The 123,731-nt window shown below is 39.5% G+C and overlaps 4 protein-coding genes and 3 pseudogenes across 4 annotated transcripts; all 7 read left to right on the forward strand.

Annotated features, from left to right (window-relative positions):
- Window positions 1–3,743: 3,743 nt before the first annotated feature.
- LOC137723154 (cyclic nucleotide-gated ion channel 1-like) lies at window positions 3,744–10,900 on the forward strand (annotated as a pseudogene).
- Window positions 10,901–12,009: 1,109 nt separating this feature from the next.
- Window positions 12,010–14,189, forward strand: LOC137722034 (cyclic nucleotide-gated ion channel 1-like; annotated as a pseudogene).
- Window positions 14,190–25,747: 11,558 nt separating this feature from the next.
- Window positions 25,748–29,225, forward strand: LOC137723774 (pectin acetylesterase 5-like). The gene is made up of 12 exons (XM_068462966.1): window positions 25,748–26,086; window positions 26,197–26,279; window positions 26,584–26,713; window positions 26,837–26,916; window positions 27,004–27,093; window positions 27,169–27,293; window positions 27,673–27,733; window positions 27,981–28,034; window positions 28,156–28,233; window positions 28,326–28,431; window positions 28,690–28,835; window positions 29,096–29,225. Exons 1-12 carry the CDS (start codon window positions 25,822–25,824, stop codon window positions 29,207–29,209), a joined length of 1,332 nt encoding a protein of 443 aa, XP_068319067.1. The 5' UTR covers window positions 25,748–25,821; the 3' UTR covers window positions 29,210–29,225.
- A 758-nt stretch (window positions 29,226–29,983) lies between these two features.
- LOC137723122 (pectin acetylesterase 5-like) lies at window positions 29,984–35,315 on the forward strand. The gene is made up of 12 exons (XM_068462290.1): window positions 29,984–30,261; window positions 30,343–30,425; window positions 30,570–30,699; window positions 30,826–30,905; window positions 31,003–31,092; window positions 31,397–31,521; window positions 31,939–31,999; window positions 32,861–32,914; window positions 33,035–33,112; window positions 33,201–33,306; window positions 33,866–34,011; window positions 34,843–35,315. Exons 1-12 carry the CDS (start codon window positions 30,021–30,023, stop codon window positions 34,963–34,965), a joined length of 1,317 nt encoding a protein of 438 aa, XP_068318391.1. The 5' UTR covers window positions 29,984–30,020; the 3' UTR covers window positions 34,966–35,315.
- Window positions 35,316–41,613: 6,298 nt separating this feature from the next.
- Window positions 41,614–63,047, forward strand: LOC137723661 (cyclic nucleotide-gated ion channel 1-like; annotated as a pseudogene).
- A 4,745-nt stretch (window positions 63,048–67,792) lies between these two features.
- Window positions 67,793–69,763, forward strand: LOC137723156 (cyclic nucleotide-gated ion channel 1-like). Its single transcript, XM_068462329.1, has 5 exons — window positions 67,793–68,497; window positions 68,636–68,866; window positions 68,959–69,179; window positions 69,221–69,383; window positions 69,500–69,763. Exons 1-5 carry the CDS (start codon window positions 68,117–68,119, stop codon window positions 69,761–69,763), a joined length of 1,260 nt encoding a protein of 419 aa, XP_068318430.1. The 5' UTR covers window positions 67,793–68,116.
- Window positions 69,764–72,184: 2,421 nt separating this feature from the next.
- LOC137723662 (cyclic nucleotide-gated ion channel 1-like) lies at window positions 72,185–74,813 on the forward strand. Its single transcript, XM_068462861.1, has 6 exons — window positions 72,185–72,543; window positions 72,682–72,912; window positions 73,005–73,288; window positions 73,458–73,569; window positions 73,686–73,925; window positions 74,208–74,813. Exons 1-6 carry the CDS (start codon window positions 72,199–72,201, stop codon window positions 74,622–74,624), a joined length of 1,629 nt encoding a protein of 542 aa, XP_068318962.1. The 5' UTR covers window positions 72,185–72,198; the 3' UTR covers window positions 74,625–74,813.
- The last annotated feature ends 48,918 nt before the right edge of the window (window positions 74,814–123,731 follow it).

The following is a 123,731-nucleotide window of genomic DNA, read 5'->3' on the forward strand; positions in this document are numbered from 1 at the left end:
CAAGAACCTCTCATTATGAACTAATTGTTCATAAAACTAAATTGAACCTATAGTTTCAAATTTAGCGCCTTTGAAACCCGAAGTTTTCTTAAAACAATACACACATGAAAACCCAACGTTTTTCATGAAAACCATGTCTTAGAACTCGAATGTTCTAACTTTGATGCTTATGGATGATTCCTTCCCATAGCACCAATCACAATCTTGTTCCCTTCAATTAAGTGGATTGTCGAACCTTCACAAGTTCGATTTCCCTTATTTGGACGTTTTTAATAGAAACCACTTTATGTGGGGTACAAGACATGAATCTCTACTTGACTATTAAGAAGCTAAGAAACCATCGACGCCACAAATGGCATGGAAGAGCTGAATAAGCCTCCGCCATGATCTTCATTCGAAGACTTATGCTCGAAGCATTACAAATGGAAATACCTCCTGAACGAGGATTCCATGGCTCTTTGGCTCGATTATACGGATTGTCTAATCATGAAAAATATTGCATGAAGCACACCATGATCATGACCATGAATGAGTACAATTCTAAAGTTTATAAATCCGATTGAATTTTGACTAGAGAATATTTTTCTCATCCTTCCATGTTTCTAACTCGCCCCTGAAGCAGTAGTGTAGAAAGCAGAATTTTACCACATTCTCGGATCTGATTACTACCACAAACGTATGGTAGAATCAGGGCTTGCCAAGGTGTGGCATCATGCTCGAAGCGTGATCCTTGGCACCTAAGACCTAAAATTTCAAGAATAAGGGAAAATATTCCTAAACCTCAACCCTGCAGAATCTACTTCCGTCTTGATGGAATAGATCATTGGTTATGCACCTGTTCGTGTCCCTACCAATGTTGTTGAGGAGTACCATTCTCATAGTCAATATATGAGATTGATTTTGCTCCACCGAACATCGTTGAAAAAGCAGAATTTTGACATGGATGGCCTTGTTGGCCGAATCCCCTTAGTAAACCATTTACTTTGTGAACATTTTTCCATGTTCTTGGATTCAAGTTTGGTGTTTGTTTTACTTATGGATAATCTTATTGATATTGTCCTCGAATATGAGTTAATTGAATCATGTTTCTTAATACATGTAACCGATTCAATTAAACACGTGATTAGGTTGGAATGTTGGAAAGTTAGTTGTCTGGACGAATGCATACTACGCACACTAACTTTACACCTAAATCACATCTCTAACAATGACTTCAGGTCTAACCAACCTGATTAAGAGCATTGGCATGCTCCTCGTTGTATGAATGGTACTGCATCACCATTTAAGGGACCTTAAATTCTCCCTGACGTTGAGTTTTTAAGGATATTTGAGATGACAATGATCATAAATGAACCACTAAAGAAAATAGAGTGAAATATCTTTGCACCACCTCCAAAAATGAGCCTGAAGCTTTGATTTGGGGCCAATGGGTTGTCTCCCAACTGGGAATACACCACATGTGGGCGGCCTGGAGCCTGGTGATTGAGCAGTTTACTTGTTTTGGCATGACCTTTTGGGACACTTAGGTCGAACAATAATGCTACAATGCATCTCCTTATTTGAAGTAAAGATATTGCGCCTACAAGCACACTTTGCCAAACATGCTCATTAGGGAAATTGATTTTCTATATCATTCCTCGCAAAGATACAACACGACTCTCTTTTCACAGTGGATTTAAAGGAATATATGTGGACTAATCCAACCAAAATGCGGACCATATAAATACTTATGGTTTTGGTTGATGAATCGACAAACTGGTCACATGTTTGTCCACACACATTGCTGCTAAACCTCTTGGCCGATTATGGGTTCACCACCCTACTTATCCCTTAAGGTCGGGGAGAATGGATAATGCCGGAGAGTTTATATTGAAGGTTTTCGATAAAGTATTGCATGTCGTTTTGGGTTTCTAATTGAACATCGAATTCCCATGTTCACCCCAAATAGCCTCGCTTAGTGATCATAAAGCTCGATTTCAATGATCGCCCAAATTTTGGTGAATATACCAAGTTTTTAGTTTTTGCCTAGGGTTATACAATCCTTGTACGCAGTTATGTTGGTCTACCTTGAGGCCCATTGCCACCCAACCTATATGACATTACAGTTGGTTACTCGGTACGAACCTGACGATTTTTGTATTTACATATTTGGGTGTGCATTCTATGTGCCAAGTTGCGCCGCCGCAACGTACCACCATGGGTCCTCAAAGAATGATGTGTATCTTTTGTCGATCATGATTCTCCTTCACACTAGCTCTTTTTGAGCCCTTGCATGGGATCTCTTTACCGCTTATTTGCGGGTTGTCACTTTAATAAGACAGTCTTCCCGCCATTATGGGGAGATAAGAACATCAACATTCGTGTAGAACGGCGCGAATTTGCGTGGACGTTACCCACTATGTCTCATCTCGATCCCCGTACCGCACATGTATGAAAAGTAAGTGCGATGAATTCTAGATTCCAGAATGTTGCTCCAGATGCATTCCTCTGATCTAGCTAAAGTGACGAGATCATATACCAGCTGCAAACATGCTTGTAAGGATAGACGTACTTAATGGACGTCGAGTCAACATTCCTGAAAGGTATGCCGCCCCTGTTAGACGGTTTAGACGCCGCTGTTGGACAGTCCGGTACACCGGCGGATAGCCAATCAATCTGTCTTGGCCTGGAGCACGACATATCACTTGGTTCGTAGGATTCACATCCCTAGAAAAGGAAGACACGACACAAAAATGAATCTAAACTCGATCGCTGTCTCAAATCATTTTCATCTCATAAGATTAATCCAAATTTCTCCCGAGACTTAAAGTTCTTAGTCCAATATATTAGTTTGGATGAGCTAAATGGAATTGAAATGAGATTATCATCGATGATGTTTTCACTTATATGGTAGCTACAGACATAAATGAAAAACGACGATATCGAACTGTGTTATGTTGATTAAGTGACAACGTAGAACTGATTGGACAACTAAAAGTAGGAAAGGAAGCGTTATGAGATGAATGAAACAATGCGATATGATGCACGCCTTACGGTGCAAGGTTTCTCTCAAATGTTATGTGTTAATAGTAGCCATATGAAAAGTGGTTAGTGTTTTCTTCATGGGGATATAGATATGGAGATTTACATGTAAGTTCCCGAAGAATTACAAGGACTGGTTCAAATAGTTCCAAAACCACAGAACACCTTCGTAATTCGTTTTGAGGCGTTCACTTATGGATTGAAAAATCCGACAGATGTGGTATATCTGTCTACGTGATTATTTGATCAGTCAGGGATGAATTATGCCCTTGCGTGTTAAACTATGAAGTCTTATTCCAAATTGCTAGAGTTACAGTTTATGTCGTTAACACGAACTCACTAAGACTCCGGAAGAGCTTGAGAAAACTGCCTCGCACCTGAAGATGGAATTTGAGATGAAGGATCTTGGGAAAACTCATTTATGCCTCAACCTGAAGTTGAAGCATTGTTTTGATGGTATTTTGGTCTACCAGTCAAACTACACCCCGAATGTGTTACCTTTGAGTATACCTTTGATCGTCCATACGTTATATGCAAATGAGACCTTGAAGAGGTTATGGAATCTGAAATTCCATATATTAGTTCAACTTTGCGCTTCGCTGTACTTAGCTCATTGTATTTAGACAGGACATCTCATTCGTTGTTGATCTTGGTAAAGATACAGCACCGCGCCTACACGCAACCACTGAATTAGTATTAAAGACGTACCTTGAAGGTACTACATGGGCAAATCCCAACGCATCTCAGCAGATCCAAACCCCTTGATCCTTGGAATGATGCTTGCCTTGTTTGTTGTGCTGATGCTGGTTACTGATCAAACCCGCACAAGGTAAAATCCCCAAATGTTTATGTCTTTACCGTTAGGGATATCGCAATATCTTGGAGGTCTATGATATGACCTTAGTTGTGAAATCTTCAAATCATTCCAAGACTCACCTCACTTCACTACGCCACAAGTGAGACATGGTTAGAAGTTCTTATTGAGAATTTTGAAGTACTTGTTGTGTTTTCATCCATCGTTTAGTCACGACAACAATCCATGAAGATTATGCCGCATGTATCAATCCGACCAAGCCATGATACATCAACGAAGTCAACGCCAAGACATATTGCGCCTACATCTACATCAGCAAAGCATCAGGATATTGAAGTCATGCAAGCCGATCCCAGACAACCTTGCCGACCTCTACATGACGTCACTACCGAAGTTAACCTTCCAGAAGCTTGTCCGAGGAATTGGTATGACTAACTATCATATGCAATGCTTGTACTTCTCATTTGGAAGTTATGTCAAACTCAAGGGGAGTATCCAGAAGTATACTCACTTGATCTTAATGTACTATTTTTCCCTACGATTAGGAGCATTTTTCTCACTGGGTTTTTGCTACCTAACTAGGGTTTAACGAGGCACCCATCCTAGGCTGGTCATACCCTTGTGAGCTATTCTACTTGTGTCCAAAAGACGTATAGTTTTGACTTAATGCAACTTCTCACTTTTCTCCTTAGACTATGGGTTTTTCCCCAACTTGGGTTTTACCATAGTGAGGTTTTGTGAGTTTTACTTTTTATGCCTTCTTTCGTTGATTTGAGACTTGCATTCGCCCATTGTGCCGATGACTTCATCAATTGTACTTGCTTCATCACTGAAGACCTGATGCGCCATTTACTTGAGTATTTACACACTCAAGGGGGAGTGTTGCAGTCCTATTGGAATAGGAATGTGATTGTGTAAATCCTAGTAGATATGGGAATGTAGAACATCACACTTTTGACTGACCAAATCAACTCTGATTTGGTCCTAAGAGGTCTATTTTTAAAGCTGAAGACGTCCCCTACAAATTTTCAGAAGGAATATTCCTCACAATACACCATCTTGACCTCCAAAATGCCCAAAACGTCCAGAAACATCAATTTGGGAAAGCTGCGCGCTGAGCCTTAATTTCATTGCCACGGTCAAACGGCTTGATAAAAAAATCTGGAATTTTAACACAATCATCTTGAGAGGCACATGAACATCCTCCAATTGGAATCACTCCAAAGTTCATCCGTTTGTTCACTTTTTACTTCAAAGGAAGTCGAATGTCCTACGTTGAAAATATAATTCAAAGTATCAAAATTCTATAAAAAATAACCAATAAATTAATACTAAGATTAGGGTAAAATATATAGTATAATATGGACTCATCAAGAACCATATATGAATTTAAGTCATGGTACAATGGGTGGCCTTCACTACTGCAGTAATCCAATGCTTCAGCAATGTTCAAAGCAACTCTTAGTCGCATAGCCCACTCAAAGGTTTGATTCTCCCCTATCAAGAATGTTTGAGATGAATTTATACATGAAGCACTTTGAATAGCTATAGGCAATAAATTTTAGTGGTCACTTGTCAAGAATATGAGAATGGGAAAAGCAAAATACGAGTCACAAATTGAAATGAAAATGGCACATTTGTAGATAATAAATCAGCTTTGTGAAAGTAGTTTGAGATGACAATATTATGCTCAAGTAGAACAAATGCATTCTTTAAAGTGCTGAACACCCAATATCTTATGTAAAAGAAGAGAAAATTATATCTTTGTAGGACTGTCATCAAATCGAGATTGAAATTTTTTAAGTTTCAATTGCATGGCTTTTCACATTACAAATAGACAGTGTATGAAACCATTTTATTTTCGTATTTGTTGAAATGCAGTGCAACTTTCAAATAAAGACTATTCCTTCTCATATTTCAAGCAATGTGTCAAACATGTTCTCATATCTTGTGCAGAAAAGAAAAGCCAAAAATTGTCTAAAAAACAATTCATATGTATGGCATAAGTTAATCTAACTTAAGTTAAGCTTCCTCAATCCAACATAGCTGCCAGGTGGGTCATAGTTGCAATTGACAAACAAGTTACAACCCAATAGTGTTAGGATCCGGAGACATATTTTGACACATACTTTTGTGGCTTCCATTCCGTAATTCTTTTTCAAGGATCGGAACCGCTTATATTTCAATTCATTATTCATAAATCATTCTTACAAAAAATTAGATAAATCTGAAATCATTAAAACATTCATTTGTAGTGAAAAAAAAAATGAACAAATACAATTCTACAAACATATACTAAATTTAATCCAACGTCCATATGGTTTCAAATTTGAGTGATTTTTTGTAGCAATGATATTTGAGAGAAGACATAAAAGTTAGATGATTTGATCGTTGAAATACCAGTACAGAATGGACTTTACAAAAACGTGTGTCAAAATGTATGTCGTCTCCATATCATAACCCATATACGTGCCCCTTCCCAACCTCTCTCGGCAAAAACCATCTTTGTTTGGGGGCGTTTGTTTGCCCTGGTTAAAGTTCACTGGACTGGACAAAATTAAGGGTTAGTCCAGTCCCATGTTTGTTCCCAACAAGGATTAGCTTTGGTGAGACTAGCTCTTACTTGCCTCAACTAAAGGCAGGACTATTCGGTCTTAGCGAGTACCCCCGAGAACCAGGGGACTAGCTAAGACCATCATCTCTCTCATTTGTGACCTCCGACCACACACTGCCGTTAACTTTCCGATTCGACTATCTTTTTCAAATATATTTCACAACCAATTTTAACATAAAAAAATATACCAAACTGAAGCTGGGAGTGAGGGGATTCTATTTCTACCTGAATCAAGGCTAAAAGGTGGTCGGAAATTGGCCCGGAAGTCTCGGCATGTTTGGGTTTCTTCGAATCCATGACAGATTCGAGCATGCAAAGCTTTGATCTGTGTCCAGGGATGGAAAGTAGTGTTGGTGGTGCTAACCTCATCCAATTCGATGAGGTTTGGCGGGAAAACACGATGGAAAACTTGCATAAAAAGAGCAGTTTGTTGTTGGCTAGTCGGAGACTTTTTACTGGTTTCTGTTAATTACTAGAAATGGACCACATTGTACCAACCTTTTATTAAAGGGGTGATCTACTGTATTAGTGATTTTACCTCTATTAGACAGATGGTACAATGTTCTCTCTTAAGATGTGATCTTACTGATTTTTGTTTGTTACCCCAGAAATGGATACATAAGACCATCTTTTAACCATTTTTTAGTAAAGAAGTGACATATGTATCAATGTGTCCTACCTGGTACAATGTAGCCTCTTAAGATGTGATCTCTCTAACATTACTTGGTAGGTACTCCAGGATGATTTAACTCGTCATTTGGAATCCGAAAATTTATAGTTCTACTGAAGCAACCATTCCATTCGCATTTCATCCACTGTACGGGACAGTTGTCTTGTGGCCCTATATATTTCTCTGGTTGGTAAGCACAATTACACACGAGAAAAAGTACGCACTTGGGAAAAGACCAAGACCTCATTGACCATTATAAATCTAACGACTTGCCTAAATGCCATATATGCTTGATCTTAAATTTCAGTTGGATTTGCTGCATGATATCTTCATTTACAGATTTCCAAAACCATAGCTAGCTAGCGTCTTAATTTGTCCATTCAACTCATAGCCTCCTTATTCTCCATCCTGTAGGGGTTGTAGTTAACATATGTACTTTGTCATGACTTCAAGAAGCTTCTCATTCGGGTCCTTGATAGCTCAGAGGATCTTGTACGCATCCAAGCTTTGTAGTCTTGAGTTATGATGAACTCTATGTTGGAAAATTTATTAATAATATTATTATATTAAATTTATTAATTGAATGGAAATTAGAAGTAGAGCCTTTTGGTAGAAAGATGTGTTTACTAAAATGAAGAGTTGCAACTTTTAACTCTTCATGAATAGTCACATGTTTTCCAAAGAGATATCTCACATTCTATAAATAGGGAAGCCCCTATAATCACAAAATAATGTTTCATTGTTTTACATAATCATACATAGAGTGTACTAAATATTAGAGAGTTTCATTGAGTCCATACGAGAAGGTTTTCAACACAATCATGGTTCGTGGAGCCTTGTGATTTGGAGTGCTACTATTACAAGGATGTGGTCGTTGTATCTTGGAAGACATGCGCTGATCAACCATGAGCACCGTAGTGGGGCATAAACTTGTCTTAAGGACAAAGTGTTCAACACTTGCCTTGATCGTATTTTATAGGTTTTTCTAATCCATTATATCATGTTCATTTGCCACTGGTTACTCATGTGCATGCATTATTGTGATAAATAATTGCATGAATTATTTCTTGATTTTCTATGTGATTTATTATAGCAATTAGACCCAATTTTTCCAACACTCTAATGAACTAGTTACAAAAAAGGAGAGCTCCAATGACGATTTAATCGGCCTTACAAGGTTTCATATTTTTTTAATATCTCTAACATATTTTTTTTCTTTTAAAGTTAAAACAAAGGATTTTTTCATCAGATGAATATGGTTGTTCGAAATAGGAATAAACAAATCGAATAAATGAATTTCATGTTTAATTCTTGTGTATTAATTGTTCAGCTTGTCAGGTGAGGAAATTTTAGAGCTTGCAAAAAGGAAGTCGGGCATGAGAGATGGAGGAGATGGATCAAAGTGGTCAATATGTACTGTAGCCTTAATTCAAAAATGGATTGTGGTCCTACTTGCAATTTTGGGCGTTGTGGCTTTTTATATTGGTCCGATGCTTGTGGACCCTTTGTTCGTATACGTCTCCATCATCAATGAAAATATCAAGTGTCCCGCGTTGGACGAAAAATTAAAGAATATAGCTATTATTTTGCGATCATTTATATATCTCCCTTATCTACTTAAAATCATCTATCATGTGCTGCCTACGTGGTGCAAATTAACCTTTCTGGAAGATCTCCTAGATGATGATTATCCCCAATACATAGCATTCTAGCTGTTCTTCCTATTCCACAAGTAAGCCAATTACTTTTGTGGAGTTAATTATTTTTTGTACTCTCTTCAGTCATATATTAGGAATTAGGAGAATTTGATTTTGCTGATTTTATCACACAATATTTAAGTTTAATTACCGGTTACATTTGTGTACATATCGTAATTTTAATTTTCCTTCCGACAACAGGGAACTCAAGATCTTTGAATAGAATGAAGTTTTTGAACTCACTTATTATATTGCAATATGCTGCACGAGCTTGTCCAAAGTACAGACTATGCAAGATGTTTAACAAGGGAACATGTGAATTTAGCAGCAACATTCCCTACCGCAAAGAAAATATGGATTCCAGGTATATTAAATTTCATCTCGTACATCCTTCTTGGCCGTGTAAGTTATTATCTTATCTTAGTTTATTTTAACTGCTCCATAAGTTGCTTGTAATTATTATTGAGTTAAAAAATGTAGTTCTTGGTTTGTTAGGTACTAGGGGCATTTTGGTACTTTTCTTTTCTGTTTAATTAGGATAGATTGTTGGATCTTTACTTGTCGAAGTAAAAATGGATGCGACTTAAGTACTTTACAATGTGATAATACTATGTTTAGAAACGTCACACTTCTAAATGATTTATGTCCCACAAATCCACCAAATCCAATGGCATTCTATTTTGGCATATTCATTGGCGCTCTCCAGTCTGGCAGTGGGCACAACAAATTTTTCTCAAAAATTCTTGATGTGTTTCTCATGGGGCTTACGAAATCTGAGGTTTGTTCTTGGATGTTGCATCACGCATATACATTTTTTTACAGTACACCGGTGTTTGAAGGGTTATTGAAATTGATTATCAAAATTCAATCATGCAAATTCAGCGGTCCATTGAGTTGTCCTTTTTAACTGTTGTTTTAATATAGGGAATTGTTATTGGTATTCCAAATTTCTCATTCTAAACTTCAAAATTTCTATATTTAGAAAAAAAAATACACTTGTGAAGAGTGTAGACTGAGATTTTTGGAATGCCAATAACACTTCTCTTAATATATTGCACCAATGATTTCTGCAGTTCTTTTGCTTCAAATCTCAACACTAGTTCCTATGCATTGGAAACCAGCTTTGTAATTTTTATTTCGATTAGTGGCCTTCATGTATCTGCTTGGACATTTGTAGGTCGGTGATGAGTTAAATTTTGTATATCTGTTTTCTTTTGAGTAGTTTCTACATATATGCATGTAAATTTCAGGATTTAATAAACTCAAGTCCAAATCTCCATATTGTGGAGTAGACATTTATGCAGGCAACTAGCAGAACATCTTCTCGTTACTTCCTTTGGAACTTAAGAAACATATGAAGCGGCATCTCTTCTTGGCTACACTACGGAAAGTAATGTCCTATCTCTATCAATTATTCGTAGCTTTATATAGTGTTCTATAAACTTGTGACAGTAGATGGTTTTTCGAATAATCTAGTTAACGAATTCAAGATATTATATAGATAGGAGCATGAACTCTTTGAGTTCTTTTGGCGTGCTTTCGTGAGTCTACTTTTGAACAGTTGATTATCATCCGTCTTAGTAAAATGATGTTACTTATTGGATCTTATCGACGTATTTATAAGATTCTAATTAAATGTATGAATTAACCCCAGATGCCAGGGCTTGAAAACATAGACAGACAAGTGTTGAATAAAATCATGAAACATCTTGAGCCAGTTAACTATGCTGATGGTAGCTATATTATTCGAGAGGGGGAGCCACTAGATAGGATGCTTTATCACGCAGGGCAGCGTACTTACCTACAAGACTAGTAGTATCGGCGGAGAATGTGGCTCGTCAAGCATTATACGTCTTGCAAAAAGGTAATTTTATGGAGAAGAACTTATAGGTTGGGCGACGGCATCTACCTTCTTTTCCGACTTACCCATCTCAGCCAAAACTGTCGAGTCTCGCACTGAAGTTGAAGTCTTTGCTGTCATGGCCGACCATTTACAGCCTGTTGTCTCCGAATTTCCCCGCGTATTCAACACGGAGCGCCCCCAACCAGCGGATAGTACTCCTGTGGAAATAAGCATCTCTTAGGTTGCATGAATTATTGTGCAAACTGGAAAATTTTGAGTACCACTTTGTCTATTAGTTATCTGTAACTAACCAGATTTTAATTCAAATAAGTATATATTTGTAAGGAAAATATGTTTAGACGTCATATCCTTTCCTCAACGTTAGCAAAACACAAGAATACCTGTCAGGTTCAATTGTACCACAATTGTAATAGAGAAAGCTCTTTAGGTGAGTTTCAATGGCTGTTACAGTCGTAATGAAGGTTTAAGCAGCAATTCAAAGACTCCCCTCAACAATTCCAGTGAGAAATTGACTAATACTATCGACTCTCGACCAATACAAAACTACGTTGCAATTCTTCTGAGTGCAGATCCAGAGGAACTTCCTAACCAGTCTCATTTTATATCAACTACAAACAGAGCATTCTGGAGTTCCTTTCAAGAGATTGGTCCTATAATAATTCATCATCAGGCAGACTATTATCGTTTCTTGTGATCAAAGAAAAGAGAACGATTCAATGCGACCGAAACTATGTTTCTTTTGCTAAATAGGATCCAAATCAAATCAGTCCCAGTAATACCAATCATGGAATCGAACGAGAAGGAGTCCGTTTCCTTTCCTACTTGCATTGAACAGATACAAACAGGAATCCAACAATATGTCTACATACAATACAGATCAGATGAGAAACATAAAGCAATTGCTAAACAAGCTCATAAGTGCAGCTAACAACACATCAACACGAAAAGTTATCCACAACATCGACCGAAGCCCCTAATTATGGCCCATTAAAACCAGAATTCTAATCTAAATTTCTACACATAAAGAAAAAGAAAACGCTGTGGTACTGTAATTTGTTGCTGTGCAGCGTGAGCTAGCTGATTCGAAAACAGCTCTGCAGGTTAGATTAGTTTAACTTTAAAAGTAGAAAAGGATACACAAAATCTGATCATTGGAAGTATTCACCAAGTGCAACCAAATTCAAACATGCTGTTCAATTTTCCCGGAGTTTCTCGGAACCCAAACGGAGGATAAGAAAAGGGGAGTTAGGGCAGAGAATAAACTCGCGAGCTGTCTGGCGCGGAGAGCCTGGAGAAATTTCCGAGCTAAGAACGAAGCCACGGCCGATGATGGCTGGGTCGATGGGTCTTCTTCGACGCGGCTGGTTTCGATTTGGGGACGTTGGGAAGGAGCAGGCCAGTGCCAATTCTTTTTTTATTTCCCTTCTGTCGATATGGGGCTCTGTGCAAGCGACCCCTCCCTCCTACCGCGAGATCAAATCTCCTCCACCCAAAATGAGTTTGGTCTCTGTGTCAATTATATAAATTTAATATGTATCAAATAATAATTGAGATCGTTTGCTAAAAAAATAAAAAATAATAATAATAATTAAGATCACAGAATGATCATATATATTTTTAGTGTAGCAGATTTTATCTCCCCCTCATTTTCCTCTTGGCTATCCATTTTTCCTTCTTCCTCCAGTTTTTCCCGTTCCTTGTAGAGCATCCTAGCTCTCTTTTCTTTTACCTTTTTCCATTTTTTTTTTCAAAGTAGACAGATACTTTCTTAGCTCAAAAAATAAACAATGTTGACAGAATTTTTGTTCTTCCCTTAGTAAAGTGAATAAGTGGAAAAGAAAAGAAGGTGAATGAAGACAAAATGAGATGCAGACGACTACTAAAATCAATAGAAAAATATCAAATCCTCAATCCATATTTTCTTCATTTATCTCTCAATTGAAAATAATGATACGAACTTCTATGGTATCACACTTCTATTTCACTCTTCGACGATTCGACCCCTTAACTTGTCCATTGAACCCCTAGCTTCCTTATTCTCCATCTTGTAGTGCATGGTTGTAGTTAACATATGCACTTTCTTTAATTTCAAGAAGCACCTCGTTCGAGTCTGTCAAAGGATCTTGTACACATTATAGCTTAGTAAGTTTGAGTTATGATGAACTCTTGATGAACCAGTTCAAAGAAAGGAGAGCTCCTCATCGACCTAACAAGGTTTCATATTTCTTTTAATATCTCTTTAACATTTTCTTTTTTAAATAAAAGAAAAGATTTTTGCATCAAATCAACATGGCCGTTCGAAATAGGAATAAACAAATCGAACAAATGAATTTCATGTTTAATTCTTGTGTTTTAACTGTTCAGGTTATCAAGTGTTGAAATTTTTGAGCTTGCAAAGAAATCAAAGTCCTCAATACGATCGAGATTCAACAATATCATTACTAATTTATGGAAAGTTTGAGCGTAAGAGGAAGTCTGGCAAGAGAGATGGAGGAGATAGATCAAAGTACTCAATAGACTCAATACTACCAATAATGTTTCAGATATCGCATCTGATCATTGTGATGGTTTTTATTTGTCCTATGCTTCTGGACCCTTTGTTCTTATACGTTCCTATAATCAATGAAAATATCAAGTGCCTCGCGTTGGACGAAAAATTAAAGAAGATAGCTATTATTTTGCGATCATTTACAGATTTCCCTTATCTAGTTAAAATCATCTATCATGTGATGTCTGTGTTGCGCACATTGAGATCTACGGGTGCGAACAGTTGCTGGTGGAGAGAAGCATGTCGGATTTTTCACCCAAAATTCCTAATTCATAACATTTTTCCTTTTCTTCCTATTCCACAAGTAAGCCAATTACTTTTCTAGAGTAAATTATTTTTCGTAATCTCTTAATTAAGTCATATATTAGGAATTAGAATAATTTAATTTTGCTGATTCTGTCACACAACACTTCAAATTAATTACTAATTACATTTGTGCACAGATCGTAATTTTAATTTTCCTTCCGACAACGAGGAACTCAAGATCTTTGAATATAATGAAGTTTTTGAACTCACTTATTCTATTGCAATATGTTGCACGAGCTCGTCCATTGTACACATTATTTAAGGACTTCAACAAGGAAACACTTGAAAATAGCGACAACATTATTATGAGAAAGATCATGTGGATTCCACGTCTATTCTATTTGATCTTCTACCTCCTTGCTAGCCATGTAAGTTATATATTGTCTTATCTTAGTTTATTTTAACTGCTCCATAATTAAGTTGCTTGTAAATATTGTTCAGTTACAAATGTAGCTCTTGGTTGTTAGGTACTCGGGGCATTTTGGTACTTTTCTTTTCTGTTTAACAAGAGGTAGATTATTGGATCTCTATTTGTCGAAGTGAAAATGAATGTGATTTAAGTACCTTACAATGTGATAGTACTACGTTCAGAAATATTACACTTCTAAATGATTTATGTCCAACAAATTCCACCAAATCCAATGGCCTTCTATAAACGTGTGGTAGTTGATGGTCTTTTAGTAAAATGATGTTGCTTATTAGATTTTATCGATGTATTTATAAGTTTCTAACTACATGTATGAATTAACGCTAGGTGCCAGGGCTTGAAAACAAAGACAGAGAAGCGTTGAAAGAAATCATGAAACATCTTGAGCCAGTTAACTATGCTGATGGTAGCTATATTATTCGAGAGGGGGAGCCACTGGATAAGATGCGCGCTTTTCATCACGCAGGGCAGTGTACTTACCTACAAGATTAGTAGTATCGGCGGAGGAAGTGGCTGGTCAAGCATTAAACGTCTTGCAAAAAGTGAATTTTATGGTGAAGAACTTATAGGTTGGGCTGCGGCATGTATCTCCATTTCCGACTTACCTATCTCAGCCAAAACTGTCAAGTACCACACTAAAGTTGAAGTCTTTGGTCTCATGGCCGACCATTTACAGCTTGTTGTCTCTAAATTTAAGAGGCATTTCAACACAAAGCTCTCCCACCCAGCGGATAGTACTCATTTGGAGATAAACTGACAATGGAATTTCTTAGGTTGCATGAATTATTGCGCAAACTAGATTTTTAATTCAAAATAACTATATATTTATAAGGAAACTATATCTGTAACTTAGGTTGATGAAAAATTGAAGATATTTTTAAATTTAAAGAATTTAAACATCATCTCCTTTCCTCAACATTAGCAGAGCACAAGAACCTCGGTTCAACTTTGAATTCCTCTGCCACGATATCTTATATGAAGTATAAGAAAAAATCTCATCTTCGGTGCATCTGAAAACATTTTTCAATTGCAACCTCATGCAATATTTTTAAAATATTTCAATGCTAAATATTATTTATTATTTTATTTTAATTTCATATATCCGTTAGAAAATTTGTTAAGTTAAATGTGATGACTTGACAAATACATAACCCATATTTTGGGGCAGTCAATTATGCCATGTAAACAAAATATAAAATATAAAATAAATAAAAATTGGCCCACCACTTCATCTTCTTCGTTCTCTCATGATCCCATCTCTCCTTTCTCTACCGTTTCTGTCTTCGTTCTCCACCTCGGATCGCGTAGCCGGTCGAGTCGATGATGATGGCGTCCAGTTTCGGACGCCGGTGGTCCATTAAAATTCTACTTGTTAGTTGCTATTTTTTGCCCTTTTATTTTTACACTGGCTGAGATGATGGCGAGGTTATGGTGTAGCCACATGCCCTCTCGAGAAAGTCACCTTTGGTGAGCACAATTTTTTAAGAATAAGACTTGGTGGGAAAAGACAAGACCCATCGTCAATACTGCCTCTTCATTTTAACTTTTGTATACCTCGGTTGTGTCTCAGATTTAGCTCCACGCTGCACCTTTGTATGGAGATCTCCAAAATTCTGGTCAGCTTTGTTACGTTGATATTTTACGTATATTTTGTACCTTTTTTACTTATTGTTTGGTCATAGTTTGTATTAAATTGTTGAATTTAATGTCTTTTGTGTGAATTTTGTAGAAATCTCAAATCTTAGCTCGGAGATGAAAGTGGATTTTCATGAAGAATTAGAAGGAAAGTACGAAGGAAGAGCCAAGTGAGTTGCTTGCTATGTGAGGAGAAATTTTTGGGAGTGACGGGAATTTTTGGAGGTGACAGGAACACACACCTCAGCAAGGCAAGTGGTGTTCCCATCCTATTAAATTTCTGAAAATATGAGTTTAACCTCTCAAATTCAATTTTTTCCATATAAAACCCGACATAATTTTTTTACTCAAAACAAACCAGTGACTAGGATCCACTTAAGTGAATTCATTAATTACATATTACTTTACACATTTTACATTTTTTTAGATGCCTAAAATACCCCTATTGCATATTTGATGTGCACAATTAATTCTATGCAAATTGTAAGGAGAGAGTTAATGATTTTGCAAAAAGAAAAATAAGACATTAATGTTAAAAAATTCATTGCATATTAATATCAAATATGAGAATTGTTGGCTTAATTCTATGTATCTAGCATTATGAGTTTACATATATATGTTTATTAAAAATAAATAAATAAATAAAAACCTAATATATGTAAAAAAAAAAAAAAAAAAAAAAAAAAAGTAATTTACCTACCATGTACAAAAATGTTATTTGACTCAAAATGTGTATAAATATATATATATATATATGTGTGTGTGTGTGTGTGTGTGTGTGTGTATTTATATAATTACACCATATTAATTTATGTCACATCCCCGCTCGGGGCGGATCACTTCCCGGGCCCGCTCCACCACCGTAGCACGATATTGTCCGCTTTGAGCTTACCATTCCCTCACGATTTTGTTTTTGGGAACTCACGAGCAACTTCCCAGTGGGTCACCCATCATGGGATTGCTCTAGCCCCCTTCTCGCTTAACTTCAGAGTTCCTACGGAACCCGAAGCCAGTGAGCTCCCAAAAGACCTCGTGCTAGGTAAGGATGGGAATATACATTTAAGGATCACTCCCCTGGGCGATGTGGGATGTCACAATCCAACCCCCTTAGGGGCCCGACGTCCTCGTCGGCACACTCGCGACCAGGGTTAGGCTCTGATACCAAATTGTCACATCCCGTGTGAAATCCCATCCCCGGAATTTCACCATGCATTATGTACCCCGTATTTTAAATTCGTATTTCATGATTACGTGATCTTTATTAGTTAATTTTAATACCATTAATTTTAAGTTTGGAAATTGATTTGGTATTGAGTTGGAAGTTTCATAATCAATCTTTATCTCTCATTGACATTTGAAATTTACAACTAGTTTTTTTTAATAGATCTCGAACCCATGAATACATAGGCGAAAGCCGTTTGCGAGTCCGAATTATAACGGTATAGTTACGGACGTTTGAATTGTGAACTTTAGATTGTGGGAATTATTAAATTCCCATAAGTGGGTAAAGGTTAAGCTAGTTTTTTTTTGAAGGGAACAATCAGTTTTTTTTTGGGGATTATAAAAAGACGTTGAGGGAGGTGAGAAGGGGACATTTCCCCCCCCCCTTAGTTTGTCACCCGTATGCTTCACCAACATAATTTAAAACCTGCTAATTTCAAGCCAATTCCTCCGGTTCTCAGCTGACCTTCTTATCTACTTCACTTGTAACTTGCTTGACTATCTCCTTCCTTCCATCTCCACCAAAAATCAAGTTTGTTTGAGGCTTACTTCAAGTAGAACTCCACCGGAGAACCCAGTGATTCTCAACGGCGATTCGTCATTCCGGTGAGTGTCACCATTCACCATCACCCTTATTCAACTTCCCTTGGACCCATGAACAAGACCCAACTGGTGATTGGGGCGTTGGAACACCAAAGAAGCCGAATTGAAGAACACCCACCTTAGGGTTTCGTTGGGTGCGAGCCAATTTGAGGGCCTTCCCGGTCAAATTGGACTCGACCCCAGGTATAAAGTTTATTCTACTTGTTGAGATAATTGCTCTTGTAAAATTTGAGATTTTTTTTGGGAAAAAAAAAGAAAAAGAAAAGGGTCGAATTTCTTTGTTGTGTGACATTGGTGTTATGGAAATGTTGACGATGGAATAAGACATTGGAATGTGAATTTTCATGCATTTTGTAATTCTAAGTCTGCATTTGGATGCTTTATGTTAATGTGTTCAATTACATTAGAAACTAGCCTTACATTACTGCCTTGATTTATAATGGGCGTTTGACTGTATTTTCATGCCTGCTTCTTGGGTATTTGAGGGAAGGTATGAAGAAAATGATTGTAGGAAGGGAGAGATTAAGGAAGCCGGTGGGGAGGAGACTCTGTGATACCTGGCACCTACGTTTCAAGTAGTTAATTCATTTGTTTAATTTAGTAGTATTGCCGCTGAAATCCCTACTTTTCGACTACGTAATTACTGGAACTTTTACATCTAATTGTGGTTTATGTTCAAGTTTATATATATTTAAAGGATTTGGTATCACTCTGTTTCTTATAATGGGTCATAACGATGCCTGGAGTAGTGAAAATCTAGTGATTGGGTCTTATGGAGTAAATGATGTAAGATCATGGACCCTGCCTTAGAACAATGGTTTGATCCCTTATTAAATGTGTTATGGGAGGCATATAAGAGTTTTTGAATATGTGAATTATCGAAGGAAATCTAAATGTGGACTTGTGCTTTGTTCAGGAGGTGATAGAACGTGATGCCTTGACTCTCGTGCTAAGGTGCATTAGCGTGGGTTCGAGGTGAGTGACTTCAATATATGTGATATTAGTGATTACCTTGCTTTTTTAATTACTACTCTGTGAGGGTGTGACTTAGTTTTTAAATATATTTCTATTGAATTATTATGTTAATACCTAGTTTTGATTTAAGATTATGGAATGAGATTTGATTATTACATTTGAAATATGTTTGATTGGCATGATGTGATGAAATGTGAGGGCTAGTGGTGGGTCATTAACCCATTGGGGATTTGCTGTTTTGATATTGTTTCATTTATGATTCGTTGATCCATTCTAAAAGTTAGTATTTATGCTTTACTTCTCTTAGTTGAGCTTTTGTAAATGAAGTAACTTGTGCTGGTCTCAGTTCTTTGAACCATTGTACATTATGGGTGTTGGCTTTCCACGATTCCGTTGAGTGATGGTCCGGAATCGTACCCATTCGGATTCCGTTGAGAGATGGTCTGGAATCCCTCCTACTCCGCGATTCCGTTGAGTGATGGTCCGGAATCGTAACCATTCGGATTCCGTTGAGAGATGGTCCGGAATCCCTCTTACCCCGCGATCCCGTTGAGTAATGGTCCGAGATTGTATCCACCTGGGTTCCTTGTGTTTGAGTTGAGATAGTTGCAAAGGTGTAGGCTTTGGATAAACTGTGTCACCCTAATTTTACTTTCATTGTGTGTATGTGAAAATGGGTGTGAGATGTGATAGTTGTTTCAAATGAACTTTTGGATGTCCGGGTGACTCCTTTGGAGTTTCAAAGGGTTGGTATTGTTTGTTATCAAGGAATTACATTCATTGTTTATAAATTATGTTTGAGGGATGATTTTTAATAATTGTCTCTCATACTTGGTATTATTGTCACTCACACAAACCACGCAGCTTATATTGTGTGGATGGTTGCCGATGTACCATTTCGATGGTGTAGGCACTGAACTTACAGGTGACAGGTTGAGTAAACTTCGAGACGGTCGTAAGTGGGGGTAGCAGTGCGGTATCAGAGACTTGGAGCGTTAGGTTACCCTTGATTCACTCTTGTACTTTTTATTTTGAGACTTTCTTTTGAGCATCTTGAACTTGTTTTTGGTCTGGCGAAGGTTGTACTTCTTTTTGGAATGTACATATTTGTAAATATCAAGTGGTGAACTTAGTTATCTTCATATTAATTTGGGTTATCATTTAAAGTAATTCCTTTAGTCGCTCATACCGTATTCAACAAACGTTATTTTCCTTGTCACGTGTCGATTCTCGACGTTTGTTGGGATCGGGGCGTGACATCCCGACCCGGGGCGAATCACTTCCCGGGCCCGCTCCACCACCGTAGCACGATATTGTCCGCTTTGGGCTTACCATTCCCTCACGATTTTGTTTTTGGGAACTCACGAGCAACTTCCCAGTGGGTCACCCATTATGGGATTGCTCTAGCCCCCTTCTCGCTTAACTTCGGAGTTCCTACAGAACCCGAAGCCAGTGAGCTCCCAAAAGGCATCGTGCTAGGTAAGGATGAGAATATACATTTAAGGATCACTCCCCTGGGCGATGTGGGATGTCACAATTTACCTACCTACTACTTGAAATGTTAATTTCCAATTATGCAAAATATTGTATACCAACAACAAAATATTGCATAAACTTAGAAATTGGATCATGCTTTTGATTTTATCTTTTACCTACAAACAATCATATACAAATTACTTTTATATATTTTTACCAAAAAACGTCCCTAATAATATATGTAATAATACTTGAAAAATAATTTACCTACCATGTATTCAAAAATGTTATTTGATTCAAAATATATAATCTAGGTTTTCTCAACAAACAAAATATATATATATATATATATATATATATAAAATCTAGGTGCAGCTCTATATATTTTTTTATATAATTGGAACAAATTAATTTAACTACCTGCAAATTAATTTCCAATAATTTACCTACAAAAAATTATAATCTAGGTGCAGTTATATATTTTTTTTATATAATTGGAACAAATTAATTTAACTACCTACAAATTAATTTCCAATAATTTACCTACAAAAAATTATACCTTGTGTGTAATATAATATCTTTTTTTTTCACCGTCATACCTATATTTATACAACAATAAAACGTGCTTGATATATGTAACAATAAATGGAAAATAATTTACCTACAAGTTAGAGAAGTGTTATTTGATTCAAAATATATAATATGATTTAGTATAATTTTTTTCAATAATTGGAACAAATTAATTTACTTCCCAATTAATGCAGAATATATATATCACAAAAAAGGTAAATTTTTGGTATGATATGGATACAATTAATGCAATACAAAAATTTATATATTTGTTTGGGCCCAAAATAATATTGTTGGGCCGAGCAGCAGGTTGTGCTCGGCCCAAGGCTGTGTCAAATGCTATGGGCCGAGTGATAAATCCCGGGCCAGTTGGCAGGATCGGTCGAGTCCTATCCTAAGAAGTAGTCCAGATAAACAGAAAGGGTCGAGGAAGTCCTAGTGCGACCAGGATTCCCGGCCGGCAAAGAATAAAGCCTCGGAAAAGGAGAAAGTTCAAAGTCCTAGTGGGAGTAGGTTTGTTCGAGGTAGAGTTGAAACGGGACAAGGACTCCTAATCCAGATAAGGATGCAACTCGGTTTCAAGGAATGGGGTGCTATAAATACAAGAAATCATGCAACAAAAAAGGACCTTCAATTCAGCATACAATTGCCCTGCGCAAAACCTCTCAAATACCTTGAGATTTTTTTCATTTTCTTTTTCTGCCGACACACCTTCAGTTTGGATAAACAGCACTGTGGAGGCACCCGGCGAGCACCTTCAGTTTGGATAAACAGCACTGCTGCTGTAGAATCAGCCGACCGAGAAGCACCTTCAGTTTGGATAAACAGCACTGCGTCGAGGCCGACCGGTTACCTATCTAAGTCTCGGCCGAGAAGGGTTTTCGAACCCTTATTGGTAGAGGTCACCTTGCTAGCCTTCTCGGCGTAGCCAGGTGTTATGAATCGTGTTACTCAGCGTACTGGGCGCCGAGTGATTTTATGATTGGACACTCACAAGTAAGTTTCAGAGTTCGGCATTCCGACAGCCGAACTACGTTTACCATCAAGACATACATCACATTTGAGTACCTGTGTCCATATAGTTTGGTCTCGATTCGACGTGCTTATACTCTTACGAATATAATCATAGTGACCGAATCGAGCTCCGACGGTTTATGAACTCCACAGAATTAGTAGCCTTGTCTTCAGGCTATAGAACCCAGAGACCGAGAGTGTTCCTTCCTCGGTCGCAATCGCAAGATAAAGAAGTCAACAACGCGCTCAACGCGACATCAACAAATTTTACTCCTCGGCCGAGCTCGGCCGACGAGTTGGCACGCCCCGCATTCAACCGAAGGACGTAGTTAGCTTATTAGTTACTCGGCCTGCGCGCCACGTAGGTTTTGTAATTTTTAGAGTCAACATTTTGGCACGCCCAGTGGGACCATTGTGCTAAACCTTCGGAGTTCATGACCATTGAGACACGGTCTGTAAAGAAGAAAACAATCATGGGAAAGTCAACAGCTGACTTACCAGTGCAAGGCCTTGGGCAGGATTTGCACCCTGCAAAAAATCCGATCATTGTTGCGCCGCCCGAGGCCACAAGCGCGACACGCCGAGAGAATGAAATCTATCTCGGCGGACAACCTCGCAACTCAGAGGTCCCTAACCCAACAGCAGGCATGATCGTGGAAGGAATAGTGGAAGATTGCGACGACGATGGTGGGGAGGGTTCTGATCCACCAACTAGGTCGTTTCTTCGGAGACGACTTGATGAACAGTATCGATAGGTTGAGCAGTCGATTGGTCAAAAGATGAATGATTTACTGGAAGCAATACGAAGTAACAACAACACACAGACCAGGATGCTTGAACTGTTGGTTAGTAAAGCCTTCGAAGATGGCCAGGTCGGCCAGCCTCGGCAGCTTTCTACGAATGTTCCAATACAAGCCGAGAAAGGATCCGCCCGGCCACAACCAATCACCTTAGATAAAAGAGGTGGACCGAGCAATAGATCCGAGGGACCAAGCCAGGGAGAAGAAGCCGCTTCCGTAAACCTGACCGAAGTCCAGAGAATGATTGACTCGGCCCTAAAGAAGGGGCCGAAGTTTCCAAAATTCATCCATCCATACCCGGCTTATGTAGAAAGATTTGAATACCCGCGAGGTTTTAAGATCCCTGATTTCAGTCTCTTCGTAGAAAGATTTGAATACCCGCGAGGTTTTAAGATCCCTGATTTCAGTCTCTTCGCCGGGGAATCATCTTTATCCTCATTAGAACATGTGGCTCGGTTCACGGCGCAGTGTGGAGACGTCAATAGCGACTTCTATAAATTACGGCTATTTAATTTTTCACTAACAGGTTCAGCTTTCGCCTGGTACATTAATCTCCCACCCAACTCCGTGCAGAGTTGGGAAGAGTTAGTCGAGAAGTTCCATGAACAATTTTATCGACCAGGGATGGAAATGTCCGTATCATCGTTGGCCAGGATGGCTCAAGCGTCCGACGAATCTCTAATGGAATACCTAACAAGGTTTAAGTCGGCCAGGAATTGGTGCCGAGTACCTCTCCCCGAAGTGGAATTCGTCAGGATCGCCCTCAACGGATTGGACATGGAATACAAAAAGAAGTTTCTGGGGGCAAACATTCGAGATATGTACGAACTTGCTCAACACGTTGAACAGTATGATTATCTGCTCCGAGAAGAAAAGATATCAAAATCACCATCCCGGGGGACGTTGTATAAGAATCCCACGATTAGCTATGCATTGGCCGAAAGCGAGGACCCTCAGTATGCTAGTGTGGATGCGGCCGAGATAGTAATAGATAAACCTTACGTCTGCAAGGCTTTAGCTCAAGTGATTTCCAAAGACACCAAAACCCGTTCGGCCGCCGAGGAGATGAGTAAATCATCGAAAGTATACACTTTTGATATCACCAAAGCCGATGCAATTTTCGATCAATTATTGGCAGCAAAAATCATCAAGCTTTGGCCGGGACATACTATCCCTAAGGCCGATGAATTGAAGGGCAAAATATACTGCAAGTATCATAATTCTAATAAGCATGCAACCAATAATTGTGTTGTATTCCGAGACACAATTCAAAGTTGGATCAAGAAAGGAAAGTTGAAATTTCCGGAAAAGCAGATGGCGGTCGACGTCAATCTCTTCCCTTCAACAACAATTGGTATGGTGGATGTTCATCTTCCTAAAAACAAAGGGAAGGCCGAATACATCCCGGTGCAGCATATCCGTAAACGGAATGGTCAAACGAGATTAAAGATTGATTTATTTTCAAATGCACCACCTACGGAACGCTCGGGGCCACCCATCGATGAGCCTATGATGGGGTCGAGTTTCGACGAAACTCATGAATCAAGGGTTTTATGCGACCATTGTAAAACACCAGTTGAACCTGGGAAGAAGACATATGCGACACCATCCACGACCCCTACAACATCGCCAAGGGGACTTGGTAACGATCCACGACGCCAAGTGTTTGATAGACTCGGCCCACAAGTACGGCCAAAGGACCAGGCCCCGGTCAGGCGGCGTCTTGACTTCGACGCACCTTTCTATAATAAGGATTATTACTCGCGCAATACCAGCAGTTCGGGCTCACCAGCCGATCGAAAAACTTTCAAACCACCCAGGACATCGGATCAACGCTGGTACAGTTACAATTCTCCGACTAGCCTATATACGGCGTTGTCTAAATCTCAAAAACGTCGTCGCCAACGGATAGATTGCATGGCTCGACGACGAGAAGCGCAGACCAGCCCTGCCAACCGGTGGCAACCAAAAAAGGCCGTGGAAAGCATTAGTGAATGGCCAACCCCGACTATCATGACCGAGTTAGTCGAAGGGAGAAGAGTAGCGGCTCCCGACTTTGAAACCACTATTGGTCCCATGAGCCAAGGACCCAACGGTTTATATGGTAGGTGCTGGCTAGATTCACCCATAGATTCCAAAAAACCTGTTCAGGTCCATAGAAATTCAAAACCTTCATACTAATCAGATTCCGACACGGCGATGCCGATGTAGCGTACTTGTGATCCATGCTTTACTTTTCCTTCTTGTTTTTGAAACTCTATTGAGTATCCATTGCAGCATTGTATAAACTGAATTCATTTATAGGAATGAATGAAAAGCTTTGTTTTTCCTTACCCATATGAATTTGAATCATATTTTCATTGTTTCCATCCCATGTTAATGCGGAAATCCAGGCTGTTTGCTCAATAGTTTTTAACATTCGAAACAATAACGCGAATGTAGACACGTAAAATTGATCACACGATCGATAATATCTAGTAGCAATGGGCTCTACCACTTCATGTGGGACCGACTTGCACTAAGCAATGTGTCTAAATATCCTTACTTAAGCGAAAATGAGAAAATGAATGAATAAGAGGGTTTAAAAATGCGAGAAGGAAAGGGAATCAGAACAATTCTCTCTAGTCGATTTGATTCCTGATTTTTAGGTATTTGATAACGATGGAAAAAGTTGTATTTTTCCGATTCTTTATGTGCAAGTAAACCTAACAAAAAGTTAACGAGTAAAATGATTCTCATATCCATATTTTAGTAAACAAGGGAACTCAAGAATTAAAATAATTCAAAGTCCCATTCCTTCTAAATTTTTTGGTCAAACCTCATTCCTTCTAAATAAGGGTGCATTTTTGCTCAACTACATTAACTTTCGTGTATGTTTATTATACACCTTATTGGTTGCCATGTGTTACATTTTCTAACCCCTAGTAAACTTGTTAAGTATAAGGACGCGTGTCAGGTTCTTAGGTGGAGATGAGTATCACCATAGTTAGTGGTGGTGAACAAAAATACTCCAAATGCCGTAATAGAAAACCCAAGAAGAGAAGAGACACTGCTCAAGGGTAGATCAACCGATCTATAACAGATCGAGCCACTACCCAAACCAAGCAAATTAATTCACGTTGGCTAACATTGTTCGTTTGGAAGTATTTCTAAAATGATTGAAGACGTTTTTAGTGAAAATGTTTTGAAATCCATTCGTAGTAAAAATCCAAATGGATCTTGAAAAAAAATACTAGAATTGATTTATACAATAAGCACAAATCTGGTGCTTTTTCTAAAAAACATTTAAAGTATTTTTGAAAATCAAAATCAATTTTATTAAAGGCGTTTTCAAAATCATTTTAAAAACACTTTGTAACGAGATAATTGATTTTAGCTTGAAAAATATGAAGGGTATTATGCGTTTGGTTGACCGTGGTCAACACTCAACAGTGATCTTCCGTTGTTCACGCGCCACGAGCTAGCAAGGTCACAAGTTGAAAGCCACGGAAATCGGAGGTAGCTTGAAATGCAAGCCATGGAAGTTACGTCTCTCTGCAACCTCGAACCTCAAACACTGACGAGCCATGGTGGTGGAGAGAGTCGGGTCAAATTCTATGGCGAATATTTCTGGGCTTCGCGGCCCGCTGTGGTGGATGCAGTGGGCCAAGCGTGGCTGGGCAATCGCCGCCGTCGGATTCGCCGTCTTCGTCTTCCTCTTCGCACTCTCTGTCGCCTCCTACTATCGGAGTTCCGAGCCGGAGTCCAACATCGCGAACTCATTTCATCGCATCACCACCTCCGATTTGATCGACCTGACATTGTTGCACAGCGCCAAAGATAGAGGCGCCCGTACTGCACCGTAACCCTTCGCTAATCAAATTTTAATTACCATGTGTTTCAGCTCCTAATTAATTTCTCCTTGATTTGATTACCCTCTTGTTTAATTTATGGTTTTGCAGTTTGTTTAGATGGAAGTTTGCCTGGCTACCATTTTCAAAAGGGATTTGGATCCGGCGCCAAAAATTGGCTACTTTTCATTGAGGTCTTAACATTTCAAAATTCTTATGTTGTTGGAAAGGCGCAGAGATAACTGGTTATGAACTTTTAATCGAAACTGGAATTGGACGGATACTAAACAGACAATAAAATGCCCTAAACCTTAGTGTTACATGCGTTATGTTTCCCAATTAATTATTTCTTTAAAATTTTGTAACCAATTCTGTTTGTGCATATTTCTTGCAATTGTTTTGTTCAATTCATTGCATTTACATGTTCTAGTTGGTTTGTTTATTAAGATGAAAAACCTATGTGTAATGGATTTATTAGGTTGAAATGTTGAAATGTAGGGTGGAGGTTGGTGCAACACAATAGAATCATGTATTTTGCGTAAACATATGCATTTAGGATCTTCCAAACATATGGGACGTCGAGTTCACTTTACTGGGATTTTAAGCCCTCACCCTGACCATAATCCTGGTCACCATAATGCTTAATTATTTGTACGATCACCATAATGCTTAATTATTTGTAGTTTTAACTCAATGTCAAGTTAAACTGTTAACTGATGTGATTCAATTCCAATTTTGGAGCATTCTCTAGGATTCTTTAACTGGAACCGAGTCAGAATACAGTATTGTGATGGCGCATTTATAGCCGGTCACCCTGATAATGAGTTGAAGGTAAGTTATGTTTGGAGATTTTCTGCCCTGTTTGAGAATCAGTAGTAATTTTATTAATGGAGTTTTTATTGCTCTTCAATGGTATAGAATGGAACGGAACTTTTCTTTAGGGGCCGGCTCATCTGGGAAGCAATTATGGATGAACTGTTGTCATTGGGCTTATCAAAAGCGGAACAGGTATCAATCTTACAGGCCAGTCTTTTGGGCCCTTCTTTTGGGAAGCAATAATGTGTGTGAACAACAATCTTACAGGCCCTTCTTTCGGGATGCTCTTCCGGTGGGTTGGCAGCTCTTATACATTGTGATGAATTTCGACATCTTTTGCCTAAGGATGCCACTGTCAAATGTCTAGGCGATGCGGGTTTTTTTCTTGATGAGTATGTTTTATGCATACCAGTTCCTTCTGCACCAACATCTTTTAGCTAATCTGCTTAGCATGAAGTTTTTCTAGGATCATAGATTTTCACATGTGAACTTTTCGAGGGCCATAATTTCGTTCTTATCTTTGCTGTTTCCTTATTCTACTGTTCCTAGTTCATACATTAGGAAATAAGACCTATCACAATCGAACACCTTTGAACCATTCTCTTTTCTATCAAATTTGCAATTCTCCCTCTCAAGCTACACTAGGAATGTTGAAATTCTTGCAAGGTCTTACTAACTACTTGTTCTACGTGTATAAAGCCCTTTTTCTTAAAGCATCATCTGTGCTCTTACAAGTGATCACATAGCTACATTCTGTTTCGTACATTTCAGGAAAGATGTTCTCCACAATCCTACCGTGAGATCTCTCTTTCGTGATGTTGTCAACCTTCAGGTTATGCTCTAACATTGACGATACTAGCTTATACAATCCCTTTCTTGGTGATACTTATCCTAGTTTTTGGGTATAACTTTAGTTACTACCTAGGTGATAGTGTAGGGTTGTTGGGTTTGACGGATGGAATGAATGAGGTGTAACATCATGTGTCAATATAATTTTCAATCTTTAATATGGTACATCTGTTAATTCTTATTTTAGACTCTGGCATGTCATACTGATTTTCTTATTCACGCTGTGTCAGGGGTTAGCGAAAAGTTTGAACAAGGATTGTGTTGCAAGAATGGAACCAGATAGGGTAGATTTTATTTTCTTCTTTTTTATATGGTACCAATGGTTAAATTTGGGATGTTCTTATTTTTCCTCTAGGTTATGGTTTTTAACACAGCCCCAATCATTTGTTGTGAACTTTTATGTAGTGTATCTTTCCTGAAGAAATTGTTAAAAACATCAAAACCCCCGTGTTCCTCGTTCAATCAGCTTATGATTTTTGGCAAGTAAGCTTCCTCAGAAGTCAAAGCTTCATTTGCTTACCATCTGAATTTGACTTACATCCCTTTTCTCTTTTTTCGTATGTGATGATCATTAGATACAAAATACCTTGATACCTAAAGCATCTGATCCACATAGCTACTGGGAAAAGTGCAGACTGAACATTTATAATTGCAATTCTACTCAGGTTGAAATACTTCTAGGTATGTATATACCACTTTCGTTAGTCAAAAGGTAGATTTTTGTTCAGGGTCTTCATGTTATGTTACATTGAAACTAGGATTCTTACTGTCTTTCTACCAATTGCAAATGCAATCAGCGGGCATTACCTGCAGCATCACTAGCTCGAGGCCTCCTTTATGGAAAATATGATTCATTCATTGGACACTAATTGGTTGTATAACGAAGAATAGCTGTAAACAAAATACCGTGGCAAAATTAACTCGATTCATTTTGTACAGGTTTCAGGGGATCTCTGCTGAAGGCGTTGAATGATTTCGAGAAAAATAAGGAAGGAGGAATGTTTATAAGTTCTTGCTTTATTCATTGCCAGACATTGATGACTGAGATATGGAATTCGCCGAAATCTTTAAGGATAAACAACAAGGTGAGGACAGTTTTATCATTTGTATTCGAATGCCGTTATCATATGGAGATTTCTTGTTAACTCAAGCATGGTGACGGAAGTTCTATCATCCCAGCCGTATATTTCTCTGTGAGACAGATGAAAGCATAAATACCATAAGCTTAAGCTGCTTAGTGTTATCAAATCAAAATCTGTTTTTCTTTCATTTGTTTCTTGGTTTTCTGTCACTTTCTTAACTAAACTCGGCATCTGACTGTTTTGAGCTTTGCTATTCCGAATAGACAATTGCAGAGTCTGTGGGGGACTGGTACTTCAATCGAAGTGCAGCGAAGCTAATAGACTGCCCGTTTCCATGCAATCCGACCTGCTACAATGTGAATTTCACTCGAGATTGATTGAACTCAAGAAACGCTTTCAACTTTTCAACTGTTGTTCCGAACTGTAGATCTTTGGAGCCTCAGTTCACCCTAGTGAAAATTCTATATCCTCCTTGTCCAGACTCCAAGCAGGATCCTATCGCTGTAGATATTGAGAACGAGGGTGTGTAGAGAAAATTTAAACCAGTTTATAGCTGCTGTCACTTCTTTTTACATGGAGGAGGAAACATTGTTTTTTACATTCAAAGGCTAGGGACCATTTTGCTACAGCTTAGTGATGTAGCTGTGTATAAAAAGACGATAATGTACGTGTAATGATTTAATCTTGTATTAATTTTACTCGTTAAATTTGAAGCGTTGAATCATAAATACTAAATTGAAAATTTTAAAACTAGTTTCTTGAGCTACAAGCTCTATATCTAGTCCATAAGCTAAAGCAAAAGGGCTCTAGTTTTTATATTACGTGCTCATTGAGAATCATCTCATGCGAATTAACGGTTGATTGTGTGTTCAGAATCTGACATTTTCTTTTAATATGCAAAATTTTTTTCTATGCTTCAAAATAATGCTACCTTTCTTTTTGGTCTGAAAATAATGGCCTACCTTTTCCTTTTTTTTTGGTTGATAATAATACGCTACCTCATTCTATGGATTTATTCTATTAAACATTGTTTCTTGCAAGAAAAGCAAAACAAATAAACAAAAAAATTAAAGTAAAATTAAAAAACCAAAAACCAAAAACAAAATAAAACAAAATGAAAATTGGCAGTTAATTTTTCAGTGTCCGTTTGACTGCGTGAGCAGAGCACCGGAGGCAGTCAGTCAATTGATGGTGGGGCCAATGGCGAATCCCAGGCTTCGCAGCCTTCTATGGTGGCGAAGGTGGGCCAACAAGGACTGGGCAATCGCTGCCATCGGATGTACCGTTATCGCCTTCGCTCTCACTCTCCTCTCCAACTCTTGGCGTGACGAACCAGACTCCGAAATCTCCCGCCCGTTTCTTCCCAACGCCGCCGCCTTCGATTTCGTCGACTTGACCTTGCTGCGCAACGCCAAAGATAGAGGCGCCTGTACTCAATCCCATCCCCTCTACTTTCCAATCTCTTTCTATCATCTCTCTCCCCCTAATTATTTGAATTTTGGTTTTGCAGTTTGTTTGGACGGGACTGCCCCTGGTTACCATTTCAGGAAGGGATTCGGATCCGGCGCCAACAATTGGCTGCTTCACATTGAGGTCAAAATTCTATCCCTGTGCCTTTTTTACAGGTCTAACACAAATTGTTCCATTCAATTTCAGTGAATATGCATATGCTAGTAGATTTTTATGTTTAGAAAGGAAAATTGTGTGATGGGTTTGGTTCAAAAATCGAAAATGTAGGGTGGAGGTTGGTGCAATTCGATTGAATTGTGTTCTTGGCGCAAAGGTACTCTACTAGGGTCTTCTAATTACATGGATCGTCGAGTTCCCTTTTCTGGGATTTTGAGCTCTCATCCATCACAAAATCCTGGTAAGCTTGATTTTATTCGGCTGCTACTTTTATTCCCGTAACGCTTCGTTTTGTAATTCTAGCTCAATCTAAGTTGTTGGCCATCTAATTGATGTGATTCAATTCATTGTTTGGAGCATTCTCTAGAATTCTTTAACTGGAACAAAGTCAAAATCCGATACTGTGATGGCGGATCCTTCGCTGGCCACCCGGAAAATGAGTCTAAGGTGCATTGTGTTTGGAGATTTTGCTGCCTTGTTTTAATTTTATAAATGGAAGAATGTAAGCTGTTATTTTAGCATTGGCTGTTCTTCTATTTCATAGATTGGATCAGGACCTTTTTTTAGGGGCCAGCTCATCTGGGAAGCAGTTATGGATGAACTCTTGTCAATTGGCTTGTCAAAAGTGAAAGAGGTATCTCGTGCTTACTTCGGTTAAGCTCTATTTGAATAATATGAACTGCAGTTCACAGCTTTTAAACATCAGAAATTTTCTATGCATGTATCGATGATTATGACTATACAAAATGTCTTTTCCACTCTCGTTCTAAGAGCTTGTTTCATTGGTATTATAATGATATGATTGGTCCAGTAATTGTAATAACATTTTCCGCAAGAAAAGTATTGTTTTCCACCATGAGCTAATTTAAAGCTACTCATCGAGATTATTACAGTGAATGGTCTTTTTCTGCTAATATGTATGAGTGGCACTCTTACAGGCACTTCTTTCAGGATGCTCTGCCGGTGGGTTAGCGACTCTTATACATTGTGATGACTTTCGACGTCTTCTGCCAAAGGATGCAACTGTCAAATGTCTTGCTGATGCAGGTTTTTTCCTTGATGAGTATGTTTTTTGTGTACTAGTGCCTTCGGCACCTACATCTTTTAGTGAACCTGTTCAAGATGAAATTTTTCTAGGATTATACAAGGATCATATTTCTTTGTGTACGCTTAATATCTCCTAAATCATAAATTTCATAAAATGATGGTGTTGCCAGATTCTACTCTCTCATTTTCATACGTCAGAATATGAGACCTATCAAAATGGAACACCTTTGTACCACATTTTTCTAAAATGATTAAAATTCTTCCTATCAAGTTAAAGTAGGATTTTTTAAATTGTTTGCAGGTATGATGCTTTTCCCTTTTTTCCTATCTAGTGCATCCTCTATGCTCAGGATAGTGAATTCATAAAGAAATAGGAGCTGTAGAGAGAGAAAGAGGGAAAGTTTTGAGCCATTTTCTGTTTGCTACATTTCAGGGAAGATGTTCTCCAGCATCGGACGATGAGGTCTTTCTATAATGACGTTGCCATCCTTCAGGTTAGCTTTGATCTTTACTATTACTCAAGGTTCTAAAAGACGCTAGGCGCTAGTCGGGCGGCGAGCTGGCCCTAGCGCCTAGGCGGCGAGCTGGCCCTAGTGCCTAGGCGGCTAGGCGGGGTTGCGGGCGCCTAGGCGGACTAGGCGGATTTAACTAAATCCATTATAGTTCGTGTAAATAAGTGTATGTGTATACTTAAAATATATATAATTTCATCATAAACTACAAAATAGAATGACACATATATTATGAAGCATTGGAACATAATGAAAGCATGGGGAACAAGCATATTATGTGTGCTCATTTAAGTATTCAACGTCTCTTACAATTTATTGAAAAAAAATAAAATGCAAAATGAAAGTTATTTATTTTCTGCCTAAGTGAGTCGCAACCTAGGTGGGTGCCTAGGTGGTCTAGGCGGGCGCCTCAGCAGGTCTAGGCGCCCTTTCTTAATTTTCAAACGCCTAGGCATTAATCGGGGCGGTGGCCAGCCGCCTAGCGCCTAGGCAGGGATTTTTAGAACAGTGCTATTACTAGCTTATATAATCTTTATATTTTTTTTATCACTCTATGTTTTTTTATAGAAATTTAATTACTATCAAATGCTGACACTGTCAGATCTGCAGGATCCACCATTTGATTATTAGATGTAAAATCTAGTCGATATGTTTTTAATTTATTTGGGTCCATCTGCTTGTTCTTTTTTGTGAGTCTGACACATCATATATGAGAAAGGGTTTCATTTATCTTGGTCTATATCACTTAATGAAAATTAAATCTTTAGCGGGAGGCTTTAGGACGTAAGCCATTAAACAGTACCTTCATTGCTTTCTCTTGCTTATTTTCTGTCGCGCTGTCAGGGTTTATCAAAAAGTTTGCACAAGGATTGTCTTTCGAGGATGGAACCAGCAAAGGTAGTTGTTCTTTTCCTCTATATAGTGCCAAATAGTCAAATTTTATAGCTTCTTATTTTTCTGCTCGGTTATGATTTATAACACAAAGCCCCCATTTTTTGTTGTGAACTTCTACACCAGTGTCTATTTCCTGAAGAAGTTATTAAACACATTAATACCCCAGTGTTTCTTGTCAACCCAGCTTATGATTTTTGGCAGGTAATTTTCTTCAGAACCGAAGCTTCATTTACTTGTTATCAGAAATTGATTTGCATTCTTTTCTCATTTCCTAATATTATGACATTAGGTACAACATATATTGATACCTGAAGCAGCAGATCCACATGGCCATTGGAAAAATTGTAAACTGAACATTCACAATTGCAATCCCAGCCAGCTTGAAATACTACATGGTAATTAAATTTGAGAAGACCAAATTATATATGCCTGACTGTCCAGGAAAATCACATACATGTAATGCTGGTCCAACTCTTTGTAGCTAAGCATGCTTGTGACCCGCTCTTCACGCGCTACTATCCCAGTGATCTGATAATTGTTAATTCTAGCGGTTGATCGTAACCATCTATAGATTTTTGTGGACTATAAACCAGCATATTTGCACACTGCATGCTGTGATGAGCAGAAAGTTTTGGGTCTTCTCATCACATTGCATTTAAAATATCCTATGAAAAATGTTACCCTAAGAATCCTAGAGTTTGTGGACCATAAACCAGCATCTTTTACAGTTGCAAGTTTCAAGAGTGGGCATTACTAACGTCAACTTCACAGATGTACATTGTCAAACTAGGGGATTATAGTATTGGTTCATCTTACATGTATATTTCACTAGCTTCATGCTTCTTGTCAATCGAAAAATAGGGTCCATAGATAGGTCCTTGCAATTCGTTCTGTAATGAAGTGTAATTATACAGAATATTGTGGCAGATTAATGTATCAACTTATTTCATACAGGTTTCCGTGATTCTATGCTGAAAGCACTGACTGAATTCCAAAAAAATATGGAAGGAGGAATGTTTATAAATTCATGTTATATTCATTGCCAGACGTGGATAACCGAGACATGGCATTCACCCACTTCTCCACGATTAAACAATAAGGTGTGGAAATTTTAATCATCTCATTCCTTTATTGGAATACAAATGGTTTTCTGTCATTTTTAAACTACTTTTCTGACTGATTTGAACTTTCATAGAAAATTACGGAGTCTGTGGGTGATTGGTACTTTAGTTGGAATGTGGTAAAGCAGATTGACTGCCCATTTCCATGCAATCCCACCTTCTATCGTATAAATCTCACTGGTCTCTCACGTTTTTATTGAACTCAAGAAAACTTCCAACTTTATAGTGGATTATTCCCAACTTTATATCTTTACTTCCTGGCGGAAATCTTCCCTTATTGTCCATGCTTCTATCCCTGTACACATTTAGAAGGAAGGTGTTTATCAAACCGGAAAAAAATAGAGACAAGGTGTGAAGAAAATGGAATAACAGTTTATACTTGCCATCATGTTACAAGGCTTTTTCATAGAGGAGGGGAGACTTTTTAATGTAATGTTCTTTGTGCTTTCAATGTAGTAATTGTTCTTTGTTATGTAAACATGCATGCCATGGATATCTTTTGTACTTTGCTTTCCAGAAAAAGATTTAGCAACGAAAATACAGAGACTGGAGATATGATGAAATCATGAAAGTTTAATGATCTTCGCCCCCTTTGCTTGTTTGCTCACTTTCCTTGAGGTTTTCGAAATATACATATATGTATGTATGTTGTATTCTTATAAATGTTTCTGTTCATGCAACTGAATGCCTAAATACCACGAGTCTGGCATTACGGCATTAAAATCTGCTTAACTTTATTGTTTGAAAACAAATGGTTTTCTGTCATCTTTCATGCTGAACTTGTTATCTGACCGGTTTGGACTTTGATAGACAATTGCAGAATCTGTGGGCGACTGGTACTTCGGTCGAAATGCAGTAAAGCAAATTGACTGTCCATTCCCATGCAATCCCACCTGCTATCATATGAATTTCACTGCTTTCTCACGAGGTTGATTGAACTCAAGAACGCTTCCAAATTTCTGGTAGGTCCATCTGTAGAAATTGACAATGAAGGTGTGTAGCAGAAAAAGGGAAAACGAAGAGAAAAAACGGTTTATACATTGATATCACATCTTCACTTGTTTACATAGAGAAGCAACACATCCTCTAATTTCCATATCAACCAGTTGAAATGTTTTCCTTTCAATGTAGTAATGATACTTCTTAAACAACTTTATGATGTTACTATGTTTGTACCTTGCTTTCCGGATTCTCATGCTTGCGTTTGTAGTAACTATTTTTTTCGTTGCAATTTGAGGATTACATCCTTTAATTATGTTTCCCCAAAGTTTATTTTTCTGTTTCTCTCAGGGTGTGGAACCAAAGGTTTTAACCTGCATTACCTGTGACGAAGATGCCTGGCTTTACAGAGTATCACTTCATTTAATTGGTTGCCAACTACAAGGGAAATAGATGAATCGTTGGACTTTTATCGATGTCCGAAGGAAACTAAGTAAGAAATATTTGGGGTATTTGTTGATTATAAGTTTTGAGACTTTGAAGAACTTCATACGCATTCTGTAGTTTGTAGTTTGGATCCTTTTAACGTCTTGCTTTGCCTGCTACTGTTAAGTCTGTAAAAAAATATGTTAAATTTTCTGGTGTCTTGTGTGAGAAATTTGGGTCCGACAACGAACCACATGTCTGTGCGGACCTAAACACATAAGACACCTCCTACCCATCTCTAATTTGTCATGCTAACCCTGACCAATCTTTGTTTCCAACCCCCTCTCCCATGTACCAGTTCTGGGTGCCAAATAGACGACCTTTCTCCTCATGGCCACACTTCAGCAAAAAAGTGAACCTCAATGCGCCACATCGTCAAATTTAATGAATTTGTTACGGGTATGAAGGTGAAAGGTAAGGTGAGACACAAGAATTGATTGTTAAGAGATAGGTCGTCCCAAAATGACTTTTAAGGAGAAATTTGGCACTTGGAACATCTCTAGGCAAACATAGCGGTACAACTTTTTGTCTCTCGCATGGTGAACATCATGTGCTACATCTTCAAATTTAACAGATTTTAGTCGGATTTGGTGGTGGAGGGAAAAATGCAACACAAACAGTTAATTTCATAGGCAAATTAGGTCAAAATAAAAGTAAATTGTAGCAATGGTCCCTTAATTTTAATCAAATTGTAGCAATGATTCCTTAACTAAAAATCCATTAGCATTGGTCCCTCAACACATCAAAATGTGTAGCTATGGTCATTTTCATCAACTTCATTAGAATTTTGTCAACATAAGTTATGTTGGAAGGACCATTACTACAATTGGGGTCCCTCAACTCATCAAAACATGTAGCTATGGTCATTTTCGTCAATTTAGTCAGGCTTTGTGAAAATGAGTTATGTTGGAAGGACCATTGCTACAATTGGGTTAAAGTTGAGGGATCATTGGTTCAATTGGGTTAAAATTGAGGGACCATTTCTCCAATTGGATTAAAGTTGAGAGACCAATGGTAATGGATTTTTAGTTGGATTAAAGTTGAGGGACCAATGGTAATGGATTTTTAGTTGAGGGACCATAGCTGCGCGTTTTGATGAGTTGAGAACCAATGGTAATAGATTTTTAGTTGAGGGACCATTGTTCCAATTGAGTTAAAATTAATGAACCATTGCTACAATTTACTCTCAAAATAACTATTAAGTAGCAAATAGGGATTTCAAAAATATATTGGAAAACATTGCAGTAGTTAGTTAATTTTATGGTCCGGTCCAATATGACTAAGTGCTGGTTTGGTACTGAAGTGCTTTTATAAAAAGTGGGTATACTATACAAAAAAGCTGAGTTCAAAAATGTGTTTGGTAAACACTTAAAAACAGCTTATTTTCACTGTTTTGGGTGAAAAAAAGCTGAAAATGTGAAGCAGCATAAGTGTTGGATTATATGTTGAATGTTGGATTATGATTTCTTGTTAAACGTTGGATTATATGTTTAAGATAAAGTTTATAAATATTTTTCTTTTAAAAATAAAGTATATTTAATAATTTTATTTGTTAAGAAAATTAAATTAATGACAAATTTAGTATTATACTTTTTTTTGTCATTTTACACAATCACAACTGTTTTGTGAAAAATTTTATCAAACACTATAATACTTTTTTTTTTTTTTTTTCCCCAAAAGCACTTTTAAAAAAAATTTACCAAACACCTTACTACTTTATTTCACAGCTTATTCTCACAGCACAACAGAAATTTTTTTTTTTTTTTTTTCAAAACACAGCTATACGACCAACCAGCCCTAAGTAAGACAATTTCTAAAAGAGTTACGAAGAATTTGGGCATCCATGATTAACGACCTCATGCAAACTAGCTAGTTTGGTCTTGTCCAAAATGTCTTTCCCATGTGACAAAATTGTGCTGCAATGCATCAACATCTTCCTCACCTAAAATGTAGTCAAGAGACCTCGTCGCTAATGAAAATCCTCAATATCGTCAATCATGTACGATTATAAGGGTTTTCATTGTTATGATTATAATCACGTACGATTATAGATGTAGCATATATCGAGCAAGGAGATATATGAGAAAATAAAAATATGAGATTTCATTTGGTTTCCAATTATAAAACATAACAATAGTGTTTGACAATATCTCACTCATAATTTATTTCTATTTCAAATTGGATTATCTACATAATGTGCGACTGCACTCAATGTCCCAAATCCAATTAGATAATTTACACCATTTTACTTTGTCAACTTCCATATTAGGTCCTCCCTAGCTACCATATTTGCCTAAACCATTTCAACAACCTCATGATGGATCCCAATCTGAAAGAGTCTGAATTTGCTCACCACTTATCACATTTTTAAGATACATTTCTTTTCAAACTTGCTCTCAATCAAATCTCGAGATTATTTTCTCAAGATTTGATAATAAAAAATTGGAAATAATTGTAAATATAGAGTACATGAAGCTTAAAATTTACCATCGTGGATTTACCGAACATGATCACCTTTAAAATACATATGGTCCCCTAATGTGGATTAACCAAGCATAATCATACATTCATAAGCATGGATCTAATGGTGTGGTCCCACATCGGATTAATCAAGCATGACCGTTTCCTATAATACTAGATAGTGATCACCTATCACGGATATATCAAGCATGATTACTCCTAGAATGCGTATGGTCCCTCAAAGCGGATTAACCAAGCAGGACCATTTCATGTAATACTAAACAGTGATCAGTCATCGCGAATACATGAAGCATATGATCACCCCTAGAATACGTATGGTCCCCCAATACGAATTAATCAAGCTGGACCATAGGTATGCATCTAATAATGTGTTCCTCCAATGCGAATTAACCAAGAGGACCATTTCCTATAGTACTAGGTAGAGATCACTCATTACTGATATACCAAGCATGATCCTCCTTCGAATGCATATGGTCCCCCAATGTGGATTAACTAAGCAGAACCATAGACATGCATCGAATAGTATGATCCCTTGATGCGGTTTAACCAAGCAGGATCACCCATGTACACACTACTACATGGTGCAAGCAGGATCACCCATGTACACACTACTACATGGTGCTCTCTCTCTCTCTCTCTCTCTCTCTCTCTCTCTCTCTCTCTCTCTCTCTCTCTCTCTCTCCTTTTCCTTTTCAAAAAAGGTAGACAGATCAAGTTTCTTAACTAAAAATTAAAAAATAAATAATGTTGACAAAATTTTTCATTCTTTTCTTGGTAAAGTAAATAAGTGGAGAAGAAAAGAACGAGAATAAAGAGAAAGCGAGATGCATGAGACTACGAAAATCAATACAAAAATATCTTTGAAAAAATTAAACCACTTGGTAAAAAATCCTCAATTCATTTTTCTTCATTTATCTCTTGATGAAAAACAGTAATGCGAACTCAGGTGTAACATAGTCGAGCAAATAGTTCAAAAGAAGTTTCTTAGGTAAAAAAAAACGTTGACAAGAATTTTCGTTCTTTTCTTAGTAAAGTGAATAAGTGGAAAAGAAAAGAACAGGAAAAAAGAGAAAGTGAGATGCACGAGTACAAAATCAATAGAATAAACCACTAGGAGAGAGAAAAAAAAAACTCAATTCATAGTTTCTTTATTTATCTCTTGACAAAAACCAATGATGCAAACACAGGTGTCACATAGTCGAGTAAAAAAATTAACATGAAGTTTCTTAGCTAAAAAAAAAAACAATAATGACAAGAATTTTCATTCTTTTCTTGGCAAAGTGAATCAGTGGAAAAGAAAGGAACAAGAATAAAGAGAAAATGAGATGCACACAAATGTGTCACATTTGAGTCAAATAATTAAAATGAAGTTTCTTAGCTAAAAAAAATTTCCAAGAATTTTTGTTCTTTTCTTAGTAAAGTGAAGAAGTGGAGAAGTGGAAAAGAAAGAATAGGAATAAAGAGAAAACGAGATGCACGTGACTACTAAAATCAATAGAAAAATATCTTTGACAAAATTCAACCACTGAAGGAAAAAAAAAAAAAAAAACCTCAATTCATAGTTTCTTCATTTAACTCTCGATGAAAAACAATGATGCGTATCGGGTGTCACATAGTTGAGTCAAATAATTAAAACGACGTTTCTTAGCTAATAATAATAATAATAATAATAATAATAATGTTGGCAAGAATTTTCGTTATTTTCTTGGCAAAGTGAATAAGTAGAAATGAAAAGAATAAGAATAAAGAAAAATGAGATACACACAACTACTAAAATCAATAAAAAAAAATATGTTTCAAAAAATTAAACCACTGGGGGAAATTTAAAAAAAATATATATATATCAATTTATATTCTCTTCATTTATCTCTAGACCAAAAACAACGGTGTGAACCTAGATGTCACAGAGTCGAGTCAAATAATTAAAATGAAGTTTCTTAGCTCCAGAAAAAAAAAAAAAAAAATTAATGCTGACAAGAATTTTCGTTCTTGTCTTGGTAAAGTGAATAAGTGGAAAAGAAAAGAACATGAAGAAAGACAAAATGAGAAGTGGGAAAGAAAAAAACAGGAATAAAGGGAAATGAGATGCACACGACTGCTAAAATCAATAGAAAATATGTTTGAAAAAAATTAAACCATTGATGGAAGAAAAAAGAAAAAAACAAAAACCTCACTTCATAGTTTCTTCATTTATCTCTTGACGAGAAAAACAATGATATGAACCCGCGTGTGCTATAGTCGAGTCAAATAATTAAAACGAAGTTTGTTAGCTAAAAGAAAATAAATAATGTTGACAAGAATTTTCGTTCTTTTCTTGGTGAAAGTGAATAAGTGGAAATGAAAAGAACAAGAATAAAGAGAAGACGAGTTGAACGCAACTACTAAAATCAATAGGAAAATATCTTTCAAAAAATTAAACCATTGGGGGAAATAAAAAAAATCCTCAATCCATATTTTCTTCATTTATCTCTCGACCATAAACAACGATGCGAACCTAGATGTGACGACCTATCCTTATTTTCTATATAATTTTCTCCCTGAGTGTGTAAAGTGACGATTATGCCTGGTTAACTAAGTGACATGGATGTACATCCTACAGTGCATCCATACTTGTTGGCATATGCACACATATTTCATTTGAAATCTCTTTACCACCAGACTTTCATGAGGCAATCCGACTACTTCTCGTAACTCCAGAAAACAGATTTTATAGATGTCAAGTTCAATGGCCTGATTGGTTGCTGTTTCATTGATATAGTTCCCAAAACGAGATCTTACTTGCTGCTGCTTGTACGCATGAGTCGATTGGTTGTTGAGACCGTAAACGGTTTAATATCATACCGAGTTTTATAATAGGATGTATATCATATCCATTAGGAGTTCTGTAATGGGAACGCAGGAAAAATTTGAGGAAGGGTAGGATTGTTAATTTTGGTTAACGGAAAGTTGGCGGAAATATTAATTTTGGCTTGAATCCTAACAGACTTCACCACGAGAGTTTAAATCCGAATTTTTTCATCACCGGGGTTATCTTACGATTACCCTAACATCACGAAAACCATTAATCCAATTTAGCCAAAAATTTAAAATGACATTATTATTCAACGTATTGGGTGGATCAAAAAATTGTACAAAATGTTAAATTGCCACATAAGCCATTAAATATCAATTTAATGTTTTAAATTTGACATCTCTTTTGGAGATGTCATAATATTACTTAGTAGGTACTCCAATATGATTTAACTCATCACTTGGAATCCGAAAATTTATAGCTCACTCAAAGCAAAACCATTCCAGGCGAAATAAATAAGAATTTAAATGACGAGACTCCATCGTCACTTAGTACTACGGTCAAATGGTATTCTTCTTCACTTATAAATGAGAGATCTTATATTCAAATTTCGTCAAAAATAAATTTGAATCAAATTATTGTTAGTCTATTATGAGTTATAAATTACGGGACCCCATTTGCCTTTCATCCGCTGTCCGAAACGGTTGGTAAGTGGCCTATTTATTGCTCTGGTTGGTGAGCACAATTATATATGAGAAAATGTACGTACTTGGGAAAAGTCCAAGACCCCGTGGACCATTCTAAATCTAACGACTTGTGTTGGGTTTGCTGCATGATATCTTCATTTTCAGATTTCCAAAACACTAGCTAGCTAGCTTCTTAATTTGTCCATTAAACCCCCAGCCTCCTAATTCTCCATCTTGTAGTGGTTGTAGTTAACATATGTACTTTGTCGTAATTTCAAGAAGCTCCTCATTCGGGTTTTGATGGCTCAAAAAATGGATAGCTCTGATGACAAGTAAGTCGGCCAAACAAGGTTTCATTTTTCTTTTAAGGGTTAATATCAGTTTAATATCTTAAAGTTTTTGGATTTTCAATATTTGGTATATAAAATTTTTTTCATTCGAGAATGGTACCTGAAGTCATAATTTTAGAACAGCCTTATACATCTGTTAATATTGCTATTAAGTCAACCGTTAACTGATGACGTCGCACCCACGTGGGCAATGATTAGAGTCCGCATATCAATATAAACCCACGTGGATATTAAAATATCAAAAAACTTAAAAATTACAAAATAAAAAGAAAAAATTAATAAAAGTTAAAAAGGAATTAAAAATTAAAAAACTAAAAAAATTAAAAATCAAAACAAATTTTCTTTCTTTCCTCCTTTGATCTCCACCATCAGGAGCTCAACAAGGATTTTGGACAGGGACGAACATTGCGATCGCTAGGTTGCAAGGGCCTTATTCGGTGCGGCGCTGTTGGCGGGGAATGGCTGGGTCGGGAGGGGAAGAGTTGGATGGGAAAAATGGGGAATTGGGAGGGGGAGAATTGGAACTGGAAAATGGGTACTTTGAGGGAGTTGGGTTCGAAGGAGGGGAAGGCGGGGATGGAGATGTGGCTGAGTTGTCGGCGGCGAAGAAGGTTCCTGCGGCAGAAATGGCTGATCTGGGCGAAGAAGAAGATGACGACGTGGGTTGATCCGAATTGGGAAATTGGGTTTTGGTCTGAAGTGTTGAAAACAGGGGTGAAGTGGGTAATGAGGGAGGAGATGTCGAGCAACTTAAGCCACTGACGCATCTGCTCGATTCCGTCGCGGATGGCGTTGCAGACGTCTAGGGCTTTGACGCTGCGTTCGAAGTATTCGGAGATGTAGCGGTCAACGGTGGATTTGGAGATGTGGGTTTTAGTGGAGGAGAGGATGAGAGTTTTGAACTCCTGGTGTAAGCGGAGGAAGGAGTCGAGGAGGTCTCGAAGGCCATGGGAAGGAGAGGAGGTCGTGGGAGGAGGAGGAGAGGTGGAGGAAGCAATCGACCATGGGTTTGGAAAGAAGAAAATTTGTTTTAATTTTTAATTTTTTTTTAGTTTTTTAATTTTTATTATTTTTCACTTGGCTATATTGATAAGTAACGCTCAGTCATTGTTCACGTAGGCGCCACATCACTAGTTAACAGTTGAATTAACAGCAATCTTAACGGATATATGAGATTGTCCTAAAATTATAATTTTGGGGTACAACTTTGGGATTAAAAAAACTTCATATACCAAATGTTGAAAATCAATAAATTTTATAATAATAAACTGAAATTAAACCTTCTTTTGATATCTTTAACATTTTTTTTTTCCTTTTCAAATTAAAACAAAGAATTTTTGCATCAGATCAATATGCATGGTTGTTCGAAATAGGAATCAACAAATCAAACAAATGAATTTCATGCGTTAATTCTAGTGTATTAATTGTTCAGCTCGTCGCCACGTGATGAAATTTTAAAGCTTGCAAAGAGATCAAAGGGATCAATGCTAGACTCAACAGTATCAATATTTGTTGCAACGTTTGGGTATCGAAGGAGGAAGTCTTATAAAAGAGATGGAGGAGATGGATCAAAGTGGTCAATAGACTCAATAGTTGCAATAACGTTACAGATATTGTATCCGATCATCGTGATGGTTTATATTGGCCCTATGCTTGTGGACCCTTTGTTCTTGTATGTTCCTATCATCAATGAAAATATCAAGTGTTTCGCGTTGGACGAAAAATTAAAAAAGACAGTTATTGTTTTGTGATCATTTACAGATCTCCCTTACGTATGTGAAACCATCTATCAAGTGCTGCCTGTGTTGCACGCATTGATATGTACGGACGGGAACAGTTGCTGGTGGAGAGAAGCAGGTCGGCTTTTTCGCCCAGAATTCCTACTTCAAAGCATTTTACCTGTTCTTCCTATTCCACAAGTAAGCCAATTACTTTTCTGGAGTTAATTATTTTTCGTAATCTCTTAAGTCATATATTAGGAATTAGGATAATTTGATTTTGCTGATTCTGTCACACAACATCCAAAATTTAATTACTAGTTACATTTGTGTACAGATCGTAATTTTAATTTTCCTTCCGAAAATGACGGGCTCAAGATCGTTGAATGGAATGAAGTTTTTGAACTCACTTATTCTATTGCAATATGTTGCACGAGCTTATCCAATATTCAAATTCTGTAAGAATTATAACAAGTCAACACGTGAACTTAGCAACAACATTGCTATGAGAAAGAAAATATGGATTCCAGGTCTATTAAATTTCATTATGTACATCCTTGCTAGCCATGTAAGTTATCGTCTTATCTTTGTTTGTTTTAACTGCTCCATATATAAGTTGCTTTAAATATTGTTGAGTTACAAATGTAATTCTTGGTTTGTTAGGTACTCGGAGCATTTTGGTACTTTTTTTCTATTCAACGAGAGATAGATTGTTGGATTTCTACTTGTCGAAGTGAAAATGGATGTGACTTAAGTACTTTACAATGTGATAATTCTAGGTTCAGAAATATCACACTTCTACATGATTTATGTCCAACAAATCCACCAAATCCAGTGGTATTCGATTTTGGCATATTCCTTAACACTCTCCAGTCTGGCATAGTGGGAACAACATATTTTTCTCAAAAATTCTTGATGTGTTTCTCATGGGGCTTACGAAATCTAAGGTTTGTCCTACATAAGTGTTTTTATTCTAAGATATTGCGTCATGCATATGGTTTTTTTTTTCCTACAACACACCGATGCATGGGATGCGCCACATTGAAATTGACTATCAAAATTCAGTTATACAAATCCAGTCGTCTAAGTCCTTTTTCACATAGGGATTTGTTATTCTTCTCCAAACTTTCTAAATATATAGAAAGAAAAATACTTTTATGAGGGGTGCATAATTAAATTTTTAGAGTGTTAATAATAGTTCCGTTCAAATATTATTTTAATATATTGCTCCAATGATTTCTGCAGTTCTTTTGCTTCAAATCTCAACACTAGTATTGTTCTCCAAACTTTCTATATGTGTGTGTATATAATATATATATATATATATATATATATATATATATGTGTATATATATATATATAGAGAAAGAAAAATACTCTTACGAAGAGTTCATAATTAAATTTTTGAAGTACCAATAATAGTTCTCTTAAAATACTATTTTAATATATTATCTATTTTTTTTATTTATTTATTTTTAGAAATACTATTTTAATATATTGCTCCAATGATTTTTGCAGTTCTTTTGCTTCAAATTATGCATGGGAAAACGTCTTCGTAATTTTTATTTCGATGAGTGGTCTAGTACTATTCATATATCTGCTTGGACATTTGCAGGTCGGTGATGAGTTATATACTGTATATCTGTTCTCTTTTGAGTAGTTTCTACATATATATGCATGTAAACTTCAGGATTTAATAAACTCAAGTCCAAAACCTCCCCGTTGTGGAGTAGACATTTATGCAGGCAACTACCAGAACATATAGGATACGGCTGAGGAAGGAAGTCATATCTCAACAAATACGTTTCATGTTACCTGAATATGGCATCCCTGATAAACTTCCGAACGCTAAGTCCCCTGAATCTGTAGCTAAGGCGATTTGGGAATTAGTAAGAGAAGCACTTGAAAAGGACGAAGATCTTCCGGTGAAGAATATCTTCTCTTTACTTCCTGGGGAACTTAAGGAACTTATTAAGAGACATCTCTTCTTGGATACACTAAAGAAAGTAAGTTCCTAATGTCCTATCTCTCTCAATTTCTCCATATGCCACTACTACAAAATAGAGCTTTCATGACACTTACTAAATTTTTTAATGACATTTTTTTATTAAAAACGTTATTAAAATAAATTGATGACGCAACTAAAAAAAACCAACGGGAAGGATTTATAAAAAAGAAGAGCGTCGCGTGAATTCCTCAAAATTTCCTAAGCCCTCACGACTCATTCACTCCACTACCCAACCCACTCCCAGCCAACTCCCAGATAGAGAATGAAATATCAACGCTCTCTTTCTCCTCAAGACGGAAGACTCACTGTCTTTCTATCTCTCCCTCTATTTCTCTCTCTCTGGGACGCCCACAGTCTTCATCAACCAGATTGATTGTTTTCCCCAAATTTCACTCAAAACCTAATTGTGTATGGTAAGTTTGTTGGAATGGTTATGGGTTTTCTAGAAAATAATTTCTATATTAATCTCTTTTGTGAAGTTGTATTGATTAGTCCGAGCTATGTGGCTGGACAGATTTTAGTTTAGCCTTGACATTTGCTAAAGTAGTTGTTGTACAAATTGTAGTTTAGCCTTGTCATTTGCTATGTTGGTGTTTGGGCCCAAAATATTTTGGTTAGGCCGAGCAGTCAGATGTGCTCGGCCCAAGGTAATAACAGATGCTATGGGCCGAATAATAAAACCCGGGCCAGCTGGCAGGGTCAGCCGAATCCTATCTCAAGAGGTCCAGATAAGTAGGAAGGATTGAGGAAATCCTGGTGCGACCAGGATTCTCGACCAGCAAGAAATAAAGCCTCAAAAGGAGGAAGATTCAGAATCCCAGTGGGAGTAGGTTTGTTCGAACCAGAATCGAAATGGGACAAGGACTCCCAATCCAAATCAGAGGAGGTTTCAAGGAATGGGGTACTATAAATACACGAGATCATGCAACATTCAAAAAGGCCCCTTCAAATCATCATACAATTGCCCTGCGCAAAACCTCTCAAACACCTTGAGATTTTTCCTTTTCTTTTTCTGCCAACACACCTTCAGTTTGGATAAACAGCACTGTGGAAGCGCCCGGCGAGCACCTTCAGTTTGGATAAACAGCACTGCTGCCGCAGAACCAGCCGACCGAGAAGCACCTTCAGTTTGGATAAACAGCACTGCGTCGAGGTCGACCGGTTATCTATCTAAGTCTCGGGCGAGAAGGGTTTTCGAACCTTTATTGGCAGAGGTCACCTTGCTAGCCCTCTCGGCAAAGTCAGGTGTTACGAATCACATTGCTCGGCGTACAGGGCGCCGAGTGGCTTTATGATTGGATACTCGCAAGTGGGTTTCAGGGTTCGGCATTCTGACGGCCGAACGACGTTTACCATCAAGACCTACATCACGTTTGAGTATCTGTGCCCATACAGTTTGGTCTCGATTCGACGTGCTTTTACTCTCACGAATAAAATCATAGTGACCGAATCGGGCTCTGACGATTTGTGAACTCCGCAGAATTAGCAGCCTTGTCTTCAGGCTATAGAACCCAGAGACCGAGAGTGTTCCTTCCTCGGTCGCAATCGCAAGATAGAGAAGTCAGCAACGTGCTCAGAGCGACATCAGCAAATTTTACTCCTCGGCCGAGCTCGGCCGACGAGTTGGCACGCCCCGCATTCAACCGAAGGACATAGTTAGCTTATTAGTTACTCGGCCTGCGCGCCACGTAGGTTTTGTAATTTTTAGAGTCAACATTTTGGCACGCCCAGTGGGACCTTTGTGCTAAACCTTCGGAGTTCATGACCATTGAGACACGGTCCACGAAGCAGAAAACAACCATGGGAAAGTCAACGACTGACTTGCCAGTGCAAGGCCTTGGGCAGGATTTGCACTCTACAAAAAATCCGATCACAGTTGCGCCGCCCGAGGCCACAAGTGTAATACGCCGAGAGAATGAAATTTGTCTCGGCGGGCAACCTCATAACCCAGCAGTCCCGAATCAAACGGCTGGAATGTTCATGGAAGGGATTGTGGAAGATTGTGACGACGATGGTGGAGAAGGTTCCGATCCACCAACTAGGACATTCCTTCGGCGACGACTGGAGGAACAATATCGTCAGGTCGAGCAGTCGATCGGTCAGAAGATGAATGATTTGCTAGAAGCAATACGTAGTAACAGCGATACACAGACCAGAATGCTCGAACTATTGGTTAGTAAAGCTTTCGAAGATGGCCAGGTCGGCCCACCTCGGCAGCTTTCGACGAATGTGCCAATACCAGCCGAGAGAGGGCCCGCCCGACCGCAACCAATCACCTTAGAAAGAAGAGGTGGACCAGGAAATAGATCCGAGGGACCAAGCCAGGGAGAAGAAGCCGCTTCCGTAAACATGACCGAAGTCCAGAGAATGATTGATTCGGCCCTGAAGAAAGGGCCGAAGTTTCCAAAATTCATTCATCCATACCCGGCTTATGTAGAAAGGTTTGAATACCCACGAGGATTTAAGATCCCTGATTTCAGCCTCTTTGCCGGGGAGTCGTCTTTATCCTCATTAGAACATGTGGCTCGGTTCACAGCGCAGTGTGGAGACGTCAATAGCGACTTCTACAAACTACGTTTGTTTAATTTTTCACTGACAGGTTCAGCTTTCGCCTGGTACATTAATCTTCCACCCAATTCTGTGCAGAGTTGGGAAGAGTTGGTCGAAAAATTCCATGAACAATTCTATCGGCCAGGGATGGAGATATCCGTATCATCCTTGGCCAGGATGGCTCAAGCATCCGACGAGTCTCCAATGGAGTACTTAACAAGGTTTAAGTCGGCCAGGAATTGGTGCCGAGTACCACTCCCCGAAGTGGAGTTCGTCAGGATCGCCCTTAACGGATTAGACGTGGAGTACAAAAAGAAGTTTCTGGGGGCAAATATTCGGGATATGTACGAACTTGCTCAACATGTCGAACAATATGATTATCTGCTCCGAGAAGAAAAGATATCGAAGTCACCATCCCGGGGGACGTTGTATAAGAACCCCACGGTGAGCTATGCATCGGCCGAAAGTGAAGACCCTCAGTATGTTAGTGTGGACGCGGCTGAGATAATAATAGACAAACCTTATGTTTGCAAGGCTTTGGCGCAAGTAAATACCAAAGACGCCAAAACCCGTTTGACCGCCGAGGAAACGGGCAAGTCATCAAAAGTATACACTTTTGATATCACCAAAGCTGATGCAATTTTCGATCAGTTATTGGCAGCAAAGATCATCAAGCTTCGGCCAGGACATACTATCCCTAAGGCCGATGAATTAAAAGGAAAGATATACTGCAAGTATCATAATTCTAATAAGCATGCAACCAATAATTGTGTTGTGTTCCGGGACACAATTCAAAGCTGGATCGAAAAAGGAAAGTTGAAATTTCCGGAAAAGATGGCGGTCGATGTTAATCCTTTCCCTTCGACGACGATTGGTATGGTGGATGCTCACCTTCCTAAAAACAAAGGGAAGGCCGAATACGTACCGGTGCAACATGTCCATAAACGGAATGGTCGCACAAGACTACAGCTCGATATCTTTTCGAATGCACCACCAGCGGAACAATCGAGGCCACCCGCCGATGAGCCTATGACAAGGTCAAGTTCCGACGAGGCTCATGGATCAAAGGTGTTATGTGACCATTGTAAAACACCAGTTGAGCCTGGGAGGAAGACATCTTCAACACCACCCGCGGCCCCTACAACATCGTCGACAGGGTTAAGTCCACGACATCAAGTGTTTGATCGACTCGGCCCACAAGTACGGCCGAAAGACCAGACCTCGGTCAGGCGGCGTCTGGATTTCGACGCACCTTTCTACAATGAGGATTATTACTCGCGCAATGCTAATAGTTCGGCCTCACCAGCCGATCGCAAAACTTTCAAACCACCAAGGACATCGGATCAACGCTGGTACAGTTACAATTCTCCGACTGGCTTATATACGGCGTTATCTAAATCTCAAAAACGTCGCCGCCAACGGATAGATTGCATGGCTCGGCGACGAGTAGCGCAGGCCAGCCCGGCCAACCAGTGGCAACCAAAAAAGGCCGTGGAAGATATTAGCGAACGGCCAACCCCGACTATCATGACCGAGTTAGCCGAAGGGAAGAAAGTGGCGGATGTTGGTTTCGAAACCACCATTGAGGAGGCTGAGAAACGTATTAAGATCCTTCTCCGGCCTGGGGAAACTAGAGCTCGGCTAGAACACTTCACACAAGAGGCCGAAAGAAAACTTTCCCCGTTACCACCGCGCGAGCCGTTTATTAAAATTCGGCGCAACTTACACCCCCCATTCCTCGGTGAATCCTTGGAATACATGCGAGAGTTTCATAAGAAATACTCCGCCAATGACTTGTACGGACTACCCAAGGCGTGTCAGGAAGCCCTCAGCCTAGCTCTCACTTGCCCCGACGCCGAGCAAATCATTCAAAAAACCTCTGACCCAGCGATTAAGGCAAGGTTCCAACATATACGGGAGGCTCGGGTACTTGGTTTTGAAGTCGATCCCTATACAGATATCGACACCTCTGAATTACCTTTTTCGCTTGATGACCTTCAGCATTTGCGCTATCATTTCGAAGTTTTTTCGGCTGTATCCCTCTTCGGCCTCACGGCCGACGAGGAAAAACGGATAGCACGGTTGGATGCATATCTAGACACGAGGAACGCCCGTATTGCCTATGAAGAACGAGCCCGAATAACGAAGGACCACCATAAGTCTTCAGCAGTCAACATGGTCGAGGAAAATAGCCAAACCACACTCGACGTGGTTAACACGTCTCAAATACCGGCTCTTACCGAGGAACTCAAAAGTCTGATCGAGGATGTTCCGGCGACCGATACTATGGTTAGTTCTGCAGAAGACGACGACCACGATCCAATGGGTCCCTCGGTCCTCGAACAAATGGAGATCAGTATGGTCCACGTCCTACCAGCCGAATTCCAACCAAGTGCCCCCCAGTCGAATTTCTTGGATGGGGACGTGGTCACCGAGGAGGCAACACAAGTAGATTTCGTCGCAAACGACGACGACCGAGAAACCCGAAGCACGGACAACCTTAAGGCGGCTTTGGCCGAGCTATTTCCTCGCTCCCCTTCGGTTAATCTCCAACACCTGAAGCCGTTGTACGTCACGGCTCACATCGAAGGATTCCCTATTTCCAAAGTGTTTGTCGACTGTGGAGCCACAGTCAACATTATGCCAATATCTGTCATGAAGGCTTTACGCCGTTCTGATAATGAACTCATTCCGTCAGGGATCACTATGAGCAGCTTCGTTGGTGACAAGTCTCAAACCAAAGGAGTGCTACCTTTGGAAGTTAGCATTGTCGGTCGTCAACACATGACGGCATTCTTCATAATTGATTCCAAGACCGACTATAACGCATTACTTGGCCGAGACTGGATCCACCAAACCAGTTGCATTCCTTCATCACTATACCAAGTTCTCATCTTTTGGGACGGCAAATCGGTCACCGTCCATCCGGCTGATAATCAACCATTTGAGACCAACATGATTCAGGCTCGCTATTATGACGATCACGTCGGCTACATCACCCTCCAGGGCCTCAACGAGGATGGGTGGCCGACGAGAATTTCGGTACAAAAAGTGATTGACGTCGGCGCCGAGACTGTCCAACAGGATTCGGCGAGACTTGGTTTGGCGAACTTGGACATCAATGCCGATGATTGAGCACACCACGCAAGAACGGCGTCAGGCCGCGGTTTCATCTACAATGGAACGTCTGCTGGCCCATTGGTACGCCATTACCAAGCAACCACATTCTGGCATCAATTTGGTCGAATTTCTGGCCGAAGCAGATGACGGCCCCGTTCTAACTTTCGATAAAGTTCAGGCTGCGCCGGCCGAACTCGAAGACCATCGGCCTCAAGTCAAGGACCCGTTAGAAGAAGTTAACGTAGGCACAGCCGATGACCCTCGAACATTGTTTATTAGTGCGTTACTTCCCCCAGCCATGAAGGTCGAACTCCGTGAGCTACTCCATGAATTTAAAGATTGCTTCGCGTGGAGCTATCATGAAATGCCAGGCCTCGACCGAAACCTTGTGGAGCATGAGCTACGCATCAAGGAAGGGTGTAAGCCTTTTCGACAGCCTCCTCGCCGATTTTCGAACGAAGTACAACTCGGCATTAAGGAAGAATTAGTTCGGCTTCTAAAAGCCGGGTTTATTCGGACCGCTCGGTATGTCGAATGGTTGGCCAATATCGTCCCCGTGTTAAAGAAAAACGGTGCCCTTCGCATTTACATCGATTTCCGTAATATAAATCTGGCTACTCCCAAGGACGAATATACAATGCCGATCTCAGATTTATTAATTGATGCCGCAGCTAATCATGAACTATTATCTTTCATGGACGGTCATGCGGGTTACAACCAGATTTTCATCGCCGACGCTGACGTCCACAAGACGGCTTTCCGTTGCCCGGGGGCACTTGGTACTTACGAATGGGTAGTCATGCCTTTCGGCCTTAAGAACGCCGGCGCCACATATCAACGAGCCATGAATATGATCTTCCACGACTTAATCGGTACAATCGTCGAAGTTTATATCGATGATGTGGTCGTAAAGTCCAAACGTCGTCAAACACACATGGACGACCTGAGGCAAGCGTTCCTTCGCATGCGCAAGAACAACCTCAAGATGAACCCGGCCAAGTGTGCTTTCGGTGTTTCGGCCGGTAATTTCCTAGGATTTTTGGTGCACCATCGCGGCATCGAGGTCGACGAGAATAAAGCCCGCGCCATCATCAGCGCCCCACCTCCAACGACAAAGAAACAGCTCCAGTCGTTACTCGGGCAGATAAATTTCCTCCGTCGTTTCATCGCCAATTCGGCCGGTAAAATGAAAGCATTCTCTACGCTCCTTAAGCTGAAGGAAACCGACCGATTCGAATGGCGCGAAGAGCATCAAACTGCGTTTACGCAAATCAAGGTGGCCCTTTCTACTCCACCCGTGCTCGTTCCACCTTGTCGCAACAAACCCCTTAAATTATACATTTCGGCAGCCGCCGAATCCATTGGTTGTCTCCTCGCGCAAGATAATAATGTCGGGCGCGAACAAGCTATCTTTTACCTTAGCCGAAACTTGAATTCCCCAGAGCTCAATTATTCACCCGTCGAAAAACTTTGCTTAGCTTTGTTTTTCGCCGCATCCAAGCTTCGGCATTACATGCTCCCCACAGTTACGCAGGTCATCGCCCAAACCGACGTAATTCGTTACATGCTGACTCGGCTTATTGTCAAAGGCCGAATCGGGAAATGGACACTCGCCTTATCCGAGTTTAGCCTTCAGTATGTACCCCAAAAGGCCGTCAAGGGGCAAGCCCTCGCCGATTTCCTGGCACAACACCCATCCCCTTATGGTTTTGAGGGGGGCGACGTCGACATCAGTTTCGTCACCACACGTGATAACCATTGGACTATGCATTTCGATGGCTCCAGCACTTCGACTTCGGCGGGTGTCGGCATTGCAATTCAGTCGCCCGACCACTGCCGATGGTATTTTTCTCTCAAGTTGGATGTCAGCTGCACAAATAATCAGGCCGAATATGAAGCCCTCATTATCGGCCTACACGTTTTACACGATCTGCGGGCCTCTCGTGTTCTTGTCCTCGGTGATTCCGAACTTGTGATTAACCAATTGAACGGCATTTTTCGTTGCATGAGTTGTACTTTAGCGCCATATCACATGGTCGCCACCTACCTGGCCGAGTCATTCGAACGGATCACGTTTGAACATATTTCACGAACCCACAATACCGATGCCGATGAACTCGCCCAGATCGCCTCCGGAGCACAACTCATGGGGGGCAAGCTCGGCCGAATCGCAGCCACAGGCCTGCAATCGTACCCGGCCTTGATCGATCGGCAAAACTTCCAGCGCACACACGTAATACGTACTAGAGTAATGTCACTCCCATCCCTACTAGAACGAGGTGACCCCGTGGAAGTTTGTGCTGTCGAGGTAGAACCAGATGATTGGAGAAAGACGATGTTACGATACCTCGATAATCCCAACAGGAAACACGACCGGAGAACGAAGGTCCTTGCCACAAACTACGTGTCGTACCAAAATGAGTTGTACCGCAAAGGCGAGGACGGGTTACTACTATTGTGCCTCGGCCCACATGAGGCCGACCAAGCAATGGCCGAGGTACATGAAGGTATTTGCGGGGCACACCAGTCTGGACGAAAAATGCGCTGGCTGCTTCGACGACACGGTTATTTTTGGCCCAGTATATTAAAAGATTGTATCGAATAGGCACGAAGATGCGTACCATGCCAAATTCATGGACATGTGCAGAGAGCCCCGGCCGAATTACTGCACTCGGTTACTAAACCATGGCCATTCAGAGGTTGGGCAATGGACGTAATTGGCAAAATCACGCCATCATCGGGGGCAGCAAAACACGCGTGGATAATGGTAGCAACTGACTATTTCACTAAGTGGGTCGAGGCAAGATCATACGCCGAATTAACGGCCAAGGAAGTATGCGATTTCGTAGAAGAAAATATTGTGACCAGATTCGGCGTGCCAGAAACGATCATAACTGATAATGGCACTATATTCACGGCCGATAGGTTTAGGGAGTACGCGGCAAGTTTGAACATCCGACTCGAACAATCTACGCCGTACTACCCACAGGCAAACGGGCAGGCTGAGGCAAGCAATAAAGTGTTGATTGGCATCCTTGAAAAAATGGTAAAAGAGAAACCTGGTTTGTGGCATTTGAGGTTGAATGAAGCATTATGGGCATACCGAACCTCACCTCGGTCGGCTACCGGAACCACCCCTTACGCGTTAACTTATGGACACGACGCTATGTTACCGGTCGAGTTAAGTATAAGCTCGTTACGAGTAATCGAGCAGAGCGATTTGTTCAGTATTGAGTATTGTCAAGCGATGCGGCAGGAATTAGAAGATTTAGAAGAAAGTCGAATCGACGCGGGTAACTTATTGGTAGCGCAAAAGAAAATTGCCGAGCGAGCGTATAACCAGCGTGTAAGACAAAAAACGTTCGGCGAAGGTGAATTGGTTTGGCAAACTGTGTTGCCTATCGGGATTAAAGACCCCAGATTTGGGAAGTGGTCGCCGAATTGGGAAGGGCCATTCATCTTTCACAAAGTCCTCGGCAAGGGGGCATATCATCTAAGAGATCGGACGGGTTCAGTTCATAAATTACCGATTAATGGAAAGTTTTTAAAGAAGTACTATCCAATTACATGGGAAATGCAGGAGTGAAAAACATTGTATTAATAGCAAAACGACCATTGTATTAATATCAAAAGTCATTACAAGAAGAACAAATACTAATACAATGATAGGGTCCTAAGGGGTCGATGGGAGGAAGGTCTCGAGGGCAGCTTTTAGCTCTAGCCACTTGGCTTCGCTCAAAATTATCTCAGCCTGCCGGGTCTTCTTGTTACATTGCAGTTGCTGGATACGCCGTGCACCGGCAGCGAAGGCCGTTAGCCGAGTCTTGTTGGCCTCAAAGTCCTTCTCAAGCTCAGAATCAGCGGCCGACCTTTGCCGTTGAAGGTCAGAAATCTGACGGTGGAGGTCAGAGATCTGACGATCGAACTCGGACAGCTTGGCTTTCTTCGCCTTGATTGCCTCCATCTCCACTCGGCCGGCCTCATGCGCGACCTTGGCCACCATCAAGTCGTCATCGGCCTGCAAGGCTCGCTCGAAGACAAGAAAGTGTTGCCGAGTTCGCTCCAAGAGGTCGGTAAGGAAGGAGATACCCTCCGGGCTCAGATGACCACCGCTGGCGAGGTCATTGAGACACTCTCCAACAGAGTCAAGGCCTTTGCACCGGAGAGCTTGAGAAGCAGTCAGAGACAAGACTTCGTGCAGCTTCACGAAGACTTCGGCGGGCGTGGCTCCCACCGATTCGGCCGGAGCAGCAGAGGAGCCGGCCTCACCGGTCGTGCTCTGGAGTAGAGCGTCAAGCTCCATTTCCCACGACGGCTGCACATAAGAGGAAAATTTTGTGAAGAACAGTAAAGACGTGATGTAGTGCATAAAGGAAAAAGGAGAATGTTTTAGACCTGCCGAGAGGAGACTTCGGCCATGCCCTCTAGGTCATTGCTCGAACCCAGGGAACTTAATGGCCGAGCCCAGTGCCTCAGACCGCTACGCAATTCACGCGGCCGATGGAGGTCATCTATATTTGATGGCCACGATGGCGGCCAGGAAATATAAACAACGCCCCTCGGCGCATAAAATTGTCGGTGAAATGAATGTTCGGGCACCTGACATTTAATGGTCTTAAAAACATGTATCAAAAGAGAAAATCAACACAAAAGAAGAAAGACTTACAAAGGCCGAAGAGACTTCCTGCGGAGGAATGGGGAGATCTGCGTCATGCGGATGAATCGGCGACTCGGCCGTGGCCTCAGGGTTGGCCATGGGTCTCTTGCCGCGATCCGCCACAGGAGGAGTCGGTCGAGCGGCCGCCTCGACAACCGGAGGAGGACAGACGGGAGGAGAGCTGACTGGTCGGCGACGGCGTTCCAGGGGGACCTCTTCGCTCTCGCTCTCGACATCCTAGACAAAAAGAGATTATTTTATGACCAAAAAACCTGAAGGAACAAGAGTAGAAGCAGAATTATACCTCCAAAACGACCGTTGGAGTCGGGGGTGTTTCGGCAGGAGCAGCCGATTTCCCCATTTCGGGCGCCACGACCGGCTCTGAAGTTGGAGCGGATGCGGGTGCGACGATTGGATCGGCTTGGGAGACGGCTGGAGGATTCGAGGTTGGAGGTGCCTGGGCAGCCGGCACAGATGGAGAGCCGGCAGGAGCGGGCGTCCCAGTAGTGTTACTGGGGACGACATGAATTTCCCGGTCGCCCTTCTTCGCCAATTTCTTGACGCGTTTAGAAGGACGAGGGGCCTCTTCCGCCGGCTCGGCCCCTTGGTGGGGGCGTTTGGCAGGGATCGACCGCTCGGTGACAAGGGTCCTCTTCATAGGCGCCTTCTTCGCCTTTGCCACCGCGGCGACCACTTCCACTGTCCTCGGCACGCGAACCCCTGAAAAGCAAAGTAATTAGCAACGAGGATCAAGTGGTAAAACAAAGGAGGAAAGAAGAACGGAAAGACTACCTTGGGTCGACTCCTTAGGCTGTGTCGAGGATGTTGACCTAGGGCGGTCGCCGAAGATCTTCTTCGCCAGATCTTCGGCCGAGGCGCCGAAGAAGTTGCAGGTATACTCCTCCCACCAGTCCCCGAAGGTATCAGTTCCCAGAGATTCAGGGACCGCCGGCCGAATCCGGAATTTCCTGCACTTCTCTTGGAACTCCTGGTCGGACGTCTTGCACTCCCTCTCAGAGGAACCGGTAAGACGCCCCCGACTTAGGAGTGACCGAGAAGCGAGCAGGGGGACGGGGCTGCCTTGAATATAGCCGAGCTGCCGGGCGACAAAATGGGGGTGGTAGACCTCCCAGCCAGCTCGGCGGGCATCGCAACCCAGTGGAAGGTCGCGAGCCAAAACAAACGACCCCCAGCGCTGACGAATGTCCCCATCCTCGGACGCGGCCCACGCGGCCGTAGGAAGCTTGAGCGAGGAAGGGTACTCTTGGCGCCGGCACACCAGGAACTCGTCATCCGTAAGGACATCTAGGCCGAGGAAGTGTTTGAAAACCTCGTCGGCTCGGTGAGGTGGTGCCGGTCGAGATGCCAGTTGAAGACCGAGGGCAGCCGTTCGCTGGAAGGCAGGGACCTCCGGTCGAAGAGTAGAGAAGTAAACCTGCAACCAGAGTTGGAACACCCAGAGGGGTCCGTTCTGATGCGGGTCGATCTTGCCAATGGTCGCCTCGGCCAGGCAACGGTAGAGATTGGCGAGTATGGCTGGACTGAGCGCCAGCAAGCGACCATTAGCCAGTGCCTGGGCCACCGGCATGTTCTCCACCAGGCATTTGTTCGACCAAGTACAACAAATGAATTTGTTGTACCAGTAGAAGAGGAAGGCCTCGTGCTCTCCCTTCCTAAGGCTTTCCTCGCCTCGGCCGGCGAAATGAAGAATGAGAGTGTTGTAGTTGAAGAAGTTCTTGTGGAGCTTCTGAACTTCTTCCCTTGAGGGCTCCCGATCACCCCGGCTTAGCGTCTCGACGGCCCTTTCGTCGAATAGTGCCTTCAGGTCGAGAGGAGAAGGGTATCCGGAAAGGGCGGCGTCAATAGGAAGGCCGGTCGAGGAAGTCCCAAGGATGGCCGAGACGTCGAGGATGGTGGGGCCGAGAGGGCCGAAAGGCAGGACCATGGTGTTGGTGGCCGAACACCATAAACTCAGGGCCGCCATGAGCAGCTTCTTATCCATGGCAATCTCCATGGTTGACAGAATAATGGCATCGTAGATGCCGAGAGCCTTCCACTCCTTGGAGAAGAAGGAGCTCATTCGGTCGACCCAGGCGGCCCAGGCCGTGGTGGTCGAGGGCCAAGCTCCTTGAGGACAAGCCAAGCACCATTTCGACCAGTCAAACCCTTGAAGCAGGGGGGTTAGACATTGCTCCTTGAGCAAGTTGGTGACAGACGACGGCACTGCGTCTTTGAAGAGGGGACCCAGAATCTGGTGGGTGGTGGCCATATCCTCTTGAAATCGCAGCGTCTTGACGGCGCTTCGATCGATGAATGACTTGCACTTATTGATCTCATCGGAAAGCTTCGAAATAAAGGAGGCCATTTGCAGAAGGAAGAACTGGAAAAAATTGCAGAAGGGCTGGAAGGTTTGATTTGAGCAAACAAAGATGAGAAATTAGAGATTATGGAGTTTCTGAGGGCGTAAGAGGCGAATGGCAGAAATGTGGGTATTTATAGGCTTTTCAGAATGAATATCAAACGTCTGGAAGTCAAAAGCGCTGGTTCAGATTGGGGGGAAATGTAACCGGGAAAGTCTGCAATCATTTCGGATATTTTGGGAACCTGCGAAAATGGGATCGAGGAGTCGAAAATCCAGGATGCACGATGGCGTGTGGCGACAGGTTCAATGCATTTAATAAGGATGAGACGGTTCAATTAGTGCACGGTTTCGAGGCCCATGAGTGAAGCTTTTGAGAACGGCGGAGAATCGACACGTGGCCACGCGTTGGGGGCAACGAGGAAAGTGCAATCATGTCTCATAAATATGCAGGAATAATGATCATTAAGGGAGTAAAGTTCAAAAAAGCAATAAATGTTTTCGCTTCTTCAAGGTCGAGGCCCGACCAAGAGGTGACAGTCGGCGACCTCAGAAGCGAGGGGGCAATGTTTGGGCCCAAAATATTTTGGTTAGGCCGAGCAGTCAGATGTGCTCGGCCCAAGGTAATAACAGATGCTATGGGCCGAATAATAAAACCCGGGCCAGCTGGCAGGGTCATCCGAATCCTATCTCAAGAGGTCCAGATAAGTAGGAAGGATTGAGGAAATCCTGGTGCGACCAGGATTCTCGACCAGCAAGAAATAAAGCCTCAAAAGGAGGAAGATTCAGAATCCCAGTGGGAGTAGGTTTGTTCGAACCAGAATCGAAATGGGACAAGGACTCCCAATCCAAATCAGAGGAGGTTTCAAGGAATGGGGTACTATAAATACACGAGATCATGCAACATTCAAAAAGGCCCCTTCAAATCATCATACAATTGCCCTGCGCAAAACCTCTCAAACACCTTGAGATTTTTCCTTTTCTTTTTCTGCCGACACACCTTCAGTTTGGATAAACAGCACTGTGGAAGCGCCCGGCGAGCACCTTCAGTTTGGATAAACAGCACTGCTGCCGCAGAACCAGCCGACCGAGAAGCACCTTCAGTTTGGATAAACAGCACTGCGTCGAGGTCGACCGGTTATCTATCTAAGTCTCGGGCGAGAAGGGTTTTCGAACCTTTATTGGCAGAGGTCACCTTGCTAGCCCTCTCGGCAAAGTCAGGTGTTACGAATCACATTGCTCGGCGTACAGGGCGCCGAGTGGCTTTATGATTGGATACTCGCAAGTGGGTTTCAGGGTTCGGCATTCTGACGGCCGAACGACGTTTACCATCAAGACCTACATCACGTTTGAGTATCTGTGCCCATACAGTTTGGTCTCGATTCGACGTGCTTTTACTCTCACGAATAAAATCATAGTGACCGAATCGGGCTCTGACGATTTGTGAACTCCGCAGAATTAGCAGCCTTGTCTTCAGGCTATAGAACCCAGAGACCGAGAGTGTTCCTTCCTCGGTCGCAATCGCAAGATAGAGAAGTCAGCAACGCGCTCAGAGCGACATCAGCAAATTTTACTCCTCGGCCGACGAGTTGGCACGCCCCGCATTCAACCGAAGGACATAGTTAGCTTATTAGTTACTCGGCCTGCGCGCCACGTAGGTTTTGTAATTTTTAGAGTCAACAGTTGGATAACGAGATTGATCATTGTTTTTTTTTTTTTTTTTTTTTTTTTTTTTTTTATAACTTTGTGTTCCCCTTAATACCAATTCTGAATTATATTAACTATTACTTTTATCCTTTTTAAAAAAAAAAAAAAAAAATCTTTAGATTGTGTGTTCTTGTGGGAGTTGGTGTTTATAGCACACCACATGTTTGATAAAACTCCTCATAAGCTCTGCTTCTGTTTTTTATCTTTAGCCTGCAACAGTTTATATATTGTGCCCTCATGCAATCTCGTTAGTTTTAGAATGGATAAATCTTGGATGTCTATGGATAGAAGAACAATCTTGATGGATTGTTTGGATTTGTAGATCCTGTCAGAATCCCTCAAAAGGCCGGCAGAAAGGAACAAAGATCAAATGCACTGGCTCTTAGATTACAGAACTGCAAAAAAGGACAATTAATTTTTGCTCCGTATAACAAAGGGTTATTAGTACTATGTGTTTTGAATTTTTTTGTTCCTAACAAATCAGTAGTTGACCATTGTGTAATAAAGAATGCAATTATTTATGTTTTGTAGGTTTCATTGGTTGTTGGATATTATTGACCCCTACGAGGAATTAGTGTATTATATGGACTCACTTAATTGGATACAGATAGATCCTGGAATGAAGGACATTGTTGAACTGTAAGTATTTGGATATACGTTTGTCCTTATTTCATGCATTTCAAGATTTGAATATATTCATGTGTTCTTATCCTCTATGTGCAGATCACTGAAGATGTTTAAAGCTCAAAAGGGAATAAAGGGTTGAAAAAAATATCAATTGGAAAGTAGTAAAGGTGAGGAACATTGTGTTTTGACTTTAAATTAATCTGACTAACTTACATTTTATACTTTGTTATTTGTATATGCAGTGCCCTTTGCAAGAAGGAATTGTAGAATGTGGATATTATGTGATGAAATACATGAAGGAAATCATTGATGATCCGAACTGCTCAATTATTACCAAGGTTAGTACTACTATTACAAAGAGCACTTAAGCGGGTGTATTCGCTACTATCTTATTAGTATTAGTTCTTTGTATGTAATTTATAGTTCAGGCAAATTAATTTACAACTAACGATGGTTTTTACTCAAATCATTGGTAACTCATGAAGGAAATCGGCATAACTATACTAAATTACTTGAATGTTCACATTATTGATGATGAGATGGATTGTTGTTAGCGTGATTTGTAGTGTTTAATTAAAGTTAATTACAATAGAAATTGGAACTTTTGAATCTTCCAAAAGATGCCCAATTGGATTTTAGCTCATCAAAACCATCATGGGTATTCGTGTATTGAGTTGATTCAAGTAATCAATGGGTTTGTTTTTGTTTTCCTTGTCTGGATTCAGATTCTAATTCTTGATTTATTTTTTGTCTTCAATAAAATTGTAATGCTAATCTATCTTTAGTTTACGTTTGAATGTGATATATAAATAGGTTCAGATATGATTTTGTTAAGCCATGTTGTGTTTGAGCTTGGTGTTATTTACCATCAAGATGAGGCCTTTAAAGTACGAAAAATACGAGTAGAGAACCCTTGTTCTTTCTGGGCTAGTTGATGCTAATTGACCACATCCTTATTAGTTAAATGATTGAAAATAGTTTTTGTCCTGACATGTTCTCTTTTGGTTGTGATTTGTTGCAGTTCAAAGAAAAAGCTACATACACTCAACAGGAAATTGATGTATTAAGAATAGAGTGGGCTGAGTATGTTGATGACTTCATCCCAATAGATGAAACACTAGATTAGCTAGTTTGTGAAATTTAAATTAAGCGAACTAGTTTTAGTTTAGTAGGAAACTCTACACATTATATTGTCTCTTGTAATACTTTGGTAGTGCATGAATTACAAATTTATGAAGCAATATTGTTTAATTTGAGGTAAATATCTTGCTTCTTGGATGAATTATGTAAGTCTTCTTATATATGCCATCATACATATTTTAGGACATGTATTGAATCATTTATGACACGCTTTGTGTGTCATGGGTAATATTCAATGACGCTGCAGTGCTATAGTACATGACGCTATACATATGTCATGTTTACTATACCATGACGCTCATTCCTCTATTTATGACATATATTCTGCATCTCAAATTGAAATAGATGACACGCTTTTTTAATTCAATAACGCTTGTTATGTGTCTCTAAAAGCTATGCATGACACTGTGTGTGTGTCATGATTAGTATACCATGACACTCATTCCTATGTTTATAACACTTGTTTCATGTCTTAAATGGTAATAGATGACACAAGTTCTTAATTCAATGACGCTTGTTAGGCGTCCTTAAAAGTAATATATGACATTCTTTCAATGTCATAAAAAATATCTTTAATGACACCCACAAAGATGACGCTAAACCCTTGCGTCATTAAACTTTTAACATGACCCATAAAATGTGTCATGTATGTAAAAATTTGTAGTAGTGTGCATAGCTCTATTTAGTTTTCTATAAACTTGTGGTAGTAGATGGCTTTTCAAATAATCTAGTTAACGAATTCAAGCTATTATATAGATAGGAGCATGAACTCCTCTTTGAGTTCTTTTGGCGTTCTTTCTTGACTGTACTTTTGAACAGTTGATTATCTTCCGTCTTAGTAAAATGATGTTGCTTATTGGATCTTATCGATGTAGTCTTAAGTTTCTAATTACATGTATGAATTAACCCCAGTTGCCAGGGCTTGAAAACAAGGACAGACAAGTGTTGGATGCAATCACGAAGGATCTTGAGCCAGTTAGCTATGCTGATGGTACCTATATTATTGGAGAGGGGGAGCCACTAGATAGGATGCTCTTCATCACGCAGGGCATTGCACTTGCTTACAAGACTGGAACTACTGGTGGCGAAAGTGGCTCGTCAAGCACTACACCTATTCCGAAAGGTGAGGTTTATGGAGAAGAACTTATGGCTTGGGCGGCAACATCTACCCAATTTTCCGGCTTACCCATCTCAGACCAAACCGTCAAGTCCCTATTTTCCGGCTTACCCATCTCAGGCCAAACTGTCAAGTCCTACGGAGAAGTTGAAGTCTTTGCAATCAGGGCTGCCAGATTAAAAAGTATTGTCTCCGACTTCCCGACGCATTTCAACAGAGAGGATATTACTATGGTGTAAATAACTAGTAACTAGATTTTTAATTTAAATTTTTTATATATTCAGCTATTTTTCAAATTTAAAGAATTTAAACGTCATCTACTTTCCTCAACATTAGCAAAACACAAGAATACCTGTCAGGTTCAATTGTACCACAATTGTAATAGAGAAAGCTCTTTATGTGAGTTTCAATGTCTGTTACAGTCGTAATGAAGGTTTAAGCAGCAATCCAAAGACTCCCCTCAACAGTTCCATTGAGAAATTGACTAATACTGTCGACTCTAGACCAATACAAAACTAAGTTGCAATTCTTCTGAGGGCAGGTCTAGAGGAACTTCCTAACCAAAGATTGGTCCTATAATAATTCATCACTATGTTTTTTTTTTGCTAAATAGGATCCAAATTCAATCACTCCAAGTAATACCAATCATGGAATCGAACGAGAAAGAGTCCGTTTCCTTTCCTACTTGCATTGAACAGATTCAAACAGGAATCCAAAAATATAGCTACATACAATGCAAATGCCAAAGTCAGAAACATCTGATCAGATGAGAAACAAAAAGCAATTACTAAACAAGCTCATATAAAATGTGTGATACTTTATGCCATATACGAATATTCGTGCTAGAGAGTTGTAGCGCGAACTCCAGATGTGTGGGTCTTTTGCTTTTTGTAGTATATATACGAATGAATGATAGTTTCCACAAATGTTTTTGAATTGATTCATGCACTTCATGCCATATCTAAAATGTGTGATACTTTAAATGTTGCATTAGTATGAATTATATTTATATTGAATGACGTTGCGGACGCCCAGGTAAGCTTCAGGTGAGTACATGTTGATGATAGGGATTTCAATGTGTATGGTTATGTTTAGATGCATTTAGTGCTTATTATCTTGCACCCCGGTGTTAGTGCTTGATACAACCAATATTGCATACATTTTAATGCCCTTTTAGTTTAGATTTTTGTTATGTTTTTGAGTGAATTTAGTTTGTTTCATTTAGTTTTATGATTTTCTTAGATTTGAAGAGTGAAGATGAAGAAAGAAGAAAAAGGAGCACTTTTGCAATTGAAACGAGTTATGTGTCCTCGAGGTAAGGCAGTTATGACCCTTCCACATATCAATTAGTAGGTTTTTGGTTTTCCGTATATACCTATATACTTGTGGTTTTTCCCAGAAAAATGAAATGGAATGTTTATATGTTTTAAATGCCATGCATAGTGTTTGCCTATTTATTTATGCATTAGTAGTTGCATATATATATATATATATATATATATATATATATATATGATTGGTGCTGCGGACGCACAGGTAAGGGCCAGGTAAGTTTATGGTTTATCATTGTAAATTAGTGGTTATGTGAGATGCATAGAGAGCTCATAACCTGCACCCCCGGTGTTAGTGCTCCCGCCCAGAGTAAGGCACAGTCCTTCACGTGATGTTCACCTCCCGCACCAGATGTTTATCTTAGATCCAAGGTAGGTGCACAGTCCTGTCGTACAGACCACTATAGGTGGTTCCGACTCGTAGGTGACCATCGATTATTCGCCCAGTCTTCACGTGATCGTAGCACTTGAGCGTATTTATTTACACCCAGTCATGTTGTACAGACCACTTTAGGTGGTTCCGACTCGTGTGCAGGTATAGTTAGTGAGTTGGGGATTTGAGCTCTAGATTCAGCCGTATAGGTCACGTTAGGTGACTCTGGCTAACATGTTATTTATATTGACTGACTTTACCTGGATTACTCACACTTTATGTTGAAGCATTTGACATGGCATATTTCTGAACATGTTTTCGATATATGTGTATATTCTATTTTCTAGGAAACTATACAGGTTTTACAGCGAGGGGTTAGAACTTTTGATAATGAAATGATTTTGAAAAGCTTTGTTTTTGCCCACTCACACTTTCTGTTTTGCGCCCCTCCAGGTTCTAGTTAGAAGCAGCTTTGGTGGTTCACGAGGACTTGTCGGTGGTTCTGACAGAACATCACAAATATAGGATCACCTTTGGGTGTTGTGTATTTAGTATTCGTTCTTCTGGACTGCACTTAGGTTTTCTGTGCTCTGACTATGTTTATCACACTTAGTCTCGCACTAGTGTGTTACTTTAACTAGTTTATTTAGTAGTTTGATTTTTATTTATTCGTACTTTTATTATTATCTTTTGCTTCCGCACTGTGCACATGGTTATGTCACCCTCACGTGACGGCCAACACGTTTTGATTTCGGTTGGGGTGTGTCACACATATGGTCAAGAAGCAACACTGCAGGGTGAATGTGTGTGGGAGGTTCGTACCGGCAGTTGTGGCGATAAAAGGCTATGGTTACTACCTTAGACCAAATGACGGAGTTAAAATTCTGGAAATCCTAGAGTTGGATGGCAGCGTTGAACAAATAGAGTAAAGAGCTATGATTACTACCTGTAAACCACACCAATTATATTGCTACTAGTAGTTTGCGACAATTCAAATGTCCTTTTTTAAGTACTTGAATTCAACATTCAATTTCAAAATGCATGCAACCAAAATAACATAAGTTAAGTAACAAAAGAAAAGAAAAAAAAAAAAAAAAAAAAAAAGTTACAAACTATAGTTCCAAAATAAAATAAGTTCCAAACCAAAAGAAAAAAAGAAAAGCTTAAATATAATATATATATATATATATATGTAATATTTATTTTGGATTCAGTATGGTATTATCGAACATAGAGAAGGCAATACGAATTCCCGTACCGAAATTTTGAGATCGGTTCGGTATGTCATCCTAAAAATTTTGGAAAATTTGATTTGGGACATTTTTAGTTTAAGATCGGGATTTTTTTGGTTTGGTTTGAAATTTTTGGAAAATTTTCCAACCCCTACCTGGTATAATGTGGCCTCTTAAGATGTGATCTCTCTAACATTACTTAGTAGGTACTCTAGTATGATTTAACTCGTCGGCCAAATCGGATTAATAGTCCCTGTGGTGATAGGATATTCGGAGGATTGCCCATGTGGTAAAAAAATTAGGATTTAAACCCTTATGATGAAGGTTATTAGCAAATTTAACCCAAATATGAGATTTCTGTTAAACCTCAGTTAAATGTAGGGATAAAAATGTCCAACTACTCTTTATTTCTGCTAGCCTTCTCTTCCTCTCTCTGTGTCTGTGTAACCTCCACGCGAGCTGATCGTCGAGGTCTTCCGGCGGCTTGACTCCAAGCCCAACCGTGATGCCTGCTCCCTCGTCTGCAAGCGCTAGCTCGCCCTCGAGAGCCTCAGCAACACCGCCCTCTGCATCGGCACCATCGGCAGCCCGGACCTCATCGTCGGCCTCCTCGCCGCCAATTCCACAACGTCTGCACCGTTCACATTGACGAGCGCCTTAACCTTTCGTCGGTGAGGCTGCATTCTACCAATGGCTCCGACGACAACGTGCTTGATTTGAACAGTTTATCGGACTCTCTCTCTCTTTTCGAACTCTCTGCCTTCCCTCTAAACCACCATAGCCAAAGAGACCTCCAAGCACTATCACCGCAAATTCCAATTAAATTGAGACCCCAAACCACCAAATACAAGACCTGCGCAACCTGGGGATCCCTATGGTACCATTGCATGTTAAATTATGTAATGGGAAGTAGGAGAATCCAAGCAGCGGTTCTCGGTGAGAGTTGCTCTAATGGAATCGAGCTACAACCTTTGAAAATTGAGGTAAGATTAGCTCAGTTTATTGGTAATCTGTTGCTAGTAATGTCTTCACCCCAGCATGGGCAATTGGATATGAATTTAAACTTGCTCAAATTTGGGATTGAAGAAAATAATTTTTTTTGTGTTGTTTGTTCTAGACTCAGGGGGTTGAATGCTGTCGGTGATGGTGATGGTGATGGTGATAATGCTCAAGGCACCTCAAAAGTTAGGAATGGGCGAGAGCAATTGGGCACCAAATTTGCTACTTTTCTTCGAGTCAAGGAGTCTACAAGGCAACGGAAGCGGAGGGAAATTATTGCTCAAGGCGGCACCTCTGAAACGCAGGTCGAGAGGGAAATTACTACCTTCGTAGAGGTCCAAGAGTGTAGGCACCGGGTCAAAGGGTGTAGGCAGCATCTTGGATTAAATCTGGGTTCAAAATCTGGGTCTCTGACCTCTATGATTATCTATTCTTCACCCCAGCATTCGAATAATGTTATTCCTACGTTTTGAAGATTACAGAGACAGAAAGAACATGGCTAACAGAGACAGAAAGAGGGAAGAGAGAAGAAGGCTAAAAAGAAAGAGTGGTTGGACACTTTTATCCCTACATTTAACTGAGGTTTAATAGAAATCTCATATTTGGGTTAAATGTGCTAATAACCTTCACCATAAAAATTTAAATCTTAATTTTTTTACCACAGGAATAATTTTCCGAATACCTTATCATCACGGATACCGTAAATCCAATTTAACCTTAACTCGTCCCTTGGAATCCAAAAATTTATAGTTCGGCTGAAGCAACCATTCGATGCGAAATAAATAAGAAATTAAATGACAAGACCCCATTCGCATTTCATCCGCTGTCCGGGACAGTTGGCAAGGGGCCCCATGTATTTCTCTGGTTGTTGAGCACAATTACACATGGGAAAAGTTACGTAATTGGGAAACGACCAAGACCCCTCGCCTACTTATAAATCTAACGACTTGCATGAAAGCCATATATGCTTGATCTTAAATTTCAGTGCTGCATGATATCTTCATTTGCATATTTCCAAAACCATAGCAAACTAGCTTCTTTATTTGTCCATTCAACCCCTCGCCTACTTATACTCCATCTTGTAGCGGTTGTAGTTAACATATGTAATCTGTCGTAATTTCAATAAGCTCCTCATTCAAGATTATTCAGAGTTCAGAGAATCTTGTACGCATCATAACTTAGTAAGCTTAAGTTATGACGGATTCTGATGAACCCATTCAAAAAATAGAGCCCTCAGATGACGAGTCAATCAACCTTACAAGGTATCATATTTTTTTTAATATCTCTAACAGGTTTTTCTATTTTTTTTTTCCTTTTAAAATTAAAACAAAGGATTTCTGCATCAGATCAATATGGTTGTTCCAAATAGGATTTTATTTTGCATGTTTAATTCTTGTGTATTAATTGTTCAGGATGTCAGGTTCTGAAATTATAAAGCTTGCAAAAGGGAAGTATGGCAAGAGAGATGGAGGAGATAGATCAAACTGGTCCAAACAATTGGATGAATTTGCTAAATTTATTGCGATTGCAATTTTGATCGGCCCTATCCTTCTGGACCCTTTGTTCTTGTACGTTCCCATCATCAATGAAAATATCAAGTGTCTCGCGTTAGACGATAAATTAAAGATTATAGCTCTTGTTTTGCGATCATTTACTGATCTCCCTTTTCTACTTAACCTCCTCCGTTGTGTGCTGCCTACCTGGTACACATCGTACATTTTGGAAGATCTCCTAGATGACGTCATACCCGAATCCCGAATGCTTAACATTTTAGCTGTTCTTCCTATTCCACAAGTAAGCCAATTACTTTTATGGGGTAAATTATTTTTCGTAATCTATTAAGTCATATATGAGGAATTAGGATAATTTGATTTTGCTGATTCAGTCACACAACTCTTTTAAGTTTAGCTATTGGTTTGCATTTGTGTACAGGTTGTAATTCTAATTTTCCTTCCAAAAACGAGGAACTCAAGATCTTTGAATAGAATGAAGTTTTTGAACTCACTTATTCTATTGCAATATGTTCCACGAGCTTATCCAATGTACAAAATATGTAAGCACTCTAACAAGGAAACACGTGAACGTAGCAAGGAACTTGCTGGGAGAAAGCAAATATGGATTTCGGGTGTATTAAATTTCATCATGTACATCCTTGCTAGTCATGTAAGTTATTGTCTTATCTTAGTTTATTTTAACTGCTTCCTAAGTTGCTTGTAAATATCGTTGAGCTACAAATGTTGTTCTTGGTTTGTTAGGTACTCGGGACATTTTGGTACTTTTTTTCTGTTCAGCGAGAGATAGATTGTTGGATCTCTACTTGTCGAAGTGAAAATGGATGCAACTTAAGTACTTTACAATGTGATAATACTCCGTTCAAAAACGTCACACTTCTAAATGATTTATGTCCAACAAATCCACCAAATCCAATGGCATACGATTTTGGCATATTCGTTGACAGTGCATGGGATGTGCCGACGTTTAACCATCAAGATTCAGTCACGCAAGCCGTCCAATGAGTTGTCCCTTTTCAAATATTGTTTTAATATATTGCTCCAATGAATTCTGCAGTTCTTTTGCTTCAAACCTCAACTCTAGTACCAATGCATGGGAAAGCGTCTTTGTAATTTCTATTTCGATCAGTGGCCTGCTACTATTCATGTATCTGCTTGGACATGTGCAAGTCGGTGATGAATTATATTTTTTATATCTGGTTTTCTTTTGAGTAGTTTCTACATAAATGCATGTAAATTTCAGGATTTAATAAACTCAATTTCAAACCTCCATGTTGTGGTGTAGACATTTATGCAGGCAATTACCAGAACATCTCAGATTTGGCAGCGGCTGCCAGTCATAGGTCCACGAATACAGTTCATGGTATCTGAATATGGTCTTAAAGAGGAGGTAAAATATGCAATTTGGAAATTGGTAAGAGAAGCACTTGAAGAGGACGAAGGTCTTGCTGCAGAGAATATCTTCTCGTTACTTCCTTCGGAACTTCAGAGACGTTTGAAGTGCCATCTCTTCTTGGCTACACCTACACTAACGAAAGTAAATTCCTAATGTCCCATCTCTGTCAATTTCTCCATATGCATAGCTCTATTTAGTGCTCTATAAACTTGTGGCAGTAGATGGTTTTTCGAATAATCTAGTTATCGAATTCAAGCTATTGTATAGATAGGAGCATGAACTCCTCTTTGAGTTCTTTAGGCGTGCTTTCGTGAGTATACTTTTAAACAGTTGATTATCATCCGTCTTAGTAAAATGATGTTGCTTATTGGATCTTATCGATGTAGTCTTAAGTTTCTAATTACATGTATGAATTAACCCCAGTTGCCAGGGCTTGAAAACAAGGACAGACAAGTGTTGTATGCAATCATGGAGGACCTGAAACGCAGGTCGAGAGGGAAATTACTACCTTCGTAGAGGTCCAAGAGTGTAGGCACCGGGTCAAAGGGTGTAGGCAGCATCTTGGATTAAATCTGGGTTCAAAATCTGGGTCTCTGACCTCTATGATTATCTATTCTTCACCCCAGCATTCGAATAATGTTATTCCTACGTTTTTAAGATTACAGAGACAGAAAGAGGGAAGAGAGAAGAAGGCTAAAAAGAAAGAGTGGTTGGACACTTTTATCCCTACATTTAACTGAGGTTTAACAGAAATCTCATATTTAGGTTAAACTAGAAACTGAAGGAGATTTGGAGAGATGCAATTGAAGAGAACTTATCCACGATGATCGACGCGTGGCAAAACAGTGGAGAACGCATGGGAAGGCTGTGCAAAGGAAGAAAAGCAACGGGCAAGCTGGCATCAAACAGCGCAAACATGTTCCAGATTTGTTTTTTTAATTATATTTTGGTGGCAAGCCATGCATCATTGCTGCGAGATGTGATGGGGTAAGGTTTTTTAATTATTTTCTGGTGGCAAGCTATGCATCATTGATGCGAGATGTGATGGGGTAAGGTTTTTTAATTATTTTTTTGTGGCAAGCCATGCATCATTGCTGCAAGATGCGATGGGGTAAGGTTTTTTAATTATTTTTTTGTGGCAAGCCATGCATCATTGCTGCGAGATGTGATGGGGTAAGGTTTTTTAATTATTTTCTGGTGGCAAGCCATGCATCATTGATGCGAGATGTGATGGGGTAAGGTTTTTTAATTATTTTCCATGCATCATTGATGCGAGATGTGATGGGGTAAGGTTTTTTAATTATTTTCTGGTGGCAAGCCATGCATCATTGATGCGAGATGTGATGGGGTAAGGTTTTTTAATTATTTTTTTGTGGCAAGCCATGCATCATTTCTGCGAGATGTGATGGGGTAAGGTTTTTTAATTATTTTTTGGTGGAAAGGCATGTACCATTGCTGTCAGTGTGGATTAGGTAAGAATAAAATGCTGGAATCGAAGAGAGAGCCGGATGGTTACACAAAAAGTAAAATAGAAGAGGGAGTCAGAATGGAAAAATAAGATACTCAGGATGATCAACACGTGGCCAAAGAGTGAAAGAATCCCGAAGAAAAGAAGGATAACAATAAGGGTCTCTCCAACGCACGAAGCAAGGGAGAGAAACGGAAGAAAGCAAAAAAGCCAGGGGCAGATCCGTCCGGACACTATTGCTGAACAGTGCCAGAAACCAACTGGGTTTTAGTAAATATAATTTGCTAATAACCTTCACCACAAAAATTTAAATCTTAATTTTTTTACCACAGGGATAATTTTCCGAATACCTTATCATCACGGAGACCATAAATCCAATTTGACCTTAACTCGTCACTTGGAATCCAAAAATTTATAGTTCGGCTGAAGCAACCATTCCATGCGAAAATGACAAGACCCCATTCGCATTTCATCCACTGTCCGGGACAGTTGGCAAGGGGCCCCATGTATTTCTCTGGTTGTTGAGCACAATTACACATGGGAAAAGGTACGTAATTGGGAAACGACCAAGACCCCATTGACCATTATAAATCTAACAACTTGCCTCAAAGCCATATATGCTTGATCTTAAATTTCCACCATATATGCTTGATCTTAAATTTCAGTTGGATTTGCTGCATGATATCTTCATTTGCATATTTCCAAAACCATAGCAAACTAGCTTCTTAATTTGTCCATTCAACCCCTAGCCTACTTATACTCCATCTTATAGCGGTTGTAGTTAACATATGTACTCTGTCGTAATTTCAATAAGCTCCTCATTCAAGATCATTCAGAGTTCAGAGAATCTTGTACTCATCATAACTTAGTAAGCTTAAGTTATGATGGATTCTAACGAACCCATTAAAAAAATAGAGCCCTCAGATGACGAGTCAATCAACCTTACAAGGTATCGTATTTTTTTTAATATCTCTAACAGGTTTTTCCATTTTTTTTTCCTTTTAAAATTAAAACAAAGGATTTTTGCATCCGATCAATATGGTTGTTCCAAATAGGATTTTATTTTGCATGTTTAATTCTTGTTTATTAATTGTTCAGGATGCCAGGTTATGAAATTATAATGCTTGCAAAAGGGATTGGAGGAGATGGATCAAACTGGTCCAAACAATTGGATGAATTTGCTAAATTTATTGCGATTGCAATTTTGATCGGCCCTATCCTTCTGGACACTTTGTTCTTGTACGTTCCCATCATCAATGAAAATATCAAGTGTTTCGCGTTAGACGATAAATTAAAGATTATAGCTATTGTTTTGCGATCATTTACTGATCTCCCTTTTCTACTTAACCTCCTCCGTTATGTGCTGCCTACCTGGTACACATCGTACATTTTGGAAGGTCTCCTAGATGACGTCATACCCGAATCCCGAATGCTTAACATTTTAGCTGTTCTTCCTATTCCACAAGTAAGCCAATTACTTTTATGGGGTAAATTATTTTTCGTAATCTATTAAGTCATATATGAGGAATTAGGATAATTTGATTTTGCTGATTCAGTCACACAACTCTTTTAAGTTTAGCTATTGGTTTGCATTTGTGTACAGGTTGTAATTCTAATTTTCCTTCCAAAAACGAGGAACTCAAGATCTTTGAATAGAATGAAGTTTTTGAACTCACTTATTCTATTGCAATATGTTCCACGAGCTTATCCAATGTACAAAATATGTAAGCACTCTAACAAGGATACCCGTGAATGTAGCACAAAACTTGCTAGGAGAAAGCAAATATGGATTTCGGGTGTATTAAATTTCATCATGTACATCCTTGCTAGTCATGTAAGTTATTGTCTTATCTTAGTTTATTTTAACTGCTCCCTAAGTTGCTTGTAAATATCGTTGAGCTACAAATGTTGTTCTTGGTTTGTTAGGTACTCGGGGCATTTTGGTACTTTTTTTCTGTTCAGCGAGAGATAGATTGTTGGATCTCTACTTGTCGAAGTGAAAATGGATGCAACTTAAGTACTTTACAATGTGATAATACTCTGTTCAGAAACGTCACACTTCTAAATGATTTATGTCCAACAAATCCACCAAATCCAATGGCATACGATTTTGGCATATTCGTTGACAGTCTTCAGTCTGGCATAGTGGGAACAACAGATTTTCCTCAAAAACTCTTGATGTGTTTGTCGTGGGGCTTACGAAATTTGAGGTTTGTCCTACATAAGTATTTTTATTCTTAGATATTGCATCATTCACACGAAACACCAGTGCATGGGATGTGCGGACGTTTAACCATCAAGATTCAGTCACGCAAGCCGTCCAATGAGTTGTCCCTTTTCAAATATTGTTTTAATACATTGCTCCAATGAATTCTGCAGTTCTTTTGGTTCAAACCTCAACTCTAGTACCAATGCATGGGAAAGCGTCTTTGTAATTTCTATTTCGATCAGTGGCCTGCTACTATTCATGTATCTGCTTGGACATGTGCAAGTCGGTGATGAATTATATTTTTTATATCTGGTTTTCTTTTGAGTAGTTTCTACATATATGCATGTAAATTTCAGGATTTAATAAACTCAATTTCAAACCTCCATGTTGTGGTGTAGACATTTATGCTGGTAATTAGCAGAATATGGCAGCGGATGCGAGTCATATATCCACGAATAGAGTTCATGGTATCCGAATATGGTCTTACAGGGGAGTGGGTAGAATATGCAATTGGGGACTTGGTAAGAGAAGCACTTGAAGAGGACGAAGGTCTTGCTGCAGAGAATATCTTCTCGTTACTTCCTCGGAAACTTCAGAGACGTTTGAAGTGCCATCTCTTCTTGGCTACACTAACGAAAGTAAATTCCTAATGTCCCATCTCTGTCAATTTCTCCATATGCATAGCTCTATTTAGTGCTCTATAAACCTGTGGCAGTAGATGGTTTTTCGAATAATCTAGTTATCGAATTCAAGCTATTGTATAGATAGGAGCATGAACTCATCTTTGAGTTCTTTAGGCGTGCTTTCGTGAGTCTACTTTTAAACAGTTGATTATCATCCGTCTTAGTAAAATGATGTTGCTTATTGGATCTTATCGATGTAGTCTTAAGTTTCTAATTACATGTATGAATTAACCCCAGTTGCCAGGGCTTGAAAACAAGGACAGACAAGTGTTGGATGCAATCATGGAGGATCTTGAGCCAGTTAGCTATGCTGATGGTACCTATATTATTCGAGAGGGGGAGCCACTAGATAGGATGCTCTTCATCACGCAGGGCAGCGTACTTACCTACAAGACTACTACTACTGGTGGCGAAAGTGGCTCGTCAAGCACTGCATATCTTGAGAAAGGTGATGTTTATGGAAAAGAACTTATAGGTTGGGCGGCGACATCTACCCCATTTTCCGGCTTACCCATCTCAGGCCAAACTGTCAAGTCCCACGAAAAAGTTGAAGTCTTTGCAATCAGGGCTGCCAGATTAAAACGTATTGTCTCTAGGTTCTCGACGCATTTCAACACACAGGATATTACTACGGTGGAAATAACTAGTTACTAGATTTTTAATTCAAAATTTTTATATATTCAGCTATTTTTCAAATTTAAAGAATTTAAACGTCATCTACTTTCCTCAACATTAGCAAAACACAAGAATACCTGTCAGGTTCAATTGTACCACAATTGTAATAGAGAAAGCTCTTTAGGTGAGTTTCATTGGCTGTTACAGTCGTAATGAAGGTTTAAGCAGCAATCCAAATAAGATTGTGAAGCTTAGGGCTGAGAATGGGAATTGGGTGGATCGTCCGTCTCAGGTGCGCCAATTGGTGGATAATCACTTCATTTCAGTCTTTAGCTCGGCCGGGAGTCGTACATGGGGTTCGCTGCTAGATTGCATTATTCCCTTGGTCTCTGTTGAAATGAATGAGGAGCTAACTGCGCCGGTCACGGAAGATGAAATAAAGGACGCTGCTGTGCAAATGGGAGGTCTCAAGGCTCCTGGCCCTGATGGTTTCTAGGTCATCTTCTATCAGAGTTACTGGGAGATTGTGAGGGCAGATGTTTCGGATCTGGTCAGAGAGTTGTTTCTGGATTCTGCCGGTACAGGTTTGATAAATCAGACTCACATTGTGCTAATTCCCAAAGTCCCTAATCCGGAATTTGTGTCGCAATTCAGGCCCATCAGCTTATGCAACTACTCGTACAAAATTCTGTCAAAGATTCTTGCTAACCGGTTGAAGGTATTTTTACCAAACATCATCTCTCCTACCCAAAATGCATTTGTGGCGGGTAGACAAATTCAGGATTGCATTGGCATAGCCCATGAGATGTTTCATTATCTGAAGGGAAGGAAAGCAAGGAATCGATTCGAAATGGGTATTAAACTTGATATGCAGAAGGCGTATGATCGGGTTGAATGGGACTTTCTGGATGCTGTTATGGAGAAAATGGGGTTCAGTAGCAGATGGAGATCGATAATTAATGGATGTATTTCGTCTGTGAAGTTCGATGTTCTCCTAAATGGGCAGGCAGGGAAGACGTTTGCGCCCACGCGGGGTCTTCGTCAGGGGGATCCTCTTTCTCCTTATTTATTTATTTTGGTGGGGGAGGTTCTCTCCAAACTTATTCAGAGTGAGGTGGACAATGGTAGATTGGAGGGTGTCAAGATGGGCGGTTTTGGACCCATGATTTCTCACCTCTTCTTTGCTGATGATACCCTTTTGTTTTTGCGGGCTGATATGAATAACTGTCGGAATCTGAGGAATGTGCTGGACAAATTTTGTGAGGCATCTGGGCAGAAGGTTAATTTGGTGAAATCCAGTGTTTTCTTTGGGGCAAATGTTCCGAAGGTGAATGCTGATCAGATGGGGAGTGCTCTTGGTATGGCGGTGGTTATCAATCCGGGGACATACTTGGGGGTTCCTGCTATATGGGGTCGATCGAAACAGCGTGGTCTTGCTTATGTGAAAGGGAGAATTATGGAAAAGCTTCAAGGATGGAAGCAAAGTACTCTATCCCGTGCCGGTAAGGAGGTTTTAATTAAGGCTGTTATTCAAGCTATTCCGGCGTACCCCATGAGCATTTTCAAATTCCCAGCCGCTGTTTGTCAGGAATTGGATGCGTTGGTGGCTGGATTTTGGTGGGGTTGCAAGGAGGGAGCCCACAAGATTCATTGGGTTTCAAAGGAGGTTTTGGGTTTACCCAAAGACTTGGGAGGTTTAGGCTTCAGAAATTTTCAGGAATTTAATGATGCTCTGCTTGCTAAGCAGTGTTGGCGGTTAATAACTGAACCGGACTCGTTGTGGGCTCAAGTGATTAAGGCTCGTTATTTTCCCCACTGCTCGATCTGGGATGCGAAGAAGGGGGGTCGTGCCTCTTGGGCGTGGGGAAGCCTCTTAAGTGGCAGGGACTTAATCAGGGAGGGTTCTCATTGGCAGATTTTGGGTGGTCAGGAGGTGCGGGTGTGGCAGGATAGATGGCTTCCTTCCTTACCCCTTGGTCACCCGGTGCCGGTTGGTCAGGTTGCGGTTACTCCAAGTTTACGGGTCAGCGCGCTTATCTGTCCGGAATCGGGGCGGTGGAATCTTAGCTTTCTTCAGCCGTTCATTTCGGGGGAGGCTTTGCAGGCTATTGAGGAGATACCTCTTGGGGATTTAAGTCGTAATGATAGGCTTATCTGGGATCTGAGTAAGAATGGGTGCTATTCGGTCAAGTCGGGCTACAGATGGTTGCAAAGCAGATCGATGACAGTGAGGGATAAGCGGCGGCCTTCTGTTCGTGAGGTTCCCAAGGCGTTATGGAAAGGGATTTGGAAGCTGGAGGTGCCCCCCAAGTTGCGACATTTCTTGTGGCTTACTGTGCATAATTGTCTTCCTACTCGGGATGCCCTTTTCCGACGGAGGTCCTCTCAGGTCTCTACTTGTCCTATTTGCTGCTGCCATGATGAAACTATTGAGCACATTTTTCTTTCTTGCTCTTGGGTAGCACCAATTTGGTTTGGTGGGGCATTGGGTTATAGAATGGATCGTCTGTCTCTCCCTAATTGGTTGGATTGGATTCTGGCGGTCTTCTCTCCGAATTTTTGCATCTCTGGTGATTCCAATTGGAGGCGATCTTATATTGTCTTTACTTGTTGGTGTATTTGGAAGGCTCGCTGTGAATTTGTGTTCAACGGGGTGTCCATTAATCCTTCTAAAGTCTTGGCTGCTATCTCTGCGGCTGTGAGCTCGTTTTTTGGTGCGAGGGCTATGGATGGGGCTAGAAGAGAGGGCGTCGGCAGGAGGGTTTCCCCGGTTGCGCGGTGGTGTGCTCCGGCCTTTCCTTTTGTGAAGATAAATGTGGATGCTAGCTGGTCCAAGGCCTCTAAGAAGGGTTTTGTCGGGATGGTTGTGCGGGACATGGAGAGCAAGTTTGTGGCTGCAGCGCGGTATGCTATCAAAGCTCCTTCTGCGGCTGCTGCGGAGGCTTATGCGCTGTTGCATGGGTGCCAATTCGGAGCTGATTTGGGTGTAAGGTATGTCATTCTGGAATCGGACTCCCTTGAAGCGATAAATTGTCTCTCTAGCTCGCTGTCCATGGGTAGTTGGGAGGCTTTCCCCGTGCTGGCTCGGGTTAAACAGTTGGGGGGAAAGTTTCTTGAATGCCGATGGTCTTGGGCGCCTAGAATTGCTAATGGCGTGGCTCACGAGATTGCGTCGTTTGGTTTCACAGAGATGTGTGATGTTGTGTGGGTCGATAGGCCCCCATCTTCGTTTGGTCTTTGTGTTAAATAATGATGGACTTCCTTGTCCTCATTAAGTTGGGTGTGGTGGTGCTGGGGGTGACGCCTCTTCTAGGTGGAGGGGTCCTTGTGTTTTATCCCTTGTCACTGCTTGTTATTGTTTTAGTGTTTGCCTCTCTGTAGGCCTTTTATGAATTGGGTTCTGGGCGTTCAAAAAAAAAAAAAAAGACTCCCCTCAACAGTTCCATTGAGAAATTGACTAATACTGTCGACTCTCGACCAATACAAAACTAAGTTGCAATTCTTCTGAGGGCAGGTCTAGAGGAACTTCCTAACCAAAGATTGGTCCTATAATAATTGATCACTATGTTTTTTTTTTGCTAAATAGGATCCAAATTCAATCACTCCAAGTCATACCAATCATGGAATCGAACGAGAAAGAGTCCGTTTCCTTTCCTACTTGCATTGAACAGATTCAAACAGGAATCCAAAAATATAGCTACATACAATGCAAATGCCAAAGTCAGAAACATCTGATCAGATGAGAAACATAAAGCAATTACTAAACAAGCTCATAAGTGCCAACTAACAACACATCAACACGAAAATTTATCCACAATATCGATCAAATTCCCTAATTATAGTCCATTAAAACCAGCTTTCTAATCTAAATTTCTACACATAAAGAAAAAGAAAGCGCTGTGGTCCTGTAATTTGTTGCTATGCAGCGTGGGCTAGCTGATTCGAAATATTCACCGGTAACAACCAAATTCAAACATGGAATTCAATTTTTCCGGATTTTATCGGAATCCAAACGAAGGATAAGAAAAGGCGGGTTAGGGCAGAGGATAAACTCACGAGCTGTCTGACGCGGAGAGCCTGGAGAAATTTCCGAGCTAAGATCGCAGCCATGGCCGGTGGTGGCTGAGTCGATGGGTCTTCGTCGACGCCAGTGGATTCGATTTGGGGACGTGAGCAGGTCAGTGCCAATCCTGCATTTTCTCCCTTTCTGTCGATATGGGGCCTGTGCAAGCCAACAGGATGCTCTCCGGATCCTTTTGGTGAGGATCCTTTTAGCTGAGATAAAATTTGTGAATTTAATTGTTTTTGTTGGGTTTGATTGGTTTTTTTGTTGATTGGTAGTGAATTTTTATGGGTTTTGATGGATTTTGGCTCCGTTGCCTATTGGATTCATCGTTGGTGCACTAACATCAACCCAGCCAGGAGTCTTGGTCTGCCATCTTCTCCTGTACCCGTTGTCGTCGACATCGGAGAAGTTCCCAAATCGTCGTCGGATTGGTCCGGATCTGGTTGGTTCGACGCGGCGGCGCTTTGGTCGGTGGCGTCCTCGAGGAAGCTGAGATCCTCGTCGTCGTTGTAGATCGAAAGTGAGTCACCGTTGGGGGTGGGAATCGGTCGCTGGGGATATTTAAGCCTTCATCAAGTTTTTTGCTATTATTTTTACGAAACTAATTAAAATTCTCAAGAGTTTTAGTTTTAATTAAAATGATAAAAAATGTAATAAATAAATAGTATTAGGAATAACTTTTTAATATAAAAATGTCTTTAACGTAAAAAATGAACAGTACCAAAAATATTTCATTAAGATTTACCTTATTTTTCTGTTTTAATTTTATTTAACTGATTTTTATTAAACAAAATTAACTAAGGGCTGGGTTTTCTTTCTGCTAAGGGCTGGGATTTCTTTCTGCTGCAGTAATTTTAGAAACTTAATTTTTTTTATGTTGGGCTCTATAATCTAGTCCGTGTAGAATTTGGAGTTCTTATCGTTATGATTAATTTTGAAATGCTTTTATTAAATAAAATTATAGGATGATTTTTTATTAAAATAGTCTTGGTCTAATCCGTTTTTATTAAAGCTTCCTTAAAATTTTTACCTATGAAAAGTTTATGAAAGTCTATTAAAAAAAAAATGATATACACTAGCCCTGCTGCCCTGTTGTGTTTTGGATTTAGGATTGTGGGCGCCAATTGGAAATCGAATGAAGAAGAGGAACAATTTGTGGTTAGGTTTATTGGTTAGAAGATATTGAAAGGCCTGCATTTTCCATCTTAAGGATACTGTTTGGTTTTAATATCATCCGTAAACTATTATTTCAATTTCCAAAATAGAATGAGGATTTTTAGATTGAAGTACCGAAATGCATTTTAAATGTTTCTATAACAAATTTTTTATTTTCTTTCAAAAAAAGGATAAACGGATAAAAGAAAAAGGTAAACGGGGTGAAAAATGAGTAAACGCATAAATAGATATGCGGTTATGGTTAAATAGATATGCCATTACGGTTAAATGGGTAAGCGGTTACGGTTAAATGGGTAAGCGGTTACGGGTACGGTTAACAGTTTTATAAATAGGTATGGGTATACCCATTTATGCAATTACCCAACGGATAAACGGTTACATGTAAATAATCGCAGTTACCCACCCGTCATAACCGTTGCCCATCCCTAGAAGTGACCTATATTTATCAATGTGTCCTACCTAGGGGTGGTTCGGTAAGGGATCCCAAACTGAAAATGCAATTCTGAATCCCAAACTGAAATTTTTTGAAACCAGAATTCGAAGACCAATCCCGAATCGAAATTTCAGTACTTCCAATTTTCGGTATTTCGGGATGGTTTGGTATTTCCAAATTTATACAAATTGAAATACCAATCATTCATGACAAGTCAAATTAACATGCAACCAAATTTTAATAAGTGAATTTACGAAAATGCCCTTCGTGGCATATGCGTTGATTTTGTTTGACCGTCTTGTTGTGCCACGTAAGACTCATTTTCTTGACGTATTCTCATAGTACTTGTCGCTACGAACGCGTTGGCGCAAATGGAACATAATTTGAAGTTATAACAAAGATTCTACGAACCTTTAAACATCGAGGGCATTTTGATAAATGGACAATTGAACATGTGAAATTGGTTGTGTGCCACGTGGGACCCACAGATTGATCCCCGTTTTTCTGGATTCTTCTTTTCCTCTTCTCCTTTCTCCCGTGACTCTCATCTCAGCTCACATCTCTCTCTCGCCCTCAACTCCCTCCCCGTGACACTTAAGCACCAATCCACCTTTCCGACGAATTAACGACTTGAAAATCACCATATTCTTACTCTCCTCGGACCTAGAAACCTGAATCAAATTTTGGTTTCTCGGAATACTGTGCACGGATGCCATTTCAAGAACCTTCATTGGAGCCGTGGGTTTCCCTTCAGTTTCAGACAATTTACAGCCATATTTTGAACTCAAAACAGGTATAAATCGATTCCTCATGTTGTGTAGACGAATTTTCATGTTTGGATCGTGTGATTTGGTGGAGAAATGAGAAAGTTATAACGATTTAAAGTTTGCGCAGTTTCCGGCGACCTCCGCCATTTTCGAGTCATTTTCCGGAAAAATCACGGCGATATAGCCATCATGAAAGGTACCAATCTCTTCATCTCGTCGAGAATTATGATTTACGTTTTCGAATCACTTGATTTCGTTGAGTATTGACAAAGTTATGGATGTTGAAAGGTTGCCCAGAAATTCTGACGAATTTCCCAGTTTTCCCGCGGACAGCCGTCTTTCAGGCCATTTTACGGCCATCGCCGGCGACCATTTAGACTCCAAGTAGGTATACCTTTGTTCTACACTTCTCTAGCTTCGATTTGGTATATTATGGGTCGAATTTGGTTGCTAAACAAGTGAGATATGGAGTTCTAAAGATTGCTCAGGAAATCTGCAAAATCTTCAGAATCTGACGAAATTCCATTAAGGGCCGCCACTTGATTTGAATAGTAATCGACGATTAGACCGTTGGATCGTCACCAAACTTTAGTACATTATAGTACGTAATATTTGAGGACCATAAGAACTTACGAATCGGGGATCCGACATACGGATCTTTCTGAATTGGATTTGTAAGTTCATAAAATAAAACGTTAACCGTTACTTGAAATTGTAATTGGAGGGGATCCAATCGTGGGATCGTAATGAAACTTTAGTATGTTGTTCTAGAAGCTTAATGTGGATCTTGGGAAGTTACTGATCGGAAATCCGAGGTGCAGATCTTCTGGATTGAGTTACGTAGAGCTGTGGACCCTACCGTCAATTTTTGATCAACGGTTGACTTTTGGTCAATAGGTCTCAAATCATTCTAGAACACCCTTAGGGATTTATTTTACGTAAGTTACATGTTCTATCGATAAGAATTCTGAGATGTGATTTGATAATTGTTTTAGGCACCGATCGTTCGTGACACTTCGATATTCGTGCTAGGGAGTTGTAGCACGAACTCCAGATGAGTGGGTCTTTTGCTTTTTATAGTATATATACGAATGAATGATAGTTTCCACAAATGCTTTTGAATTGATTCATGCACTTCATGCCATATCTAAAATGTGTGATACTTTAAATGTTGCATTAGTATGAATTATATTTATATTGAATGATGTTGTGGACGCCCAGGTAAGCTTCAGGTGAGTACATGTTGATGATAGGGATTTCAGTGTGTATGGTTATGTTTAGATGCATTTAGTGCTTATTATATGTTGATGATAGGGATTTCAGTGTGTATGGTTATGTTTAGATGCATTTAGTGCTTATTATCTTGCACCCCGGTGTTAGTGCTTGATACAACCAATATTGCATACATTTTAATGCCCTTTTAGTTTAGATTTTTGTTATGTTTTTGAGTGAATTTAGTTTGTTTCATTTAGTTTTATGATTTTCTTAGATTTGAAGAGTGAAGATGAAGAAAGAAGAAAAAGGAGCACTTTTGCAATTGAAACGAGTTATGTGTCCTGGAAGCAGAAACTGTATGTGCAAATCAGCCAACTTGATGGAATAAACTGTACTTCCTCAGAGTGAACCAGCTGTTAAGCCTTATACCATTGGAAAGATATGGATGTTAGCTTTCAGAGGAATTTTACGGACTGTGATTCCAAGTTTCCTAAATGGTGTTATGAAGATTTTCGTACAAGACGTCGATCAGCCAAGTCTATGCGGAAATTGCAAAGTCTCTTGAGTTTTTCAAGTCTTCATTCAGTCGAAGCCCAAAGCCCAAGTTAGAATGTGTTGAGCTGACTCTAATCCTATTTCGAATGGGTTTGAAGTAATTATATGGGAAGTTTACTTGCCACATCACCAGTCATGCAATAGAAAGGATACCACAAGACCTACTTATGTTAGGACTTGTCTACTATACAAAGAGGGTTTTGGGAACGTGTTTTTGGAGAGAGTTTAAGGAGCAGAGAGGAGAGGTCGCAGCTAGGAGTAAAAAGAAGAGCAGTAGTCGACGACCATCTTTCCTAAGTTTTTCATGTTTTTCAGAATTTTAATTAGGTTTTCGTATTTTATGAGTAACTAAACTTTTTTTTTCTAGGGTTAGGATGATGCCCTAGCATGAATGTTTATGGTTTTTAATTTTATTCATTGGATTTCTAGTTTCTTTTAGATGAATGCTTAATCACTGTTTGAATTGTTACTTTTTGTTTGAGTTCTTTGATTGATCACCTTAGGACTTTGCATCTAGTAAGATTGGAAGATGAATTTGAGGCTGAACTAGCAATATAATTCAATTAGCTTCTTGTGGTTAAGTGTGGTAAATTACATTATTGCTTGACAAAGAATAATGGTTTGCTTGGTTCCCTTGTTTTCTAGAGCGAAAAGAGTCCTATTTGTTAAATTTATGCCTTAACTAGGATAGATTGTATGTTAGGATCCTCTGCCTGAACTAGGAAAGAATCATTCACTTAAGGAAAACTATGGTCTAATGTGCCTAATAAGGACTTAGATATGGGAATTATCATCTAAAGAATCGAAAGATCCGTTGAATGCATTGAAACCTAAACTAGATTGCTTGTGGTTGATTACGAATCCCTAGATTTTCATCACTTACCTTAAAACACAACGTTTTCTTCCCTTTAATTTTAGTTTTCATTTAAGGTTCTGTTTTTGTTCATTTTTACAATCATCACAACAAATTCTTCACATCCTTGATTGATTTATTACTTAAGATCGAGTCTAGTTCGTTGTTTGGGTTTGTGTGTTATTTATATTATTAGACTTGGTTTAGTTTATCGAATTGGAGATTGAATTAGAATCCTCGTGGGAATGATACTTGGACTTGCTAAACACTATATTACGATTATCTTGTGCACTTGCAAGTTTACACCAGTGCTCCACCTGAGGACAGGGCCCTAGCCTTCACGTGATCGTTCACCTCCCGCACCACATGCTCACCTTGGATCCAAGGCAGGTGCCAACCTATCGTACAGACCACATTAGATGGTTCCGACTCGTAGGTGACTTGCGATACTTCGCACAGCCTTCACGTGATCGTAGCACTTGAGCATACCTATTTACACCCAGCCCTGTCGTACATACCATAATAGGTGTTTCCGACTCGTGTGCAGACATACTTGATGAGCTATGGATTTAGCCGTACAGGTCACATTAGATGACTTCGACTGACATATTATTTTATATTGATTCAGAGCACCTGGCTTACACATTTCATTGTTGAGACACCTTGACATGGCATACTTTGATTTTCACTGCTCTTAAGCATGATTTTTATATACATATGTAGTATTATTTTCTAGGAACTATACAGGTTTTACAGCGAGGGGTTATAATGTTTCCACAAGGTTTTTATTGAAACTTTATTTTCAGGCCCACTCACCCTTGTTTTTCGCCCCTCCAGGTTTTAGCTGCTGAAAATTTGTATCGACGAGGATTCTTGGCGAATCTCAGTATAGGTGGCTACCTCTGAGGGTATGATTTTTACCCACACTACTGTACTTTACTTATGCTCTGACGTCGCGTATGAAATGGGTTCATTCCCGCTCACAGCGTACTCTAATATTTAGGCACTTTTAGGTTTAAATTTATTCACATTTTCCACATCACTATACTTTATGGCTTCGTCACCTTCCAGGTGTCGGCCAATATAGCTCGATTCGGAGTCCTAGTGCACATTTCGAGTCGGGGTGTGTCATTTGAAAACTAACAATACAATTTTTTAATTTTGTATTGAAAAGATATAGACACATTTGGTTGAGAAGCAGCACTGCAGGGTGAATGTGTGTGGGAGGTTCGTACCGGCAGTTGTGATGATAAAAGGGCTATGGGTACTACCTTAGACCAAAAATGGCGGAGTTAAAATTCTCCTAGAGTTGGATGGCAGCCTTGAACAAATGGAGTAAAGGGCTATGGTTACTACTTGTAGACCACACCAATTATGTTTTTACTAGTAGTTTGCAACAATTCAAATGTCCTTTTTTTAGTACTTGAATTCAACATTCAACTTCAACATGCATGTAACCAAAATAAAATAGGGTAAGTAACAAAAACAAAAGCAAAAGCACAAAAATAAGTTAAAAACTATAATTCCAAAATAAAATAAATTCCAAGCCAAAAGCAAAAAGAAAAGCTTAAATATATACTAGCCTACACACTTTGTGTATATGAACACATTTTTTTAGAAAATGAGAAAGAGAGGGAGAGGGAGAGAGGAAGAACGTGGGGGGAGTGAGAGGTTTTTTTATTTTATTTTAATATTGAAGGCATTTTAACATCACTTGTATGTGAGACTTCAATAAAAAACTGTAAAATTTGAACATGTGAAATTACATTATTGCCCATCATTTTTTTTTTGTGTGATAGAAGACTAATTTGTCTTGTCACCCTCTTTTGGTTGACAAAGAGGGTTTCATTAATTAGTAGAGATATATATATATATATATATATATATATATATATATATATATATATCACCCATTTTTACTTCTCACACACCATTTGTTGATTTTCTGTCCATTGACCTTCTTCAATTAATCCGATTCGACGGTCGAAAATTAGAAAGGGCGTGTGAGAAGTAAAAAAGAGTGTGTGGATATCACACCCTTATATATATATATATATATAATATTCATTTTCGGTTCGGTATTGGATTACCGAAACATTGAGAAGGCAATACCAATTTCCGTACCGAAATTTCGAGATTGGTTCGGTATGTCATCCCAAAAATTTCAGGAATTTTGGTTTGGAACTTTTTTGGTTTAAGATCGGAATTTGTTTGGTTTGGTTTGGAATTTTCGGAAAATTTTCCAGCCCCTACCTGGTATAATGTGGCCTTTTAAAATGTGATATCTCTAACATTACTTAGTAGGTACTCAAGTATGATTTAACTCGTCACTTGTAATCCAGAAATTTATAGTTCTGCTGAAGCAACCATTCCATGCAAAATAAATAAGAAATTAAAGGATAAGACCCCATTTGCAGTTCATCCGCTGTCCGGGACAGTTGGCAAGTGGCCCCATGTATTTCTGTGGTTGGTGAGCACAATTACACATGGTAAAAGGTTCGTACTTGGGAAAAGACCAAGACCCCATTGACCATTATAAATCTAACGACTTTCGTACTTGGGATCATTCAGAGCTCAGAGGATCTTGTACCATCATAACTTAGTAAGCTTAAGTTATGATGGATTTTGATGAACCAATTCAAAAAATAGAGAGCTTCGATGACGAGTCAATCAACTTTACAAGGTTTCATATTTCTTTTAATATCTCTAACAGGTTTTTTTTTTCTTTTAAAATTAAAACGAAGGTTTTTTTTTTTTTTGGGTTTTAAAATTAAAACAAAGGATTCTAATGGCCCATTGACTGTTGATAGTTGACCCGTCAACGTTGACTTTTGTTGACTTTTTTCGGGTTTTGGCTCGGGACCTCTCTTAAGGTTTTTCGACATCCCAATTCCATTTTTTACATCTGTTTAGTGAAATTCAAGTGTTTTAACATAGTTTTGGAGTTGATCACCACTTGAATCTGCAATTGGTGGAGATTTGACCGTTGGATCGTGATGATATTTTAGTATGTTGTTCTAGAACTATAATGAGGATTTGGGAACTTACGGATCAGAATTTTAATGTGCGGATCTTCTGTATCGAGTTACGTAGAGTTGTGGACCTTATCGTTGACCTTTGACCGTCAATTGACTTTTGGTCAATCGGTCCCAAATCATTCTGGAATGTCCTAGATGACGTGTACAAGTTACGATTACGTGTTTTATCGATAAAATTCTGAGATGTGGTTTGATATTTGTTCTAGTCGATGATCGTTTGTGACGCCTCGATATTCATGCTAGGGAGTCGTAGCTCGACCTCCAGGTGAGTGACTTTAATATATGTGATATGGTCATTACCCTGATTTCTTGTATTAGTATCCTTTGTGGATATGACTTGGTTTTATAAATACATTTTCTATAAAATTGTTATTTTTATATTTAGCCATCGATCTATTTTTATTAAATGTCACTTGACTTCTGTATTGGAAATATTTGTGAAATGAGATTTGAAATGCATGTTAAATTGTTTGTGAAATGTGAGGGCTAGTAGTGGACCGTTAACCATGATCATGGGGATTTGTTTGCTTCGATATTGTTTCATTTCTCGCTTCGTTGATTCGTTCTAAATTTAGTACTTGTGTTTTGTTTCATTTTGTTAAGCCTTTCTAAATTGGGAACTTGATTCATGTCTTGTTTCTTCAAGCCATTGTTATGTTTTTTGGACTTCCGCTCGGTTTCGTTGAGTGGTCAAGTTCTCTGCTCCGTCTAGATTCTGTTGAGTGGTCTGAAATCCCTCATACTTTGCGATTATGTTTAGTGGTCCAGAATCGTATCCTGCTTTGGATTTCATTGAGAGGTCTGATATCCGTTGTACTCCGCGATTCCATTGAGTGGTCCAGAATTGTATCCACTCGGATTCCTTTGAGAGGTCTGGAGACCCTTCTACTTCATGATTCTGTTGAGTGGTCAGGAATCGTATACTGGTTTGGATTCCATTGAGTAGTCCGGAATCCCTCTTTGTATTTTGGTTCTGTTGAGTGGTCCGGAACCCAATGTTGTTAGATTTCATTGAGTGGTCCGAAATCTTATTCATTGACTTCATTGATTTGGTGATTCCTTGGATTCAGCTTGGATTGAGAAAACTTCAGAGACGTAGGCTTGAGTCAAACCGTGTTGCTCTAGCCTTGCATTTTGGTGTATCATATGAGATATTGATTGTGAACCTTTGTGATTTGTTTTAGACGGGCAAACGGGTGTTTGTGTGACTTCTTCAGGAAATTCAGTGGCTTGATTATGATTTCATAAAATACGATTTTATATTTGATGTTTATAAACCGTGATCGATGGATGGTTTTTATTTTTATCACATGCGTTGCATTATTGTCACTCACACGAGCTTGCGGCTTATCCGGGTGGTTGTTTGCCTGCTGCACCATTCCCACAGTGTAGGGGGCGATTGTGCAAGTTTAATGGATACGAGGAGCTTTGGGGTGGCAAACAGAGTTCAGAGAGCTTGGAGTGATTAGGTTACCCCCATATCTTTCTTTGTACTTTCTTTGAACTTTCTTTTGGGAGCCTATGGGCATGTGTTGGTCCTATGGTAAATATTCTTAATTTCAATTCAATATTTCAGTTTGTATTCTTGACATTCCCCTACAATCTTCTATCATGTGTCGATTTCGGGCGTATATTGGGATCGGGGCGTGACATAGTTTTGCAAATCCAGCCGTTGAATGAGTTGTCCTATTTCAAATATTGTTTTAATATATTGCTCCAATGATTTCTGCTGTTCTTTTGCTTCAAATCTCAAGTCCAGTACCTACGCATGGGAAACGGTCTTTGTCATTTTTATTTCGATCAGTGGCGTGATACTATTCATATATCTGCTTGGACATTTGCAGGTCGGTGATGAGTTATATTTTGTATCTCTGTTCTCTTTTGAGTAGTTTCTACATATATGCATGTAAATTTGACGATCTAATAAACTCAAGTCCAAACCTCCATGTTGTGGAGTAGACATATATGCAAGCAACTAGCAGAACATATAGGATATGGCAGAGGTAGAAAGCCATATTTCCACAAATAGTTTTCACTAGCAATTGGTGCCCGCGCGTTGCTGCGAGTTTTAAAATCATATAACGCATGTCATAAGTTTTAATTGGAAATGTACTATGTACACACATGTGATTGATGTCTCATTGTTCATTAACAATAGACAATACTATATTTACATACACGTGGAATGTAAGAAGGAAATTATTGACCTTTTGTTCTAAATAAAAAAGAACACTAATTCTAAAATAAAATTTCAAAATACCTTTCCAAGCAGTTGAACCTCAAGAAAAATGCTAATTCTAAAATAAAAATTCAATTTATATTACCAGTGTGATTACCTTGTAACAACTTGTCCATTGTGATAAAAAGCACCCAATTTCTCATTTTGTCCCCAATTTCCATCACTTCAATTGCTCCTTTTGCAGATTTTTTTTTTCTTTCTTCCAGTGAAGCCAACGTTTTACCTTACACTTTGGTTCAGCCTCATCTAGATAATGTAAATATAAATTTATAACATATACATATAACATTCGTGCAATCTATTTATTTGTAACATATACTAACAATACTAAATGCACACATTGTAAATAGTATTCTACATAAATACTAACCACACAATGCAAAAATACTCGCTAACAGCACAAAAAAAAACCCGATTGCTCGTCTAGATAATTTAAATACAAAAAATCAACTTCACACCAAATACAACAGACCTCTCTCTCCTTTACAATTATGAAAGAAATGAATATAAAAATTTGGTTATGCCAACATACTTCTTACAAATTATATTCATTTCAAAGAAGAACTAAACAAAAAATGCACATAAAAGCTCACTGAAGTACCAAATTTGAACAATTTGGGCAATTGGGTATCCTCAAAACAATTCAAAGAGCAATAATTCAGCACGAAAGCAGCAGAAAAACAAAAGAAAGACCAAAACTAAGGGGATATCGAGATTGAAAAATGTAGTAGATAACATGATCAAGAAAAGTGTTTTTCACTGAGAAGATCCAAAAGGACAGTTCTAAAGCTGAACATAATAGTTTCTAGTCACATTATTAATTGCACTGAGAATTTAGTCTTAGTGATAGATTTGCAGTGCATAGAGTTCATTTTGCAAACTTCAAAATTGCATTGAGACTTAAGTCTTGGTGTAAAGCACATGATAGCAATAATTGGTACATGGATCTCAACTCATCATTCTCAAGTATTCTTAATCTCGCAGGATGAGGGTATTGTAGCAATATTCAGCAGATTATACAATATAACTCTTGATTAATATAACTTTAATAATTGACTTGGTCAGAATTCAGTTTATCCCTCAGCAAGGTGTATAAAAAATGGTATAATAAATAATCCCTCAACAAGGTGTATACAAATTGGTATAATAAATAATAATTATGAATAAGGAAAATAGGCAATTACCATTTCTTAGATATTCAGGACGTATGAGCAAGATTAGTGTTGTAACTTTTTCCATTCCTTCCGTTTTTCATCAATCCAAAACACGAAAGCCGAGGATTGCCATTCCTACAACACCATCCATGAAATTACCACTTTGATCTCATATAAATCCATGTAGTTTTCAGATAAAAAGTCTTAACATAGAACAAAATATGTCTACTTATAAAAAAAAGGTCCACAATTATACGTGATTAAAATTATTTCACTTCTTGTAAAAATTGAATATCTAAATAAACAAATTTGAGAAAGGAAATTGGAGACATCACCTCATCAAAGAGAACGGATATGGAATTTACCACCTGCAAAAGTAGAGATAAAAACACACAAAATACTTGCAAGAGAACAAGGTTGTTGTAGTATTAACGGCTTAAGCAAGGTTGTTTTCCACAGAGATTGAATGAATAATATGTATTTAAACTAATTCTTAGCTAATTATTTGAAAGGGCCTTTAGATCCAGGTCCAAAAACATAGAGTGTTTTTAAGAGTGAGTCCAATTATCTAATCAGATGTTTTTATTTCTTTTATACTCATTTTATATTTTCTAAAAATATTAAAAATCAATTAAAATCTTTTAATATTATGCATTTTCCAACTCCAAAATATATACTAACATAAATATATCTACAAAACATTCTACCCTAACTTAAGTAGCAAATATATCAATGTATATTATACCTATAAGTGAGATATGAAACCTAACTAAAAGGTAGAAAAAAAACATAATATACCTACAAGCAAGACAATTGCTTGTAAAATGCAAATTGATTGCCCATTCCCATGCAATCCCAGCTGCTACCTTGTAAATCTCACTTCATTATAGAACCAACTACAAAATTTTGCCCGCACCTTGTTGCAGGGTTAAAAATCATATGAAAAATTATGTTTGAAATGTATGAAAGATTGTATCACAAAATATTAATGCTATTTTCATGAAAAGATTAGATCGATACAATCCACATACAAAAGATGATGTACATGCAAAAACATTAGACCGAAGAAAGAAGGGAATCAACGAGAATGAAGAAACAACAACAAAGCCTTTTCCTACTAAGTGTGGTCGGCTGTGGGAGGATGCAACACGAGGACTTCCCAGGAGGTCACTCGTTCTAGTACTACTCTCGCCCAAACATAATCGGTAAACAGACTGAATTGCACATATTGTGGAGAAAGAGAGAAATCAAACTGAGAAAATTCCAAGAACGTTCTTTTCTTTATCGGTGACCTGAAAATTTCTTTTAAAACATTTTCACATGCTTGACATTATATCATGCTAATATCATAGATCACAAAACTTGAGATAGTTTCATGTTCAAATGGGAACGTGGATGTTATTGATCATAGTTTTAAAGAAAAGTAACAGGACATGAGAGTCTTATATTGTCCTTTGTTTTGTCCTACTAAACAAATAAATTTAACGGAAAAAAATCAAGACCTGTAAGATTCTCCTGAAGCCGTTTTGAATTCTTTGAAATGTGACTATCCCACCACCAAGCATATAACTGTCTGGACTCGGAATGTAACATGGTTGCCATCACTCCGGTGCAGCACAATAATAGAACTTGTTTTGAGTTGGGAAAGGCCAGATTATCAGTTCAAGGAACTTCCACCCCCAATATTCCAGAAAAAGATTTGCAGTTCTCACTCTCACCTTCCACCTGTGCACCAAAATCATCAAAGAAAATATAGAGATCGTTGGATTGGCATAAAGTTCACACCAGCAAGAAGATATCAAGACAAAACAAACAATACGAAATTGCATGATACCTCCTCTATTAGACAAATACAATTGATCCAAGGAGATAAGTAACCACTAAGCAAGAAAACATCATTAAAAACAAAAGCAATGTTGAAAATGAAGTTTTCTTCATTATATGAGAGAGAGAAAAAAAAATCAGGTATCCATAAATTTACCCCAATAAAACTCAGTACACAGCAGCTTTTTTTAATTTTATAAAATTCATAAAACAAAAAGCCAACTAAAGCACATACCACCTCAATGATCAAATATAGAAAAGAGTTCATGAGAAAATGAACAAATCAAAGATGGGTGTTTATGTAAGTCAGTTCCAATCGGCAAGTGAACATAAAAATAAAAGGAACATCATAAATACATTAGTTTTGAGCAGATGGGTCTACATAAAAACTGCAAGAGCTTCAACCTTTATGAAACCAGAAGATTAAAACCTTACTCAATGAATGATTTAAGAATATTATCAACTCATACAATTCAATTGCAATCACAATGGTTCCCTGAAACAATGATTGCAATGGTTCCCTGAAACAATTTCATCTCATTTTCAAGTGAACTGAGTAAAGATCAAATTATTCAAGGGAAATGAGTGAAAAGTACGAGGTGTTTAACGTTTACCTTCAGGAAGACCAGGTCTCCCATATGCATCTACCATGATACTATATGAAGCTCTATCGCGTTCACATCCTATGTGCTACATTAGAGAAAAAAATTTCTGCAGCCCCATAAGGAAACCCTGCACAACTGTTGGGGAGCAAAATCTTATAGAAGTTCGGATATATAGCGCTGCATATCATACAATGGAAGTTTTGTACATTTATACTTGATCAAACCGCTCAAATTAAACTACAGAATCCATCAGACTAAACTATAAGCTTCCATAAGGGCATAGTACGCATACACATCAGGCTCGTGCCCTGCTTCTTGCATCTGCTAAAAAATTTCCTCCGCTTTCTCACAAAGTCCTTCCCTTGCAAATGCATTTACCAAAGCCGAATACATGCATATGTTGGGTCTACATTTCTGACTTTTCATTTCATGAAACAGCTTTAGAGCCATAAAAGATTTCCTTTCCTGCAGACCATGAGGAGATTTCTGTCGTACCGTTGAATAAGTAAATGACATCTGATGCTGTGAAACTTAATCAGCATAGGGTCATAGAAAAGCATAGGACTTAAACTCACAGAAACTACAACAAAATGCAGCAAGGCTCACCTTTCCGTATAAATCGTATATGGTTCTGACAATTAGTAGTTTATAGTTCAATATTTGATCATACACAGATGTTCTAACTTGGGTTGTGGAAGACTATACGTAGGCTCTGCTGGCGATATCGCAGACTGAACAATTATATTTGTATGCTTTATCAAATCACAGATATAAACATTGCCTAATGCAAGAAACTAAAAACTGAGGTCCGGCCTTCGATTTTTCCTTCTGCCTAAGCGTGTTAGCTAACAATTTCTGTCTTCAATTTTTTCTTCTGTCTAAGCGTGTTAGCTAACAATTTACCAAAGGACTCGAAATATAATATATAAAAAAGACAGAGAAATTTACTCACTTGTTGCCCTTAATCTTGAACCAAAGTACCAGCACAGTTCTTGTGGGCGGCAGCCAAATCATCCTTGTAAGAACAACCCAATTCAATCGGAGCCCCGAATTCGTGGCTGTTACTCTCCAAACCCAGATGACAAATCCGACAATCTCTCTATCTACTCTATCCAAATGAACTGTAAAAAATAAAAAATAAAGTAAAATATAAATTATGAATTAAATTAAGTAAAATTAAACTTCTCACCTCCACCTCCAGCAGAGCTTTCCCAGATTTCAGCATTAAACAAAATAATAATAAAATAATTAAATGGGTTTTCATCTCCGTAACCCATAAACCCTGAAAACCAAAAACCCACAAATCTGCTCTGCCTGAGAAGGCATCCGAGATTCAAATCGGAGAATCGCACAGAAGGTATTGGAGATTATCACATACCGACTTTGAAGAGATAGGCCTCGGCGGTGGGACAGCCGTCGCTCCCTACACTGTGAACGGAGGTGGCAAGGAAATCAATCCAAAAGTCGGGATCGATGATGTTCTCTCAGTCGACGGCGGCGGAGTGGCGAGTTGCGATGTGGACTCAGGCCTCTCGGCCTCTGGGTTTTATAGGTCATCCACTCGAAGTTGTCCTTGCGAAGCCTCAGACTGAGAAGAAACCTGATGGGGCTTATTCGTACAATGCCGGGCCTCATGCAAACCACCTTGCACACCCACGGTATGGTGGTGGTTTTGGCGGAAATCCATATGGCTCTGTGGGGGCTGGATATGGTGTTGCTGCAGGCTTTCAGCAGGTACATCACTGAATTTACATTGGTCCTCTTATGTCTTGGTAATCTAATTTCTTCTAACGGGTTTTGTACATGAACAGCCAATGATATATGGTGGAGGGCCAATGCCAGCAGGAATGCACATGGTGCCTATGGTTTTATCGGATGGTCGAATTGGCCATGTTCCGTAAGTTGACATTTGTTCTCAGGGGGAGGTCCTTTAGAATAAAAATTGAAAAAGGTGAGGGTTGAGAGAGATGGAGAGTTGGGAGAAAGGGAGAGTCTGAAAGAGAATGAAAGAGAAGGGGTTAGAAAGATGAGGGGAAAACAGAGATGACGGGGGGAAATCAAGGGATGGGATTTCCAATCCTGAGGTACCGTTTGGTACGTGGGACGGAACGGAACAGAGTGGGACAAGGCGTTCCGTCCCACGTTTGGTGCGACTAAAACGGGTGGAACAAACTGTTCCACGGGACGAGTTTTGGGTGAATTTTCGTTCCACCTCACCCCCTGGAACGACTCGTTCCACATTCGTGAAACATAAAATTATAACCTCTCTGTCTCCTTCTTCTTCCTCCTTGTTTCCATCCGAGGGCATCTTTGCTCCCGCTCCGTTCCGTTCCGTCCTGTCCCGTCCTGTCCCGTCCCATCCCGTTCCGTCCCGTCCCATCCCGTTCCGTCCCGTCCCATCTGCATACCAAACAATACCTCACTCTCCCTACCCTCCAACCCCTATCTGGGTCTGCAAACCTACCCACCCCAATCCAACTGATCCAGACGGACGATGTACATCTGTGCTACATGGGTTTGGGAACAGAGGTACTGTAACACCATCTTCAACCCATAGAATAGACTTAAAATATAAGCTTTAAAACCCTCCAAATTATCTCTAATTATTGGGTTAAAATAAGCTTCGAGAGAAAATATATCTTTTTAGCTATATTCCCTCTAAAATTTAAGCATATCATGAATTATTCTAAAACCACCAAACTGTTATATTTTAAATTTTTTTCATTTATAATGCAACTGTTGTGATCAACTGAGATCAAATTTAATTGTGAAAAAAAAAAAGATTTGACAATCCAAAATTAAATCTAACGTCTAAATTTTTTTTTTAAAAATGTGTAAATAAAAAATTCGCTTAAAACTCTATAAATACCTATGTATTTGTATGATTTTGAAATAATTATCCGAATTTAAATATTTTTAGAATAAAATGTTAGTAAAAATATATTAGGATAACCTACGTAAATTTTGTTTTCAACAAAGTTCCCGGAAAAAAATATATACTAAAATCATTGTTTAATAATCTTGGGCTAAAATTTTAAGTCATAACCATTGGAAAAGAAAAACAATTTCCGAGTTATGGTTTAAAATTTTCTGGCTTAAATTTCCAAGCTTTAACCCCAAGGGGTTGGAGGTGATTTTAGACCATCTCCAATAGAGAGGGCAAAAGATTCAAAAACAAAAAAAACAAAAAAATAGTTTGATTGGCCCCAAAATTCATCTTCAACCGATGGTTAGACTATAATTTTGTGGAGCCCACAGACTATTATTTGGCTAAATGAGCATCGGGCTGGTCAAATGTAGCCTCCCTTTTAGCCTTTTAATTTTTGGGGCCGGCTTCTCAATTGCAATAATTATAGAACATCTAATGGTGATTTAATTAAATTTTTTCTTTTTTAACAAACGATATTATATACACTAAGATATTATAATTTAATTTAATTAACTAATAAATTTAATGTATAAACTTAAAATAATAAACTATTTAGGGGCTATATTTAACATATTCGGTTGGAGATGATATAGGAGTATGGCACGACACTGATAACTTAAAAATAATTTTTCGCAAGACTAATTCTAGATGTGACTATATTTAACCATTTCAGTTGAAGTTGGCCTAAAAGACACTGGCTTATGGTCACAAACTTTAGGCTTCTTAGGGTAACATTTTTCATAGGATATTTTAAACGCAACGTGATGAGAAGACCCAAAACTTCCTGCTCATCACAGCATGCAATGTGCAACTATACTGTTTTATAGTCCACAAAAATCCATAGGTGGTTACAAACAACCACTTGAATTAAGAATGGCACAAGCATGCTTAGATACATAGACTTCGACCAGCATTAGGTGAATGTCATTTGCCTAAATGTGTAAGGACCAAATTAATATATATATATATATAGACACACACACACACACACACACACACACAAAATTGATCAAATGCTAACAGAATTAAAACAGGAAAAGATAGTTCATGTCTTAAAATATCCTTCTCAATCAGAAATATCTTCATCTTCCTCTGAATCAGATGATGATTCGGATTCCATTCAAAAAGTTGAACAAGCTTTTCAAAACCTTGAACTCAAAAGAATCACCAATAGGCGAGTCAACCCAACATCTCTTACCAAAAATTGGTATCCCAAGCCAACACCTTAGGATATCCAGTTTGAGGAAAGAAATATTCAAAATCAATTCTCAGTCTCTTCTGATAAACTCTATGAATGGAATATAGATGGTTTGTCAGAACAAGAACTTCCCAACAAACTCCAACATATCTCTATGGTTGCTAATAGTTATATTACCAATCATAATCTTAGCCAATCACAAGTTGTCGACCTTTTGGTCACTGGATTTATAGGAATGCTTCATTCCTGGTGGGAGAAACATCTCACAGAGCAATCCAGAAATGAAATAAAAAACGCTGTTAAGAAAGATGAAGAAGGAATATCAATCTTTGACGAGCATATTGGACAAGGAGTCCCATATGCAGTTAATACATTGCTTTTCACAATCATCGAACATTTCATAGGAACACCTAGTAATGTCACCTCTAGGATTCACGACCAACTAAGTAATTTAAGGTGTCCAACCTTAAGTGACTTTAGATGGTATAAAGATGTTTTTATGTCAAGAGTCATGCTCAGATAAGACAGTAACCAACCGTTTTGGAAAGAAAAATTTATAAATGGTTTACCAAATCTTTTTGCGCCCAAAATTAGAAGTGTCTTAGTTAACGAAGAAGGTATCATACCATATCATAAACTTACTTATGGAAATATTATACCACAAAAGGCCTTAGCCAATCCATATGATCCATATTCATCCATGCCATCACCTTCAACACCCAGAACACCTAGCTTTGCTAAAACATCCCCATATGTCAAGAAAAACTCAATGGAATACCTTTTCAGCATCCACATTATATTGATAAAAAACAAACACCAGAAAAAAATAGCCAAAACACTTCTACCCCCAAATTTCCATCACTTACCAACTGAATCTTTCAAAACACTCAAATATTACCAAGTAATTCTCAGTGAGACATAAAGCATTGCTATCAAATCCATTTTCAGTACCATCCACGAAAACAAAATACCTTACCATTCCCTCCACATTGGAAGATTTCTTTTCGAACAAGAATGGGGAATCCCCCTTTATCAAACCAAACCATTTCATACCCAACATGTTGTCATTCCCAACAACCATTACAATTACTTTGACTACATCTAAGCCTGAACCAACATATTTCTACACCAAACATCTGACTTTAGTCACTCTTGGTTCATCACATTTGATAAAAATTTAAGGTTAAACTTCCCAGCATGGTTTCCTAAATGATGGTCTACTTATGGTCCAACAGCCAGTTTACTGCCTGAAGATCTCATGCAAGTTTTATCATCTGGTTTCCAAAAAAGATTTGATCGAAGCCGGTTCGACGACAGAATTTCCCTTCTACCGTTGTTCATGGCAAAGTACAAGGTAAATACCGATCAGTCATTTGTTCAATTTTTCTTATTTGTTTATCATAATTGGTATCATGGCATATTTAGCCCAGATGTTTATACTCCTCATCTTATTCCTCTTCCATCTAGTAGCTTTGAAGATAACAATAATTGTGATAGTGATTGCTTGTATTATAATCATATTTAGATTAACCTCAATAGAGAATAGCTTCTGCCCCCATTTAGTATCAGGGCCAAGTGAGTGGTAATTGCATTAGCATCTTCATAATCTGCAAGTCAGGTTCATATTCAATTTTTCAATTTACAGTTTATCTTATCTGTCGGTCCTCTAAGTTGTTTGTTTTAACTCCCCAACCAAACAATAAGATGTGGTCCAAACAATAAGCCTCAGGAGAGGCATGAACGGAGCGCCTGAGCGGGGAAGGAGTTTAGCGAATACGCGAGGAAGGTGAATCAATATAAGTTTTCTGTATTTTAATTGATTGTCTTGTGAACTTCATGAGTAGATTATTTAGATTTAATTCAATGGCTAGCACTAGCTCTAGATCCAATCTAGGAACAATTCCAGATATTGTTAATGAAGAACAAAAACTTGATTTTCAAACAGATAATAGTGTTGACTTTGGAGATTGGAAAATGCCCAAGGTTTCGAGTAAAAATATTTACAAAATGAAATGGTCAGTAACTTCTTTTAGAAGTGAACATCATGTCAAAACAGTTGAAAAAGCTTATGCTCTTAGTAAATAATATGAAACTTGTCAATTGTTCTCTTCTGAACAAATTAAGGCACACAAAAAAGATGGTCATAACTACATTCATATTGGCTTAGTTCAAATAGCCGTAAAACCCTTAACACGTAGAGGTCTTAACACCTATATTTTGTTATGTCCCCGAGATGCTAGAATCACTAATTTTAGTGATAGTATACATGGAATGATCGAGTCAAGCTTATACAATGAACCTATCCATTTTGATTGTTTTCCAGATCTTACCATAAGTCTTTCAGTTCCCCATATGCTGAAAGCACTCACTCTAAATATCAAGACTTCGGGATATCAAGTTCTTGAAGGAACGCAGCCATTGGCCATAATATACAAAGTATATTATAAAGTCACTGGTACAAACATGAATTTTCAAGCCCTAACTAAGAGTCCTAGAGACCACACTCTTCTAATCCAAACCAACCAATAAAATGCAAACATCTAAGTTCCCAGAACCATTAGGTGGTTAGATATTAGTCTACCTTCAGATTGATGTTTGATTAATGAAAGCAAACCAGTTGCCATCCAAAACAGTCTAGTTAATTTAGACAACATAGAACAATATTTTGATGGAACTATTAAAATTAATTTTGATCGTCTAACTAGAAGATCTTGTGAGTCCACCCACTCCCATAAATCATTTGCTCATAGTAGGAATTCTTTTTCTGGATCCATACCAATCGATAGGATAGGTCAAGATCAAGAGTTAATCAATTTAATAGCTAATAGGAAATTAAAGGATGTAGCCTCCAGTTCATCTGTCACTCAGCAAGAATTAATCAATGATTTGATTAACATCAAGCTAAAGTCTGTCGAAACAACCTGTCAGGTTACACATCCCATTTACCAACCCTAAGATCAAGGATAACAAACTTCTCCTACATAATTTGATTTTGATGCACGTCAGATTAATCACCAACTCTTAGTTTTAAACAAACCCTTTAAACCAAATCGGAAAAAGCTCAATGATGATATTGAAGCTGAAGAAAACATTCCAAGAAGAAATATTTTTAGAAACAAATATACCCAAGAAGAAAAATTAGAAATTCATAAAAAATGGAAAATTTTTATGGAAACACACATATTTGAAGTATTTTTCTTCGATTATGTTGAAAAGTACTATAAGTCTGAAAAGAAACCAGAGGTACTAACCAAAGAAAATTGGCTTAAGGAAGACAAAACTGTTGTCTCCTCTAGTCATCCTCCACAAGAAACAATTCTTATCACCATTGCGAATACTCAAATTCCAGCTACTCCTTTTAAACTTCCAAAGTTTGATGCAAGAGTAAAACCCATCATTGAACAAAATAATTTTACCAATGAGAGTCTTCACACTATTGGTAAACAACTTGACAAAATTGAAACAAAAATTGACAAACTCTCTCAACCAAAATCGTTAATTAGGGAAAAACCCTTGGTTAACTTTTCAAAATTATCTTCAAAGGCCATAGCCTTGAAAACAATCTCCATAAGCCAAAAAATTGATCAAATGCTAACAAAATTAAAACAGGAAAAGACAGTTCATGTCTTAAAATATCCTTCTCAATCAGAAATATCTTCATCTTCATCTGAATCAGATGATGATTCGGATTCCATTCAAAAAGTTGAACAAGCTTTTCGAAACCTTGAACTCAAAAGAATCACCAATAGGCGAGTCAACCCAACGTCTCTTACCAAAAATTGGTATCCCAGGCCAACACCTCCGGATATCCAGTGTGAGGAAATAAATATTCAAAATCAATTCTCAATCTCTTCTGATAAACTCTATGAATGGAATATAGATGGTTTGTTAGAACAAGAACTTCTCAACAAACTCCAACATATCTCTATGGTTGCTAATAGTTATATTACCAATCATAATCTCAACCAATCACAAGTTGTCAACCTTTTGGTCACTGGATTTACAGGAATGCTTCATTCTTGGTGGGAGAAACATCTCACAGAGCAATCCAGAAATGAAATAAAAAACGCTGTTAAGAAAGATGAAGAAGGAATACCAATCTTTGACGAGCATATTGGACAAGGAGTCCCAGATGCAGTCAATACATTGCTTTTCACAATCATCGAACATTTCATAGGAACACCTAGTAATGTCACCTCTAGGATTCACGACCAACTAAGTAATTTAAGGTGTCTAACCTTAAGTGACTTCAGATGATATAAAGATGTTTTAATGTCAAGGGTCATGCACAGAGAAGACAGTAACCAACCGTTTTGGAAAGAAAAATTTATAAATGGTTTACCAAATCTTTTTGCACGCAAAATTAGAAGTGTCTTAGTAAACGAAGAAGGTATCATACCATATCATACCCTTACTTATGGAAATACTATTAATATTATCCAGAAGGAAGGATTGAAAATGTGTATTAATATGAAATTTTCAAAACAAGTTAACAAAGACAAATCCATAGCCAAGTATGAGCTCGGAACATTCTGTGAACAATATGGATTACCTCCTATTGCTAAATCTCAAGTCTATCATAAGTACTCAGGTAGACAATACCCCAAATACAATAAATATAAATCCAAAAATAAACATTTTGAAACTAATCAGTTTTATGAAAAACCCAAAACCAATAAGTGGAAAAGGAAACCCTTCGGGAAAATCCACTCTAAAAATCCAAAACAAAAAGGCAATTGCTACAAGTGTGGCAAATATGGCCATTACACCAATGATTGTCGTGTCAAGAAAACTATTAACCAATTGAAGATCTCTGAGGAAAAGAAACTTCAGTTAATCCAAGTCTTAGAACTTAGGAACACAGACAATAGTCAATCAGAAGATGATTTGGAATTATCCTTTTCTGATAATAGTTCATCAACCAACCTTTCATCCCCTGACATCAAGCTAGGATGTACCGATGCTTGTTGTAACAAAATCTCAGTTCTTAACAAATAAGAAGAACATAAAGATCTTCTAATTGAACTAATAAGCAAGGTCGATGATCCTGAACTTAAATTTTCAAATAAGGGCATAATCTATTATCTATTGAGGTTAATCTGAATATGATTATGGTAACCTTGTTGTGTTACAAGTAGGAAAGGAAGCGTTATGAGATGAATGAAACAATGCGATATGATGCATGCCTTATGGTGCAAGGTTTCTCTCAAACGTCCTGTGATTAATAGCAGCATTATGAAATGTTGTTAGTGTTTTCTCCATGGGGATATAGATACGGAGATTTACATGTAAGTTCCCGAATAATTACAATGACTGGTTCAAATAGTTCCAAAACCACAGAACACCCTCGTAACTTGTTTTGAGGCGTTCACTTATGGATTGAAAAATCCGACAGATGTGGTATACCCATCTACGTGATTATTTGATCAGTCAGGGATGAATTATGCCCTTGCGTGCTAAATTATGAAGTCTTATTCCAAATTGCTAGAGTTACAATTTATGTCGTTAACACGAATCTCACTAAGACTTCGGAAGAGCTTGAGAAAACTGCCTCGCACCTGAAGATGGAATTTGAGATGAAGGATCTTGGGAAAACTCGTTTATGCCTTAACCTGAAGTTGAAGCATTGTTCTGACGATATTTTGGTCTACCAGTCGAAGTACACCCCGAATGTGTTACCTTTGAGTATACCTTTGATTGTCCATACGTTATATGCAAATGAGACCTTGAAGAGGTTATGGAATTTGAAATTCCATATATGAGTTCAACTTTGCGCTTCGCTGTACTTAGCTCATTGTATTTAGACAAGACATCTCATTTACTGTTGATCTTGGTAAAGATGCAGCAGCGCGTCTACACGCAACCACTGAACTGGTATTAAAGACGTACCCTGAAAGTACCACATGGGCAAATCCCAACGCATCTCAATGGATCCAAACCCTCTGATCCTTGGAATGATGCTTGCCTTGTTTGTTATGCTGACGCTGGTTACTTATCAAACTCGTACAAGGTAAAGTCCCCAAATGGTTATGTCTTTACCGTTAGGGATATCGCAATATCTTGAAGGTCCACGATATGACCTTAGTTGTGAAATCTTCGAATCGTTCCAAGACTCATCTCACTTCACTACGCCACAAGTGAGACATGGTTAGGAGTTCTTGTTGAGAATTTTGAAGTACTTGCTGTGTTTTCATCCATTGTTGAGTCCTGACAACGATCCATGAAGATTATGCCACATGTATCAACCCGACCAAACCATGATACATCAATGAAGTCAACGCCAAGACATATTGCACCTACATCTACATCAGCAAAGCATCAGGAGATTGAAGTCATGTAAGCCGATCCCAGACAACCTTGCCGACCTCTACATGACGTCACTGCCAAAGTCAACCTTCCAGAAGCTTGTCTGAGGAATTGGTATGCCTAACTATCATATGCAATGCTTGTAGTTCTCATTTGGAAGTTATGTCAAACTCAGGGAGAGTATCCAGAAGTATACTCACTTGATCTTAATGTACTCTTTTTCCCTACAATTAGGAGCATTTTTCCCACTAGGTTTTTGCTACATAACTAGGGTTTAACGAGGCACCCATCTTGTGCTAATCATGCCCTTGTGAGCTATTCTACTTGTGTCCAAAAGACGTATAGTTTTGACTTAATGCAACTTCCCACTTTTCTCCTTAGACTATGGGTTTTTCCCCACCTTGGGTTTTACCATAGCGAGGTTTTGTGAGTTTTACTTTTTATGCATTCTTCCGTTGATTTGAGACTCGCATTCGCCCATTGTACCGACGACTTCATCAATTGTACTTGCTTCATCACTGAAGACCTGATGCGCCATTTACTTGAGTATTTACACACTCAAGGGGGAGTGTTGCTGACACACCCCGACCGAGATCAGGGCGTGCTGGCCGTCACACGAAGGTGACGTAGCCATGTGTGCGTGCGGAAGCTAAGAAGATAGTAATATAAAAGTACGAATAATTAAAAACTAACTAGCATACTAAGTACTAGTGTAGGTGAGACACAATTTCAGAGCAAGTCTACAGCAGTCAAAAGGAAAAGATGCGATATATATACACCCGAAGGTGACCCTACAATGGTGAGTGTCTGTCAGAAATGCCGGGACGCCCTCTAGGATAAACCACCGAACTTTCTAGACCACTAGAACCTGGAGGGGCGCAAAAACAAAAGCGTGAGTGGGCAAAAACAAAGTTCTTTGAAAACTCTTTAGCAAAATACATTCTAACCCCTCGCCGTAAAACTTGTATACTTCCCAGAAAATGAACATATATACGTATGTATAGATATGTCAATCATGCTCCAAAATATGCCATTCATGCTCGAGAATATGCCACAACAGAATCTCATAATCAAATGTAAATGCTCAAGCGTAAATCACATCAATAACATATAATCTAGCAGCCGGGAGTCACCTAACGTGACCTGTAAGGCTGCATATAGAGCTCCAATCTCAACTCAATATCTGAATCTGCACACGAGTCGGAACCACCTAACGTGGTCTGTACGACAGGCTGGGTGTAATATATATATGTATGCTCTAGTGCTACGATCACGTGAAGCTGGGCGATAAATCGCGGGTCACCTACAAGTCGGAACCACCTAATGTGGTCTGTACGACAGGCTTGCACCTAACTTGGATCCAAGGCGAGCATGCGGTGCTGGTGAACATACACGTGAAGGCTGTGCCCTGGCCTCGGGCGGGAGCACTAACACCGGGGGTGCAGATTATGAGCTCTCTAAACATCTCAAACTACTATTGCATAACAACATGAATACCGCTTACCTGGCACTTACCTGTGCGTCCACAGCACCAAATACATATATATATATATATATGTATGCCACTACTAATACATGCGATGATGCGTAAACAACATTCACATGATGCATGGCATAAAACAAATAACCTTTTCTATTTAATTTCTGGAAATTAATATGTATATAGGTATATACGGAAAACAAAAGCCCACTCACTGATAAGTGGAAGGGTCGTAGCCCCCCTGCCTCGAGTGCGTACGCTCGTCCTCGGAATACGAATCACCTATACGCGAAAAAGCTACGAAAACGTTAATTTAAAAGCACCTAAGCAACTTCTCGTAATAACTTCTCATACATTGCTCAAATTGGACAATTGAATATATCAACGTGCTCTACACAACCTCAGGATCACACCCATATTTTTAAAATAATTTTTGGACCCCGCACGTGCCCCCACGCGCCGTCCTAGGCACGGACCTACGCGCCCCCCACGCGCGGCCACGTGCCATGCACACTGACGGTGTCAACTGACGCCGTCAGGAATATTCCGTTAAACTGACGGAATATTCCGTTAAACTTAACTGACGCCGTCACTGCCGTTAGGAATATTCCGTCAGATTTGACGGAATATTCCGTCACCTTCTCCGGCGAGACTCCGGCGCCGGCGACGGCGCCGGAAAACTGGGAAAAATTCAAACTTAGTTTTCTCCTTCGTTTTTCAACCATTTTTCACGATCTTTATACCAAAATGAAGCTTAGGACTAGTAGAATCACGTTAGACTACTTTTAAGGCCTAAAAATCACACGATCATACCTGCAACAACGATCCAAGTTCGGCCAACTTTGAACAGGACGATCCCGACGTCCAAACTCGTCCAACGAACCACTCCGAGGCTCCTTGGGACCTCACAAACACATCTACAAGCTTAGAAATTCCAAAAACACACTAGTTTAGGTTTGCACGAACAGTGCTCAAATCGGCCATGGTGATATCGACGTGAAAACGTCAAAGTTCTTACCTGGAAATGGCACCACTGGACTCATCTCAGCCTCACGAGCACGAGGGTGGTCTTGGTTTCTCGATTGGTGAAGATTTGAGTATGTTTGTGTGTATGTCCGTGTGTGGAATGAAGAAGAAGGAGAACTCGGGGAGAGAGAGAGAGAGAGAGAAAGACAAAGAGTGAGGGAAAGAGGGAGGGAATCCCGGGAGAGTGAGGGTGATGTGTGAATGTGTGTGTGGTCCTACAACACCACACTACACAAAACTACACGTAAAGTAACGAACTAGGGGGGTAAAATTGTAATTTAAAATATACGTTTCGATATTTCCGGGACGGGATGTTACAATCTACCCACCTTAATAGAATTTCGTCCCGAAGTTCAAAATAACCAAATACACCCCTAATGGTCAAAGAACAATCTAGGGTACAAGTCCCTCATTCGACCCTCTGTCTCCCATGTAGCTTCTTCAACCGAGTGATTCCTCCACAGAACTTTCACCAAATTCACCGTTTTGTTCCTCAGAACCTTCTCTTTCCAATCTAAGATCGTTAACGGTTCTTCGTCATACGTCAAATCTGGATTTATCTCTAACGGTTGAGGAGGTATCACATGCGACGAATCAGCAACATAATGTCGGAGCATAGATACGTGAAAAACGTTATGCACTTTAGCCAACTCCGGAGGCAACTCCAACCTGTAAGCTACCTCACCAACTCGTTCTGTGACCATGTATGGTCCGATGTACCTGGGACTCAACTTCCCTTTCTTTCCAAACCGCACAACACCTCTCCACGGTGAAAGCTTTAGAAATACCCAATCTCCGACCTCATACGTTCTGTCCGTAGCACGTCGATCTGCTAAACTTTTCTGCCTGTCCTGAGCTACCTTCAGGTTAGACCTAATTACCTGAACATTTTGAGTAGTCTCCTCGACAATCTCCGGACCTACCAAGACTCTTTCGCCAACCTTTGACCAACATAACGGAGTGCGACAAGATCTACCATACAAGGCCTCAAATGGCGCCATGCCAATGCTCGAATGGAAACTGTTGTTGTAAGCAAATTCCATCAAATCTAATCGCTGGTGCCAAGCATCACTGAACTGTAACACTGATGCTCGCAGCATATCTTCCAAGGTCTGAATAGTTCTTTCGGACTGTCCGTCCGTCTGTGGATGATATGTCGTACTGTAAAGTAGTCTCGTACCCAAAGCTTCCTGAAAAGCTACCCAAAACTTCGATGGTACTTCACAACCTTTGAGATAAACAACTCTGCTAACCGGCTCAAAGAGTATTTCTCTCTCACTGGAATGAAATGTGCTGACTTAGTGAGCCGATCAACGATCACCCAAATGCCATCAAAGCCATTATGTGTACGCGGAAACTTGTACACAAAATCCATAGTGATATTTTCCCATTTCCACTCTGGAACGGGAAGCGGCTGCAACAATCCAAACGGCTTCTTTCTTTCTGCTTTAACCTGCTGACAAACAGCACAACTGCTCACATACTCGGCTATCTCCCTTTTTATACCCGGCCAATAGTAAAATGGTCGAATGGTATGATACATTTTAGTTGCCCCTGGGTGCATGGCATAAGCCGAGATATGTGCTTCATCGAGAATTACCTTCTTCAAATCCGCATTACTAGGCACGAACATTCTACCCTCTAACATCAACATGCCATCAGAATCACGAACTCTGAGATCTCGCCTCCTTCCTTGATCTCGAGCTCGAATTAGTTCTTGAGTCTGTTCATCAGCTACTTGAGCTTCAAGCACCCGATCAACCAAGATTGGCCTAACTTGAAAATTAGCAAGTAACGCCACTTCTCGATTTTCTGCTTCTAACCTTACTCCCGTAGCACGCAAGTCCACCAAAAGAGGAATACGACTAGCGTACAACGCATTGATACGGCCCTGTGACTTCCTGCTAAGTGCATCGGCCACTACGTTTGCACGACCAGGGTGATAATCAATCGTGCAATCGTAATCGCTGAGCAACTCCAACCACCTCCGTTGACGAAGATTAAGTTCCTTCTGGGTGAAGAGATACTGAAGACTCTTGTGATCTGTGAAGATCCTACACTTCTCTCTGTAAAGATAATGTCTCCACAACTTCAACGCAAAAATAATAGCAGCCAACTCCAAATCATGTGTAGGGTAATTCATCTCGTGGGGTTTCAACTGCCGCGAAGCATAAGCAATCACCCTACCATGCTGCATCAATACACATCCCAGACCATTCAAGGAAGCATCGCTATAAACCTCGAAATCACCACTATCGTCCGGGAGTGCCAAAACAGATGCATGAGTGAGACAATGCTTCAATTGCTGGAAACTCTGCTCACACTTATCACTCCACTCAAACTTAACATCTTTCCTTGTTAACCTCGTCAGTGGCAAGGCAATTACTGAAAAATCCTTAACGAATCTCCGATAATATCCCGCCAAACCGATAAAACTTCTCACCTCAGTGACGGTTCGTGGTTGCTCCCAACTCTCCACAGCTGCAACCTTCTGAGGATCAACCAGAATACCTTGAGCAGAAATGATGTGCCCCAAAAACGCGACTTGATCTAACCAGAACTGGCACTTGCTAAACTTAGCATACAATTGGTGTTCCCTCAACCTCTTCAACACCAAAGTAAGATGTCGAACATGCTCCGCTTTGGACTTAGAATACACCAGAATATCGTCAATGAAGACAATAACAAATCTATCCAAGTAAGGTTGGAATACCCGGTTCATTAAATCCATAAAAGCTGTTGGTGCATTCGTCAACCCAAACGGCATAACCAGAAACTCGTAATGACCGTAACGAGTCCTGAACGCCGTCTTAGGAACATCATCCCTACTAATCTTCAGCTGATAGTACCCAGACCTCAAGTCTATCTTAGAAAATACACAAGCACCTCTCAGCTGATCAAACAAATCGTCGATACGAGGCAATGGATAACGGTTTTTAATCGTCACCCGATTCAATTGTCTGTAGTCGATACACAGCCTCAAAGTCCCATCTTTCTTTTTCACAAACAACACTGGAGCGCCCCAAGGTGAAGTACTAGGCTGAATGAATCCCTTATCCACTAATTCCTGTAACTGCACTTTCAATTCCCTTAACTCAGCGGGAGCCATACGATAAGGAGTTAATGAAATGGGATTAGTACCTGGAAGTAACTCAATAGTGAACTCCACATCTCGAACTGGGGGTAAACCAGGTAAATCCTCAGGAAAAACATCAGGGAAGTGTCTGACCACTCTCACATCCTCAATTCTGCTAGGAACGGCCTCCTCTAGCACCACATGAGCTAGATACCCCTGACAACCTTTAGTCAACAACTTCTTCGCTCGCAAAGCCGAAATAACGCCGTGTCTTACCCCACTCTTCTCACCCACAAAAGTAACCTCAGGTAATCCAGGACGGTGAAACGTAACTACTTTCCCGTAACAATCAATTTTGGCACGATAGAAGTGCAACCAATCTGTGCCCAATATCACATCAAAATCGACAATATCTAACGGGATAAGATCAGCGGGCATAACAACACCCTCTACTATCACTGGACATCCTGGGTACATACAATCTACAACACATCTCTCTCCTCTAGGCATAGCGAATTCTAAATCGTACCCTAGAGGTGTGGGGTGAGGTTGCGTTACTTGAGCAAATGTATGAGAAATAACGGAATGTGTAGCTCCACAATCAATTAAGACTCTAGCAAAATAACCAAGAATGTTTAACGTACCCATAATCAAGTCCGGGTTGTTCTGAGCATCCTGCAGGGAAATATTGTGAATACGCCCCTGGCCCTGCTGTCGTCCGCCGCGACCTTTGCTCGCTTGAACACCGCGACCTTGAGCTCCACGCCCCTGACTGGGCTGATCCAACTGTCTCGAAGACCCTGCACTACTAGTGGCAATCTCACCCTGCTGATACTGTCCTCCTTGGTACCATTGAGAACCACCCGTTGGAGCTGGAGGATACGGCATGTAGTTGCTGGGATACGGGGGATAACCACCTTGTGAATACGGGTCCTGGGGGTACTGATACGGTCCCGGGGCATAGGGAACAACATCACCCTGATAGTGGTAAACACCACCTCTACCTGCTTGACCATAATTACTCGGACCCTGGATTTGCCGAATCGGTGCAGGTGGCGGCATAAAGGTCTGCTGTGGCTTCTGCTGCTGACCCTGGGGACAATTCACCGCTCTATGTCCCACCTATCCACATGTGAAACAACTACCGCTAATCTGCCTGCACTCGCCGAATTGTCGGTTATTACACCTACGGCAAAATGGAACTCGGCTTCGGCCACCATCACCTTGTCTCTGGCCTCGAGCACCTCCATAAAACCTACCTCCTCGTCCTTGTCCAGAGGCACTGAAACCACCACTAGATGAACTCGAACTAGCACCACCCCTTTTGAAGTTCTGAGTTTGGCGAGGCCCAAGCGACACTTGACTTTTCCCTTTGTCATATTTCTTTTCATCACTGTCACTCGACATATTCTCAGAGTCCTCTATCCTCAACAGTATCTCATAGAACTCCTGGTAGGACTCACAGTGAGTAGTAGTCGCCATAGAACACCATCTCTTCCTAATGCCTAAGCGAAAACGACGAAGCATCTCCGCCGGATTACCAGCGACATCAGGATAGTAACGAGACAAATCAGTGAACTTACGATAATACTCGTTAGCCGTCATCTTTCGCTGTTTCAACTCGGTGAATTCCTGTTTCTTACGATCGATATACTCAGGGGGTACAAATCTCCTTTGAAACACATCCTTGAAAACATTCCAATCGGTCCTTTGAGCTGGAGTCAACCTACGAATCTCCTGTTCCCACCAGGCTGCAGACTCCATCTCCAGAAACCATGAGGTTGTCTCGACCCACCTCTCCATAGGAAGGTTCCCCTGGTTATGTAACACACGGAAAGTCTTCTCTATGTGTTCCAACCAACGCTCTGCGCCTTCGTGACCCTCACTACCTTTAAACTTTTCCAACTTCAGATTATACATAGTCTCCAGAGGTGTCCTCTGGGGAGGGCGCATCACTGTCTGAAGGGCTGTAGCAATAACTTCCCCCAACTGAGTAAGATCGGGGAAACTAGGCTCATCAGAGCGACGTGGTTCCCGACGAGGCGGCATGATTCTGACAGAAGACACCAACTATTAGAATACTCACAAAGACACAGGACTGCCAAACCTAGGCTCTGATACCAAGCTGACACACCCCGACCGAGATCAGGGCGTGCTGGCCGTCACACGAAGGTGACGTAGCCATGTGCACGTGCGGAAGCTAAGAAGATAGTAATATAAAAGTACGAATAATTAAAAACTAACTAGCATACTAAGTACTAGTGTAGGTGAGACACAATTTCAGAGCAAGTCTACAGCAGTCAAAAGGAAAAGATGCGACATATATACACCCGAAGGTAACCCTACAATGGTGAGTGTCTGTCAGAAATGCCGGGACGCCCTCTGGGATAAACCACCGAACTTGCTAGACCACTAGAACCTGGAGGGGCGCAAAAACAAAAGCGTGAGTGGGCAAAAACAAAGTTCTTTGAAAACTCTTTAGCAAAATACATTCTAACCCCTCGCCGTAAAACCTGTATACTTCCCAGAAAATGAACATATATACGTATGTATAGATATGTCAATCATGCTCCAAAATATGCCATTCATGCTCGAGAATATGCCACAACAAAATCTCATAATCAAATGTAAATGCTCAAGCGTAAATCACATCAATAACATATAATCTAGCAGCCGGGAGTCACCTAACGTGACCTGTACGGCTGCATATAGAGCTCCAATCTCAACTCAATATCTGAATCTGCACACGAGTCGGAACCACCTAACGTGGTCTGTACGACAGGCTGGGTGTAATATATATATGTATGCTCTAGTGCTACGATCACGTGAAGCTGGGCGATAAATCGCGGGTCACCTACAAGTCGGAACCACCTAATGTGGTCTGTACGACAGGCTTGCACCTAACTTGGATCCAAGGCGAGCATGCGGTGCTGGTGAACATACACGTGAAGGCTGTGCCCTGGCCTCGGGCGGGAGCACTAACACCGGGGGTGCAGATTATGAGCTCTCTAAACATCTCAAACTACTATTGCATAACAACATGAATACCGCTTACCTGGCACTTACCTGTGCGTCCACAGCACCAAATACACATATATATATATGTATGCCACTACTAATACATGCGATGATGCGTAAACAACATTCACATGATGCATGGCATAAAACAAATAACCTTTTCTATTTAATTTCTGGAAATTAATATGTATATAGGTATATACGGAAAACAAAAGCCCACACACTGATAAGTGGAAGGGTCGTAGCCCCCCTGCCTCGAGTGCGTACGCTCGTCCTCGGAATACGAATCACCTATACGCGAAAAAGCTACGAAAACGTTAATTTAAAAGCACCTAAGCAACTTCTCGTAATAACTTCTCATACATTGCTCAAATTGGACAATTGAATATACCAACGTGCTCTACACAACCTCAGGATCACACCCATATTTTTAAAATAATTTTTGGACCCCGCACGTGCCCCCACGCGCCGTCCTAGGCACGGACCTACGCGCCCCCCACGCGCGGCCACGTGCCATGCACACTGACGGTGTCAACTGACGCCGTCAGGAATATTCCGTTAAACTGACGGAATATTCCGTTAAACTTAACTGACGCCGTCACTGCCGTTAGGAATATTCCGTCAGATTTGACGGAATATTCCGTCACCTTCTCCGGCGAGACTCCGGCGCCGGCGACGGCGCCGGAAAACTGGGAAAAATTCAAACTTAGTTTTCTCCTTCGTTTTTCAACCATTTTTCACGATCTTTATACCAAAATGAAGCTTAGGACTAGTAGAATCACGTTAGACTACTTTTAAGGCCTAAAAATCACACGATCATACCTGCAACAACGATCCAAGTTCGGCCAACTTTGAACAGGACGATCCCGACGTCCAAACTCGTCCAACGAACCACTCCGAGGCTCCTTGGGACCTCACAAACACATCTACAAGCTTAGAAATTCCAAAAACACACTAGTTTAGGTTTGCATGAACAATGCTCAAATCGGCCATGGTGATATCGACGTGAAAACGTCAAAGTTCTTACCTGGAAATGGCACCACTGGACTCCTCTCAGCCTCACGAGCACGAGGGTGGTCTTGGTTTCTCGATTGGTGAAGATTTGAGTATGTTTGTGTGTATGTCCGTGTGTGGAATGAAGAAGAAGGAGAACTCGGGGAGAGAGAGAGAGAGAGAGAGAGACAAAGAGTGAGGGAAAGAGGGAGGGAATCCCGGGAGAGTGAGGGTGATGTGTGAATGTGTGTGTGGTCCTACAACACCACACTACACAAAACTACACGTAAAGTAACGAACTAGGGGGTAAAATTGTAATTTAAAATATACGTTTCGATATTTCCGGGACGGGATGTTACAGTTGCAGTCCTATTGGAATAGGAATGTGATTGTGTAAATCCTAGTAGATATGGGAATGTATCTTATATTCCTATTAGGAGTAAATTACCTATTAAATGTTGTAATCCTAAAGGGTAAGGAATTAACCTTCCTTACTACTATAAATAAAGGCACTATGGGTGGAATAGAACACACCCACAATTACACATCTCTCTCTTCTCTCTACTATTGCCGCACATTTCTTTCTCTCTATGGCCTCCATAATTGTTCAGTAAATTATGCCTACAACACAAAGAGATAATTAGGAAGAAATTTGATTTTTACAATAAATTTTTTCATTGAAGAGATAATTATTGATAATAAAATAATTAAATTTAAGAAATTGGACTTATTTTAATAAACTGGACTATTCTTACTATTGACTCAAAAAATTGGACTTATATCCAGTTTCCCCTTATTTGAAAACAAAGATTGGAAAATGTTGATTTTGAATTTAAAAGTAATAAAAACGAATTTTAATAAAAGTAATTTAGGGAAAGCAACTAATAACTAATTAAAAGGGAACAAATCAAAGAGAAAATATTTTTAAGAAACAAATTTGGAAAAGCACTAAGGTTCCGCCGTCACCCTAACAATCCTACGTAGTTCTTCCAATTCCTTATGAACTACACATGCATATTTTGAAGGTTAGGTTTTCCTAAAGTATGCCCTATTTGGAACCCCCAACATAGAACGTGTATCCAACATGCAACCCGTCTGTGTTGTCCAGATCAAATGTGAACATGCAAGACTCATTAAGTTTTGTGAAAACCTTTTGAAAAACCATATAACTCCTAAGACGTGTCATCCATCCTAAGTAGCTACACATGTTAACCACAAGAAGCCTTAATCAATTTTAGGGACAGCCTCCGCCAAAATTGCATCAAATTACTTTTCTAAATATCCTAATGGTCGCAAATCACTAAGACAAATAGATAGTTTAAAGCACAGTGATTAACAATCCAAAACTTGCATGCATAAATTCATAAGAAAATTAAAAAGAGACTACATATTCTTGCTAAGGATCATGGCCTCACCCTAGCAAATGAAACTAGTTACTAACAACTAGAAAACAAAATATTATTAAGAATATGGATAGAAAATATCTTGAAAATAAACTTGAATCGTCAAAAGCTCTCCAAAGCCAAAGTATTGCGTTCTCCCCTCCCTCTAACCTAATGGCTAAAAAGCCTTATTTATACTTCTACAAAATAAAATCCTTCCTAGAAAAGGTCTTAGAATAAAATTAGGAAACATAATAAAATAATAAAACAGAAAATAAAAGGTTTCCTATTTAAACTAAAATTCGGACTTCTTAGAAAATCACACTTTTGACTGACCAAATCAACTCCGATTTGATCCCAAAAGGTTTATTTTTAAAGCTGAAGATGTTCCCTACAAATTCTCAGAATGAATCTTTCTCAAAATACGCCATCTTGACCTCCAAAATATCCAAAATGTCCAAAAACATCAATTTGGGAAAGCTGCGCGCTGGGCCTTAATTTCATCGCCACGGTCAAACGGCTTGATAGAAAAATATGGAATTTTGACACAATCATCTTGAGAGGCACATGAACATCCTTGAATTAGAATCACTCCAAAATTCATCCGTTTGTTCACATTTTCATCTGTCGGGCGATCACAACAGGGCTACTGCCAAAGTTTTTTGTTTTTCCATTTTGTGTTTTTCCAAATTATGGATGGAGACTTAGCCTCATCACAACAGGGTTGCCAAATCATATGAAGGAGAGAAAAAGGAGGAAAATTGCCCTGTTGGAAAAGGGAAAAAAAAAAGGGGAAAAATAATCCTTCCATCTTATATGCTGAATCACAGTGTTTTCGCAACCCATAACCCCAAGTACCGGTGGTGCCATGACGAAAGCAAAGCTTGACCCATGAGAACAATTTTCGTCAAGGAAGCCAAATCTCGAGGCCATCTTCTTCTTCGCCCCTAAACCTATGGAAGCTTTGTACCTTGATTAGTTTAGTTTTAGTTTTTGGGTTTTACAATTTTCTTGTCTAGATGTAGGATTTGGGTTTTAATTGAAAATTTCAGTAGTTTTTTATTGTCCCTGAGGAGGAGCTGTGCAATAATAGATTCCATTGATGAAGTAATTTTTTGTTATTTTTCAAAGAAAGAAAAGAGGGAATTGTGTGACGACCCATCCCCAAATTATTGTATATATTTATTTCCGAGTATGTAAAGTGACGATTATGCCCTCGAGGCTTAGTGATGGGGATGTACGTATATAGTTTTAAATTATTTTTTTCACTGACATGATTAAATTATACTTGACGTCACGAGCGCGTTGACGTGAGTTAGGGTCGAATCGGGTTCATAACGAAAATGTTACGAACGAATAGGTGTAATTGGGTAGAGTTATAATTTTGGGTTGTCCATAACATATCCACCAATTATCTTCTTTTCCTACAACCTTGGACCCAATTAGAATTTTTAGGCTTGTTTTATTTCTTTTGGACCAATTGTTAGGCCTTAAATCACATAGCCCACTCAGGGCTTGTGATCCTTTTATGCTGCCCAATCCCGTAACACATACATACATACAAACACGTGCAAACCTTCTCATCTCTCTCATCTTCTCGAATTTTCTCTCCAGTCCGTGCACCCGAGCCTACCAACTCTTAAACTCACCAAAAACTACACGGATCAAGCTTTTCAAGGTCATCATCGTGTTCCTCTCAAGCCTACGATCTCAGCCATACCAATAGTTCGAAGAAAGGATAAGTTTTACACAGGAACTCACGAGCTCTGGCGAGGTGCCATGTTACTCCATTGTGATTATGGATGTTTCACAGAGTTCTAAAGCTCAAGGAAGTCTTTAATCAACTCCATAGAGACCCTAGAGTAGATTTAGGGTGGAGTTGCAGTTGGGATAAGGGGATTCACAAAGTTCCAGATTGGCCAGATTATAACAAGCTTTATTCCGACCACTTCCTGTCGGTTTTAGGTCCCCAAATAGGTAAGATTGTGTTCTTCTAGTTGAGAGCTTTAAATCCATATAAAATTCATGAATTTTGGTCGAAAAATGAGTGAGATATTAAAGTTTTAAGATTTTCCAGAAATCGGCAACATAGACGGCAGGTGGCAGTGGTTTCTAGCGAGTCACCGGAGAAGACAAGGAATATTTCGTCAACATTGATGGAATATACTGAGAGCGTCAGGTAACTCTATTAGTTTTAAAACGGAATATTCCCTAATGCCGTTAGGGAATCCGTCAGTGTGCCAGGCACATGCCTGCGCGTGGGACATCAAAAAAAATTTCTAAAAATATAGGGGTGCTCGTCATGTTGAGTAGGCCACGATGGTGTATTCAAACACCCCAATTGAGCAACGTGTGAGAAGTTATTACACGGTTTTTGTCACATCCCTACTCAAGCCCCCACCGCATCTCGGGCTCGACTCCACCGTAGCACGATATTGTCCGCTTTGGGCTCCAACCACGCCCTCATGGTTTTGTTTCTGGAAACTCATAAGAGAACTTCCCAGTGGGTCACCATTTCAATTATCAAAGATAGTAACCCCTCACCGTAAAACTTGTATAATTTCCCAGAAAATAGAATACATATCTATACCACAACCATGCTCAGAATAGCAAAATTCACAAATATGCTATGTTGAACATCTCAGCATAAAAATATGTAAGCCAGGTGATATAAATCAATGCAAAAGATATATCAGCCAAAATCACCTAACGTGACCTGTACGGCTGAATCTAGGGCTCATCCATCTAGTCGGAGTCACCTAACGTGACCTATATGGCTCAAATCCATATCTCAACAAATATACCTGCACATGAGTCAGAACCACCTAAAGTGGGTGTATGACAGGACTGGGTGTAAATAAATACGCTCAAGTGCTAAGATTACGTGAAGACTATGCGAATGATCGCGGGTCACCTACGAGTCAGAACCACCTATAGTGGTCTATACGACATGACTGTACACCTAACTTGGATTCAAGGTAAGCGTATGGTGTAGGAGGTGAACATCATGTGAAGGATTGTGCCCTAACTACGGGCAAGAGCACTAACACCGGGGTGCAGGTTTATGAGCTCTCAACACATCTCACATAATCATCAATTCACATAAACAATCTACAACTCACCTGGTACTTACCTGAGCATCCACCACGTCAAATCACAATATGCACATATCATACAAATTCATAGTCTAAGCATAAATCAATAGGCATGGCATTTCAAACATAATTTCATTTAAACACATTTTCTGGGAAAATAGCAAGTATATAAGTATATACTGAAAACCAAAAGCCCACTCACACTTTCTGTTTTGCGCCCCTCCAGGTTCTAGTTAGGAGTGCTTTTTGGTGGCTTACGAGGACTCCACGGCAGCTTTGACAGATTATCACCATTGTATGGTCATCTTTGGGTGTTATATAATTAGTATTCGTCCTGCTGGACTGCACTTAGGCTACTTATGCTCTAGTTGTGAATTCATACTTATTTCGTCTTGCACCTTATCTTATCTAATGCTCTAGTTAGTTGGGTTTTTATTTTTTTCCCATTGCTTATATTAATATTGCTTCCGCATTGTGCACATGGCTACGTCACCTTCACGTGACGGCCAACACGCCTTGATTTCGGTCGGGGTGTGTCAGTTTCGGCAACAAAGCCATAAAGTGTGATAGTGTATACAATGTGAATAAATTAAAACCTAAATGTGCTTAAGTACATGAGTGCGCGAGGAGCGGGTCCTAGTGGACATTCAGGGTCGAGGTGTGTCAGTTTTGGTTATGTGCTTAGAATTAACGTTAAATTAGTTGTTTCACATATAGGTGAGACGTTTTCGGAGGACGAGCGTAGCCAGGCAAGACTTGGGGTTACGACCCTGCTACATACCTGTGAGTGGGCTTTTGGTTTTCTATATATATATATACATATATATGTTTTCCATTTTCCCAGAAATGGTTTTTAAATGGATTTATGTTTTTTAAATGTCATGTCTATTGCATTACATTTTAGTATATGCATTAGTATAGATATGCATATTATTGCACGACGCTGCGGACGCCCAAGTAAGCTTCAGGTGAGTACATATTGTTGATAGTGACTGTAGTGTGTATGGTTATGTTTAGAAGCATTTAGTGCTCATTATCTTGCACCCCGGTGTTAGTGCTCCGCCCAAGACCAGGGCCTAGCCTTCACGTGATCGTTCACCTCCAACACCACATGCTCACCTTGGATCCAAGGCAGGTGCCAGCCTGTCGTACATAACACATTAGGTGGTTCCGACTCGTAGGTGACTTGCGATTTATCGCACAACCTTCACGTGATCATAACACTTGAGCGTACTTATTTACACCCAGCTTGTCATACAGACCACATTAAGTGGTTCCGTGCAGGAATTGGTAGATGAGCTATAGGCTCAGCCGTATAGGTCACGTTAGGTGACTCCATCTGACATATCATTTTACATTAATTTATTTCATCTGGCTAACTTATTTCATTGTTGAGATACTTGACATGGCATATACTTGGTTTTCACTACTCTCGAGCATGACTTGTATATACGTATGTATTATTTTTTGGGAGATTATACAGGTTTTACGGTGAGGGGTTATTATTTTCGGAAAGTGAAATGGTTTTAAAAAGCTTTGTTTTTGCCCACTCACGTTTTTTGTTTTGCGCCCTTCTAGGTTCTAGTTAGAAGTTCGTGTTGATGGCTTACGAGGACTCTACAACGGTTTTAATAGACTTCAAATAATGTACGGATTTCTTTCGTGCCTTCTATAATTTTTACCTAGCTAGCTAGACTGCATCCAGGTTACCTATGCCAATGCCAAAAGAAAGTCTTCTGGATAGTTTCTGGCACTCTTTATCGATCTGATCCGAATACATCCCACGATCAATTGGGCTAGACAAGTAACCTCGCTCTATCGGACCCGACAAAAAGCCTATCTCGATCGGAGCCGGCCCCGAAACTCCCTGGTACGACTTCCGAGGAACCGGCTGTAGAGGAATGGAGGCGAACGAGGTGGAGCTCTCGAACTTCGCCGCCCGATCGGAGCCGGCGCTGTACGGGTAGAGCTTGCAGAGAGAAGTCGAGCGCATCGTGAATGTGTTAGCGCTGACGGAGGCGTCGGAGATTGACCGGAACGTCGTCGTTGGCGGGTTCGGCTCTTCGGACGAGACTTTGGACAATGTCGTATCGGAGGAGTCGGGCCGGAAGTAGCAGAATGAATGGCCCAGGCCCTCGTCAAGCGGGTCCGACAAAACGACGGAGTTGCCGTGTCGCTGGGAGATTTCTCCGGTGGTGCAGAAACAGCGACCAGCTTTTCCGACGGCGTTTCCCATTCAAGATGAAACAAAAAAAAAATGGAAAGAACAAAAAAAGAATGAAAGAACGAATGAAATGAATTGGGTTTTTTAATGATTTGATTGTTTGAAGGGTTTAGAATGGACTGCTCATGGTTAGAACTCAATTAACAGCTCAAGCAGAGGAGGGAACGAGGAAAGTCACAAATAAATGTGTCTTGTTTTGAGAAGGAGAGAGAGATGAACAGAGGGAGAAAGCGAAAAAGAGGAGAGGGAAAGAGTTGACCGTTTTGAAGGTGGTGGGCCTTCAGCCTATTTGTTTACTTATTTATATATTGTTTTTCTTCCTCTGAAATGGTGTTTAAATAAATAAAAATAGGATTTGTTTAAGGGAGTTTTAACGAAAAGCCTATGGTACTGTTCACTTTAATGAAAAACTATATTTTTACACTAAAAAGTCAATCATGGTACTATTCATTTTTACCATTTATGTTGTCCTTATCATTAAAACTCAAAGTTTTAAATGAGTGACTGAGGTATGAAAGTGTACTCAAGTACTCAAAGTTATCATAGATGAGGTATGAAAGTATTGTGAAACCAATGGTACTTTGATAATTTTGAGTACATGGCTGAGGTATGAAAGTTTTTTGTACCTCAGGTTTCGTGGGTGCTTTGTTTTTTATGCATGCTTGTAGGTTAGAAATAGAGAACGGCGGAGGAAGAGAAGAAAGGCACCTGGTGGGAATGGGAGTGGCTGTTTTGGGGTGGGATCTGGGTTTGGGTTAGGGGAAGACGACAACCTCGTTGACCCTAAGCTTGACAGCTTTCCCTCTCTCCTTTTCTCCTTGACAGCTTCGGAGATGGCAACGATGGCGGATTGGCGGTGGGTAATGGAGTAGGAGAGGGAAGCGGGTCGAAGCTTGCAGGTAGATCCGAGAAATGACGGCGGATGAAAAAATCCAGGTGGGTTTAGGGGGTTCTGGGCACAGCGAGAGAGAGAAGTGGGGAGGAAGGAGACTACGGTAGAGATGAGAAGGAGATGCGAGAGAGAGAGGGGAGAGAGAGGATGGTGGAGGAAGGTTGGGGGGACAGGTGGGAAAAGGACCGGGGGGGGGGGGGGTCGGGTGGGAAAGGGTTTTGGGGATGCAGAGAAGAGAGAGAGGCAAGAGAGAGAGAGATTTAATATATTTTTTTTTTAATTTTTTAATTTTTAATTATTAAAATATATATTTAATTATATTTTAATCCAATTGGATTAGTGAGTGATCCCCGTCTCTAGCCACGTCAGCACTTAACAGAAAAACTGACGGAGGTATGACATTGGCACAAATTCGTAAGATGAGGTATGACATTGTCATTTTAAAAAGATGAGGTATGAAAGTGTCGTGAGACCAATAGTTAAGGTAGTTTTTTGTACTTTACCCTAATTTTAATAAACATCATGTGAACTATTCTATCGTTTTGCAACTAGTGCACCAATTAACAAAAAAATTGTAATTCATGCATATGCTTGTTCAACAACTGTTATTGCAAAATCAAGTAACAACGGCAAACATGCATAAATGACTTTGTGATTTAAAACATCTGTTTTTTAATCACTAAGACAACTTTCATTACAATAAAAAACTAGTACAAGGCCCAAAAAGGACCAGATAAACAACTACAGAGAAAGTAAAACGCCCAAACAAAATGAGAGCAGCAACCTAAGATACAACGGAAGGCCTACACAAGCTTAGGCCTGAAAGTAACATAAACTAGACAATAGAAAATCCTAAGCTCCAGCAGCAAATATCACATCGCAGCCGCCGTCACATCCTCAGAGAAAGCCAAACTCCGAACCGAGATAGTAAACACCAAATCCAAGTCCCCTTCATGACCCCCCTGCAAATATATACAAACAAAGTAACATATGGGAAGAGGGTAAGGCAAATGGGTATGTAAAATACCCAACACTTGGCCTCAATGGAGATCCAGCATGTTGGCTGGGGGAATGGAAGTGATGGAGGGAAGTGGATCTGATATCTGATTTCTGATCAGAGCCTTCCGATCCAAGCATATGGTGGGATGAGGATGAAGTATCACAATTAGGGAGGAGGGCGGAAGGGAAATAAAAGATAGAAAAGTAGTAAAAGGAAGCAAAAAAACCCCGAATAAAAGGCAAGAAGCCTCAGATATTTAAGACTCGGCTCAAGAAAAACGAAGATTAAACTTAGGGAAAAATTGAGAATTAAAAATGAAGGGTGAAAACTAGAGAAGATGAAGGATGAGGATGAGGGAAGCAAGGAAGGGGAGGAGCTGAGGAGATAAAGGGGAAGGAAAATAGGAAAAGTGCAAAGGAAAGAATACTTGAGAAAACTCAAGAGGAAAAGGAGAAAAGGAAAAGAAGAAAGGAAGGGAGGATGCCTCTGGCACCCAAGCCAAAGCCTAGGGCCGGTGGCAAAGTTGCTAGGAGGTTTTCACAAAGAGGGTTTTAGAGAGAGAAAATGGGAGGCTTTTTTCTTTCCAGGTGATTTAAAACATCTAAAAAGAAAAACTTTAATAAGTATCACATGAATTGTTCTACATTTCATAATTATCTCGTGAACTAATGAAACAATTGTAATTTACACAGGTGATTGTTCTGATTTTGTCACTTTACAAAATCAAGTAAAAATTATGCAATGGCAAGTATGTATGAATGTCATTGTGATTTAAAATTTAAAAAGGATGAAAATTCAATAAATGTCACATTAAATGTTCTACGTTTAAAATTTTTAACATGAATTAACGAAATAATTGTAATTTACGTGGGTGCTTGTCCAGGTTCTGACACTCTGCAAAATCAGGTGATGATCATGTAGTGGTTGACATGCAAGAATGATTTTGTGATTTAAAACTTAAAATAAAGAAAAAATTCATAATATCATATGAATTGTTTCACTGTTGTACAATTACCGTTTGAACTACATTTTTTATAATTAATTAAATGAACTTCATGTGTCTAACAAAAATGTTGCCTCTTTTATTAATAAAAATATAGTTCATATGGTGATCACACAAAATGTGAAAATTTCAAGATTTATTTGTGGAATTTTTTTTTTTTTTTTTTTTTTAACAAATGATGACGTTAGTGGATTAAACTATGGTGCATAGATATTATTATTTTTCACTACTGTAGTACAGTATCATCTACAATGCAATTTTTTTCTTTAAAGGTTTTTGTAATTCATCAATTGTTTAATGTTTTTTTAATTTTCACGTCTTTAAAGAAAATTTTAACCCTAATCTAGGAAAATAATTCTAAAATAATGATTTTATTCATTTGGTAAGATCCCAACTAGGAAATTATAGTGTACTTTTGCTAAGTTAACTTTAAAAATGGATATTTAAATTTAAAACAAGTGAACAGTGCACAAACCCAGTGTTTCAAAAACACTTTACAACGTGGCATCGTGGGCATCAAAGAAGCCCTCCTTCACACTGAACGAAAGGGATTGAAGTAGGCTTCCAAGGAAAGGGATTGAAGTAGGCTTTACCATCAATTTTTTCATTGATTTGTTACTAAGTGAACTGACAACAGTAGTACTAGTTACACCCCGATTGGCATTTCAATTGCCCGAATACTTTTAAAACTTGCCCAATTTCTTGTATTTTGCTTTTTCTTTAAGTTATTATCTTTTTGTGTAAGCTATTTGTTAAACATTTGACCAGTTAACATCCTTTGCTTCCTATCTTTTCCTTTTTATTTAACTTGTCTTATATTTTGTCTTTACATTTATGTAAGACTTGCAAACTGAGTTGGACCTAGATTCGATCAGTTTGTGGTTATCACTTGGCATAACGTAAAGAAAATATAAAAAGTCATTGGTAACAAGGCATAGAAAAGAACTTGACATAGATTTAATCCCTTTAGACCTACTTCAACCATTGGAGTAAAACTCAAATTTTAGGTTTTAAATCCACCCCAACTTGCTCTAGTCCTTAGGGCAAATATGAGTTTTAACCCAAAATTCTTGGGCAAATTTAGGTTAGGATTCTTCCTAGTTAGTGAGCTAACCCACCATATATGTTTATTTTTTTTAGTTTTATATTTATAAATTCATTAAATCCAACAATTAATATCTAATATGATCAAATTCAACCATAAAAAACTTTTTTTTAAAAAAAATTAATGGTTCAAATTTAAATCAAACGGCTAAAGTAATTAAAAAAAAATTCTTTCTTGTGTTTTATATTTTATGACATAGTCCTTTGATTTGAGAAGCTCAGATTACTTGTGGTGCAAGAATACAATCTAACAATTACGGAAAAGGATCATCGCTAGATCCTTTTCCTAGGGATCCAGTGATCTCACTCATTCATCGTATATTGTGCAGTCAGTTTTCATTAAGTACTATTCATATTTAATTTTAAATTTTAAAGTTTGAAATAATTTCTGATCGTATGATGTATGATAAAAGGGTGAGATCACATAATCTCTAGGATCCCTAGGAAAATGATCCGGTGATGATCCTTTTCCAACAATTACATCATACAAACTTT

This window comes from Pyrus communis, chromosome 17, assembly GCF_963583255.1.
Source record: "Pyrus communis chromosome 17, drPyrComm1.1, whole genome shotgun sequence".
Taxonomy (NCBI): Eukaryota; Viridiplantae; Streptophyta; class Magnoliopsida; order Rosales; family Rosaceae; genus Pyrus; species Pyrus communis.

Coding starts and splice junctions, on each gene's coding strand:
- LOC137723774 (XM_068462966.1), top strand. CDS start 25,822: ATGGTGGTGGAGAGAGTCGGGTCAAATTCTATGGCGAATATTTCTGGG. Junction 26,917..27,003: donor ACCCTGATAATGAGTTGAAG/GTAAGTTATGTT, acceptor TCAATGGTATAG/AATGGAACGGAACTTTTCTT. Junction 28,432..28,689: donor TCAGGTTGAAATACTTCTAG/GTATGTATATAC, acceptor CATTTTGTACAG/GTTTCAGGGGATCTCTGCTG.
- LOC137723122 (XM_068462290.1), top strand. CDS start 30,021: ATGGTGGGGCCAATGGCGAATCCCAGGCTTCGCAGCCTTCTATGGTGG. Junction 30,700..30,825: donor TCATCCATCACAAAATCCTG/GTAAGCTTGATT, acceptor AGCATTCTCTAG/AATTCTTTAACTGGAACAAA. Junction 30,906..31,002: donor ACCCGGAAAATGAGTCTAAG/GTGCATTGTGTT, acceptor TCTATTTCATAG/ATTGGATCAGGACCTTTTTT.
- LOC137723156 (XM_068462329.1), top strand. CDS start 68,117: ATGTCAGGTTCTGAAATTATAAAGCTTGCAAAAGGGAAGTATGGCAAG. Junction 69,180..69,220: donor AGTGCATGGGATGTGCCGAC/GTTTAACCATCA, acceptor CCGTCCAATGAG/TTGTCCCTTTTCAAATATTG. Junction 69,384..69,499: donor ATCTGCTTGGACATGTGCAA/GTCGGTGATGAA, acceptor GTTGTGGTGTAG/ACATTTATGCAGGCAATTAC.
- LOC137723662 (XM_068462861.1), top strand. CDS start 72,199: ATGCTTGCAAAAGGGATTGGAGGAGATGGATCAAACTGGTCCAAACAA. Junction 72,913..73,004: donor TGTACATCCTTGCTAGTCAT/GTAAGTTATTGT, acceptor TTGGTTTGTTAG/GTACTCGGGGCATTTTGGTA. Junction 73,289..73,457: donor TGGGGCTTACGAAATTTGAG/GTTTGTCCTACA, acceptor TGAATTCTGCAG/TTCTTTTGGTTCAAACCTCA.